This window comes from Harpia harpyja, chromosome 3, assembly GCF_026419915.1.
Source record: "Harpia harpyja isolate bHarHar1 chromosome 3, bHarHar1 primary haplotype, whole genome shotgun sequence".
In the NCBI taxonomy this organism is placed as follows: Eukaryota; Metazoa; Chordata; class Aves; order Accipitriformes; family Accipitridae; genus Harpia; species Harpia harpyja.
The window spans coordinates 71,606,115-71,709,753 of record NC_068942.1 but is presented as its reverse complement, the minus strand read 5'-3'; the positions used below and the strand labels follow the sequence as shown (position 1 = coordinate 71,709,753).

At 42.4% G+C, this 103,639-nt stretch overlaps 2 protein-coding genes across 21 annotated transcripts; one reads left to right on the top strand and one right to left on the bottom strand.

The window, feature by feature from the left end:
- Positions 1–1,001: 1,001 nt before the first annotated feature.
- CKB (creatine kinase B) lies at positions 1,002–9,196 on the top strand. 2 transcript variants are annotated; one of them, XM_052783289.1, is made up of 8 exons: positions 1,002–1,123; positions 2,733–2,920; positions 3,406–3,560; positions 4,469–4,601; positions 5,514–5,685; positions 7,238–7,361; positions 8,059–8,248; positions 8,832–9,196. In XM_052783289.1, exons 2-8 carry the CDS (start codon positions 2,743–2,745, stop codon positions 9,008–9,010), a joined length of 1,131 nt encoding a protein of 376 aa, XP_052639249.1. In that variant the 5' UTR covers positions 1,002–1,123; positions 2,733–2,742; the 3' UTR covers positions 9,011–9,196. The 2 variants fall into 2 exon arrangements, with proteins under 2 accessions (XP_052639249.1, XP_052639248.1); XM_052783288.1 differs by lacking the exon at positions 2,733–2,920 and adding an exon at positions 2,063–2,275 and having other exon boundaries at positions 1,003–1,123.
- Positions 9,197–31,200: 22,004 nt separating this feature from the next.
- On the bottom strand, positions 31,201–94,945 carry MARK3 (microtubule affinity regulating kinase 3). Of its 19 annotated transcripts, none has more exons than XM_052783267.1 (21): positions 94,196–94,945; positions 85,993–86,031; positions 81,284–81,475; positions 75,301–75,354; positions 67,794–67,842; positions 66,985–67,050; positions 64,398–64,468; positions 58,846–58,902; positions 58,182–58,418; positions 57,972–58,091; positions 57,152–57,251; positions 56,787–56,899; positions 55,858–56,011; positions 54,089–54,306; positions 49,832–49,909; positions 49,062–49,165; positions 44,178–44,342; positions 43,198–43,455; positions 40,782–40,808; positions 35,938–35,982; positions 31,201–33,709 (listed from the first exon to the last, which is right to left on the bottom strand). In XM_052783267.1, exons 1-21 carry the CDS (start codon positions 94,244–94,246, stop codon positions 33,364–33,366), a joined length of 2,544 nt encoding a protein of 847 aa, XP_052639227.1. In that variant the 5' UTR covers positions 94,247–94,945; the 3' UTR covers positions 31,201–33,363. The 19 variants fall into 19 exon arrangements, with proteins under 19 accessions (XP_052639227.1, XP_052639231.1, XP_052639230.1 ...); XM_052783271.1 differs by having other exon boundaries at positions 44,178–44,279; XM_052783270.1 differs by lacking the exon at positions 35,938–35,982.
- Between the last annotated feature and the right edge of the window lie 8,694 nt (positions 94,946–103,639).

The following is a 103,639-nucleotide window of genomic DNA, read 5'->3' as shown; positions in this document are numbered from 1 at the left end:
ATGGATAAGTACACTCTCTGTTTGGACAGGAGGATAAACGTGGGTTCTGTTGTGAGAAATACACGTCAGAGAAAGATAAAGAAACTATTACGTAAAGGTGAAATTAAGATCAAGATAGTCATTCATGTTGTTAGTATATTTATTTCTGCAAACAACCGGATTCTCAGCTGTATCTTAGCTTTGGGACAAACCCTGCTCATTCCTACAAAGAGACCAGTAGAAGTCACTATTTTCATGAATTTCAGGTGAGCTTTACATGGGTCAAATCCCAGCCTTCCTGCATCTGTCTTCAGCGGGAAATCAGCCACTCTCCAATAAACCTTAAGACTTTTTTTTTTTTGGCACATGACAAGAGCAGGAGACTCGCTGTGCTTCACACAACCACCCTACTTCCTTTCAGATTAAACTGTAAAATGAGCCCACAGCTTTGCAGGTGCTGGAGGCGAGGCGCAGGGCAGGCGGCAGGTCCTTCCCCTGCAGAACGAGGCCGCCTCTCTCAGGCGCGGGGGGCTGAGCGCCAGAGCCACAGCCATGTCGGTGGCTTCTGCCAAGCCCACTCAGGGGGAGTTAATCACTCATGCGACTCAGGGCATGCCAGTCCTGACACTACAAAGCCCTTATTTTTAGGATGATGCATTATTACATGCGTTACTGAATCCTCAACCAAGGTGTGAAGCCTCAACAGCGACAGGCCATGTGCCCGTGTTGGTATGCAACCGCACCGCCACCTGCGCACAACCCTTGGCCGATGGAACGCGGAGATGGACTCCGCACTCGTGTACGTGTTTAATGAAGTCACCAAGGCCGCCGTTGCCTCTCCGCTGCGGGGGGCAGCCCCGGCAGAGTCCCACCGCCCGCCCCCCACCCCACACCGCCCTGCCTCCCCGAGGCCAAGCGAAATGGCGGCAAGCCTGGGCCCGGCCAGCGACAGGGCGCTCGCCCCGCCCTCCCGCGCCTGGCCCAATGGAATGAATGGGCTATAAATAGCGGCCAATGGGACGGCGGGTCGCGCTCTATATAAAAGAGGCGCGGGGCGGCTGCTGGGGCTCCACTCCGACTGGGGCAGCAGCGGGCCGCTGAGCGGGCGGGCAGGCAGGTCCTTGCTTTGGCTGCGGAGCCCTCGGTAAGTCCCGGGGCAGCCGAGCCGTCCTGCAGCTTTAAAATAAGATTATTTTATTTTATTTTTTTGCGCTGTGTGGGGTGGAGCCGGTCCGGCTGAGGAGGGGGAGCGGGGCTGCGGGCGCGGCGGGGGGCAGCGCAGGACGGGGGCGCCCGGCGTGCAGCCGGGGCGGGGGACGTGGCGCGGGGCGCGGCGCAGGTGCTTACCGGGCTTGCCCCCGGCTGGAGCGGGCCCCGCTCTAAAACCAGATTAACCCGGTATTTAGCAGGGTAGTTACATATGCTCGCCCCAGCCAGGTCCCCCGAGGGAGCTGTCTGTTGTATAATGGCTTGTTGGATGCTTCCCACTCCTCCGCTCCCAAGTCGGGGGCGGGGGGGAGCAGCCGGGGCTCCGCGGGCGCGGAGGGCGCCGGGCGCGATCCCTCCGTCGGGCCGGGGCGCGGCGGGTCCCGTCCCCCCCGCCAGCCCGGCGGCGTCGGGAGGAGGCGCGATTGCCCGCCGAGGGCATCGCGCTGCCACCCCGCTCACCTGCCGCCCGGCCCGGGGTCCCGGCGGGGCAGAGCCCCCCCACCCCCCCGACCCGCGGCGGCCCGGCCGCCCCCCCCCCCGCCCCAGAGCCGCCGGCGGGGACCGCCCGGCGCTGCCACGGCCGCGCTGCGCGACCTTGGGTGGATCCCTTCACCTGGGCGGTGCCCCGGCGGAGCGGGGAGAGCCCTGCCCCTGCGGCTGGGACGTTTAAGGACGGGGCAAGGCTGGTGGAGGTGAAGAACTTTTTCTTTCCTCCTTCCTGGCTCTTGTGGAAGGTGGTGCGGCAGCAAAGGTGTAAAAGGCACGGGTGGAGCAACGGCCAAGGTGACCTTGTCTGGGTGCCTGGCTGCACACCTCGGGCGGTTCGGAGGCCTGCCAAGCCCCCAGTGATAGGCTTCCCCTCTTTCTCCCCCAGTGACTGCGGTAGGGTCAGACATGCCCTTCTCAAACAGCCACAACCTCCTGAAGATGAAGTACTCTGCTGATGACGAGTTCCCTGACCTGAGCGTTCACAACAATCACATGGCCAAGGTGCTGACCCTGGACCTGTACAAGAAATTGAGGGATAAACAGACTTCCAGTGGATTTACGCTGGATGATGTCATCCAGACTGGGGTTGACAACCCAGGTAACGGCTGGGGACCGTTAGATCTGCATAATGATCTGTTCTCCCTCCTTACTGGAAGTGCTTCTTGACAACAGCACCCAAAGCTCTTGAGCTGCTGAGAGGCAAATCTCATAAAGCATTGAGAGATGGCTCTAAACGCATGGCTGTATTAAAAGAGGCCTTGTTCTATCAAGCCGTGTTCCTTGCTGTGATCTGACATATCAATTCCTAGACACTTCAATTATGTAACTGCTCTGCTAAATACATTCAATCTGGAGGGGGAAAAAAAAAACCCCAAACCAAATGCATTTTAATTATAACACAACTGGGGGGGGGGAAAGAAAAATGTCGGCTTACCTGGCTGTTCTGGTCTATTTCTACTCCAAACTGGTTACCTGATGTTCTCTAGCACTTCTATGAAAAAAGGGGGAGCAGATGTGTTTACATGTTAACATTACAGTATTTATTTTTACTCTAGCAATATCAAAATGGCCCAACTAAATAATCAGAGACTGCCTCCTGATGAGGAGTACCCGGACCTGAGCACCCACAACAACCACATGGCCAAAGTTCTAACCCTGGATTTATACAAGAAACTGAGAGACAGAGTCACACCCAGTGGCTTCACCCTGGATGATGTCATTCAGACTGGGGTTGATAATCCTGGTAAAATGCGTTGAGAATATTTTGTGTGAGCCAGCTGAAGTAACTGGTGCTTTTGAATATGGTGACTTAAAACTAATCTTGTGGAGGTGGTATTTATGAGCAGACTACAGAAATGCAGCTCTGTCTGTAGCAGAAAGAAAAAAAAGCAAAGCATGCTTGCTTAGAGCAAAGCATGATTGTTTAGGCATAAAGTTCTATCTGGTGGTCTAAATTAGCTAGTGAAATTGGATGTGCTGTGCAAATTTGTCCTAAACCAAGCTTGACAAATGAGTGTGGCTTAATGGCAACAGCTATGGGTTTCCATAGCACTGCATTTTACTAACTGGATAAAGTGTGAAATGTAGGGTCTCTCCAAATGTTTTTATGTAAGAATGCATTTCTAAGTGACTAGACCTACCACTAAAGAACTTGCCTGGTTAGTGCTGTGTTGGAGTACAGCCAAACATCACCCAAACTTAGCTCTTCTGACTTTATTCCCACTCCAGGGCATCCCTTCATAATGACAGTAGGATGCGTAGCTGGTGATGAAGAATCCTATGATGTGTTTAAGGAACTCTTTGATCCAGTTATTGAAGACAGGCATGGTGGCTACAAACCAACTGATGAGCACAAGACTGACCTGAATGCTGATAACCTGCAGGTATAAACTTTTGATCAATTACTGATGCCTAGTGGTCTGAGGACTGGGTAAAGTTGTTGGCAGCTGCCTAAACTGATTGCTTGGGCTCTGTCCCCTCACTTTCACCCAGCACAGACCCACAGGCTGTGTGTCCAGTGCAATCAGACTTAAGAGCTTGCTTCTGTAGGATGTCAGCAGCTGGGTAGAACCAGGCAGCTGGCAGGCAGCAGGAGCTTGCTTCATGTGCTGCTGCAACGTAGGTCATGCCAAACACGTTCAACATGTATTTCCATGAACTGTGGGCTGTAGCAGTCAAGTTAAACAACACTGTCCTAGGACTCAAGGACTGTCGTGAAACTTAACATTTTCTACTATCTGATCTTGGATCTTAAATATCACCTGGTGGTCTCATACTATAGAGTAGAGATTGTTATGGCTAGGAGTAAGGATTTCTGCCCATTTTGTGGGTTTCAAATGTTACTGTAGACTCTAGGAATTCCTAATGCCATGTTGATTGGCTAGCCATAGGTGATCTTGAAAATAAGAGGCTTTGGATAACAGTAGTGAATAATTATTATTTGTAAGAGTAAACACCTACCTAAACAACAAGGGTTTGCCTCATGTTGATATCTCTAGATTGCAGATCTGAAGGGGTAACAGGAGCCCAGAAATGTCTGAAATGGACATAAAACTGATGGTCTGGTGGTATCCCTGTCTTCTATCACTACTTAGTAGCTGTAGACTTAGCCTCAAAATAAGGCTTGTGTTACACAGATACATGAGCTAATGTTGAAGAAAATAGTCCTGAAGACAGACACTGGCTTACAGGCCAAGTAATCAATATCTCAAGTATAAAATGGGAGCTACATGTATTTAGGGTAGGTATCTTGGCAACAGGGTTGTAGTCACTGTTTTTTTTTGTCTTGTAGGGAGGTGATGACCTGGATCCCAATTACGTGCTAAGTTCCCGTGTCAGAACTGGTAGAAGCATCCGTGGATTCTGTCTTCCCCCGCATTGTAGTCGAGGAGAGAGGCGGGCTATTGAAAAGCTCTCCGTTGAAGGTAAAGTGAGAACCGGGTGCATGGGGGAAACTACTTACATCCTTTGCACAAGAGGTGTTCTTTGCAGTTTGAAAATAGAGGCAGTTGGCAAAAGCCACCTCCCTCAAGACTTAGTCTGAATATGGAGCCTTCCCTGAAAAAGGCTTATTGCATTACAGCTGCCTCAGCATTGCAGTTTGTAGCTGAGAGCAAGAGCACTTGTCAGAGGGGAAGTTAGACTGCATTAAGTTGACCTTTGCTGATCTTGAAAGCTTCTTTCTCTGTGTGTGGGGGAAAGAGGTTGGTTCATCATGGCTCAAACCTGAAATGTAATAGGTATGTAGCAACTTCAGGGCTTGAGTCATGGTTGCAGTATTTTGTGGCTGCTTTTAATTGACTTTCATTAATGTTCAGCTTGCTTAGAGGTGTAGTCTTGCTCCAAATGTGCAATTGACTGTAGTAAGCCCTAGTTTTCAGTGGAACTCATCAGCTGCAGTTCTTTTCTATTGCCTCCCAACTCCAGTACATGAGAGGAAAGGATACACTCAAGGTGCAGTGCTGGAGACTGAGAGTGTAGTTGTTCCAAAACCTCTCAAGGGCAGGGTAACAGTCCTTGACTAGAATACTGTTTGTTACATTAATGACCTTGATTCTCCTTGGAAGAAAGCACTCCACTTCTACAGTTAAGCAGCACTAATGATTCTATACTGCACGAAGGGAACAAAGGCTACTTGTATAAGCCTGGAAGGTGCAGACAAATCATCTGATACTGCCTTAAGTTCTGTAATGCCACAAAGGCATTGCCATTGCAGATGAAAGCAAGGGGGGAACTGAACCCAGCAGATCAGGCACTGCCATAGTTTGTGTGTGGTCTCTAAAGTGCTGGGAATGTCTAGCATCTTTGGTCCCATCCTAAAAGTAACTCTCTTTCAGCTCTGAGTAGTCTGGAAGGTGATCTCAAGGGGAAGTACTATGCTCTGAGGAACATGACTGATGCAGAGCAGCAGCAGCTGATTGATGATCACTTCTTGTTTGACAAGCCAGTTTCTCCTCTTCTGTTGGCATCTGGGATGGCACGAGATTGGCCTGATGCCAGGGGTATCTGGTGAGTATGCCTGGAAGGGAGGAGTCGTACAAAGTCCCTGCAAAAACATCTTGCAGTTTTGGCTGTGGCTTGTTTTGTTGGGCAAAATGGCAGCTTCTGAACTCATATTATGGAATCTAATGAGAAACTTGTGTGGTATCCTCTGGGAAAGTTGAATCTAAACCAGCGGAATTTGGACAAGTGTTACCATGCACCACACTGGGCTGGTAGGAGCAAGCCAGTTGGCTAGCCTGTAACCAGAGCTCACCCATCCAGCACAGGTCAGTGAAGCATCAGACAATAATTGAAGCAGTTTGTGAAAGTAGGTAACTTCTAAAGGAGTAGATGTGCTACTACATTCAGCTCTTGTCCCAGGAGCAAGAGTAACTTGTGGTAACAAAACCATAGTGTTGGCTTAGCTCGGACTGGATGCATAGTTGCTCCCTTGTAGTCTCATCGCTTCTGCTTGCAGAAACTCACTTCTGCTGGACTAGTATGGCTTTACCTGTACTAGTGATAAGATATCCCCCCCTGCCCCCAGAGACTTGGTGACATGAGTTGACTGGTGCAGAGGTGTGGAATGGAAGGATTCTGCTTGTCAGATATAGGTCACCTACATAAAACTCTGCATCTCAGGAGCTTCTGCAGCATAATTAACTTGCTCCCTTGTAAGCCAAGGGCTAGGTTTTTATCAGCTGGAGTACTCCAATCTTATTACTGTAGCTGCTTCAGTACAACCCAGAGGAAGCATGCTTTGTTTCTGTAGGTCACCTTTAAGATTGCATCATCTACCTGCAGATTGCCAGCACTAGATAGTGCTGTCATCTGAGCATGACTAATCCACAGGCTTGAAGTGTAAATTCTCAGTGTTGTCTGCATAAATAACTTTCCTCAGGTACTAGTTAATTTTTGATCCTAATCAAGCTGAGAAATTATCAGCATGATAAATATTGACAATAGTACTTGCTGCCAGCTGCAAGCTAGGACAAAAGGGGCCCATTGGCGTTCAGAGGTTTTTATAGCATCTCTGAAGAGCCCCGATCTAAAATTAATAGTGAAAACTCAACTTAGTTCTCTGATAAGATATAAAGTGCAGTTTAACAGAATCTGACAAAATTCTGATGAAAGGCTTTGTTATACACTGTCAACATGGTGTCATTACAAACATCCCTGTACAGGGCTGTCTCAAAGTCTGTACTGATCACCCTTCTGCAAACTCTGCTGAACAGATGAAATCTCTTAAATTTGTAAACTCAGACCATGAGCGAGCTGGGGGATGACTGGATTTTAGGGTTTGATACTGTTAGGCTGGCTAATGTCATGTTACTACTCATTCTGACTTGTTTAGATACAGGCCAATTCTAGATACCTCTTGAAAAGAGCAGGGTAAAAAATACAAGCTTAATTCTGTTAGGTCCTGCATGGACAAAAGAAGTAAAATTAATTTCTTTGAAGAAGCAACTAAGTGAGCTTCTCAAAATAAAAGCTACAATGATGAGTAATTTGGTGCTATTACAATTATCTTGAAAATGTCAGGTGGGACAGACAACAAGTTGTTTGCCTTGTCTCCTAGGCACAATGATAACAAGACCTTCCTTGTCTGGATCAATGAGGAGGATCACCTTAGAGTTATTTCCATGCAGAAAGGTGGTAACATGAAGGAAGTATTTACCCGCTTCTGTACTGGGCTAACACAGGTAAATCAATATTGCCTGAGCTCTAGGTCCAAATGGTACATGTTTGTTGGGTTAGAGCTGAGACTGCAAACGCTTTCAAGCCCCCTCCAGAGTCCTGCATGGTGGTGCTTCATAGCCTGGGTCTCTGGGAACACCCTGATGAGGTCCAGAGCTGTGAGGGCTGAAACACCTATACTGTCAAAGCGTTGTGGCTATGAAATCTAGAACGTGTCCTCTGATGTGTCTAAACTGTACTTAAAGGATTTCCACATGGTTCTATAAATCAAGCATTGAGAGACCCTGGGAGGGAGGAGAAAGTGCTTGAATGTGGATGGGCAAAGCTGGACTGAAGTTTCTAGGCTGAATGCTTTTCTCAGCTTCTAGTCTTGATATGAACTTGAGCCTTACCAGCCCTTCCCTAATCCTAACAGATGTGCCAGCTTGACATGTACTAAATCAAGCTTCCCAACAGATTGTGATTTCAGATTTCAGTGTAGCTTAAACTTAGCCTGTCTCACTGCTAGGAGCAAGATTAAGGCCTTAAAAGCCCCTTGGTGGCCCTTTTTCGAAATGGAGGGGGCTTAGTGACTGACTTAAATAGGTGTTCAAACTGTTGTGGCTGTTGCTATGTAACTGAAGCTGTAAGTGAGCACTAATGGATGACCTACATCCTTCAGGCAGAGAACAATCTCTAAACATTCATTCTCTCTATTTATAGATAGAAACTCTCTTCAAGACCAAAAACTATGAGTTCATGTGGAATCCACACTTGGGCTACATCCTGACCTGCCCATCCAACCTTGGAACGGGGCTCCGTGCTGGTGTGCACATCAAGCTACCGAACCTTGGGAAACATGAGAGTTTTGGAGAAGTCCTCAAGAGGCTTCGGCTGCAGAAACGAGGCACAGGTGAGAGGATACAGTGATGTCCTAGTCAGGCTGCCCTAAGACACCAGCAAAAGCCTGCCTACAGCCAGAGCCATGTCTTGGCTCACACTGGCAGTGCCTGTCACACCATCCAAAAGGTATCCTCGTAATGCACATGGAGAGAACCAAGCCTTAAAATTGTATCTTGGAGCAGTTGGGGATGACAGTGCTCTGCTTATACCTTACTGTATCTGGCTACCTAGGTATGTCCTTCTGTGTGGTATTCTGAGCACCAGTTAAGGTAAACCTGGTGGCAGCTGTTCTGTTGTAAGCAGGGGTGGGAATTCTGATTTAACTTCTGGCTAGGAAATAGCTACAGTGGTAATTCTGACCGCAGGTTAGATTGCTCATGGGTTAAAAGAATAAAGAGCTGGCCTAATGGCATGCTCAGTGGCTCATGTTGGCAGTCACATACAGCTTTATCTCCCTTCATGTAGGAGGAGGCAGCAGTGGCAGCTTGTAGAGAACTGTCTTGCTGTGTTCCCACCTCAAGCTGGTGAGGGAAGAAAGATAGACTCACCTGCTCTAGCAGTGGTCAGTGTACTAACTAAATTTCTTGCTCCAGGTGGTGTGGACACAGCTGCTGTTGGAGGAGTGTTTGATGTCTCCAATGCTGATCGTCTGGGCTTCTCTGAAGTGGAGCTGGTGCAGATGGTGGTGGATGGTGTGAAGCTGCTCATTAAAATGGAAAAACGCCTTGAAAAAGGCCAGTCCATTGATGACCTCATACCAGCTCAGAAATAAAGCATTTTATTCTCATGCTTCCTAACTTATTGGATGAATAATAAAATGTCACTCCAGTTCAAACCCCTGGGGTCAGAGCCCACTTAGTTACACTGTAGAGAAGTCTTTCATCCATCTGTGTTAGAGTTTATTTTTTTGATGGTTGAGATGTTGCTGAAAACAAAATAAACTATTGTTTTGGCCTGAGATGTCTTAGATGTGTTAACTGACTGTCTTTTGAGATTTAAGTGACTTGGTTTTCTTAGTTATGCTAGATGGGCTGGTTTTGTGTGTGAGCATATCTTCCTGGCTGTGCTGCTGCAGTCTATTCAAGTTGAAGTGTGGTTAAAGTAGTGTCAAAGTGAATCTTTAACTTGATTGTAGTTGCTGTAAATTTGAGAACTAGTGTTAAACATGAGTCACTGTGAACATGTCCTACCTCTGAGGCTTTGACTTGTGCATCTGCTTGTGGCAACTGTAAACTGTCATTATCCTGACTACAGCAAGCCAGGCTGACTCCTGTAAGGGAGGGGAGACAGATCTGGGTACAAAAGGCTACTGATTTCAGACAGGTCCTCCTGGGGCTGCAGGGCAATACTCTGAGGTCAGACTTCAGCCCATAATAATACCCACACTAAGCCTGTTTGTGGGGAGAAGATCACATCTTTAGAGATGTGCAGAGAGTTGGTGTAAACAACTAATTGTTCTTTTGGGGGTAAGGAGTGAGGTGAAACTTAAATTAAACTCATGCTTCTCTCTAAGTGGTTTCAGCTCAGCCAGGGAAGCGATGAGGGCTGTAAGCTACCAGTTACAGGAAAAATACAGGTGACTGGCTTTCTTCAGCTGTAGCAGTTATCCCATGAACCTAAAAGCAGGCAGTATAGTTAATTAGAACATGCTAAATAGTTGGGTTTTTTTCCAAACTGGGTCTGGCTTGCAAGCTCAGGCTGTTCTCTGGGTGTGAGTTTATAGTGTTACATCAAGTAAGTCTGTTAGCCAGAATGGCTGTACTCAGTGTATGTGTGTGCTTGCTGTGTGGAAGCATCACATTATTAACCCACAACAGTGTTTTCCAGAAGTACTGATAGCTAGAAGCATCAGACCCTTAGTAACAATAGTTTTTGCAGCTTGTGCTACCTGGGAAGCAGATAGCACCTGCTCAACAGCTCTACCCACTGCTAAAACCTGGCTTTCATAGGGGGAGTGTGATGAAAGGTTGATACGTAGCTTCACAGCGTGCAGCTTTATATAGGTTTGCATAGATAACTGAAGCTTTCTTTTGTAGAGGCTGTGATATTTCTAAGTCTGTGATTGCAGGCTGTCACTTAGCTAAAGTGATGACTCCAGTTTGGGTAAGCTAATTAAATTTTGGTGAGGGGAAGGCTGAGTGAATATCTCAGATGAGATTTTTTTTTTTTTGTAATATAGCTTTCTGTGTGATTCAAATTTAACTGGGTGGGGGAGAGGAGATCACATGTAAGAGTTTTGTTCTGTGCTGGGTGATGTTCCTGTATTTGAGTTAATCAGCACAGGGATTTTTCTGTATGAGGCTTGTGAAAGTGGGAAAGGGAAAATTGTGCAAGAGACAACCAGTTGGTTCTGTATATTCTTTAGATCCCCCTTGCTGTGCTTCATGTCACTGTTCACAGACGCTTGGCAAATAGCTGGTGCTGTATCTTGTAATCAGAGAGTGTTCATTTAGTGGCACCTCTCCTCAACACAGTGTCGTTACTGCACTCACAGCAATTATCTAATGGAAGGAGGGTGCCTGAAAACTTGTCTATTTTTTTCTGGCTATATCAGCTGGACTAATAAAAACATCTCTCTCCCTATGCATCTTGTTTCTCCTATGTCCTTAGCCCATCAGAGCTGCTACATCTCTCTGTCTCATTTTAGCCCCTGAGTCCCCACAGTCTGAGGTAGGACCTGTAGCTGGCTAAAACATTATGGTCAAAGCAGCAAGCTAGTCTTCAATGCTTGCATCTAACTAGAAAATATTTCTTTTTAACTGGTTTTCTTTCCCACCCACCACCTTTGCTGTGTTCCCTCCTGTTGCTGCCACAAGGAATAACATGACTGTGCTTTTGTTTCAGCTTGTACAAAGCAATTGAAAATATTCCAGAGAATGAACGTGTCACGGCAAAAGGCTGGACACAGCGACTTACCCCAGCTGGAACTTGCTAAAAAACCTGTGACCAAGAGAGAAATTAAACCTCCCACCCCCTCGCCTTAAAAGCTTTGGTTTGATTCTCAGCATTACTCACCATCATGCCCTGGGTGCCTACCGTGGGTCACTCGGATACTGCGGCTGTACGAAGTAGGTCGTACGGAGCAGCTGCTCGCTCGTGCCTCGGGCATCCGCAATTGTGCTGGGCATCGGCAAGCTGCCGTGGGTCAGGGGTGCCTTGGCCTTAAACTGAGGGGAGGAGAGGGAGGTCATCGCTTGCAGGTGCACTTTATACAGGGGAACTGCAATTAGCCTTGCTGGCGGAGCCACTCGTGTCACGTAGCTTTTGGGAAGGATGCGGGAGCTGGCATGGCCAGCAGAGCCCTCTGGATGGGTGAGCTCACGCTCTGCATCACACCCAGCAGTGACGGCGTCATCCCTCACCCAGCCCGGAGCAGTGCACAGACTCCTCAGTTGGCCAAAAAAGTGCTGACGATGTGTGGGTGCGGGCTGGGGGAGGAGAGGGGCCGGGAAGCCCTTCGGGCCATGCAGGCGTGTGTTGTGTCTCTGGGCTTTCTCGTGAAGTTTCAGCTGAACTTTTCTCGCTTACAGATTCGGGAGCAGCAATCGTCGCTGCCGTCCCGCTGCCAGGGAGAGCAGCCGCGCTCTGCCGGCTGTAACGCCGGCCTTCTTTCGCTGCCCTCACAGGCCCTGCTCCCACAGGCTGGCATGTTGTCCCTCGGCTGCCGGCTCACCACTCGGAACACGCGCCATTTTTATAATGTTTTCAAGGGAATTTCTTTTTGTCATTGTCTTTCTCTTCTAAACGTTTCTCTCTCCTCAGGGGAGCCAGCTGCCTAGCCCCGGTCTGCGTGCGATGCCCGTGCGGGGCGATGCCCGTGCGGGGCAATGCCCGCGCCGGCAGCAGTCAGCCAGCCCATTCCCCTTCCCTCTCGGCACGCCTGGCACAGGGCAGCATGTTGCCCGCTGGGACCCCAGGGTCCGTATTCAAGAAATCAAGCTGCTGGGGAAACCGTTTACATCTCACATTACGCTTACTGGCATTAGACTGCCCATAAATGCTCCTTATTCCACTTTCGTGCTATCTACTGGAAAATTATTCATGGTCTTTCACCCACTTGTGGACTAAGCCACACGGAGGAAGCTCAGCATTACGGCATCGACCCTGGGCACCCTGCCATGCTGTGGGAAGCTCCCAGGCCCGAGTGAAGTGTTCGAGCTCCCCACACGCTCCCTTGTGCCCCCGGCCAAGCGAGGGGACAGGAGGGCTGCTTCACGAGGAGGTCCAGGTGCTCCAGGGAGGCTCCTGCTTCCTGGGACGAGGTGGCCCAACTGTGTGACTCCTCTCTCACGAAAACGAAGTACGGAGCAAGGTGGTTTTATCTGCTGGACGCCTGGCGAGAGTCCTGCCTGGGGCACAGGAGGCTGCTGCTCGAGTCCTGCCCTCCGCCTGGGATCCTTGCTTGGCTTAGCTCAGCTCAGCTCAGGCCCAACCACAGCCGAGGCCAGGGCAATGCTTTCCTCCGGCTTTCCATTTTGCCCAGCGTAATTAATCCATCACTAGGCTAAGAAGAAAAAGGAAGGTGCTATTGCCTAATATCTCTGACACCCATCAGGGAGGGAGGAGGTTTAGGCTCCAGCCTGTCCTCAGATGAGTGTTACCATATTTTTACGCAACATGGAATAGCTTGAGCAGGAGAGTTTTAGTGATTTTTTTTTTTTTTCCCTCTCTTTGCTCCACCCACCCACCCACAAAAAATGTGGTAGCGTGGTGGGAAGGGCACTGTTCTGGGAATGGAGACAGAATCACAGCCTTTTCATCTCCTGTTTGCTTTTCTTTTTCCCCTGGGGAAGCAGCAGGCCAGCAGGCTCCTTTGGCTGCTCCGCATTCCTCTGGCTAGTCTGTCTTCCCACCTCTTCTAAAAAACCATAGTTACAAAGCTGGAAATAAATAGCCTGGGTGACCATTTTCTCCAGCCCTCCTCCAGTGGGACAGGGCACTTCTCCACCATCCTGGGGCTTCGTCAGGTTTATTTGTCCCCACTGAAGGGGGAGCCAAACCCAGCGATGGAGCAGGACACCCCATAGCCTAAGACGTTGAGATGAGAGGCTAATCAGAACCAGGTCTCTTGCATCGCTTGACCCTCTTCCCCCATCTTTGACACATCAGGGTTTACTTTCTTACACAGAAATTATGCAAGCTCCCGCCCAGCTCCATTTTGAGGCCTGGCCCGCTCGCCTTGGGTTCCCGGCCCCACAGCACCTCTGCCTCACCGGCCACCGCGCAGGAGAACCCAACGGCGAGGGTTGCCCTTGGGCTGCAGAGATGTTTGTATGTGGAGATAGGGGGTTTCCCCCGCCTTTTGAAAGACCATCTTTTTTTTTATTCAAACGCTGCATAGAGCCAGGTCGTGCGCATCAGGTGAGAAGCTGTATCTACTACACCCACAGTGTGGGTCTAGTAATTAAATTGTCAGCGTGGGCTCAGACTGGGATTGACAATTAACGGGGAAAATCTGCATTACCAGACAGGGTAAAAATAAACAGAGATGCATCCAAACCTACCAAAAAGATTTTTGTTTTCCTCCTCCAGCTAGTGAGTAAGACTATGAGAAACCATATATAAAAATAGATATATGTACCTATATTTCTATATATACATATATATATTTTAATATATATGTGTGTATATATATTAATATAAACTTTCAAAGGGCAAAATGTCTCATATTTAACACCTAGGAAAAGGGATAGAAAAGGTAACACTCAGAAAAATGTGAACACTGAGGTTTTTATTGACTGTCAAAAGCTTCAGCTACAAATATAGAATGGGCAACCCCGAGCTTTCTATGATGCAATTTCAGAATAAAATCAGAACTGAAGATTAATTTGCTAGATACACATGCAAGCCCCAGATCTTTGTAAAGACCTCAGCTTCTCACGGTGTTTAGTGCAGGTGGGTGTGAGGTTTGGCCAACAGCTGCAGTCTGATTGCTCTTTCCACATCCATTATTGATGACCAGAGAGTAAAACTGAGAATAACCTGTGCTGAAGAGACCTTGGAAGTGTCAGCTTATATTTTTGCGGTGACTTCTTGTGATGGTGTTTGATGGTAGTACTCAAGCACAGCAAAGCTTTCCCGGATTACTTGCGAATGAGCAAGGCACTGAAAAATAAGTGAATTAACTCAACTGAAATCCCATGTTCTTCAGCCTGGTCCAGCAAAGCGGTTAGCACGTACACTGAGGACGGTTTTGTTGGGATGTAAATAGCGGCTGTTCGCAGTTCAAACGCTGCCATCTGTTCAAAGTGCAGTGAAACCGGAGGGAAAACCAATGGCAGGTTCAGCGCTGGCGCCAGCCCTGCCCACGGGAGCTGACAGAGGCTGTGTACCGGCTTTGGCACAGAGGGGATTTCTCCTGCTTCGCTGGCCTGGGACAAAGCTGGAGGTGACCACAGCAGTGAGAGGCAGAGGAGATGGTTTTAGGGCACTGGATGGTGAAGTCATCTCGGACAGGAAAACTGGTGTTTCAGTAAGTGTGGGCCAGGCTGTGTCTGCCCGCAGAAACTGGCTGGTCTCCCTCCACAGCTGTGGTGAAATCCCCTGAATCATCGCTAATCACTGCTCGGGCTAATGACGTTCCCAGGCTCCTGGGCAGAGCGTGCCTGTGATCACTGGGAAGCCGGCAGAGCTGTCCCATGCTGGCGGTGCCGATCTGGAGGGACGTGCTGGAAGCGAGCGACTGAACGTGTGTCCAGATGGGCACAAAAGGAGAGGTCTCCAGTGGGGTGGATGCCAGGAAAGCCATGGGACCATGCTGCTCCACAAGTGGGCTGTCTTCAGCAAGGGGTATTGGGATACCATCGTATTAGATCGCTGCTGTAACAGCCTCCGAGTTGGGACTTGTCTGGGGAGAGACGGCTCCAGAGATACTCATGGGAACATGCATGAAAAGAGGATTGCAATGGACGGGAGCGCTTATGGGCCCAGAGCGTCAGGTCCTCGCCATGGGAGACTGATGGCTGGCTTTTGTTTTTTTATAAGCCATTGTTTTAAGGCAAAAACATCATTGAGCATCTTGAGGATGCTCTTTTCCCTAGAGCTGGAATAAGTGCCTTACTTCCTTCTCTCTGCCTCGGGGACGTCATCCCTGCCCCTGCCAGGCCAAGGGGACATGCTGCTGCCAGTCCCACTTCCTCTCCTCTGTCTGGTGGGTGGCACGGGGTGCTCTCTGCTCCCACAGAGGGGTGCCTGGTGGGGCCCCAGCAGTGCCCCAAACCTTGCACCTACCTAGAGGTGGAAAGGGCCATGAGTAATCAAAAGCTCAGCTATTTCCCACTGCTGAAAGCCTTGGGAGAGGCTTGAGGATTTCTTACAGCTGTTCTGGAAGCCAGAGGAGAGCAGAGGAGGGAACGCAAGGCTGGGCACGCATGGACGCCTGTGCAAGTGCTGCAGTATACCCAGCCACCCCCAGCGCTCAGTCTCAGTGCCCACCAGGTGCTCTGGGCGTCTTCCCATTCTGCCTGTGCCTCTCCAGACGCTGATCCCCAGCCCGCGCTGGCTCTCACGGCATCCCAGAAGGCCCATCCTTCCCCCCCCACCGCCCAAACTCTTGTGAAGCCCCATCCCAGCAGCAGGAGGTAAGTGCTGGGGAAGGGCGCACCTCCCCACCGCAGTGATGTCCCAAAGGGCTGGGTCCTGGCCAGCATCCCTGGCCACTGGTGACCATACAGACCATTTCTCACTGCAAAGCACCTCCTGACTGCATTAATATGGAAGAGAGTCAGGTTGAGAGGCAGTAGGGACTGCACCAGCCAGCTCTCTGCAGGGCTGTGTGAGAAGCACACTAATGCCCAGCTGCTGCATATCACACCTTGCATCTGAGCATCACTTTACCCTTGTGCAATAGCTAAACTGCCCATCGGTTATCTCACCAAAAAGTGCTTGCTTTGACTTACTCATGCTGTGGGGTGCTATGAAGTGGGGCAGGGCTGAGGGCTCATCTAGGCGAGCTAACCTCACAGCTTGCTGCAGGGGACCGACCAAACCAGAGCCATAAGCTACGTGTTTTCTGTTACTTGGTGGTTTGGCCTTTTGGGGGGCGCTTTTTTTTTGGTGGTTTTTATTTGCAACGAACACTGTGGTTTGCGAAGAGACTTGTCAGCAGGATGGAGACCTTGCAGCTTAGCATGGGGGGGAGCTGCCTGCCTCGGATTGCAGGCAGCAGCCTGTGTCACCGCCGAGCCAGAATAAGGTGATGAGGACAACCTCAGCAGGGGACAGAGAAGGTCCATCTCTGCCAGACCTGCCACTTGCTGCTGTGGGGCAACACCCCCAGCACAGGGGGCTGGTTTTGGACCGTGTCAGAGGGGAAGGGGCCCTGTGGCAGCACGGGGCTCTGCCTTGGTTCGTGTGGCTCACTTCCTGGCAGTAACCTAAACTTTGGACAAAACTGGGCCCCAGCCCCAGCGGGGAATCACCAGTCTGGCCCCAGCAGCCACCCCTAGAGCATCCAGCCTCCTCTCCCGCTGGCCGTCGCAGATGCTCAGCAGCGGTTCGTGCTGGTGGTCACTTGTGTCCTCACACGTGCAACAGGATTGCATGTTTCAGGATGCAGCCCTGGGCTCCTACCCACTGTTGGAAAGGCGCCGCATCCCTCTCCTCTCCTGGGGGGACCAGGATGTCTCCAGGGGCTGAGCACCCCCTCCCAATCCTTTCACCCTCCTCTTGAAATGTTTTTGAATTGATTCAGGTAGTCCTAGTGCCTCGGCATGACACCCTTCAACACCTGGCTGGGAAAACCCTTCAATGTAGTATAAAACACAGTTTTAAAGGCAGACAAAATTTGTATTTTGTTTTTCCTCACACGGAATAAAGGATCAGCCCTCGAGCAGTATTTATGAGAAATGACACCAAGCGGTGGGTCAGCTGGAGCCCCTGAAGAGGCATAAGACAGCAGATGGCCAGTGTGTCTTTACCAAATACTTTCATATAGCCAGTGACGAAGCCAGCAATGACTTGGCTTTGCAGTTAGACTATGTGCCCTTTCAGCCTTTACTTTCCTGGGATACCTGTACACCGTCCTCCTCTTTTGACATCCTTTCCATTTTGCTTGCCATTGACATGGCCACATAGAGATTTTTCATACAACTTACTTAGTTCTGAAGTGAAGTCTCCACCAAGAACAACTCCTCCGGAGATCCATCATCTTGTACAGGAGTTGTTTAAGTGCCCAGCTGATGTGCCTTTCAGCTCAGTTTATTCACTTTCAGTTAAAGCCAGCCCTGAGCAGGGACCACTGAAAACACAGATTAGATTACCTAAAAGCAATTTGGAATAAACACATCAAGAAGATATAGAGAAACAGTGAAATGTATTTATAAACCTAAGAGCTATTTGAGGCTGAATGGGCATGGGAACAGTTATTACAAAGACTTCTAAAACTCAGAAGTAAGGTAAAACAATTTTTAAGATACTAAGAAATATCTTCCAGTGGGTACCAGTGAGGGGGGGGAAAACACTTTTTGTTGTTTGCCGGCACTTAGTCCCATGACACTTTCAAACACAAACATCCATCATTAAACCTTTGTTAATTCTCCCTTCTGATTTTTGTGTGGGTCATTTAGCATTACTTAATACTGAGCTTAGGGGAAAACCTAATAAGCCAACCACTAATCTTTGAACTTGGCACATAATTCTCCATTTGCTATTTCTCAACATGTTCTTTCTTGTCCTTCCACCTCACTGAGAAAAACCCTGGAGTGCGGGCAGAGGTAATTGCGGACAGCAGCAGCAAGCTGGCAATGGCGGCGAGCCTGCGCTCACACCGGCACCCGGGACATGATGGCAGTGGCCTAGTGGCTGCAGTTTCCAAACGAGCTGTTGTGGGAGATATTTTGGGACTTGGAAATGAGCCTGTCAGAAAAGGCAACCTGTGGTGAGGGACTGTTATCAAGCCACACTGAGACTGTGCGATCTTTGGAAAATAAGACAAAAAATTAAATACATATATATTTATTTTAAGCAACAACACTTACACTCTGCATGAAGCATGCAGCTAAAGCATATTTTAGAAGCAGCTGAAAGCTTGTCAGTATTTTCTTTCCTTTCCAAGGTAGGAAAGGGGGGCATGCAATGCTAACCCAGGAGAAGGACATCTCTAGGGCTAGGCTTTGGGGACATCAACAACAGTGAAACCGCAGACTCTGGTTTGGGAAAGAAAACAAGATCACTCCTTCAGCTTATGCCAGGCTTAGTACTAATGGTACTTTGCATTTGTATGATGTTCCATTTAGCAAATCATTATACAGGCTTTTAATTGTTAGCCCCATTTCACAGTGTGGAGGAAGCAGCTTTGCTGAGGCTGGGGACAGCAGCTCTTGGACATGGTCCTCTGCCTTCCTGCTCACCCTTTTCAGAGATGAGGGTTGACCTGGTCACTCTTTGTCATTCTCCAAATGGAAAAAAAAACCCCACAACCCAATCCTGGTTTAAGATGCAGAATCCACCCTTAGCTGAGTGTCTCTCTCATGTACAAATTCACTCACAGTCCTGGGTGAGGATTTTGCCTGAGTATTTTTGTCCCAACTCGTTGGATTTTATTTATGCCCCTTTTATTCTGTTCCTTCCTCGAGATTAAAAAAAGCCCAACAACAAAAGTAAAAATAAAGTACAAAGGTCTCAAGAGAGCTCAACCTTTCCCTGCTGCCTCTCCTGCAGAAATAGAAAATTCTTGCAGAATTTCTCTTGGGAATGGAAAAGACTGTAAAGAGCACGTTATCAGAGGTGAAGAGCCTTGTGGTCCACTCACAGCTGGAGACCCTGGTCCCCCCCACAGGTCACCTCCCACCAGCGTGGAGATGGGACCAAAGGGGACATCACCCTCCAACCCAGCTCGGGGCAGACCCTTGCACCAACCCAAGCGCTAGCAGGAATAAAACCCTGCAATAGATGCGGCCAACTCCTGGTCTGCAGCCCCCCAGCTCCTTGTTTCAGGTGCTGGGCTTTGTCCTCCAAGTTTTGTCCCACACCCCAAAATGGCCAAAACTTGGAGGACAAAGCCCAGCACCTGAAATAAGGAGCTGGGGGCTGTGGACCAGGACAGGCAGCAGGAGTAGTTGCAGAGAGCAGGGACCACAGCAAGGGTCCACCCAAAAGAGCCCCAATAAGGAAGGGGGGTAAAAGCAGGGAAAAGCTGGGGAGAAATCTTGCAGGGTGAAAGTGGGGTCGGAAAGCTGAGGCCAGAGCAGTGCTGCCCTGGCAGGCTTCAGTCTCTTGTTCTCATGGAAACAGGAGTGATGCCCTTCAGCTTGGCTGTTTTCTCAGCTTATTTTTAAAGGTGGCTCCTGTTTATGCCGGAGAGCGTTTCAGCAGCCCCCTTCCCGGGGGCTCCCCTCCAGCAGGACCCTGGGGTGGCCTTTGAGGAGCAAGGCAACGCCGCGAGGCACAGGAGGGAGAGCTGCCCCTGTGCTGGGAGAGCACTATCTAATCGGGGCGACAGCTGGAGCCCCATAAATGGCAGCGCCGGCGAGCCCCAGCCCTGCACGCCAAGGAGGCTCTGACAAGCCAGTGGTAACTCCCGTATCTGCTGTAGGTCAAAGTCACATTCGGCAGAGGCCAGGAGCGCAAGCTGGCGTCTTTCAACTTCCCCTCTACACTGAGCAGATGAGGAATCTTCTAACAAAAAAAAATCTCCCTTGGCCCAAGCACAGGAAAACAGCCGCCTTTCGAGTAGTTGGGTCAAGCAAGAGACTTCCAAATCAGGGCATCCCAGTCCCCCCTGTGGCCCTCGTGCTGCCTGCATGCGAGCTCTGAATGGGGAATGCGCTTTTCTCCCTGCGCTAGAAATTGGTGCCTGTCTGTTCCTATTAAAGGATATTGTTTAATCTCCAGCTGGGCTGATGTTTGCACAAGCTGGAAGCTGCGGCCCAGCAGAAATCCTTGGCAAGTCACGTTAGGACCCCGGGTCTGTTTGGAGATGCTCATATTTTTGTGAAGGGTGCAGCTCCAAAACACAGCAGGGTGTTGCCAGTATAGCCAAGGGTGCTTGCAGCAGAGCTGATGTGTCCTGCGAACTGAGGTCCCTTCACACTGCTTGGGTGGTGCTTCCATGGGGCAGCCCTCCACCAGTGGGGGCTTGCAAGACCTGCAGGTCTGAGTGATGCTTTGTGAGCCTGAACATCACTCTGCAGGTGACAAGAACGCAGCCCAGGAGAGGGGGACATGGCACCAGCCCCTTGAGGTCCTGCAGGATGACCTCCACCACGGGGGGTAGACAGGTCAGGTGAGCACCCACCAGACACGAGGAGCTGGCAGCAGGGGACTGGACTGCTCGCGGTGAGTGGGATCACGGCACATGAGTGCACCCGCCACCAGGAACCCAGCATCCAGCTGGATTTGGGCCAGGCTCAGGGACACTTAGGCTGCCACCACCACCAGCCATGACCAAACGGTGCCAGAAGGCATGGCACAGCCCTTCGCTGTCCAGGATTTTGTTACTTCTAACTGCATCTCTCTCCAAACCACAGCAGCAGGCTGCGGATGGGTCTCCACTCACCTTTGGAGCTGTATTTCCAGACCATCCATCTGCAGGCCACATACCCAGGGCCACCACGAGTTGCTGCAGTTTGGGGCTGACCTGTTTTAAACCATGGATTGTCCCTACTGTCACCTCAGAGTCCACCAAGCTGAACGGGGCCAAACCTGACATGATGTTTCCTGCAAACCATTAGGGTTTCTACTGACATGTTCACCCTACTGAGGTTCAGCTTGGCTCAGAGGTTCACAAAAGCCATAGCTGATGTTGTCCGGGAGCAGTAAGTGGGGAAAAGAGCTCCCTTGCTTTTTCCTACATGCACACCAAGGTATCGAGCTTTACCATTAGCTCAGACACAGCCAGGACTGGCCACCAGCACACTGAGCCACCTCCATCCCTCCTGTCTTCTCCTCCCCCGAGCTCCCCAAAGGCAAGGAGGGGCACAGGCTCATCACAAAAGCAGATGACTTTTTCCACAGAAACAGATGCCTGCTTCCTCTGACCCGTTGTCTTTGCGTTGAGCTCAATCCCACCTATTCTGATTGTCACTGTTATTATTTCCATAACCTCCTCCAGACTTCTGGCGTGTTCTTGCTCTGGGAACACATTACTTCAGCCCTGCCCACTCCCAGGCCTCAGAGGCTTCAAAGGGCATCCGAGAGACCTGTCCTTCCTGGTAACAATTGCTCCTTCCCTTGGATCCTCTGGGGACATTGTCTGCAGCACGTCACACGTGAGGAGGAGCTGCCCAAAAGAGCAGGACCATGGCCATGGCCACAGCAGGAGGCACGGCCCACCACCAGCCAGCCCAGGAACCGCTCAGGAGGGAGGGTGGCGATGCTCCTGGCTAGCACCAAACCAGAGGCTGGCTTCGCTCCTTCTCTGCCAAGGGAGAAAACTTTGCTTGAATTCAAGCATATGACAGTTTAAGCAAGAGCCAACACTCAGGGTTTTTCTGGGTTGCTGCAGGCTAAGGGATTCACAAAACAGCTCGCTGCTTCCTTCAGCGGTGGTGGTGAGATGGTCACAGTTATCCACCCAGGGAGACTTCAGCATACTCCCCCAGCTCCCTCCCTGTGGTGTGCACAGGACACCTCTGGTCCAGCTGACACAAGCGGCCACGCTTTGGCCATAGCCGGGGCTGTCAATGAGATAGCCCTTTTCAGCGCCACTTCAAACAGATACCAGCTCTTTACAGTGAGGATTCGAGACACTTTCTGGCTCCCCAGAGACATAATTGGCCAACCATCTGCCCGAGTTGACTGAGAATATTTATGACCCCCAGAAAGGACAGCAGCAGCTTGTACACAGGACAAATAACCATGGGGTTGATGTATTGTGCCTCCTAGTTCTTTGCGGAGCCTACAAGCTTGAAGGTCTTCCTGACAGTATCCTTGGATGCCCTTTCTCTTTGCTTCTCCAGGTGAGAAAATTTCAGCAAAGTTCTCATGACACTGTGAAAAATTATTGCTTTCCTTTGCCGAGAAGAAAATTTGGGACCTTCTCAAACTACTCCGCTTATATCTACCAACAGAGAGCTTTTGTTGTCCTACACGTCAGCCTACCCACACTCATCGCAGCGGCCAGAAAGAGATCTAACTTGAGACTTGGGAAAGTCTGACTCCTACTCTTCCTGCCTTGTGACAGACACTTGCACAAGCTGCACCACTCCCTGTGTGCGAGGCCAGGACCTTCCCTTCCTCTTTCACACAAGGGCTAGCCTGGCCCATGCAGAAGGTCCTTCTGAGGAGCGGCCAGCAGAGAGCATCCAGCCAGCCAAAGGAGAAGTCGGTCTAGCAACTAAACGAGAAAGCAGGGCTAGGAAGTGTCCTGGCCCCAACCCAGCCTGGATTCAGGCCAGAAAAGAGAAGTGAAACCAGCCGAGATAGGAAGAGGCTTTTTGCTATGATTAGGCAGCAGTTTGTCCTTCACCCTCCAGCTCACCTCCATCCTGGGGCAGCAGCCCCCTGCTGCACTGTAGGGTAAAACAGCAGCAGATTGGGGTGCTTTTTTGTGGAAAACCATAACTACACAGAAGGATGCATCAGTGGGTGATCCTATTTCTTGTGGGTACTCTCCCATTCATGCTAGGGTGGACCCTTGCTGCAGGCAGGCAGTGGTGGTGAGGACTGGTGACCGTGCATTGGTTGTATGGAGATTGCCCCAGAGGGGTACAGCATGAGGGGAGCCCTGTTATGAGCACTAGACAGGGAGGAGGAACAAGTGACTGTCCTAAAAACTGACACAATCCTCCAGCCATGCCTGGGAGGAGGGTGCTTAGGGACAGAACTCCTGCTACTCCATTTTAAAATCCATTGATCTAGTCTACCTACTTGAAAGTGGAACAGAAGCAGAGATCAGATCAGTCCAGCCTTTCCTCTTCTGGACTCAGCTCCACTTCTGCTCAGTCTCCTGCTTCAGGAGATGGCCTAGTTAGGGACCCCATCACCTGCAAAGACAGATTTTAGTACCTTTTCCTGAATCTCAGCCCACTCCAGGATTTTCCACATGGCAGCTGGTGAGTGGGATTGCTGGCAGGCCTTTTTGTCTCCGATGGCATCAAGGCTGAGCAGGGCTGTGTTCTAGCTCCTACTGGGTTTAACACCTCTATTCCTTTGCTGTCTGCCCCAGAAACATGGGGAAAGGAGGCTATGCGCCCTTTAGGCTCAACAGCAGATTGTACAACACCATGCGAGTGCAGACAGCTTGCTGCACTACAAACTGAAAAAGTGGTTTGGGAGCTCAGCTTTGCTGGTGACCGCATCCTCTTTGCACGTACACCGATTTCTAAATGGACGCAGGTCGTTCATCAGAGCACCAGAGAGCTGGCAGAGGGCCTCCTAAACTGCACAAAGAGCATCTCTGCTGCAGAGGCTGCCCATACCTCAGCCCTTCGCCCTTGCACCAAAAGCCAGGCTGAAGGGTGCTCTGCAGCCAGGGTGGGTGTCAGACACTGCTCGGAGAAGAGGCTGAGAGGCGTCCAGAAAATCCTCCTCTAGCACAGTCACTTTGACATGGCCAATATTGCACAAGAGGTCCTTGCCAGCATGACCCACATTTGGGAACATCTCCAGCCATATACCTGTCCACATGGTAATTAAAGAAAAGCGTAACTTATAGCAACGAGTGTTGGCCTTGCGTGCTCACTTTGCTGTAACGTTCAGAGCTGTCTCTAGCACTAGAGTAATTTCATTTGAAAAGACTGACTGACAATATTGTTTCCAAGACATCGCTGTGGACACAGAGAAGCGGAAGCTCCTGGATTTGCTGCCCTGCAGGCTGCAGGGTGCTCAGACTGGGCAGAGGACATGGCTTCAGGTATCCCAGCCCCACTAAAGGGTTCAAAAAATTTGGATGTCATACCAAAAGTACACACAAATTTGGGCACATATTGGTAAAAAGGTTTGAGCTGTTGGAAGAGCAATACTGAACTCATAACAGAGATGGGAGATGGACCAGCACCCTTTCCTCCATCCCCTCCCCCCTCCTTACTTCTCTTCCTATATTCTGTGGGAAGCCACTTTCAAACTGAATCAGGGTCTCCCACCTCTCAGGCCAAGGGGCTTCTGCAGGTTAAAGCAGTGTAGAAGTGGATCTCCCCAGAGCTCTGGCTGGAGCAGGCCAGTGTAGCTTAGACTTGCTAAGTAAAGGCAAGAAATTACCATTTTCTCTCTCCAGGGATACACTCCTTGCTCTAACAAGCTGCAAAGGTTGAGCACTGCTGGCAGGAGAGCGCCCCAGCAGTGACTCACACAGCCCTTGGGGGAGAGTGGGGGGATCAAACCCTTTCAGAGGTCAGAGTTTGGCCTCCAACCTCGGCAATGCCCTACCCATAGGGTTACTCTATCACCAGTGAACTTAGCAGCACAAAACCCCATTTCTCTGCAACCAGCCGATACCACAGAAGAGGTGACTGCCACCACGCTCCACACGTCCCCAGCCAGGACACTTGCACATGCCATAAGTAAAGATTAAAGGGCACGTTACAGCAGTGAGCATAACAGATGCAATCAGCATAACCACAAATTTCAATGCAATACCACGCTGATCCAGAGCTTTACTTCCAGGTTTTCGGTTTTCCATTTAGCAGTATGTCTATCTTTGGTTGAGTCCAAATTTAGGACTTGTTTTCATCCCCTGCCTTCCCTGAACTCAGCTAAATCAATGAAACTCAGCTTTGCAGTGAAATGCTGAATGCTACTGCTGCCAAGACAGAAAACTGGGAAAAGGCATCATCTGAGTGACAAAACAAGGCAAGGATGAAACATTCTTTATTCTCACATGTTGTTGTAGGACAGAAGGGGAGGGTAAGGTAGAGGTAACAGTAAGTTAATGAGAGATGCTGGATGCTGGCTAAATAAACAGCGTGTCTCCCCATAAGCCTTGGCTCTCATCCCTCTGTTTTATTTTTATCCTTGACGAATGCTTTTGTCACTGCCTTTACTTTTACTGCTTTGCAAATGTGGTTCCACATTTCCCCACTGCTTCAGCAGAATTAGCCAGATGTAAAATAGTCAGGAAAAAAAAATAATAATGTCTTACATCATGCAACACTCACCATGGCAGACCCAAGCTAATAATCTTAGCAATAGAAAGAAAATTGGAGAACAGTCTTTGGTATTTTAAGTTACTCGAGTCATTGAGTGCACAGACTAGAGCTTGGCTCCTGTTTGTGCGCAGCAGAATCAACCCCTATTCCATCAGGATTCACCCCAAGTGCAACTCTGACCTGAAAAGTGACCTTTTAAGGAGAGCTGCCTCTTGACCAGCAGATCTGGTCCCTGCTGTGAACTGTCACAGTTTTTAGGCTGGTTTCCCAGAGAAACAAGCCTTATGTAGTCATGCACTGTGTGTGAGCACCTGTGCTCGTGTACACTCAATCTGTCCTCCCTGTAGCTGTTGAACCTGCAAGCTAGCTTCAACCAGGGTCGGCAGACAGATTGGAGATAAACTTCGCTGCAAGTCCCCTGAAAACAGAGCTCAGAGGAGGAACAGGCCGTTCCATGAAGTCCCTGCAAGCTGCAGCTTCACCCCAAGAGCCGTTTGGACCGTTGAATACAGTGTGAGACGATACGGGAAATGGTACACTGAGCCCCAGACACAAAGCCACATGAACCGGGGGCCACTTGAGGTGGTGCTCACCGAGCTCCGTTTCTGCCACCAGTAAGCTCCCACCACCTCTGTCTTTACACCTTGCAATACTCCTTTTAATGCCTTTCCCAAGCAGAGCCAAAGGAGCATTAGGGAGAAAAATGCATGCGTTTTCCTACAGCAACATGACCAGGATGAGCTTTTCCTCCTGCTTATGGAGGCCTCACAGTGAGAGCAGGTTGCTCCCTCAAGACCCACAACAACAGGACAGTCCTGCCCCTGTTCATTAGTACATACAGCCCACACAGCTCCTCACTGGGGCATTTTGCTGTCGTGCACGTTGCCCACCACTGTGCAGGCCCTGCACACATTACAGAATACACCTAATTAAGTATGCATTCTGGTGAGGTGTTTTGATTCTGTAACGAGAAGTCTGGAAAGCACCTAGGAACTGCAGTCATCCAGAAGAGATGACTCTCCTTCCTCCTCATGCTAGGGACTGCCCTAAATTCAACCATTCATTACAGCCTTGCACTTATTTGAGCTAAACTGTCCCCCAGGTCTGAAGAATCACTTCAGCAACTGAACACTGACGAGATCCTTTTGCATTTGCCATGCTCTGTACCACAGACCTGCGTTGAGACACTTCAGGGGGCCCTGGAGCACTTGTACTCTTTCCCCAGCTAGAAGAGCACTTACAGACCCAGTCCAGAGAGATTCACGGAGCTCTGACACCACAGGAGACCTCAAAAAGAGACTGTCCCTTAAATCGAGACTTTAGCTCAAAGAAGGGTTCAGCCAAGGCTCATCTCTGGAGGTAAGGAGAAGGCAACAAGTTTTAGATGCCAGCGATAAAGAAATTCATAAAGGGGTCAGTTAGATAAAGCCACTAAAATACATATATTTGACCCAACAAATTTGCTCTGGTGGCTGCTCCCAGATTGGTGACGAGGAACAGAACTTCCCAACAGCAAAATCCTCCTTTTGCGGTTCCCACCACACAGCCACACACAAAGCCATGAGCCCTGCGCACGCCGCAACTCCCACCGCAACCAGTGCTTCAGGGCATTGCCTTGGGAAGCACAGAAAAGGGCTCGGCAGCAGGCAGTGGGGTCTGGGACTGCAGGAAGAAGGGGACCAGTCACAGGGTTCTTTCATAGAAAGAACACAGAGCAGCCTGAGATTGACCAAAATAAACAGCTTCTCCATTTCCAGATGCCAAAGCCAAACACCCCAGCGATAAATATTAGTACCAGTCACTATTAATCCCCCAACAGCAAAACTTTGATTACAGTAAAAGTGAAAGTTGCAGCAAAATATGTGATTTGAAAAAAATCCTGAGCAAATAAGGAAGTTTCACTTCTTGCCTACTCAAAGCATAAGCAACAAGATTTGTTTGAAGATTAAAACAGACTGCAGACATGGAAAATGCCAGGCATAAAGCTTTAGAGTTACTTAATACAGTGAAATATAAATGGCAAGTGATCCCAGATTATTTTAGAAAAGGCTGGCTGCAATTTACAGCCTTGATTAGACTGATTACTAAAGGATGAACAGCAAAATAACTTCAGTAATTAAATTTCTGAACAGGAAAACAAAGATTCTTACTCTTTAAAAAGCTGGAAATGAATTTAAATATCCAATATTCCTTTTACCCTTCTCAGCAGAAGAGTCTGCTGCCCAGCATGGTCATTTTCTAGGAAAGGAGACCGAACAAGGCTTGACAAACAAGTGGAAAAGGGTTTTGCAGCCCTACAGGTTTTCCATGGCAAAGCTAAAGACCATTTAACTACACCTCAGCTCCGAAAGCAATAAAACATAATGGAAAGTTAAACATAGCATTAGGGTATTTTTCAACCTGAAAAATATGCACCTTCCGTCAATATCTTGTGGTGCATTTTTCCCCCTAATGCTTTTAACAATAAGTCAAAGTTGTCCGAACGGATGGCAACACTGATAACCGATGTGAAGTCGTCGCTCTGCACGGAGCAAGTGATCCTTGGAGCTCTTTTCTAAAAATATTCCAGATGAACACCAACCAGAACAGTGTTTCTGCATTTGAGAGACATCCTGTGGCCACTGCAGACACTGCAACGTCCCTCCGCAGCTCGCCTTTCCTTGCAAAAAGGACCATCCATCCACCCAGGCACCCACCACCACCCGACCCTGCCTCCGGCTCCGCAGCAGGTGCCCCACGCCACCAGCCCCTGCTCCTTTGGGCACCGCAGACGCAGGACAACTAGAACACATGCTTTCAAGTGTCTCCAAGATCCTATAAGGCTGGTGTTTATCCCATCTCTGTGGAAACGTGTGAAAGCACTTCATTTCATGCCTTTTGGCTGGGGACGGCAGGTGGGGAATAATTCTGCGCTTAGAAAGACTTTGCTGTTTGTAGTTGGTTACAGTGCTCACACTGAGCTGAGGTCTTGGTAAGAGACACCTCCAAGCAAACAGGACTTTACCTCGAGATAGGCAAATGATTGAAAATGGTGCGATTGTTCAACACCAGTAGCATTTTACTTGCTGATTTTGCATGCCCATATGTTTTAACAGAATTGTTTTTCTGGTGAGTTATTTCATTATCTGATTTTATTCACCTAATACATTCAGTGTGATCAGCAACTACAAGGAAACATGAACTGTACGAATATTTTGGTTTTATGCCCTGAATTTCATAAGGCTATTATTAAATGATAACATAAGAGCACTAATGGAATGAGAACTGCAACATTTCTATGCCTTGAAATTCAATGCCGTGGTTCCCACAGCAACTATAACTATGGCCGCTTTCCATGAATTTTACATCCGAGTCTCAGAACAGTTTCAAGTGCTCAACACAGAGAAGCAAAAACCAAGCAAAAGCATTTTTTTTCCCCCTGCAATAAATATCTTCTTACCTGCTAAGTCACAACCACTACAAGGTGTTAATGGCACTTGTAGGTGAAGATGAAATCCCAACAACTGGCAATTAATGCCCTGAACATGGCTTCTGTGCAGATACTTACAGGATTCATAGTGCTCGTATTGACACAGCTTCAGTTTTCAGTTACTGCTGGAACAAGAGCCCACTGTTTGTACCAAAGGTTAAAACATTCTTAGGAGGCTAAAAAAGACCAGTTAAGGGTCTTTCAAATTCTATTGCTTCAAATACCATACTGTTTCAACTTCAGAAGCATTGGGTGAAGAGACTGCTCCCCCATGGTTGCGCTCATTTTATCCAGCCCCTTTCCTTGGAGGCAGTACCTGGTAGTACATTAAGAAGAGACCAGCAGAAACAGGAACATGAAAACCACCGAGTTATCTGAACAAGTTCAAAGGTTAGCTTTTTTTTCTGCTCTTAAGTTTGTCAGAAGTAAGGAGCACACACATGGAAAACAATTACTGTATCTGTCTTGTGTTTCTTGGATTTCTCTAAGCATTTACTGCTGCTGTAATGCAGGACACTGATGGGCCTTCGGTATGAAGAAGTGTGACTTTTAAAAAATTCTTATTAATTGCACTAGGTTGAGCTTTTATCCAAAGCTTATGCCCCTTCTTGCTGGATAACAGTTTCTCTGAAGCAGTGGACTAATGGTCAGTGGTGAAATCAGTGAAACAAGTCACTGCTACCAGAAGGAAAAATTCCGGACAGAGGTGGAATTTTCACAACCACACTTCATCAGAATGTCAGATCAGGGGTTTAATTGGCAGCACCAGTGATTTGTAATAATGTGAGCCTATCTTTACAGGAAAGCTCCAGGGCTCTTCTATGAGAACTTACAGAAATGAAATTGTATTGACTGTTGGGAATAGGAAAAATTGCAAATCTACATGTTTAAAACTAAATGTTAATCTACAGTGGGATCAGCTTTCCAAAACTGTATTTAGTATTTCCTAAACATCTGCAATGTGAATTAGAAACCAGCACGACCAAGCGAGTTTTAAATTGACGTGTGCATGTATGTACTGCTGCTCCAGACCAGGGCTTAACAGAGAAAATGGTTCTCTGGGTTGGCTGCAGTCCTAATTAAATTGCAATCCACAACACACTGTATGACACAGCAGCTGTGGGAAACAACTGATTAAAAGCTCTACATATTATCCCAATAGGCCCATGTATATCTAAGCTTTTAACTGAATTGGAGAGATGTCTATTTAAATTCCAGATCTGCTACAATCTTTCCATATGACTAGAAGGACTCCTGAACATCTGACTTCATTTCTTTTACATAAGCATGTGGATACAATTTCAGATTTTTTTTTTTTAAATGTTCTAATTTATCTTGACAAAAAATACTGCAATTAAAAAAAAAGATTGGGATACAAGGTATCTCACTATATTTCATCTTGAAATTTCACTGTAATACAGGAGAAAAAGGTGAACCTTGCCCAAATCTGTACTAAAAAATCTTTGAAGCCACAGTTTGGACCAGATGCTGTAGCTTGAATAAATGTAGTATGCAAAACACTTAGACCAGCAAGACTAGCTGTTCCTCTAATGTACCTCTCTACTTCTTCTCGACATGGTCAAGGACCTTAGACCTTGTAAAGAGGTCAAATAGACTGAACTGGTTTAGAAAGCCTAAGTACAGGTAAGGTTTGCATGAGAAAGTTTATCTGAACTTGTCTGTTCTTGCTCAGTGTTCAGATTTTTTTTAAATGTACATATCTAAACACTTTTATTTAAAGCAGTCAACCCCCCGCAACACAAACTCTAAGACATTTTTCTCTGCCAGACCCAGCAACCAAAAGACATCTTCAGAGCTCGATGACACGGGTTTTGGCAATGCAAACATTTAGTCACAAGCCCATTACAAACAGTCCCCAACACACCACTCAGACAACACGTTCCAGGACACCAGTCATACTATTACATAAAATCCCTTCCTGGTTGCTAGACATGCATCTCAAAATGCCTAGGCCTGCTGCTACCTCCTCACCACACACTGACCTCTGAGTATTTTTAAAACTTGTCTCTTAAGGAGAGAAAAAACAGCTGTTGTTCTGCAGAGTTGTATCAGCAGCAACACTGATAAACCTACAAAGATCCCCAAGGAATATGAACAAGTAAAAGGCTTGTGTTTGGGAAGAAGTTCATCTTTGTTTTGGAGATATGAAGAAAGCAGTTTTCCTTTCCAGGCAACTCCTAGAGACTTGAACAGCAAGCATGCAGTATGCTAAAGAAACAAGGGCATATTCTTGCAACTTGGTAATTTTACATGGCATTTGGGAAGTAAGCTGTTAAAAATCTGTTTCCCATTATAGTAATTTTTTTTTTTAATACCTCAAATACAGATTTACTCTGAAAGAACCTTTTGAGAACACTTTAAGAAAAATACTCTAAGTACAAACTTTAAATATCCAAAGTATGATACTGGTGCCCTTTTTAGAAACAGTTACATACTTAACAGGTGAAGTAGGAAGAGAGTATTTCAGAAAACATTTAATATGAAACCTTTTGTAACTTCCATCAAATACAGATTTACATCATTTATCAGAACACTTTTTCAGTTCAGACAACAAAGTGCACTGCCAGGTGAAAAAAAATACATTTGGAAGAGTGCTTAAAATTTAGGAAGTGAAAGGATAGGTGACCATTCACCTGAGAAAGTACAATGACTGCCCTGAAATGTCTTATTGCTATTACAAAATGGAGTTTTCATGGAAAAAACCATACTGAGCAGCACAGGCACGGGCAGAGCACTGAAAGCCAACTGAACTCCAGTAGCACCTAGAGTTCTCAAGCCATGGCATGATACAGAATATACAGAGAATAAAATGCAAATTCAGGAATATTTACTACATTTAACAACTATGATTATCCTTTAAACTAGCATAATCAATATCAATGCTTAGGGGGAAAGAGAGGGGAAGTCTGCTGCCCTCACAGACTACAGATAACAAGAACTAACTTGCAAAATATTAAGGATTTTGCATTTTCACCTCGGGTCAAATCTGAACTGTGTACTATGAGAAACTATCAGCTCACTGCAAATTTAAAATGCAAATTTAGGCTCCAGTTTAAAGCACATGTTAAGTACATGCTTAAGTGTTTCACTGAAATATAACCATAAAACAGTAATACAAAAAGTCAAGTAGATAATGCAGGATATTATCTACAGAAGTCCTTGATGAAATAAACTGAGTATCAGTAGGAAACAATGCATGAAGAAATCTCTTCATTCTAGCTTGCAAAATCAAATCCGGCACACCACAGTGATGGTTAAAAAGTGGGGACCATCCCAAAGTATCTTTGCGTCCTACAGAAAGCTAGTTGGCTGTCAGAGTTCATCAAGGGCAGGCTTCCACACTGCATGTTAAAAGAGTGACAGTGGACTCCCTCTGCAGCAGAAGCTAGGAGACACAACTGGCACAAGGCCATCGAAAGCAATACAACCAGAGCCAAGTGGAAGCACGCTGGAAGAGAGCTGCAAGGAAAAGTTTCAACTGCTACTGCCTATGGCTGTAGTTTAGCAAGTTGGATGTTACAACAAAGGAGATCAGTAGCCAATTTGATTCCCACTTTTGGGTTTCAATACTGTGCACACCCAGAACACAAAGGACAGTACTGCCACACGTGCAGCAATACCCCAGAATGGCACTGACTCGGACGTGGCAACTTGCATCAAAATACCGTCATTATTTGAGAGTCCTTTCGTGCCTTGTATCAGTCTGACCTAGACTAATGTAGAGAACTTGGTCTGAAAGAAAAAGTCACTAGTCAGCATTTAGCACATCCCTTTAGACTGCCTCATTCTGTAGAGGAATGGTGGAACAACAGAAAAGTGTTCTTAGCTGCGATCAATACTCATAAGCCAAAAGGACAAAGATACAATTTTAGTAGCTTAGCAGAAGCAGAAGAATGGAAGCGCTTACCCAAATTTTAATGCACACGTCAACTACATTTTTAAAATTTGATTCAGACTTAAATAATAAATAGGTGGGCAAAATATAATGCAAGACTTACTCAGTAAAAGTGAATTTTTAATAATCTCATGAGATCTACTTAGAAAACAGGACTAATAATGTTCACAACCGTAAATCCAAACCCTTACACACTTTTTTTTTCTTAACACAGCAGTGAACTGTAAACCTGTATTTACTGATTATCGCTTCAGTTATTTTAAATATTAACTCAAGTGTTTCCTCCTTGGCCATTTCAATTTTTAGCACCAAAATTAGCCCAAAAAGAGGTACTGGTACAGCTCGATGTTGTAAATGAATTGTTTACATATAATACTTTATATATTATACACACATACTGTACATTCACACGTCCACACAAACAGGAGGCATATTTAAATGAATATATTCTGTGTTTCAATTTGTTGTCAAAGACTTAGGAGCAATGGAAATAAAGCAGAAGGGGTAATATTTTACATAGTAGGCAACTTTAATGCTGTAGTGCACTTATAAAAAAGTCCAACTCTCCCTCCCAGCTCAGCAGCTTTTTTTTTTTTAATATCACTATTCAGAAGGATGCAGAATTTATTGCCTAAATGTTATTCTATACATTTCCATCGGAATTCTCGAAAACACTTGAAATTGCTAACTAATTTACAACTTAACTATTTTTCTTGTTACAGCTTTAACTCATTGGCAATTTTGGAAGCAATGTTTTTAAAAGCTATGGATGTTCCCGATATCCGCTTAAAGCGAACTCCATTCAGGGACAGTCTTGGCAGTTTACACACCTCCATCTCCCACTGTACAAGGTTTTCCGCATGCCCATCTCCATGGACACAGAAAAGCAAGAAACGCTCTCTTTGTTCATAGTCACAATTATTGGCATCCAGGACCTTTCGTATTTCCCTCATCATGTCATTGGGATCCATGGAGCTGGTGGTTTTCATGCTCCAGGTAAAACGCAGCGACCGAGGCTTGGCTTCCTTGTTCTCGTCCTTCTGATCCACAGCTACATTGCGGCTGAAAGACAGGAATTTATTAGTTAGCAGGGCCAGCTAACTTCTCCACATTTCATGTTAGTGAAGCAAACTAACACTCAACGCACACTACCGGTATTAGAGCAGCATCTAGAGGCTCCAGCTGCGAGCAATGCCCCGCTTTCCTAGCTGCTGTACAAACACACAGTCAAGGTGAAGCATTAGCTGTTGGGGCTGAAACAAAGGTATGGTAAGACGGGCGACACAACTGGAAGTCACTGGAGTCAGGAGCATGAGGGAAACGACCTTGCGGAGGTAGAACTACATGCATCACCTACAACTCGATTTTAAGGCAGGTTCTGCTCAAACCCCTATTCTTAGGCCACGCGGCCAGCTGAAACACCAAGTCTGTGCTAGAAGTTTCTGGAACATTCAAATAGCGTGACTTGTGACAAAAGGGTGCTCAGCCCAGGTTGTAGGAGTGCCAGCTCATGGGAGATGCCCACTCATATGCAACAGGGATGAGCCCGTGCAGAAAGATCCTGGGGGTTCCTCTGTACCTCCTCCTGTGCAGCAGGTTGGAGACCAAGCACTGGGAGGGCCCATGGCATCCCACAGTAGTTAGCTGCAAGCAGGAGGAAGGACAGCAGGACCAGGGGACCTTGCCAGGGGTCACCCACCTACTGTCCCAGGGCCAACACGTGCCACCCAGTTCTGGGCTGGTTCAGTTTCACTCTGGCCTTCCTGCACTGGTAAGTGTTTGAGATGATCACTAGAGACCCACCACATTATAGGCTATTGGAGTTACCTTCAACAGGGAGGAAACTTAGAGATGAAGTAATTTGTTTAATACCAACAACTGATAGAGGTAACGTGGTGAAATGTTTCGCTGCTACAAGCTATGCAGCTAAGCACCTTTGAGGCTGAAATGCAGGAAGGAGAGTTGGAAGTCACTATCAGACACCGCCTCAACATTATTAGTAAAGATGGCGAATAAGATGGTTACCATTACTATCACAGTTTTAAGAAATAAAGCACAAAATACTGAGGCTGCATTTCCCAAGTCTGCAACTGTTTTTTTTTTAATAAAAAAAAAAAGCTTTTCCTTTTGTAAGGATAAATAAAGTTATACAGGACAAAGAAAATAAACGTTCCAGAAATTTCTAGTTTGCAATGATTCTTCTACTTCAATTAAAATCAGTGGTCACGCAGCTGAAGAATAAGGAACTATATTTGGACCTCCAGGGAAAAAAAAAAATTACATATTTGCTTTATGAATATTTGCATGCTGTCAGTTGCCTCTTCAAATTTACTTGCCCTCAGGACAAGAGACTTAAATATATTGACTGCCGTGCTTCAGTATTTTCTGAAAATACCTAACCTAACTGACCCCAAACCATGCAGTTTAGGTCTCATGTTGAGCTTCAAAGTTCAACTTACAGTATTAAGTCAAGCTGCTCTTTAAAATAGTTGGCAATGGATTTCCGGTTACACACTGCTTTTCTTCTACCACCACAAAAAGCAGGCAATTATGAAAAAGTTAAATAAAAAGCGATAGCAAGGTCAAAACTAAATAAGTAAGATCTCTCAAAGATAACGTATTTCATAATTTTGTCTTCTATTAGAAAGATTTCAGTAACTGCAAGAGTCATAGAATTATGCTGTCAAATGCAGCTACATGATTTGCCAGATGTTATAAAATTCAGCAAGCAAATTAAAGAGAACTTTGTTTTAACTTTAAGGTTTTAATTTAATAAGGGGCAGGGGGAACACCAACTTCTAGGCAATGCTCATTTTATTTTTTGAAAGCTTTTTCTACCTGAAAACAGTTGGCAGAACCAGCACAAGTTTGATCATTTCTAGTATTTTTTGATATGCAGATTTTGGAAGAAGAGTATAACATGAAAAATATTGTTGAACTATCTGTGATTTTGGAGATGAGACATATCTTATCACCCTTCAGTGGTTATCCCACACGTTTGCAGCCTCACTAGAGACCACTTACCTACACATCTACAAGACAACAGCAAATTATAATGACTAAAATGCAAAAAAAACACACAGGGGAAAAGGCAACAGGAAAGATGAAAGTTTAGAACCAAGTCAGTCAGTGCTTTAATAGCCATTTTGCAGACAGAAATGCTTCTTTGTTTAGTTTCAAAGCCTTACACGAAACAAAAGCTGCTGCCTGAAGCCACTATGCCACGTAATCAAGGGGAGAAAGGTTCAAACTCACCTAAGTAACATTTTAAACAAAAATTTTACCCTCACCTTGAGCCCTCAAATCTCCCGTTCCTCTCATATTCAGTCGGGAGCCTCATTGAAAAGAATGAAGAAGCAAAAGGAAGCGGGAAAGAGAAGACAAATCTTACACTATAATATACAATATCTGAGTAGTTGCTAAAAGATACTGCAATCATACCAAAGGTGTGTTAAAATACAAAGCAACAAAGATGTAAAGAACTTCATAGGTTAGACCAAATTCAGAATACAGTGTCAAACTAAATGGAAGTCTATAAACGACAGTTTTTAAAAAGACCATAACTTACTTTTACAATGAATGTCTATATATATTAATACTGTAGGACTCGCTGAATAAAGTTGAACTTCTAAAGGCAGAAAATGTGAAACTAAAGTTAAAAAGTGTATTGAAGTTATTGTATTATTTAGTAAGTACCTCCTAAAAGAGAAATAACTCCCAGTTATTTTTAGGCTAGTGATATATAGAAGTTTTATCTGGGAGTACAATATATATTTGAAAAAATACCCTATTTACAGACAAGTCTCATCACCCTGTGTGTTTGCATGCACATCAGATCTGAAGTATTAGGTGTTTAAAACAATACCAAATACATTAACGCAAAAAGATGCGTACATATTTTAACAAAAGTTTAGAGGTAAATCCAAGCTTTCTCAAGCTGTGGTAACTCTATCCTATTAATTCCCACAGTGACGCATCTTCCACATCTAAGAATAAACTTAAGCTTTCTGTCTTCTTGCATTGCTTAAAGCTACATTGCTGATCACTACCATTTTTTAAAAACCCATTATCAAGCAGAATTAAGGGGAAAATCATCTTCCTCGACCTTCCCATTATTGCAGTACCATGGTTCGACATCTCAGCATTAATTCTGCTTGCAGGGAAACTGCTTTTATAAGGCTCTTACCAAGACTACTCTAAGCTAGTACATGGCTTCACTGAATAATGTAAATTATTAAAGCAGTTTGGTTGACAGGTGTCTAGGGATAGGAATGTAAGACGGTAAGCTTATTTTTTGATGCAGAGCAGTACTTAGATCAGGGTGTGGGGGTTGTTACGAGGCTTAATTTCCTCCTTCCTTTTGAGGGTTGTGGTGAGGGAATAGGCTTGTAAGAGGACTCTGCAGTCCCTGTCACAAGGAAACAGACGCTGTGTTAGCACTGTGAGGAGTATGGTGGCAGCACTTGCTGTACAGGCTATGGAGCCTGCTCCTTGTTCAAAATTCACACTGCTATTGCAATAGAAATCCAATTAAGAAAGTGGTAAGTCACTCAGCTATGAGCTGCTTGTCACAACAGCATCTGATCAGAACCCTGCTCTCTAGAGGTAGTGCACAGCACATGGTATGACAGAGTCTCTGCTATGAAACATTTGCCATTGACTAATGAACAGCTGTCACAAGCAAAAAGGATAAAGAAGATAATGAGAAGAAAACAACTGACAAGTCCTCAACTAATTCTAGCACTTCAAAGTGGGTTTTTAATGGTAGTTACTTTCATGAGATCTCATGCTACTTATCTATTGTGGATATAGGAGAAGGTAGAAAGAGATTTTTCAGGTCTGCATATACAGTCCCTGAACTCATCCTTGACAACAACTCTGTAGGACCGAGAAGGGAGTAGGTGGGAAGGGAGAAACCATCACATGTACCATCTGAACAAATTCACACCTTTCAGGTGATCTGGGAAAGGCTCTTTTTACCAGGCAAAGCAAGCAACAAGTGTGAAGACACTGCTCAACTGAAAAATTGAGAGTACTTGAACTTTAAAGAGCCTACTGTGGTCCTACAAAGTGGAAGACAACAGCTTTGTTTAGAGCTGCAAGCATTTATGGGGCTTTTTGTGGTTTGGTTTTTGGTTTTGTAGGTTTTTTGTGTGTTTTGTTGTTGGTTTTTTGTTTGGTTTTTTTTTTTTTAATTTTTATTTTAAACTTGCCAAAGGTTGTAGATAACAGGAACATAACCAATCTCCCTGATAATGAATAGTCTTACTGTTACTGGAATCAGTCCAGAAAAGTCTGGGAGGGAAAATCCCTAATGATGTTCTTAGACCCTTTCATGGTTGAAATTAAGCCAAACTGTTCTGTTTCTAAACCACTGTACTCTAAATCTAAGAAGGTCATAATTTACAAAATACCTGCCACTTTGAAATAATAAACACGCTTTCATGGAAGCCTCTCAGAAAATCCTTACTATGTTCAGTTTTTCCATGCGTCAATGTTCCATTCATTTAGCATGAGGAACTGCATTCGGTGACACGCATCCTCAAATACAAGCCATCATGCCAAGCTTTGGAGAGCTGTGCCAGTCTTTCTAGATGCTCCTTCCTTCATGAAGCACATGGTTATGGTCCAGTTCTACAGCCCAGCACTGGTGCTTCAGGAACAGTCACTTACTGTACTGCCAGTACTGTTTCAGTGGGTCTGCAAGTCAGAGGCAGCCCTGAGGTCGCCTCACTGCTAATACAATCTTCACTTCTGCGGGAACTACAAATTGCTAGTTTATGCTCTGAATTTTCTGCTTTTGCTTGTATTTTTACATAAATTAATTTTATGGACCAAGATGCTCCTTGATCTTGAGAATGGAACAAATATAAAGGAAAGTTGTGTTCTCATTTGTCATGCAATGCCTATACACTATCTCCTTTATAATTTGTGAAAGGCTTTCAAAAATGTTTCCATACATCTGTCCTGAGTTATGCTGTGTTTTCTGTTCTTTACATCTTTGTACACTCTGTGTTAAAAATCCAAATAAACACAAAGAAAACTGTCTAAAAAGATACGGAAAAACAGCAAAAAGTGCAAGACGCTAAAATAAGATCAATTTATGGAAATGGAGAAAAGATGCTGCAATAAAATCCAGAACATAGAAGGTGATTTTTGCTGTCAGAAAGTTAAGTTAGACTTCCACAATATGCAGATTGGCAAGGACAGTGCATGGTACAAGAGATACATATATATTTGATACCTCTGTGCACCAAGTACAGTATTAGAACTCAGTAGTTTAAAAAGGAGTGACTGATTATTTTGTTCAGCTCCATAGAATGATGTTGCAGTAGTATATATACGTGCTATTCAGTTACAGTAGTTCTTTCAGTATCAAAGATTCATAGCATAAAAAGTGAGAAGAAATTGCCAAAACCCCCAACATTTTCAATTTTATTTTGTACCTACATACAGATCAGGTATGGAGGGGCACCACGCACACTTAAAACAGAATTTAAAAAGCAGAGTCTGGTCCTGTATAGGTGGTGTAAGACTTTGTAAATCTCTTACTCAAAAGACATATTCATGGAAGCTGTAGCAGCTATTTCCACAATATTCTAAGATTCTTGGCCTCAAGTCAAAGGAAAATCTTTAAAAATTATTAAAAAATTAACTTTTTTAAGTCTCAAATTTGAACAGTAACCTTCTAGTTTAAAACTGTACTCATATTAGCATTTTCCATCCTTCTTCAGAGCAGCAGTGTAGCAAACCTATGTGTATCCAGTTGTGGAGGTTGCACAGATCACAACCCTTTGTTTTAAAAGCAATGTGACTAGAGAGGCAAAAGCTCCCTCTTACAATGTGGTATGCACCCCACAACTCATGACGCACAATGGGTTAAAACTATTTCCACTGCTCAGTTTCATCTGTATGCTGTGTTGGACTGTTTCCTTCCTTAAAAGTTGGTGTGTGTTCTTTTTCTCAAGTCAGCTATGACAATGCCAGCCAACCCAACCAACACCAGTTCTAAACATAGTCATGTCTGGAAGAGCTCTGATTATTAATACCGTTGCATGGAATTTACTCATTTAATCGGGTAGGATACATTTAGACTCGGACTGTACATAATAATCCCAAATTTAGGCAGCAATTTACATGTCTCAGGTCTCCCTAATCAAAGTATTTCCTTGAAATGGTCTGACAAACTTCAAATTAGTCACATGCATAGCCTTGCATTTCAAAAGTTAAAACAGATGTCTGGTTTTTGGCCCCATCTCCCTATTTTTGATCAGTAGTTGGAAATTGAAAGTACTACCCTTTAAGAAGCTCCAAGTTATCATACAACTGAACAGAGTATTACAAAATTCTACTGGAATATTTACCTGCGGATCAAAATTGTATAACCAACTTTCATGAATCATAATATATTAATAAGATATATAGCAGCTTGATTCATTCCCAAATTGTAAAACTAAATTAAAACCTTTGGGCTTGAAATGCAAATCAGACTTCTGAGCTTTTCCCTTTTGTCAGTAAATTTGCATAGATGTTATACTTTTTGTTTATAACTGAAGTGCTCTATTTGCACTGCAGCTGCAATTCACTTCAGCAAATGCATCCCATTTTAAAATAAGTACACAGCCGTTGCATCTTCATTCAATCTTCCATACAAAACTGTTATTCACAACCGTGTTCAGTTTGCCTTCTATTGTATCAACTGTAGACAACACTTCAAACTGATTTTTTTTATAAAATATCATAGAACAAAGAGAGAAAGAATGTAAATTTAGAATCACTTACCTTTATTTGCTTGTAACCTTATGTTTTGTTTATACTTTCATCATTGTTATCAAACACCTCATTCTTCAAACATAAGCATGCTAAGTGTATTAGTACAGAGAACAGAATTACTTTGGCACTACCAACTCTATCAAAGAAAGAAGAATTCACAAGGCATGCTTAGCATCTTGTTATACAGGTGCCACAGATTCTTAAGTATCATCATGAGTTAATGGATTTATTCTATGCTTTCCTCTCAAGAAAGTATTTAGTTCTCAGCAGAAAGTTTAGTTTTTCAGAAAACCAAGGCTAGAAAGCCAAATCTGTTGTTAATTGCAGGAGCCACTTTTTTTTAAATATAAATAAATCCTACCTTTTGATAAACCTGAATGACATGTTTCTAAAAGAAATTAAGCCAAAATAATAATTAACAAAAAAGTCTTGTACAAAATAAATTGAAAAAGCCATTTAGAGTGAAACATGCAAAAAGATCTCATTTAAAACGCGCAATGAAATTACAACTTCAATACATTCTAAGATTAGGCAGAGGATTTAGGGTCTGAAGAGTCAAACTCTTAACATTGCTACTTCCAAACTTAATTTTTCTGGGAAATATGCCACCAGTAGTTATTATGAATTAAAATACATACTGGTGTCAAAACACTGTGAAACTCAATCTGCAAGGCCACATAAAAATATGTTTGTATTTTCTTCATGTATTTCAAATAGAAAGCAAAAATCAGTAACTCTACTACAATTAGATCTTGAGTATTTTCAGAGTTAGGTTTCTTCCTTGCTTCAGCACGTTAGGTCAGCCACGCTCTGCCAAAAACTGCCTTAAATATTTAGTTAATTTAGTGACAGAAGCTGTAACAATTGCCTACACCAGAACATAAGTAGTTCATAATCAAAAGGATTCTGATTCCCCATAGAGAATGCTAAAATAAATTGACAGGTTTCAAGGTTCTTTGTAATTTATTTAAAGAGAAGAAACATAACGATGTCCTTTGATGACACTATTCACCTCCTTAGTAGTCTGTACAGCACCTATACTAAACAGAGCCCCAACTGTAAAAGGTCCTCCAAGTGCAAACTTAACCATCTCTAACAGTGCTATTGTATTACAACTGCATGTTATTTAATCAAGTTCAGATGCAATTTAAACTATTGTCAAAAGTAGTGGCGGAAAAACTTCAAGAAAACCACACTGCACTGCAAAAAGTTGAAACTCAGAGGTAGTGATAGAAGTTTGAATACTGCCTAAACAACTGAGTGAAAAGCTTGCATGTTCACAGTTTGAGCATCCACATTTGGAACGTCAGATGGAAAATTAAGTAAGGATATTACAAACAAAAGTACAGTAAGAAAGATGTGCCAAAAGAATGTGCCTGATTAAGACTTCACTTGACAAAAAGCAGATGACTTAATTCTTAAAAAGAAATTCAAATTAATCTTTTATCCCTCTCTCTCAACAGAAAAAAAAGGGGGAAAAAAGGAAAAAAAAAAAAAAAGAATTTCATACAGCACAGTATTTCCCAGGGAAGTGTTAGCTGGCAGAGAGCTGAGCAGGGTAAAACATTTACCAAAGGCTAGGCTGTCACTTTTTTGTTTGTCACAGAAACAACTTCTAAATTTTTAAAGAAATTCAGTCTCTAAATTGAAATCAGCCAGTTGTGAAAAACCGCGAGTTTGGCTCAGCATTATTTTTGAGGAATTGGAGACTATGAAGAGGATGCTGAGAGAGAGGCACATATAATCACAGAACAGACAGGAAGGAAATGGCTTGGTGCTGATGTGATGTAAGCCTAAAACAAAAGCAAGCAGGCCAAGATCAGAATGATATATTCAAAAAAATTTCACCTGATGAGGAGGGTACAAAAGCATGAAGATTATCTTAAGGCAAAGATAAACAAACCCTCACTTCTGCAAACACAAGTTGTTGGTATCAGAGTGGTCTGAAGTATGCAGTATGTGAACCAACAGGTTTTAAATATAGAAGGAAAATAGATGGGTTTCAATTTTAGGGTTTGTAGGAACTTATTTAAATCATACATGGATTTGAAACTAGAAGTCCAATTAGAATAAAAACTGTTAGTGCAGGAACAACACCTACTTAAGCTAGGTTCTGGCTAGACCAACATACCTTCACACCAAACCCAAAATCTGCACATGAACTAAAGGTCAAAACAGGAATAAGTTTTTCAAGGTTTGACCAGACTCCTGCCTAGACTGAAAGCATAGTACTGCCATTATTTTAACATGACCTATGCTAGCACTACTGCCAAAAGAAACTTTTGTCTCCTGCCCCTACCCTTTCACCTGTGATATTCTATTCATGTGTTGCCAGCAAGATTATTCTGGAAACACTGACAGCCTAAGTGATTGGGAAACACAACCTGAGCTTCTAACGCTACATTAAATATCAAGACTGCGATCCTAGTTTATGCTGTCTACTGATTGACCATGAAGTCAGAGCGAGCAGCTTTTGAACTGAGCTGAAATGTTTCAGCTCTGCAGCATTTGTACCTCAGACATGAGGATGAAGAGCATAGAAGAGCACAGACCAAACTGTCTCACTTTTTATCCCACTTGATTCAACTGCTAAAAACAAATGGCTTCTGTAACCAAAAAGAACTACGAAAAAATCATAAGCCAGCGCATTGAAAGTTGCAGAAATTGTTAAGCCATTAATCAGAGAATGTGGACAAAACCACCTAAGCAATGAACTACTCGGTATTTCTACTACCCGGTAAAAAGGAAATGTTGCATTACCATTTTAAGAGGCTTACCTTCTTGTTAGTTTTGAAGTTAGTTTACTAAACAGGTTAGTGGAACCCCTGGTTCGAGTCTGTGAGAGTGGTGTTGCTTCATGGGACAGACTGGGGGAGGCTGGTGGTCCGTTGTAGGTAGCAGTACGTCGCTCTCTGAGCTGGCCGTGGAAAGTGCTCCGACTAGCCGTTCCTCTGGGGAAACGAATACGATCAGGTGTGGTTGCACTGCTAATGCTGTGAGTTGAAGCAACAGGAGTTCTTTGATCAGGAATAGTGCTAGAGCAGAAAAAAAAACAATGCTAGAACTTCTTTCCAGAAGCACTACAGTTCTGCAGGAAACACAAAACACTACGTTCTACAGTAAAGCATAAGCAGACACTTTTATATAGGCCATGGTTGGAAATATCAACGTTATTACAGCACTGTATGGAATCAAAACTTGTAAGAAGTTAGGATTAAAAGGCTGCCGAAACAGAAACCTACATAGGCAGAAAAATGCAACAGGAGTATCCTGGAAAAGACCAGATAAACTAGGCATACAATGTTTCACTGAAGACTGATAAAAGAATAGACAAGTAAAGTTTCCTCCCAGGAAAGAGAAGCAATAGGTAACTTTAGTGTCTCTCCCTCCACATTCTATATATTCATCTTTGAAAATCTTGCTAATTTGAAAGTATCCTACACAAAATTCTCTACAAGTGAACTGCTCCAAGTAGTGAAGTCCTTCAGGATACAGAGTTAAAGTCTCCCACAAACTTTGACAATAGGGAATGTCCAATACTCCTAACACTAAGAAAAAAATTAAGGTTCATTATTGCAGGATTATGTCACAGACAGCCTGACACACCACAAGACAAATGTAAACAAGACTAAAAAAAATGAGGAAACACACATCTTGTGGGCAATATATACTAGAACAATCTAGGACTAAAATTCCACAGCACAAAGTTAAGAAGCAGTGGGTATAAGTTAGTTTCACAACGATTTCAGGTTCTTACATAGGCCTGAAGTTATCTGCGCCATTGTCTATTGGAGGCAACATCATCTTCGTGTGCACAGAGGCTGACATGGACATCGACTTCTGATGTCGCAGCCGAACACTGGAGAAGGATGTAGTACAAACTGAAGCAGGGCTAGCTGCGTAAGCGAACATTTCTGTCAGGCTGTGAGGGGGTTTGGGTTCAGGCAGAGGCAGAAAGAAGAGCATGATGGACCAACAACAAACTACTGCATAGAAAAAAAGCAAACTTTTCCTTCTATTAACTGATTTATCAAAGAACACGAACTCTAACAGCCCTCTTCTATGTAAATAGCAGTAACTACCCTACACTCCCCTTAAAAAGCATCCTTACTGTATCACTTGACATCTATGAAGTGATCATTCTCTTACCATTAGCATTAGTTTGCAGTGATACCCTCCTTGACGTAACAGAACCTGAATAACTCAGTGTTCTGTGCCAAAGCACTACTATAAAGCACTGATGTAACTCGTATTGGTCTTAACATTAAAAAATGCATTAAAAAAACCCCCACCAACTGCACCTTCCAAAAGACTGATGATAGCTCCATTACTGCAGCGAAATACTTTGTTTTCAGAATGTATCCATGTTAAAAGAAATCAGTGTAAGTTGGGCAAGCTGTCAAATCTCGATCCACATCTGATAACTGAGGGACTTCACAGGCGCAATTGAAAACAACAATATCATGATCTTTAACAAGTCCAGAGAGGCCCGAACAAAAAGGCTACTATAAATCAACCTGCACATGTAGGAATGAATAACACTTGGTGTTCTCTGAAGAAAGAGGTATGACTGTTGAAGAGCATCTCATATTGCTTGGCCATGAACCTTAAATTCTCCAAATTACCATTCAGGCTTTGAAGGAAGGTATACAGTGCTGTCTTAGCAGAATGGCCAGTAAGCTGCCAGCTGTATAATATGTTAAAATAGGAGCATGAAATCTTTTTCTTTCTTTGGGCCAAAATACTCTTTGCAGCCTTCACATTATCTAGTAACGATAAGGATGTGAAAACTGAGAGGCCACAAGATGTATTGGACCTTTCAGGCTACAACACCGTATGTCATTCATCTTGTTTGCTTTAAAAGTAAGGCAACTGTAGTTCAGAAATATTGTTCGAGGTTAAGAAATCATAATTGTCAGCGACAGTTTCATGACACTGCATGTTCACTTCCAAGTTACATCATGACTGCACATACTGAAATTCAAGTCCTGTTATCTCATTCTGGTATGTCAGACTTCGGAGAAAGCTAGTCCAGCTACACGTATCAGCTGACCCACTTCTCAGGCTTAGCTCCCAAAGCACTAGTAGAAAACACCCCACAGCTCAGACATCAGAACTGCTGGCTAAAACAGTTAGCAAAATCTACTACTTTTTCTCTTGGTTTTAACTTTTCAGAATCTAGAAAACTTCATCCACATCGTGTATGCATCTCTACAACGAAGCCTGCAACACAGCCCAGCTTTTACATTATCCCAGGGTATTAAGAAATTGTAAGGAAATGAACATTCATCTCAAAAGGAATACTCTGAAGTCAAGTAATCCCCAAATAATTGGTCACTAGCCTCTCAAGCACTTCCAGCTCCTTTCAATTTGTTGCAAAAGATAAAGGAGAAAGAAGCTAGATTTACAACACATTAGACCTAAGTTTTATTTAGTCGCCTGCTTCCAAAGATGTGATAGCTAAAGGTTATCAGTAAGGTACCAGAGCACATATTAAAGCATATATATCTCTTCCTCTGAATCTTTGCTAGAAATCAGCTTCCTTACTAGCCTGGGAACACAGAAACAGTGAGCTAACATTCACTAATTAGTGCCAATGCTTATTAAAAATCTGATGCTGTTGTAAATCATTTGTGCTACAAATGATTTAAAGCAATTGCCTATAATTATGAAGAGTGTTTCACAAGTCCCCAAGTGCGTTAATTAATGCTCAGACTTTGGAGGAAAGCCAGCAGTCCTCTGCAGAATGCCTGTGTCAGCCACACAATGTGTTAAAGTAGGGATATGAAACTTCAAAACCTTTTTTTTTGCTTCTACCAGTCTGGCACAGGGGTCTTCAAGACTACTTTCTCCAACATCAAGCCCACTAGCTGACTATCAATTCCTCGAAGTTTCCATACATTCGGAAATACTGCCTTCTCAGAATTCAATGTGCAAGATAAAAACAGAACAAGCAACATTTTAAAACTTTCTCTACAGAAAGAAGAGACTTCAAATGTGCACATCTTGCCTTTTAAGGCAAGTCTCCCAAGTTTTCACTGGGTCACAGTTAGTATCTGACTGGCTATGGAAAATCTAAAATCCAATCTGTAACAAATCATTTATAGCAATTACTCCTGCCTTTACCATTTGCCACCAATAGGCATTTCAAAAGCACAGAAAGCATTTTTAACAAAACCTTGGATTTATACAAAGCCCAGGTTCTACGTCAGATCTTGCTTCACAGAAGAAGAACCATTACAAGTTTCTAAAGTTCTTTCTGCCAAGTTGAAAGTACAATATTAGAGATACTACAGAAACACCTGAAGGCAGGCAGAATTCATTCTGAAGAGCCAGTCCCATCAACAGCCATGTCAATTTAGCCTGCGTTAAAGGTCCCTGCATTTCATGTGATCAGCCAAGCCTTTGCCCAGTTACAACAACAAAATATATTCAGACGTAAGTTCTGAATTCTGTGCCAAATCACAGTAATTCTGAAATTGTGCCAAAATGAATGTGCAGTTTAGTGTTGAAACGTTTCAATGAGAAGTCTAATTGTAAAACAATTAGCAATGCATTCTCATTATCTTTTCTTGTTTTAACCCTCTATAAAAAGTAACAAAAGTAGTAATCAATAATACACGATAAAAGCTATAAAGATTTTTTTTTTCCCCCGACAGTGAAAATATAAATGCTCAGACATTTCACATGACCCAAACAGGGCTAAAGTTTGCAGGATAAGCAAATGATGTTTCGATACCATATTGACAATAAAAGGTAAATTACATAAGGATAACCAATTATGGATATAAAATAGAATTAATGTAGTTGCCAAGTACTACTCAATGTTAACTTTGAGCTTAATGCCCATATGCGACAAACCGGAAAGACAGTAGTTTGCTGAGAAACTCAAATCTGGGGAAAAAAATTACAACTTCAGAAGACAGCTCCTTAGGATTATGAAGTTACTCCTAAATTAAGGGGACATCTGAATCTCAAGCCTTCTTAGTAAATAATATCTAATAACTTTTAAAAATGTAATAAAGAAATTTTAGATAAGATATTGCAAAGATATTAGTTTAAAGATGAACAAAAATGTAATTAAACCAAGAAATCAAGTAATCAAATCCGATCAAAACTATTTTGGACAGAAAGATCCATTTTTCAAAGATAGTTTGGAAAGAAAAAAGCTATTAACATATCAAATCAAAGAAAGGATGGTGAGCTTTAATCTAAACAAACTTGGTAACATTAACAAGGACTAACCAATGAAGGCTGAGACAGACACACTAAGAGACAGTACCAAATAGCTGTGCTGTACTTCACAAGACAGTTGACTGCAGGCCCAGCTGGCCAGCTAGACTTTTGGCACTCTTCAAACTTATACTTGACTTTTTTCTTAATCACTTTCAGTTTGCAGAAAGCTAGGAGGAAGAGACAGGGTCAAAATCATGTTCTTTATCCCTAGGCTCCAGGAGTCAAACAAGGGACAGAAGGACCTTCCATGCAACATCACAACTTTGCCACTCTTCCTTATGAACTGCTGAGAGGAAGTGGAAAAATTCTGTGCAAAAAATGGCAGATCTTTCACCAACTTAAACCCAACCTAGAAGAAAAGTATTTTCTTCCCACCCTTTACAATATATCATAAAATTAGGAAGGGGTGGAGAAATGGTAAGAGTAGGAGAGATGTACATATTCCTCCAAGCTTAAGCATTTTTATTAAGTACTAGCTATCTGGGCGCTCTCCTGGCAATGGTCAAGTACTTAACTGTTACCAGTTTTTAAGACCAGGAAAATTCTGTGAAGAATGGTTGGTTGGAACTTAAAACACCTCACCCAGCCAGGAAATTTGGTGGTATGTTTCACAAGTGTTACTCTATACCTAATGCGTACGTTCACTATTATATTTATTTTCTACGGCTCTCAGTCTTTGGTACACAGGGAAGGATGGCACTAGACATGGCCATGGTGCTAACACATGAACTGGTTAACTCCAACTCCATTGCATGCTCCAGTCAGGCTTTCATTCAGTAAAGTAGGAGGAAACCTGTTATTTCTCTAACTGTTTTCACTCAGAATATGGAGGTATCAGTGCATCCCTTCTCAAGATGAGTTCTGTAAATACTGGGAAGCAACCAGACTACAAGAATATCAGTAAGGAACATTATTAGTCCAAGACAATGGCCTACCACTGTTTCATCTTTGCTCAGAAAAAACTGACCTTCTCCCTGAGACTTTGTAGAAAAACAGTATTCCAAATAATCCCAACAAAGTACAGTTTAGAGTGAAATGTAAAAAGAGAATGGCCCAAGAGAGATGGACTTTGTCGTTTGACACTAAACAAACCTCTTCTGCAAGCATCTGTTGTTTGGCCACAGGAGTTAACAGCTGATTTAAGATGAAGGCTGTACAAATATGACATGTATTTAACCAGAAATTAGGAACTTCCTTTTACATTCTAAGTATAAAGACTGTATGAATTAAGTATAGGAAAAAAACCCCAAAAACAACATACTTACAGGTGCTCCATAACCAAAGATCTGTACTCACCTTTCATAAAGAATTACACTAGAGTATTACTGATTTTTAAATTAGGCATTACAATTTTTTTGGAAATGTGAAGACAGGGACATACACCATATGAAGACATTTCATATACCTGTTCTCCTTGCCATTTTGTATCACTGAATGCCTATCAGCAGTGGTTCTTTCACTACAAACATATGTGTTGCGCCGTGTCATTGCTCCAGGGGCAGTATTATTCTACAATTAAAAAACACAGGCTTGTTATTCCCCACAAAAGGCTTTTCTGGGGTTAAGTCTACATATAACTGAAAGCAGTTTTACTTCATGCTAGTTCTACAGTTAGAAGACTTACAATAATTAAGTTAATATACAAACACCTTCCAGTATTTTTAAGGAATAATGCAATCACAAAAAATAATTCTAACAAGTCGTTCTTGTATTTCATGTCGATGGCTCAAAATTAATATCGCTTAAAGTTTTTAATTACCAATGTTCTGAATTACAAACTCTCAGCATGTATAGCATTCATCTACACCTGGATACCTTATGTCTTTATAACCTATTTTTGAAATACTTTACCACTTGCAGATTGTAGAATTTTCCTTTAAGTTAAAACCATACCCTTAAACAAGATAGGAAAAGCAAAGACTTAAGAAACAAATGTGGTAAAATTCAGTGGGAAGGTAAACATGGACTTTTAAATATTAAAATACTATAAAACACTAGACAAGTTTTAAAAACAGGGAAGAATAAGTCAAATTAAAGAGACAAATTGCAGAGAATTTTAATAAGACATTTTAAAAAATATAAATTTAAATACAAGCATAATACATTGAGGACAAGAGAACCAGGGGAACTTAAACTACAGACCTTACTTTAGAGGGAAAAAAGAAATAGAATTACTTTGCCTCTGTCTTTACAGAGAAAGAGGGTGGAGATATGCCCAAGTTGGTGGTCAATTTTCCAGGAACGACTGAGAAGCTAGGTAATTCACAGATAACAGAATTATAAAAAGTTAGATGCAATTACTGTAGGAAAAGCATGGTGGTCCAGATAAACATGCACACCCAGGTTGTAGAGGAAGTAAAAGCCGGCAAGCCTTATATTTTTTTCTCCCCACCCCAAGAACATAACACAGGAAACTGCATATGGTTGGAAAGTGGAAAAAACCTTTAAAATTTTTCTTTAAAGAAAAGGATCACGGGGCAAAGCAGGAAGCAAAATAGGCTATTAACTTTAAACATCACTGCTGGGGAAAGTCTTGGAGGAGGCTAGCTTAAAGGAATGACTGGTCAGCACCTGGATAAGCACATGTTGAGTAAGGATGGCCACTAAGAATCAGGCAGGGGACTTCATGCTCAACTAACCTTTTGGAGTTCTTTGAAGAATTACTGCTATGACAGACAAGGGAAATTCAGCGGATTTTTAAAATAGCATTAAGAAAAGGTTTTACATAAATGGTCACAGTAGAGAATCATGGGAAAAAGGATAAAAAAAGAAAAGGAAAAACTAGTTCAAGCACAAAAGGAGAGTAGACAAACCTTTTTTGTTTCCAAACCTGAAATAAAACTGTTAAAGTGGAATATTCTCAATAACCAGCAAAAGCTCCTCCAGTGCCTTAAGGCAAAATATTTGCTATACAGGGAGTCTCAAGCAATGCAATCCCTGAGCAGCAGATTTAATGAAGCCATCTTGTCTCTTTAAAAGACTGCTGACCTGTTATACATCTTTACATGAATGTACAAACAAAAATGAAATCAAGTGAACTGCGCAACCTCCTGGTGTTAAAAAGTACAAAGAGTATCAACAGTATTTTAGATGAGCAGAACTATTAATTAAAACGTAAGATGGATGTAGTTGTCTCAAGGGTTGTCAAGAATTTTTCCCTGGATATTCCTTAGGCATAGGCATGTGCCAAGCATCAGCAGAAGTCCTCCTGGCCCCTTCCTCGTACTTTATTCCTTACACATCCTTTGTCTTTGAATCTGTTTATTTAAAAAAAAAGTCACATTGATTCTTCTACTTTTCTCTGACATTTGTCATCGGGCAAACTCCCCTCTCTTTACTAAACTTGCTAGCAATGAAGGCTGTGCACCTACGGTGAAGTTTTGTTTGTATGTTCTTGAGAGGTCACGCCGTGCAAGACACTTTGCAGAGCCCTCACAAACCAATGGTACATTGAAGTATTGCCTATTAATATTTGCTTATTTTGGTCTGTGTTCCTGAACATACTAGAGAATGAAGCACCTAGAATATCCGACTGTTTTTCTGGTGGGAAATACACACAAAAATGGGTGGCTTCTTTCTCCCTTAGAACATTAAATATTTGTTTCCCTTGAGAAGACACCACATAACATTAAAATGTACTGTGATGTTGCACATCTAGAAAGACAAGACAGCAATCTCTGTGCTGGATCAAACTTTAAGGACTATGCATTTTCAGGTTTGGGAGTGGACAAGTTTTGTTATTCATATCTGAAATCAGAGGACTCTGAAGATGCACTTTCCCAGCTCTTTCTGGAATGCAAAGACAGAAGGATCAGTATACATTTTTTTCTGTTTGGCTCAGATTTCAGAGGTTGTGAGAGGAGATTTAAGCATGTCAAGCTTTCAAATGTCAGTTTTAGCAAGAATACAGTCTTGGTATTGGGGCCTTTACACTTTTTAGCATACAAGTTTTCACAATTCATCAAGGAAGTTCTTCAGCTATGACTTTTTTGTTCAGCCAATCTACTGCATGACTAAATTGCATAGATGCACAGCACAGGAAGCCTGAAACTGGTGTCAACAGCACCACACTCCCTGATGGAATGACAACCCCTAGGGTCAGGGTTAGCTACATTAAGTTCATCCTTGTGGTGCTGTCTGCCTTCTTTGCAGGTGTTGACACTGCAAAAGCACGTTAAGACTTCTGAGCATACGCACAAGGTCCAATCACAGCACAAAGGACAAATCTGTGGTACAGAGTCCTCCTCTTTTCCTAGGGAGTCTTGTGTCCGCTGCTTAGGCAGGCTATTTTCACATTGAGACACCAAGGCAAGGACTGACGAAAAACTTTCAAAGAATCAGCTTCTGACTTACAATAATGAACCAATCTATTTACTTAAGAGCACTAGTATGTTTTTTGGTCCTAAATGATTTTCCAAACATACCATCTATCCTCCTCTTCCAATTTTCTTGAAGCTATACTAAGGGCTCTGGGGCAGCCTTATTACAAGCATTGAGGAAATATCCAAAGCTGTGAGTAATAAACAAGTTGTTACTAGTTGCTGCTACCTATGCAACCCCTGTAGCAGGTTTTCATTATTGATTTGGTATTTGCCCAATGAACTTGAAGATTTTTGATGCTGACTTGTTCAGCTTGCAGAACTATTTAGTTTGCAAGAGCTTAAACGCTCTGTCAACTTCAGAGGTACAGCTTGGAGCCCCTTACTTCAACCCCAGACTTAGCTATCAGCTCTACAAGCACAACTCTTATCCTTAAGTGCATGCTTGTAAGCTCTGTTGTTTAATAAGAGCAGCACACAACTGGCTAAGAGTCTCCAGCGAGGACCAGTTCTACTACTTTCACTGTATCTGTCAAAGTAATAATTGTTTTTAAGCAATATTCTTCTGTCTCTTCAGTGATTTTCTCACCATATTACTGATTTTAGGTCTTAAGTGCTCAGTGAGAACACAAACTCTCTCCACCTCAAACTTTTTTCAACTTCAGGACAATATGGTAAACTCCAACATTCTTTTTTTCCTTCTAGATGCATGCTAATACTGTAAGAAATAAAACTTCCCAATCAGTTCCAGGAATTGTGAAAAAAGTCAGTGCTTCCCTCTATCCCCAACAGCCAGAAACCAAAAGAATAATCTCTAGCCGGGGGAGAAGAAAAAAGAGAGAGAGTTTGCACTGTCTGACATCGCAACCTATAAACAGAGACAATTTTAAACCCTAATTAATTGAGTGGCATCACAAGTCTGATTCCATGTTCACCACCTTGTACCACTGCTTGTAAAACATCAGTTGGATCAGTTGCACACTGAATCAGAAGAGAGAAATATCCTATGGTTATGAGCTCAGATTTTACTTCAGCTACAGTAGTATGAAATTTGAAATAAGACTACTAGAATAAATCCCCAGGATTTGGGAGTGGTGTAGAATAGCAGATCAAAATACTAAAGATACTAAATACAACATACGTTGTAACTGTGATGCAAAGCTCTTGAATAAGGCACTACACAACACTGAGTGAAGTCCAATGTAGGACAAAACTGATTTGATTATCCTACCATTTTGAGGCTCAGTAGCCAAGAACTGTCATGTAAGGAGAAACAAAATCTGAATGGTTTCTGGACTGATCAAAAAACAAGGGAAAGGGCAGGCGACCACAAAAATCAGAAAAAGGTCCCCCAAAATCATGAGCTCTTGTTCAGATTTATGAATGACAGCTGCTACAGTAGAAGACATGTCTTTCCAAGGCCATCTCTTTGGCTGAAATCCTCCAGCTAAGTCACTATCAGCCACTGAGCCAACTGACAATACAGAGCTAATAAAGTGAAACAAATCTTATTTTACTTCTTTTGCTTCAGATTGTCAAAGAGCTGTGAGCTCAGGAAGTTCTGTTCTCATTTTTGTAAGTAATGGTGCTGAGTATATGACCAAATACGACAGCTTTGTGGGATAAGTTTAGAAAAAAAAATAAATCATTCCAAGAAGAATAAAGGACTGGGAAGTTTTTTCTTCTGAAAAGAAGGAAGTTTTTCAATACAAAACCCCAAAGTTTTAGTAATTAAATGTTACAAGACTCAAGACTTATGTGAAAACAGATTTCCAACTTTGCCTCAGAGGGAGGCACCACAGAGTATACAAGTTAAAGCCAAACTGAACTGAAGATTTTCTTTATTTTGGCACACTGCCTACTGCTCAACCCTGTGAATTCACTAGTTATGCACCTTAGTGTGTTTGGGGTTTTTTTGTTGTTGAGGTTTAGGGGCAGGTGGTGGAAGCCCACAAGGACAAAAGCCAGGCACACTGCTTTTAAATACAAGTTGGAATACACCTTTGAAAAGTAATGAAAAATAAAATCAGAACCACTGATATATCACAGGTTTAACACTTTTTCACCCCTCAAAAACACTTCATGGTTTTGATAAATAAGCATTTCTACTTACACTAGGAACAGCCGAACTTTTCTTACGTTCAGGAATATCAGCCTTATTGGGATTGCTGGCATTTCCAAGCATTGGACTAGCTGGTGCAATTCCTCTTCCTGCAACAGCACTACTGCTGGATTTTCTTGACTGAATTCCTTCCTCTTTGAGGTCACTGTCTGTAGTACTAGTCTGGCTTCTTTTGGGATATGCCACTACTGAGGGGATGGATGGTCCAGCTTAAAAAAGAAACACAAATGAAACAGGAAAAGGATTTTTCTTCTCAGAAGTTCAGTAGCTATTTTTCACTACAATGGAAACATATTCACACATGAGAATCAAAATAATTAACACTGGGAATCAGAGTTGCAAAAAGGTAATTATTTAAATTATCGAAGTACGCATATTTCAGAAGACAGCAAAATATTGTGAAAAACAAAAACCTTTCCAGGTGAAGATTCTACTTGATTTCCATGAAAAAATTATGAAATTCACAGAAGCTTCTGGTGTTTGAGTATTGGCACTGGTATGGCTTGCTACAAAAACCCCTTTAGAGTCACCTTAAAGACACTTAACAAGTAACTGACTCATGCAAACCAGATGATCCTTCATTAGCACAAAGCTGGCACATGCTGTTCAAAAGCCAGCTTCTGATAAAACCAGGCTCCTGAGAAAGGTACCTAGTGACAGAACCCTGGACCACCAGCAGCACTAACAGCCAGTGGACTGCACTCCTGGAACAGCCCAGAAGCAGCAGCGGTTTGCCACCAGCCTCCCCGGGTGTGCCAAGAACAGAAAACTGCTCCAGGACACCTGAGAATGAGGCAGCCCATTCAACAGTGGCAAGCTCCCTCTTGCTTTAATAGGTTCCTGCACACTGGGAAAAGCATGTAAGTATATCAGGATTGTGTTTTCTGCTGTCTCAATTACACCTTCTCAGAAGAGAATACATCAATTTTGTAGTTAGTGTTTTAATTACAATCAAAAAGTGTATGTATACACACAAACATATAAAAATACATATGAATATATAAAAATATATAAATTTATAAATATATATAGAATATATATTAAAAAGCATCACAAAACACAGTAACTGTCATCCCAGGAGACTCCCCAAGGAAAGCAACCTCTGAATGCACTTAAAGTATTTAAAAGTAGACCTAAACACAGACTCCTTTTATGAGTTAGTGTCTGAGCAGGAAGATGGTTAAGATATTTAGAAAACCCTAAGCTACTACCTTGCACACTCATTAAGCAGTAGAGTTCTAAGTTTGTCTGAGTCACTGTTCTTTAGAAATTTAATTCCTGCAGGACAATCAAGTGACACTACCCTCAGGAAACAGGAAACAAGAAATATTGGCAAACTGACATTTCTTCGTTTTAGACACAAGCTGACCTACTAGTGCCAAAAGAAAACAAAAGCTGAACAGACATACAAGAGCATGGGGGAGGAGTGCTGTGCTTTTCATGAAAAAGGGGGTTGCAACACTCTCTTCAATTTGTGTAACAAGACTTCCCCAGCACGGTCAGGAATGCAAGGGACAAGACAAGGCAAAATAAGAGAATTAAGTTGGTGTATTCAACATTCCTCTAGAATGCTGTTTTTGAAGGCTTTATAACAAAACCGTTTTAAAAAAAAATTGGTTATTCAGTGAATTATTTAACCACCATGCTGTGAACTACACTGTTGTCATCCTCCTTACCTTTGGGGGATGGAGACAAATTCAAAAACCAAACAGAACTGGAAGTCACTATATTCTGCAACACTGAAAATGAGAATTGCTCACCGTGATCACTGTACCGCCGCTGTTTCTGGCTAGAAGATATGCTTCTCTGAACTTTGTGATGAGGAGATTGTCCAGTGCTATTATTAAGATCACTACTTGGCCTAACTTTGGCAAGTGAAAGATTGCTGCTGGAGCTTGAATCACTTGCATCGAACTACAATACAAATGAGAATATTAGAACAAGGAGTTCAGACAAAACAAATTCAACATCCACCATATTAGGGGAGCAGTAACAGGGAGACAGAAGGAAGATGGCTCTGGTACATAGGAAATTTTGAGTCAGCAAGGAAGTTGCTTAGAGGTCCCTTCTCTTAGATTCTTGTGCAACTGTCTTAGGTAAAACTCAGTGGAATTTGCAGCTCCTCAAAGGACAATCAGATAAAGAAAACCCATCTCCTTTCAATAGTGTCTCCTCAGAGTTCTCCTAAGATTTTAACAGGAAGAGAGAATACATTTTGTAGAAGCCACCACACCAACTCCTACAGCAGAGGAACCAAGAGCAGCTTACGGATGCCGAGCCCTCTCAGCATCATATGGAAAAATAATCTACAACGCGGGAATGTTTTTAGGTTGATCGGTCCTGCTCCTTGGTTCTTTTAAAACATCTACAGCTGGCATATTCACACTTGAGCTCCTAGACTAGACAGGACAGTAACTGGCATACAAAGTCCTTCAGAGGAGTAACTGCTGAGCAAGCAGGGTAGTTTCGGGGAGCCTAAAGGCAAGAGTTTACTGACTCAGATCAAGGTGAGAACAAACACAGCATCATTTGGACAGTTGACACTGATGATTAGCATAATGTGCTTTTAAGCATAATGGACTTTTGTGCAGGAATGCAATGCCTATAATTACTGACTTAATTTTTGCTTCTAACTTTGCTATGGACACTTTTGGATTTGTTCCTTTGCATTTTTAAGAATGGTACTTACCTCTGATGATTTCCTTCCTAGCAGTAAGTATGTAGCTGTGATTTCATCATACTTCATTTTACTAAGGGATTCTTGAATTTCTTCTTGAGAATATCCCATTCCTACCATAATATCTAAAAACAAACACACATTCTGTAAGTAACAGAAACACTCTGATGTTTAGCCTGGCTGAGTGTTTAAGTTCAAGAGAAAGAATGGAACATTTTAAAGAATTAAACAAAATGATTAAGTGTGAGAACATAAGCCTGATGAAATATCATTATTAAAAAATTAGTTATTTTTCCAAATAGCAAACAAATACAGAGTGGTGGAGAAAAAAAACCATGCCCACATCATGCAAACAGTATGCTGAAAAATACTGTTACCTATTCTTTTCTGGTCCGAGATGTCTAATTCTGGTTCAACAAAAGGTTTAAGTTCGTCCTCCTCATGCCCTGCATTGATCCACCTGTCCTTCATAATTTGCTAAAAAGAAAGGGTTTTGTTAGTACAATACACTTACTAGAAAAGAAAATGAGCTGTTGAAAGAACAACTCCCCTATCTACCAAACACCAAGGCCTCTTCTAATTTTTCTTTTCCAGAACAGGTGCCAGCACCTACTCGGTTTTGTTTTGCTCCAGTGAGGAGACCAACTGTGCACATCAAGCCAGGCTGCTTCCCAATCAGCTGTATTCTAGCACATAGCTGAAAGCTGAAAGTCTGTAACACAGACCAGCAGCAGCACGACAACTCTGACAAGTCTAGTAAATCCAGGCTTGACTATGGAAGTCCACGGAAGCCAGTATTGTTTTAGCCTTTCTCCTCCATGATAGAACAAAATGCAGGCAAAAGGCAACCCCATCATAACCTAGCAGTCAACACTTCCAGTACACATCTGAAAATGTGGAAAACGTCCTGATGGATCATCCATTAATGCAGGAATCCACAAGGTAACCATAAGGAAAAGTTATATGACATATGCAGCGTAGTCTCACATTCATTTTGAAAGTAACTGTGGAGTCAGCTTTCTTGTAACCCCAATAAACAAAATCTTAAAAAAAAGTCACATGCTTTACTCAACAATCCCCCACCCCACTCCAAATAAACTATACAGGAACAGTATGACAATAATCAGTTGCAACTCAAAAATACAGTTTGAAAAATATAGCGTCTAGCTTTCTGATGCACCTTATTTGTGCCATTACCTCTAGAGTGCCTCTTTTTGTGGGGTTTAGCACCAGGAAACGTTTGAGGAGGTTTTCACAGTCTGTGGACATGTAGAAAGGAATCCTGTATTTTCCCCTTAGCACTCTTTCTCTAAGTTCCTTGGTAACAGAAGAAGAACAGACAGTAAGTTGTAAGCAGCAAATCACTTAAAACATTAAACATGCCCAACATGTTCTACAAAAACGCACCTTTAAGTTCTGTCCATCGAAAGGAAGAGATCCACTCACAAGGGTATAAAGAATAACACCTAAACTCCAAACATCTACTTCAGGTCCATCATATTTTTTCCCTTGAAAAAGCTCTGGAGCAGCATATGGTGGGCTGCCACAAAAGGTGTCCAGTTTATTTCCAACTGTAAACTCATTGCTAAAACCAAAGTCAGCTATTTTAATGTTCATATCTGCATCTAGCAATAGATTTTCAGCCTGGAAGAGAAAGAATGGTTTGTAAGATGAACTTAAAACACTTGATTTAGAATGCTATTGTCCATTTTTACTCATTCTGTTCGAGACCAAAACTTGTCATACCTCTATCAAACTACCCTTTTCAAAAAAAAAAAAAAATCTCAGCTAACACTGACCTGCATCAGATTTGAATCTGACCACAGGGTGAGAGGCTATCTTTCAGCAGCCATTAAATTTCTGTATTTAAAAGCCTTACAAATCCTCTTCCTTTTATTTGAAATGGTTCTATACTGTAAACATTCCTCAAAACTTGCTATAACACACGCAAAAAAATAAATGAACCAGAAAGCTTAATACACACTAAATTTTATCAGCACAATAAAGATCACACTCACAAGTACAGAAGCTGACACACACTGACACACTTCACGCACTTTTTCCTACTCACCTTGAGATCTCTATGAACAATATGCTTTTGGTGGCAATACTGCACTGCAGATACTATCTGGATGGAAAACAAGCCCAATTATGTAAGTGACATCTCAAAGAAACAGGAGTTTTAATCAAAAAGTTCAACACTTATTACTAAAGTTGACATGTACTTATCCACTCAAGAGCAATGTAACCAACTACTATACTGACCAGTGTATTTGAGGAAAAGCTGGTAAATAACTTAGGTGTATGGTATTTGATCTATTTGGTTTCTACTATACTTGAAAGAGGAGTTTGTTTTTCCTGTGTGCCTAATTATAGACCAGTAGAAGCAATGACTTTCAGAAAGGTTACTGAAGTATTTCCATTCCAATACTGTATACAGCAATAAAAGCTTTCCCTCTAGACTGAAGTGTTCAGTCCCTCTGAGTTTTCATGCTGCAGCATGGAGAGAAAAGGGTAAGAAACAAGCTTAGCTACTAGAGAAACTACCAGGAAACAGCTTGTTTGTCAAAACTTACACAGTGAGAAGCAACTGTGCATCTGACAGAGGTCTGCTGTCTAAGTGCATATGGTTTATTGTATGTTGTATACTGTACAAGAGTAGCAAGCTCAATGGAAAAAAACTCTCTCTGTCTCTCAAGTGTAATGGAATAATTTCTTCCACCATAGTTTCCAAATATCATTTAGTTTTTCCTGCTTTATATAGCAAACTATACAAGCTATTTACACAGTACAATGTCCTAGTACATTGCTTTAGAATCGTAAGCATTGCTGCAGAACTCTACATGTATGGAAAAGCTGGATAAAGTCTTGTTACATGATCACAAATGCAGTCAAATACATTTTATTGTCATGGATACGTGGTCAGAATTGAGGCAGATGTTATGACTGCTTAAAAGAAGTGGAACTGCACATAAAAATAATTCACTGTAATAACTATGCTTAAATAAATGTATTTCCATTCTTTGTTCAAGATTAAGATTTTCAACACAGGAAGACGAGGTATCATTACTGTTACAAAAATTAACTTGTGATCAGACCGCCCAGCTTAGCATAAGGATCCTCCTGTACTGGTAAGGAGCAATAGTTCTCTCTCCCAGTATTTACAGTAGGTGAAAGTAAGGTTCTTGGTAGGTCAAAGAACTGACCTACCAGTCAATTTTGCATTCGAAACCTAAGCACCAGCATTTTGATCTTTGTAGCCCTGTATTATTGAATCACGCATGTGCAAAATGCCACCCTAGAAGCCAAGCAGTCTGAGAAGTTGAAATATTTCCATTCCCTACACTTTCGTTCTAGTTTTGCTTGTTCCTTTATGTACTGGCTCCCTCTTTCAGACTCCAAGTTCAGCTTTTTACAGTTACTGACACTGCCAAAGTGCTCCCACGCCACCACTTGTACGATCTTTTGGTTTTCCTTCCTTTCGTCTCCACTACCATTACTTTATCGCCAGTCACAAACTCACTCTGCAGGGGTTTCCAAGGCTGACAGCATGACAAACACCTCAAGCTTTATTTGGGACTGCAGACACAAAACTGCACCACTTGTTCCTAAACTGCTTTTACTCTGACTATGTAAGAGCGGAAGGTCTAGCAGATGATCAATCAGTAGCTTCCTTTGCAGATGCTTTTGAACTACTCTGCATTGCAACAGGATAGCACAGAGACTGCAGAAGTCAGTCCAATCTAAATGGAAGGGAAATAATGCAATGTGTACGACATTAATAATTGAAGAACAGCAGTCATAACAATGAAAAATAGCACAAAGCATGGCTGCACTGCATTGACTCCCTTGTCTTCCAACTTCCATCACTGTTTCCATTGACAGCCCCCTCACCCCCAACCTATTTCAGTTTGAGAAATTTGCTGACGCTTGGCAGGTGGGGAGAAGAGGGGAAGAAACAGCAGACCTTTTTGCTAGAGATAACAATTGGAGCATTGAAATAAGTTTCTTGGGAGGGATTTCAAAAATCTGTATAATCACAGGTTTTAAAGAACAAGTTAGAACAAGTTATCTCTAGGCAGAGAAACCATTCTTCATAAGGATTAAATGACAGAAGGATAGATAAATGACCTCTCAAGGTCCCTTCCACACCGCCACGAGTATTTTGTTTCTTAACTGGAACATACAAGAAAGATGTATTTTGCGGATTTTTTTAATTTTCCAAGATCTGTCCTAACATCTACCAGCATTAAAAATTCTAAAATACTTCCGCAGGGAAACAGTGAGAAAACTGAAGCAGGCCAGATCTAATTGGGCGCAGTAAAGGGAGAGAGGGAATTAATACACATCAATTTCAGTAGACCCTCTGCCCTGAGTCTTGGCTTCCCATTTTTGCATTAATTCTTATCCAGATAGGTAGATTATTCTATGGAAAAAGGATAGTAAGATCAAACCAGAACTGCTTGGAAACCTGTAACAGGGGAAGAAAAATGAGGTGACATTAAGAATGCAAAAGGTTCTGGATTTGAATTTCTTACACATGGCTGCACAAAAGGAGTTTGACATGGAGAACTGCAGAGCATGGCTTTATTTTTAGTGTTTGTACCCTCTCCTGTGTTCCTTGTCAAGCGTGACTAGAATAACATGATCACTGTCTTTTATGTTATGTTTTCCTGCTAAACACCTTAAGTATGCGTAACAAAATGGACCCAAAAAAATTATTTTTTTTTAAACAAGCAAAGAGGGGAGAATTGCCAAATTCTGCTCTTTGCCTGCTAGAGAGGAAGAGCCTCCTCAGATAAAACATGAGTGTTTGATCCAGAAATCACATCTACTGAAAGAAGAAACATGATCCGAAAACAAGATTAAATACACCCTATTGTAAGAACTAAGCTCAATACCATGGCACAACTGTTTCTTCAGTTTAAAGACAGCCACCGTCTGTTAAACCAGTTAGCCAACACCCCCCCCCATTATGTCATAAGTCTCTATCTAACATAAGAACAGCTGCACTGAATCAGATAAAAGTTCTACAGAGAGCATTCTCCCTCCAACAATGGCTAAAAGCTGTATGAAGCTATTCTGGGACTACAGTAAGGTGAAATGAATAGTTTTATGACCTGTAAACCCAGTAAGATCTAGTTTCCTTTGACACTGTCCCACAGCCAGAGCCTTAGTGTCTAATAAATGCCAAGCTCTGATCAAAGTTGCCTGACCTCTGTCCTGTGTGCATCCTCTTCTCTCTAGCAAAGCGCAATGAGCTTATCATATAGTTTCTCTCCTCAGGTTATTACTAGGGTTCTCTATTTTTTTCCAGGCGCTCATGCTTTTGAAGCTCTCAAGAACCTCCCATCTTTAAGATCAAGGTCCTCTAAAATTGGTTGACCTCAGTAGCTGGGAAGTCAGCTGTTGAGGGAGGACAGACCACAGCTGCCTGTGTCAGGAGACAAGACTTACAAGACAACACTGAAAACACTTCTGTGTATTTCAGTGGATTCAAGTGAGGCCATCTATGTATCTTTATAAGCAGCATTTAGTCTACTGAAGTACAAAAAAAAAAAAGCTGAGAACCTGAAGTACATAAAATCAGCTCTTGATGGGTCAAATACTCAGCTCAGCAGGTAACTACCTTTTAAATTCTTTCCCTTTACATTTGTTTTTGAAAAATGAAGTTACGTATATCCTGTACTACCCAAATTATCCCATAAAATTAAGCACAAAGCATACCTGTAAAACATGTTTGACCTGTTTCCACAAGTTTTCACTTAAAGGGGAGTCAAATTACTAGAAAAAAATAGGTAATTGCTGAACAAACGTGCAATTTCAATGGAATTACTGCAAGATCTTTTTCCACACAGCTCCTGATAAAAGAAACTGAGGACAAAGAGCAGAAAGCCATACCAGTAGAAGTTTTCAACATTCACATCTGAGAGACAACAGCAAATCCTCTCAAATTACTCTGAAGCTCTTCAAGTGACATTACAAAGAGCAAGGCAACAGTCTGGGACTTAGAAGACGGCTTAAGTGGGAACGACTGCTCCACAACCCATCATATCTACTCCAACACAGCACAGAAACACATACCAGAAACTCTCAATCACAAAGGAAAGTTCTCTACCTGCCGGAATATGAAAGGGAAGGAAGCAGCTTTAAAAAGACATGTAAGATTTTGTTTAAGAGGAAGAGAAATCTTCCTTACTATCAAGCTGTATAACTCCAGTAATCACAAATCACTTCTGGGGATATGAAGTTTGCAGCTGCTTTTTTTGGGTTGTTTTGTTTGGGTTTTGGTGGTTCTGTTTTGTTTTTTTCCAAAAGATTAAAGAGGGTAAATACAAGATTTAAAGAGATGAGAGAAAACAAAGGAACAGGGATTTCACAGAAATGCTTTTGTTGCCTCCTTATGTTGGCTTAAATACATTTCTATTTTTTCTTACTTTCATTGCTACTTTTGAGCTTATTGCTTATATTGCTTTCACACAATTCTTACTATATGAGACAGAGGGAGCAAAACAGTTGTGGCACAGTTTCCTAGTTCCCAAATTGTTCCTTTCGGTCACACTACCCACACTAGAGAAGTGTGAAAGTTTTCTTTACAAGACATTTTATGAAAGTCATTAATTTATTTCCTGGAATTCTTGTATATTATATCAATTTTTTTCTACTTTTGTATGGCTATGCTTAAAAAGTGAAGCTATTGGAGCCTCCCCTTCCAAGAGTGAAAGTGACTGTCACGTCGTTGCCACAAATTACCTGTTTAAAACCGCTACATATCATTCAATAAAACACTCTTTTCCCTATTCATTATTTTAAAGTGTCATTAAGCAGGAGCATAATTTTGATATTTACTTTTCACAACATTACCTAGGTTATCCAAGTGACCAAAGGCATGGAAATAACATAGGCATTTACGCATTTCTGCGCAAGAGCAGAAAACAAAGTATATCAGACCAGTCAGATCCACAAATGAAACTCTAGGTGCTACAAGAGCAGAGATATGGATTTAAATTAGTTATGCAAAAATATTTTGTTATGTTCAATACTGCTTTACTGTAGAATGGAAAGGCTTTTTACAGATCAATGAAATTCCAACAACTTTGCAAGGCTAGTTTATCCATCATAAAGAAAGCTAACTAACAAGCCTAGAAATTACTTTTCCGTGACTTTTTAGAACAACTATTAAACTGCATATTTTCACGTAAGCAGATAGAGGTGAACAGATCCCTGTTACATGCACTGCCTGCGTTTTGAAACTGGCCTGTTTGAGGCCTGTTACATTTGAGCAACTTCCAAAATGCTACAGACCAGCTGAACTAAGGATGTATGAAATCAACCGAGAGGAAATGCATTTTGGAATGGAATACACTTCCGGATCAAGCAGTCACTGTGTTCTGGCACTCCTGGACACCCTGGCACACAGCCCTAAGGAAACTAGCACCACTGAATGGACTACTAACCCCTTTGAAGTACGACTGTAACCCAAGCTTTTTCTCACTCAGGGCTACAAGTCCACAACATGCTGAACACTGCAAGAAGTCCAACACAAAGGACAGCCATTCTACTAATTTCAGCATTAAAACCAGGGAAGGGGTGAAAGCTCATGTATAGGAATGTTATACATACCTGTCTAAATTTAGCTCTAGCCTCCTTCTCCTTCATTCTTCCATGTGCAACCAGATAGTCAAACACTTCCCCTACAATTCAATGACAAGATACATTAACGCCAATTTCAGAATCTAGAGATTCCACTCTAGCAGTAGCCCACAGCAGCTTCACTGGAATGACTGTACTTCAAGTTTATGATTACAGGTTAGCTCAAGAGAACAAGGCACAACTGCTATGCAATTTACTACATCATCTCTTATACAAGAAAATAGTAAGACTTAATGAATGACTGGATATAGGAAGAAAAAAACAAACAACATTTCCTTCCAATTGTTTATGATAGAAATTGAGCAGCATAGTTCTGTTTTGTAAATAAAGATGACCCGTACCCCTTCACAGACTTTCTCACAAGGGTTTCTTTTGCCCCACAAAAAAAAGCTTCATATATGAGAACATCTGATGGTATTTGTAAATATTGTCATACCAGCAATAGAATTTTTCTTTGTGCATGTGTATAAAATTGTTCTAACCAAAATCAGAAATCTTAGCTTTAACCTAGGCTTGGAAGAGGTACCCACAAGGAAGGTCACAATAATGAGCATAGCAGGACACATTGACATAATCCATCACACAACCATCAGATCTGTAAGATACACTGAGAAGGATCACTCCTGAACAAGCCCAATGTTGTATGGATGTGGCCTACTAAAGCAGTAGTAAAGATCTGTTGTGTTTGGGGGTTTTTCTTCCCTTTAACCAATCCAGTCATTTCATAGCACATCAATACAGACTACAACATTTGAGCTTTAGGTGCTGCCAACTGGCCCATGTTTGCAAGTGCATGGGAGATTTTCTTTACTAAAACCCAGTCACGTACATAAGAACTCCTACAAACACAGACTACTACACAGTTTTAAAAATTCTTCGCCAATATGCAAAATTAATAAAAACTTTAGAAGTGGATCAAATGTCTAAATATTCTCTACTGAGCAAGAAATCATTGTTTTGTAGATAGCCACCTCACAAGGGAAGAGCTAAGTAACTTCACATTTATTTTTGAACAGAAGCAACTCCACCAAACTGGAATAAAAAACCCGAGAGTCATACAGCGGGCAAAGCAACAACTTAACATTCTGAGGGAATGTCAGGATTTTCTACAAAATAGCCTTATTTCCCTCTGTAGTGTATTATTTAATACTCAACTCGGGTAACTCTCTTGGCTGTATTTCACAGCTGCTTCTTCAAAAACCTTGAAGCAACAAACCTGAACACTTCTTCATAATTCAGAGAAAATTACACCAGAGAAAGAATTATCCCCAATTTATGCAAAGTGTTGCAGTTGTAGCAATAGTTTCATCCTGCAGCCAGAGTTCATATACATCATGTGTGACCAGTATCTTGATAAAGAGGAAATAAGGGAAATTGATGCCTGCCACTGAGATTAAGAGCCATTCCTGTCTTGCACAACATGGCATGTGCAAAGGGTACTGCTCACAGCCTTTTAGACCAGTACAGTATATATCTCTCCATTACCCTAAGAAAGATCCTCACTGCTTTAGAGAACCGCTGGCCCTTCCACCTCCTAGAAGCTAATCACTAGATGGCAATAGGACTTCACTTTTAAGTCTAGTACCATCAAACAGCGTGCCTACGCAAACACCTGTACTAGCCAATATTTTAATGGTATTTTACCAACTTTGTTTCTGTTTACGTCTATCTTGGCTGAGCATTTAGGGACCTGCTAGAAGAAAACACAGGCAGGTAGAGAATCATTACTTGATTTATAGTAGTTTGTTAAACTTCACGTAACCCAATGTCAGAGTCAGAATTCAATGCTGATTTTCTCTGAAAAGAAGTGTCTGTATCTCCATCCCAAAACTAAAGCAAAGCCTCAACTATTTGAGATCCCCAGCTGTGGATGCTAAAGGGTCACATTAACAAACTGAGTGCTATTAGGTTTTAAGTCAGCAAGGAGTAACTTAAGCCTGAATACCTTAATTCTAACTCTGGTGAAAATATCTGACATTGAGTGATGCACACTTTTCCCCCTTCCCACCCTGCAATCAGGAATAAATGTTTAAGTTCCTCCTAAAATGGCATAAGGCTAAGCCTAACAATTCTTGACAGTAGAAGGTCTGTGATTAAGATATGTAAAATGTCAACATCTAAAACACAAAAGTTGCAGTACTCATGCTTTTTAAAGCAACAGTTAAAGAAACAGAAATGTTTCATCTGAACATGTTTTTACCAAATACCTTATACAAAATAGGGCACCAGAGGTAGGGAGCTGAATACAATAAATTGAAAAGGTTGGCATTTGTTATGGACAGGAACAATTGATGGCCAAATAAAGATTCCCATTAAATTTGAGTTGTGAAAACAAAGCAAATGTGATTAAGTTGCAGTAAGTTCAGAAGCTGGTTTTACAAGTTATAATTATGTTGCCCAAAGAAGTCCCAGAGAATATTTAGGATTTTGCTTAATATTTCACATTACCATGACATTAATATTTGCTGAAAAAGAAAGCAAAACTTTAAAGAAAACAAATGCTTTCTCCCACTCGGCAATTTGTTTACTTATGTCATCACAGCAGAGAGATACTTACCCCCACTTGCATATTCCATTATTAAATAGAGGGTTTTTTCAGTTTCAATGACTTCAAATAGCTTCACTAGAAAAGAAAGCCATTTATTAATCAGTTCACTAGTTGCAGAAGTATTGTTAACCCCACAGAGAATTCTGTCAGAGAAAACAAAAAACCCAACACAGAACTATTTGCTTGCTGCTTGACAATATCAGACTATTACTCTAAAGAAGCTTTTTCTGTCTAACGTTCCTAAATGGAAAATACTGTAGCACATTTGGTCAAGCCATACAGAACAACATTTTCTCAAGAAACAATACTTTGCTTCTGTTACATGAGAAAAGCAACTAAATCAAGCAGAACCTCGACAGATTTGAGCATCAGCAAGTCATTTTTATGCACTGAACTGGCATACATGGTGACAAATGAGTTATCAGTCAGTTTGCTGACAGTCCCATAACAAGACTAAATCATCTAAATGTACAATCCTGATTAATTTCTTGACCACTTCTTATTTTTGGTATATAGTTGTTTTTAATGAGAGCCTGAATTCAGTCAAAATCAGTATTATACTCCAAAGGAGCAAAATTATCAGTTAGCTATGCAAATAAGTGTTTTGTGCAAAGGGACCAAAATGTTGGGTTTTGCCTTTTTTTAAAAAAAAAAAAACAAAAACCCACACAGCTCTGAAAAGTATTTATTACTGCTACTTTACAGCAAATTGACACCCTAGTGCAGAATCATCTTTTAAAATCATACCACAGCAATTTTAACAGTGAAAAAGCTAAAATTTCTCCAGAGTTGAAAATTATGTGAAAGAAACAATGTACCTATATTTGGATGATTTAAGATCTTCATTATTCTTACTTCTCTAAAGAGCTGAAACAAACATAAAACATGAAATAGGTTAATGAAATAGGTAACACCCATTCTTCCTACAGCCTGATCATTTTGATATACTTAAACACAAACAACAAACATTACTATTAGCATTTCAATGAAGTTCCTGAAATAAACACTTACTGGAGGGAAGAGTTAAGGGCCTGCTTCTTTTAACACACCTCCCCAAACAAATCAACCCTCAAAAACCTGAAAAGACCCACAAAGCGCTACAGATAGCTCAGGAGAGAAGTGATCTTAGCTCTGTGGTTCACAGACTTTTGGGGCCAGAAGACCATTATGAGACCACACAGCTCATTGCTGGCTAGTACATCGCACACCATTTTTCACCCCCTTCACAGAAAATACTGTTTCCAAAGTTTCGTGAACCCCCACGAGAGCACCTTTTGAAGACCACTGCAGTATGTTACTGGTATGAATTCATCACTCTTCAGTACTTTGTTAAAACCATGGTATTACTGTGCTACCACAGGCACTCACAGGTGAAAAATCAGCTTCTTGTATTGCACAAGTGTTCCTGAAAGGCAACTGAGGCACAGCAGCATCTAGTCCTGGGTTTGTCACTGCAGCTCCACTGACTCACTGCCAGACATCCAGCCTCCAAGCCTGCTCAGCCAGTACAACACGCTGAACATACTTGCCAAAATTAATAGGGCAGAACACAAACGGTGTTTTCCTAACCCCAGCAGACAGAAGAAACACCATTACTTCAGGGGTGCAGTCTCAAAGGGATCAGCTTGCTCTCACCCTCTTCACGTTCCCATGCAACAGGATCATACCGCTTCCCTTTATGCAAGCATTGGTGTTAACTCAGACTGACACACAAGGTCCAGGAATGAATTCAACAGAAAAATCTCACAAAACACACAACTCCCCCAAATAAAAACATTCCATCTCTAAGTTTTCTGTTGCAGCTCCCTTGCCCAGCCCAGCGCATCTATTTTGGCAAGATGGGGGGTGAGGGAGTACAACCACCTATTTCAAGCTGCAGCATGACATTACATCAGTGGTGCTGCATCCAGCGATCACATACTGATTGTAGGGATCTTGTTCCCCCCACCCCAACACCAATACCCATGTGAAGAGGGTTTTGCTTGAATACTTATTTCCAAAGAGTTCAACTTTGCCTGTTACACAGAGTAAACTCTCCTCCTGCAACTGGACAGTAATATGGGAATGACATTTAATGAACCACAAATGAAAGCAAAGTCTATTACTGATCAGCTGTTAATTATCTTCACCTCTGAAAACTCTTCTGCAAAAGACAATTATAAGATGCACATAAATCTGCAAGTGTAATACTAAAAATACCACGGGTGTTGTTAATGCAATATAAAACACTGCTTTTAATGAAGTTGGTTAATAGCAGATAAAGTAAAAATAGTCCTACTTCTCCCAGAAAAGACCCAAGATAAAAAATTATTACAAAAAACTTGAAGTGCAAATACTATTGTATTCGGAAAACCCAAAGAATTCTCTTTTTAGGCAGTACGCTATATGGCTGTCAAGCGCATAGCTGTTCTTCCTCTGCAGCTCCTCCCATGCCAGCCCAAGACTCCAGAGGGTTGATGTTCTTAAGCCTCGCTTATTTTCTATCAGGATGCTTCAAAAAGCAGGAGTAATTAAGAGGTTTTATTATAACCCAACACCAACTTCTACAGGCACACCAATAACGTAACAAATCACATTTAATGTTAAGCGACTGAAGCAGAACGAAAGTCCACAGCTCCACAGGAATGCAGACATGGGAGAAAAGAAAGAGTTTTGTAAATAAGAGATAACAGCATTGTTATTAACAGTAAAGAAGCAAAAAGTGCTGCTGCAACATTTGCCTCAGGTCAGATTTCAGATAAAGTGAAGACATTTAATATGTCTACACGTATTACTAACAACTCAAATATCTGTAGGTGTACTTAATAAAAGTGCAAAAAAAAAAAAAGTGAAACATAGGAAACAAACAGAAAACCACCAAAGAGTCAGCAAAACAAAATCCATGTGCCTTTGTGTCTTTTAATAAAAGAAAAATGTAGGGGGTAGGATTAAAAAAAAAAAATTAGTTAAGGGTAGTGGAAATCACAATTTGGAGATGAGTTGTTCTAACCATTCTCTGCTTTCTGATGTTTCTGTAAAGGCTAAGATTTGGGGAGTCATCCTCATCACACTGCCTAACAGATGTTCTCCCCCATGCTACAGCCACAGCTGTGAATAGCACACTACCTGAACACAAGAGTAAACCCAAACAGTTTTCCAAATGCTTTTAATTATCTTATTATCCAAGTCTATGCCTGACACTTCACTAGATGACAAGCTGCTTAAATGCAATCTGGATTGATTGATCAAGTAAATTTTTGGCCATGCAAAATACAGTGTCAAAAACTATGCATGCATGTTTTCTTTTTCCCCCAGAGAGATAAGTAAATTGCCTTTTTTTAAAACTGTGTTATTTCTGGAGCTTTTTCATATATAATTAGACAAGGTAGACTACTTCACCATCTTTCTCTGATCATCAGAAATTTAAAAGCAATGGCATCTATGGCTATTTTTTCTTGCTTTTCATTCAGTTCAGCTGAACTAGTGTATAAAATATTCTGAATACTCCATTAATACTTTTAATCACAGCTTATATAACTGAATGCCTCTGGTCAGCTTTTAAAGCTTTGAAGTCAGTTTGCTTAATTCACTCAATTGATTGTTGGTATCTTCCACCCCCAATACTCAGATAAAGCCTATTGGGTCAGACTCTTATCAAGGGCAACTCCACTGCTGCACAGATTAAGACCTTGGCTGTTCTTCAGCCATTAGCCTATTTATCATCACCTCACCCACCTAAAAAAAAAAAAAAATCCTTTCATAGGATTAAGTATGGGAATATAGGCAATAATAATTGGTGCCACCAAACAACAACAGTCAACCAAGGGCAATATAGAATAAGACAGTAAAAATGAGGCTAGAATTCACAATACCATTATGTAAATGAATATATTCACTCTAATTTTTTTTTTTTTTTTTAATGAAGTACACTGACTTGGCTGGAGCTAGCTACTTCCTCCATTGTACAATGTACACACTTTGATGGTCTAATGTAATAAAGTCAGGCTCATAATACATTTTGGGCTGCTCTAAATATAACATTGGTCCACAGGACAACTACTCTGCATTACTAACCCGAATGAAGCATGTCAAAAAGTAGCTTCTACATATGAGCCATTTGTTGAAGCGGGTGACTAGAAACAAGCTTTTTAAAAAAAAAGACTATTTTTGTCTCAGAGGAAATAAAAAATAAAAATACTTGAGAATAGGATACAACCACCACCGAATTCTTTATTATAATTTTAGTTAGATAAATGCACTTGAGATTGTGCTCCCCTAGTCAGTTTAAATGTTATGTGTGGTATTTTGACACAGATAGCAACTTCCACAGGGATATCTGCAAACGCTTGACATTGTATTATGTATTATAGTCTATTTTTGATAGAGGAATACAATGTAAAACATCATATAACTTTCACACAGTATGCCGAAAAAAGGTTTCCCAGATTTCATTCCCCCAAAATATTATGTGCATCAACTTCTAGCAAATGAAGTAGTAATTCTCGTCACGCAGTAAAATTCATTGCAAACAGCCAGGTATGATAAAAGCCCACACATCTGAGGTTCTCTGCCACAGGAACGCAGGAGGTGTAACACCAGAAGATGTAATGTGAAGGGTCTCAATACAGAAGATTTTCTTACTTTTAGGAACTTACTTGTTATAATGAGACCATAAAGGCAGACAATCAACTGAAAACAGTGCTCATCAGTTTAATTTCTAATGCTGAGATTAAAAACTACTCCCAAGTTGTCGAACAGCTCATTTTCCATCAACAGGAGCTCTACAAATGCTTCTAGGCAAAGACAAAGAGAAACATCCTTAGTCTGCCAAACAAATGGCTTTCAGCTTTGTTGTGGTCTGGTCCTTTGACTGTAACCCATGTTAGATACGGGGAAAGAATTACATTTAATTAATGCTGCTAGCCAACAAACTGAGTAAAAAAAACCCCAACAAACCAGCAATGGAAGGAGAGACACATACTGAGTAATGATCTTGAATCAATTTTACTTCAACTTTGTTATGCTGACACATCCGAAACAACAGGGAGTGGGGGGAAAGAAGACCAGTCTTTTAAGCCAAGTCTCTTTGAACACAGTGAGAGATCAGAATTGTTCCTACATTAGCTATTGCAAGAGTTTCAGTAACAAATTATTTCAAAAATACCAAAAAAAGTTTGCTAAAAAGCAAGTCAGTACATTTGTCAGATGCAGAGCACCAACATATCCTGTCCTCCTTCCCCTCAAAGGGGGGGGCGGGAGGGGGGCTTTTCATGAGGTGTCCCAAGTCAGCTCAGGCTTGACCTCTGTATTAGGCTCCTCCTCATAACTGCTCAATGAAATATGCCCTACATATAATTAGGAGCCTCAAGCAGGAAACCTTTACACAATACAAGTTTGCCTCAAACAAACCACAACTTGAAAACAGAAAAAATACTTGTTATAAACTGAAAGGCCTGGGCATTTTAAATTCTCATCCTTTTCTCGCCATTTTTAAAATACTTATTGATCCACGGTTGGAAAGGACACGGTCCCTGTTAAAATTGATATTTAAGAACTCTAAAAAGCTTTAACAAAAAATGGCCCAAACAAGTGGCAAAACATCTGCACATAATGAACAAAAATATTTGGCTGAGGAGCCAAGTTCTAAAAAAGGAAAATGAGAAGTGATTTAGTGCTATTACATGGGCTTGCTAAAAAAACTTGTATATAATGGCATTGCTAATTCAAAAGGAAAAAAACCAGACAATTTGGGGGTGGGGGCTAAGAGGAAGTGAACTACTGTAGCACCAGCACTTGTTTCCAGTGAGACCAATATTCACTGGAACTGGGTACAGAAGTACATTTGTGGAGAACACTGACTATGACTAACACCACCAGCACAGGGAAAAAAAAAGCTCTAAGAATTCCCTTTTCTTTCAAACCAGGGAAGTACCGGTTACAGTTTCCTCTTCACTAAGCAAAAGCAGCAGAGTAGTAATTAGGTCCTAAAACAACAGTTAAGAGTAGCTGCATGCGGCTACCACAGACTTCCTCAGCAGCAGACAAGAAACTTGACTCTCCTGAAGAGCTGCACTGCTGAATATTGAGCTGTCAAGACCGCAGCCGCCCGTAGCTTACTGCAAGGGCATACCAAGAATTACTGCTCCAGAAAGCAAAGCAAGTCCTTAACAAGGTTAACTTCTTTCTGGCAGCAGTATCAGTATTATTGGTGTGGAAGATGTAATACAAAGAAATAGGAACCAGCAGTCTTAATCACCATTTGTTTCCCCACCTAAGGACGACTAGGGTATGCAGCTACACCGCAGCTGAGACACTATATACCACACCCTCTCCTTGGCACAGCCCTTCCCTCCCCACCATACCTCAAATATGTTATCACTCTCTCCAGAAGTACAAGATCAGAAGCACTTGATCTTAGCTTCCCCTGCATCTACAGGTTGCGTGCACAGCGGCTTCAAATGCACTGAGGCTATGGCACTGCTGACAGCGCTGGGAGAAAAGGGGCAATGGTTTGCAAAAAAGCCTCAATCAAGCAAAATTGGTAATTAACGTGTTGTGCGTTACTCTGTTTACTATGACAAGGACACATTTAATTTTAAGAAAATTACTTTCATTTTTTGAATTGAGAACACTGACACATCTTGCTAAATTTTTTCTGTGCTCATATAACAAATGAGCTTAGAGAGGAGAGCACATTAGCAATCTCACTCCCCCAAATTGATCTGCTTTCTACCCTGCTATTTTGTACTATTCTTCCAGACTCCCATTTAAGAAACCCAGTGGTAGACAAGACCAATTTACAAATCACACTTTATAATCTAATTTATAAACTGTAAATAAAAATGAAATTACAACAGAGACTGAGACACCAGTGGACACTGAGCAGGCTGAAACCCAGGAACCAAAGGGCCAACAAGCGCACTTCCACCTTGTGGCCTTGCCAACTGAACACCTGTGACTTATAAAAGGTTTGCTTTGTACCTTAATATGAGCTCAAGCTAGCATTACGGCCCAATCCCAAGATAACACCATTCAAAGGATTAAGATTTTACATTTTTGTCTGAAAACACGGCCTCTCTACTTTTCTCTGACCATTCTTCCCATGCCCTGACCCCTCCCTTTCATATAACACAGCTTTTGTTTCTCTTCCAAGTGCTTCAAGCATTTAACAATTTTTTCAGGTATTCCAAGTTGCACAGATCTGCCACACAAAATCAACTTTATCTAATCCATCTTATTACCTAATTTGCATTTCATTTCCTCCCTGCTTGCACAGAAATTACCAATAACCTCAGGGATTAAGCTGAAAAAAATTCTCAAAGCTGGAACCACATTATCTACTTTTACCCAGTCTACAGAGTCAGCAGGAAGTTGCTACCTGCTCAGATGAAGGAGCCTTTCTTCTATAGGTTATTCTTTGCCTTTCAACCACACCGTGCAATGTAAGAACTTGTGTGTTTTTTCCAATTTACTTTTGCACTATTAATTTTGATAAAAACATCTTGTAACACGATCTTTTCAATATTTGCGTAAAATCTAAATGTGTATATTCTCCAGTTTACTCTGGTTATGCTATTTTGTTTTGTTTGCAGGTAAGTTCTGGGTGTTCTCTCGTTCAATCAGAAATATTGCAAGGGGCTTTTTTATCAAAGTACTCAAAAGTAAATAAAAAGCCTTTGACTGCAGCACTTAAAAGGACAGAGTTAGAAGAGTCCTAGGTAAAAGTGACATTTAAATGTACTTCCTGCAGGCACTCCAAAGCAGACTGGCTTGCTTGATGAAAGAGTAGGATTTATCACTACTTACTAAAATAGATAAGGCGATACAACTGTAACAGCACATTAAATATTTGAGGCTAGAGGGAAGAAACCAGAATATCCATGCCCCAGTTTGTTCCATAAAACTGCATCACCTTTCCTGCTGCAAACTACGTGGAAAGCATAGATACTGCTTGGCCTTCAGTCAAGAGGCAGTATTTTCAAGGCCAGTTTAAGAGAACATAAGCTTTGTATTTGTAAGTTTAACAAAGTGACCAGCATGAATGTGACATGGGTGTATGACACCAAACCATGAACATCCTCTCTACAGAGTTAGCTATGCTTTGGTGACAAAGGAAGTGGCTAATACCACCGTTTTCTCAGTTTACAGCTCTGTACAAGTTCATCTTGAACAACTGCAGGGTTGTCAAAAATATCTGTTACAAAACTAGTTATTAAATACAGTAGTCAGATGTGTGCAAGGTATGTAATGCTTCAGATTCTCCAGCACAGGCATTCAGGGTTAAATGGAAGGTGGTGCAATAAAACAAGTTACAATACTGTTGAAAGATTAAATGTAAAAACCTACCTTTTGTAGACTAGTTGGGTTCAGCTGTGTTTTGTCAATTATTTTTATGGCAACCTAAAGGAAGAGTTCATAATCAGTATTTTCCGTATAACACAGCATTATTACAAGACGGTCAAATCCAGTAACAGAAATGGAAAACATGAAAATTGCGCAAAAATCATTCAAGTTTCTTCAGTAAATTAGGTACTTGTATTTAAACTAAAAACAATTGGAAATAATGGCTAAAGTGTAATTTACTTCTGCTGCAACAAACTAAACAGCAGAGTGGGAAAAACCCTAGTATTTTAAATGTATTAAGACGAGAAGCTCACTCAGTCTTTTGCTTGACATTAAGACCACCACACTTACAACAGTGGAAACTCCAACACCAGACAGTGCCCCAATAGAGAGCAGTGTGCCTAGAGATAATATTTACACAGTATAACTACACAACAGATTACACAGTACTGACTGGGCATTGGTAGTTTGTGAAGATTCTTCTAAAAACAGAGATTTCAGAGCAAACTGAAAGCAATTCCACACAGATTTTGCAAGAACTAAGTTCATCTTTGGAAATTCTCTGAATATTTGTATCAATTTGCTCCATGATGGATATTAAAATAAGTATCACTTGTGCATCAACTATATTGGCTATAGTACAACAATTTGGGCAAGTTCATTCCTTTACTAGTTATCATCTTTTTAGTAAATACTGCACAGAAATATTAAAGAACAAAATAAAAATTTCACAAATTAATCAAAAGAGAAATTCAGTACCATGGTAACTAGTCATAACCTGAAGATTTGAGGCAATCAATAGGCAACAGAGACAAGCTTCAGTGCAATGCCATTTAGATACAGGATGAGTTAGAACAGGGAACAGGAATCCTTCTAGAATTACATGCCAATTAGTATTTTTCCTATCTAAATTAGAGACTAAACATACCAGAAGAAACTCTACAGAAGCCAAGAAGATGGTGCCTCTCAAAGAGTCAAGATGCTGCAACTCAGCTGATTATAATACCTCACTGGTGCAAAGCAAGGGCTTTCAATTCCCCTTGAATTTTTGGCTCAAACAGTAGATGCTGCTCCTTCCCATGCCACAGCTCCTGTTTCCCTGCATCGCTTTGTGCTATCTTTGTCATGTCATTAACTTGGGGTTGACAACATATGGAATAAAGAATATCTTACATCAAAGTAAATTTATATCCCTACATTAAGTGCAAAAACACATGGATGGGTCATCATCATGATGGAGAGGGTAAAAGGGGAACACAGTGTTCAATGCTTGTGTGCATCATAGAATTGTATGATGGGTATGGTGTTTTCTGAAACTGAGATTCAAGATTATTTTGAGCCCTTCTAGATGCAAGATACGATGAGACGTCACCAAGAAGCCATCTAAGAATACTTTTGCTTTGGGGAGTATTTTCTTCTAAAGTATGCTACTGAAATTAAAGATCACTATTTCCTGAGGCAAAATTCCATTGCAAAACCTTGACAAATCACTTCAAAAATACAAACAAAAAACACATTAAGCAATAGGTATTTTTATATTAGCAGCTGTGTATGAAACCAAGAAAGATTTTTATCTCTACCTTTACACCTATTGAACTATTGTCACAAAGGTAACAAAGTTACTCACTTCCTGCAATCTCTTATAAATCCATGCTGGATGTAGAGTGACCACTGCCCTTCAAATAACATTATCTGCTGTTGACAAAGTCACCTGGTGTCCCAAGACTACCCATGCCACAGAAGACCGCTGTTTGCTTGGTAAGTGCATTCCACTCAGAAAAAGTTGCATTTTTGTTCTGAGCTGTAGCATTCTGGTCAATCTTTGAAAGGCGTAAACTTGTTTCAACCCACAAAGCCTTAAGGTATTGGGTTTCTGCAAAACACAGCTCACCTCTTGCACTGTGCATTGGTGCTAGATGAACATAGAGGTCTCTCACACTGGCAAACAAATTCAGCCCTGGAGATACAGGGAAGGCACACACCTCAGTTTTATGAAAGGCAGACTCATAGGCCCATTCAGTGCACTAATTATAGCCTTAAAGGCAGGATGAATTTAGAGAATTCCTATCCAGATGAACACTGAGAGTACAATGTGTTAACACTGACTTTGAGAGCTTGAACCCATCATCAGAACAGGGACCAACTTCAAGTGCCTTGATAAGGTCTCCAAATCACAGGCAAAGGGATCCTGCCCTCAAGAATAGTTCTGATGAGCCTGAGAAAGAAAATCCTCCGTTTTACTAAGCATAAAGCATCAAATTGCCTTCCAAAGCAGAAACTTTGTTCTCTTTACACAAGGGAATCTGGAACAGTTTCAAGTAATGTGTGCTATGGCCAATGTTGGAGGAATGCAAGACCACCTACACTGTTACACCACTGCATCAGCCATGATATTCTATGTACAATAACATGTCTTAAAACACTCCTCCTACATGACTTGAATGAGGGAGTGAAAGTAATCAGAAGTTGAGACACTGAGCAAATTGGCCAAACTGCTACTGTTCAGAATGTTTTCTCCCTCTTAAATTTATTTTTTTCCAAGGGAAGCACAGAAAGAAGATGACAATAGATTCCTTGGAGTCAGACTTGGATCCTGAAAGAATCCTGTCTCACTAGGAAACTTCAACTTCCTGGCTATTAACTGAACACACGCCTTTAATGAACAGAAGGATCCATATATTTTTTGGATGTGATTCAGACCACCTCAGTAACAGCAAAAGGTAGTTTCACCTTTTAGTTTAGTTTTGGCAAGTATGGAAAACTTGTCAGAGGAAATAACCTTTGAGAAATTAAGCTATGTATTTTCTGTTGGAAAAATCAAAGAATTAACAAAAGCATGATTTACAATGAAGATTCTTGCTTTTGAAAGGGCAGACAGACTACAAATAATACTCTCCTAGACAGAGGATCTCAAAGGAGTGTGTTTCCAAACACCAGCTCTAGTGCAGTGAAGCTAACCCTCCCCTCCGTACCTTTGCAGTGAGCAGAAGGCCACGCACTCCTTGGCAGGACAATTCAAGCCCCTCAAGTTAGGCTGATGTTCTGATCACCCCCTCAAGGGCTTAACATTTCTCCCTTTCTGTAATTTGAGGCTGGGCTCTCATCATACATCCTGCAGATACACTAAAGATGGAAATGAAAGAGAGTCCTGGAACTTAACTCCAGTTGGAAGTGTGAAAGCTGTAACTCAAGCAACAGGAAAATTCATAGGGAAGGACTCCAGATGTAAGCAGACGAGCAACCACCCTAGAATAATGCTTGAACAAACACACCCTCCTCCCAAGAAGTGACAGAAAAGTGCTGATCTACTGCATGATTTAGAAGTTAATCAGTGGAGATATATAAAGAAGGAATTGTGATAAAGTGCAGCTGAACCAGACACTTAAAAGAACATTAAGACTAGCTACATAGATAACAAGGAGAAGGTAAGTAGGGTTCAAATACAGCAAGGATACAGCAGAGATGAAAACTCATTTAAGCATGACTCCCAAAACTAAGCATTTTATTTTAGGTTTTGATACGTAAGATGGAAAAAAGAATAGGAACAAAGTCAGGACAGCCAGCAGGAATGAGTGTGTAAAGCAGGAAATCACAAATTCAGGAAGATGAGTGCCATCTGGCTGAGGGCAGACTGAGAACATTATCCCAGAATTCTTAAGAGTGGCAGGTTTAAGGAAAAAAAAAAGAAAAAAAAAAAAAAGAAAAAACCCCCAAGCATTCTTGTAGCACAGATTTCTAACATCCATCAAGAACAAAATGGCAGCACAGGTTTAGAAGTTATCAGACCTTTTTCTCCTAGTAGAGCCATTTACCACAAAATTCTTGAGCTCGAAACTTGCAGGGAAAAAATAGGGAAACAGACAGAAGGGTTAAATGCAACATATTTTCCTACAGTTAACTGTGTCCTATGGAAACACACAAGATACGACTATCTGGACTATTGTAAAGCCTCGTCTAGGAGGATGCATGGAAATTATTGAACTAGATAAGCTGAAATGTGCACAGAGCTTTTTTAATTAAAAAAAAAATGGCTAAAGAGATAACAGGTTGGAAATAAATGAGTGATAGTTTTTCAAGGACAAGACTTGGGACCAATCTTGTTTAATATCTGTATCAGTGGCCTTGGCACAGGAAGTCAAACCATAATGATTAAGTCTGTTGAAGGAGTTAAGAGGCACCATCAAATATAATGGAAAACTGATATAAACAACCTTCAAGATGAGTTAGCAAAGAAAGCAAAATTCAACAAAGTACAAGGTGCTGTTGCTGATCAAAACCAAAAAACATCAATGTGACAGCCATGAAAAAGGTTAGCACAATCTAAGGATCGATCAGATAAATACTTCTGTAAGGGTAAATTAATGACACTGGGGAAATTATTATCCAGAATATTGTGAACAATTCTGGTCATGCACATCTACAATGTGATTATTTCAATGCTGTACAGTTCACCTAGCAAGAAGAGGAACTTTTACCCATCCCTCCTACAAAGAAAACAAAAAAGTTTAAAATACCTTCAAGATATTCCTATAAAACCAGCTTAATTGTTCCCTTCAAAGGAAGGCCACTCATTCTAGGTAAGCAGGACCAGTGGCCACATCCTGGAAAGGATTTATGCTCTGAATCAATTGAATGACATCTATTCCATGAGAGTTAAAGAAACTTAGTACTTAAGTCTTTCTAAATTTGGCCAAAGATTTTACACTGTCATTTTATTTGTTGAAATTTCAAACAAAGATAATGAACCAGAGGTCAACACACAGTTATGTACAAGAAAATGTACTTCAATTTTTGCAAAGCAACGTGCGACACATGATATCTATCTCCAACTCCTATAATAATAGCAAAGAAATACTAATCAGGTACTTGGATTTCCTATATTAAGTATTAGTAAAAAGCAGAGGGAACTTAGAGTGGAAAGCAATTAACCAAAATCTTTGTCTACAAACGAGCACTTACTTTAACACCAGAAGACAACTACTGATCACCGGAACTGTCAGCTTAAAAAAAAACAACCCAAAACCCCAAACCCTCCCAACAACTCTTGCAAAATGACGTCCCCTCTGTTCCTCCTAGTGCTACTGAACTCCCTATTAGCTTAGAAAAAAGAAATTCCCTTAAAGCACTGCAGTCAGCCACATAGCTTTCTTTAAAAGTCTTTGCTGGTATCAGCAAACATTTACTTCATTAGACAGGTTTGGCAAGAAAAGGTCCACAAAGTGTTTCACCCTCTTTCAGTACCTAGAGCTGCTATTAATAAAACAGCACCAAGTAACACCTTCTTGTAACAAGCAAACAGGACCATAGCTCACCAAAGCAGAACCATCATTAAATGCAAGTTATTAATTACATTGCAATGGCATGCAGAAACTAATTATGGAACTGAGTTAGACACTATGAACAGATACAAGAGAAAGCTTGTCTACACCATACAACGCTGAGCAAGACACACAAACCAGGTCTGAACAAACTGGAGTGTCTTCCCAAGGCTGCCCAGCACTGCAGACACTAGCAGATCTCCTGGGAGATACATTGCTTTGGCAAGAAAATACTGAGTTTGGGCTATTCAGACCATAATCAAGAAGATGTATTAGTTCTCATTCCTAACTTCCCCTCCAATACAGCCCTACCCTGTGCAGCATAGAGACACCAAGAGGCAGTCTTTCCAGCAAGCTTATTTAATTGCTATATATTGAGCCCTCTTCTGGGAATGGAGGATTTAGCAGAGAATTCTAGTAGCAAACTTGAACACAATGCAGTTGGACAGGGACTTGTCAAAAATACAAATTTAAGAGACCATTTTCAAGAGAAATTGTTTTGTAATCAATGCTAAAAAAAAGATACTTTTCCATTTATATTTTTTTCTACATCAGTGGCAGTACCTCTAGTAAAATGTGCTAAATGTTCACAGACTTAGATGATGCTATTCTAAGAGAACCTTCACACCTACTGCAATTCACTACTGTTTACACCCATACCACTTTACCTCTCTGCCAGTTAGGATGTGCCTTGCCAGTTTTACTTTTGCAAAATTCCCCTTTCCAATCGTTTTAAGGAGTCTGTAGTTTCCAATATGTGGCTGCTCATCTGCGCAAGAAGCTATAGAGTTCCTGCAGCGAGCTCCAGAGCGCCCAGTTCGAGAGGAAACTTCCTGCCGTCCGTCTCCATGGGACGTGTGCTGCAATAAAAACATACACAGATAAGGCTAAGAAATAAAGACAAAACACAGCAATGATGAGAAGCACACAACATTCAAAAACATTAGCAACTCCTTTGAAGGTTTCTTCAAAGGATCCAACTCAAACTTCAGATTCACACTGAACTTTGCTCTGATGGGGGCAATAAAGAGGTTCCCAGTTCATAACACAATATCCATTTAATCACCTGGTAAAGACCAAGCGAAATACAACCTGAACTGCAGCAATAGTTGAGCAGTTTCAAGTAACTTACATGGACTGCCAAATCAGTTATGAAACATGGAGGTGTTTGATATTATTTCCTGTTTGCATTACTGTGCCTAACTAGACCAGGAAAGCCTTTGGAAAGGAGACACGAACAAAGCTTTTCCAAAGTACACACAGTAAAATTTTCACCCATATTTGACAGTTTAATACTACTGATAAAATAATAAAAGGGTTTTTTTCTCTTACACTAGACTCCTATTCCTACAAAACCTCATGACTCAAACCACCCAGGACAGCCTGGAGAACAAGGGAAGAAATCTTACCTGATGTACAGAAACCTCAGATATTAATAGGCTGAGCACCAGTTACAGAGATCTGAGATACTGTCTGCAATCTGTTAAGTTCCTTTCACTCAGTTTCTCTGAACAGCTATTAATTGTAAAAATGAATGGGTATATATATATATCATACCTATAATAGTCTTTATTTGTTAGATCACATGGTTAAGATAACAGTAAAGTATTCTTTCATTTCCTGACAGCCTGTTTATGAAAGAGCAGGTCCCTTCATGTTCTCAACTCATGGTTGAGGTCTATAAACCAACTTCACTAATTAAAGTATTAGTTAGAAAAGCTCAGTAGTCTGCAAATGTGGAGCAAATGTCTGGCTACGGAGAAGATGACACACTAAATTCACAGTCATCTCAAAAATCCCCGATCTTGCTCTTCTACTACTACTCTTCCTGAAACCCAGCAGGGACAACCAAAAATCTGGCATACAGCAACACTCAGTCTGAAAATCCCTGTAGCATAAGGATGTGAGATCATAACTCAAGAGCTAACAACCATGGTACAGGCACAAATGAACAAATCCATGCTTGCATGACACTTGGCAAGTTTCACACTCTATTTAATAACCTGATGTAACCTTGTGACCATATACTCTGGCATCTTAAGTTCCTTGGTTTGTTAATTTGAGTGCAACAGCTGTGATCAAATTATTTTTAAAAACACATTCATTTCATTTAAGAAATACTACTGATAGAAGTCTATGGCAACTCTCGGAAAATTATTTCAACAGTTACTATTTAAGCCCTTACACACACACACACTGTGGTGCATATAACGTTTTAGTATCAACCTGGCTTTAGCTTCTCCTTACTGCCTGGCTACTGCATTGTCACCAGATTTGTACTTTCCATATAGGTACTTAATTACTATGATCACATTACCCCTTTAATAAGTTTTATATATATCGAGCTCCCTAAACAGGCTGCTGTAAGAATGATTAAAGACAAGGAAACATTTCTTATAGTTCTTTTCAGAACCCTCTCCTATTTTTCCAACAGCTTTTTGTAGGGCTTATGCTAGAACTGGCCATGCCATACCCACAGTAGGTGCAGTAGGACTAAACACAGAGACTGCATCTTCTGTTCAACACTCCACTGATTTTACATGGACAGAAGTAGCCTTCTTGGCAGAAGGCCATCTGTATCTGACCACCCAACACTGACCCTAACTCTTTAAGAATTATTACTTCCCATTCCCTTACCACACGTAATGACTTTCATTCCTGGTTCCTTACACACACGATCTCACATTTGGCTGAAGTGAAATGCAGAGTTTCCTTACATGCAGGTTACGTGTTCCCCATGATTGGCCCATCCTGCCCTATTTAATATTCTAGTAATCTTTATCCTAGTTTTCAGGAGCAGTAGTATACACTTCTTCCAAACCACTAATAACCGGCACAGGAACAAGAAGCACACCCGTAACAAGATCCAGTAAAAATTCAATGCTTGATAACAATTCATTGTTCTCAATATCTCAAGACTGTAACAACTGGATAAATGTTTACCAATCAATAATTCTCAAGAGGAAGGTCAAAAGCAGTAACCCAGCTGAAAGAACTACTAAAGCCAGTGAAATCCTGTATCAACAGCTTCACTATTTTGCATGCCCTTAACGCCAGGCTGGTGCTGGTTGTTCAGGCCATCTTATTTACCCCTGTATGCACTGGCACAGCAATGCCTCTATACTTCCCTTAACTTTGACTTCTAACAAACCTTGCAGCACACAATGCAGAGAACTTCTCTGTCAGCTCCTTTGGTACCTTCTAGTGTCAAATTATTCAGACCAACTAGAAAAAAGCAGCAACTGCTGATGCTAGATGCTAACATCTTCCTACATTGTTACCCGCCAGTGATCAGAGACCTGGATGTTCTGTACAGGGCCAAGAGGATATTTCTTGGATACATTAGAGGAAGGTTCACTTTTAGTTCAAGTACAGCATTGCAGGAATACAGCTGCACTACTTACACTGCACTACACTGAGTTGATAACCTACCTTGGAAAAATAAGCATATCAGGACTATTTAGACTATAGCTCTTTCACACCCGGGCATGTGGCACAGGCACACAAGCTGGCTTCACCAAGAGCCAGCCTGCCTCCAAGCAGGGCTTATTTGCTTAGGCTCTCCAGCAGACAGATTCAACAAGTAGGTTGCTTTTGAACCACACAGCTGACCCCGAAAACAGAATATCTGCATTGGTGCTGTCTTGGGCTTGAACTAATAAACTGTGTTAGACCTGAGCTAGCTTATGAGGCAGTTGAGATGTGGGCATCAGGTATCATGTATTCCCAAACAAGAGAACCTGTGTACAGGTTATTCAGAACTGATCTTATTCACATCCTACTTAGATAAACAATACTAGGTAAAAGAAAGACTCTGTTACACTAACAAATTCTATTCCACGTAGTAAACCACCCCAGATAAAACACCTTGAGAGCTTCGCTGTCCTCTGCTGGGGAATGACTTCTTGTGTCCTATCATTTTTTTCATGCTTTCTAGCTTTGCACTTAAAGGCAGGAATTAACAGCTGTGAATTCATTTGGACTAGCATTGATAAATTTAACACAACCTCCTTGTACTGAGGTTTGCACTTCTACCCTAACCCAGATTACTTCTTTTCAAGAATATGGCCTTTTTCAGCTGTGGTTTTTGAGTATCAAACTGTGTGTTCCTAAGCAGTTCAGTTCTCTCCAACTGACTTGCTCATAGCCGTGTTTTGGTCTGTAGAAATCTGTCCATTTGCAACCATATCTAATTTGGACTTTCTTTCACTTCACGTAAGTAAGTATATCAGCAGCTCCTTCCTCTGTCAAATACAAGATTATTGCATTGAACAGAACACAAGCTTTCTAAAAACTGCAGAAAATGGCTTCCCAGTTTCAACATGGATTTTCTTTTGCTCATGGAAATGAAGGAAGAGGGCTTGGTAGCATACAGTACTAAAAAGCATAAACTCAAAACTGAGTAAAAGTGTTTCTCCCACCCAAATAATTTTCAAGAAGCCATGATAGGTAGATGGAAAGCTAAATGGTGTAGGCAAAAAGCAAAAATATAGATGGTCCAAGAAAAGTTCAAGTCACACTTTGGCTTGTATAGCATTTGGCTATACTCAGCTACTTCCCAGGGTAGCTTCCTCAGCAAACAGATTAACAGCTCCAATCTCAACCCAGAAAAACAGTAATAGCATCCTCTGCTCTCTAAATTGAGATGCAGGTCATTTGTCCTTTCCCAAGCAGACCCTCAACTCTGCAGATTTTGCCTCCCTCACCCCCTGGCCCCCAAAGACTCTGTTCAATTACAGGCTTCTTTCCCAGGTCCACATTTATATGGCTTCAGCAAGAATGGGGGTTTGTCTTAGAAACATCAGATTTAAAACAAGCATGTGTTTATTTGTAGTAAGTTTCCATACATTGTGGTAGGTCAGTTGTATCTCCTGGCCATGTGTTGTGTGTAAGGGTAACACTTGTTCATGACACTCACCATAGCTGAGGGATTCCCAAAATACCTGTCTTCATGCAAAGAAAGACCATTATACTGCAGATGGGGCGAAGCAAGGAGACTGGCCACTTTGTGCAGCTTCAGGCTAGCCAGTCACCATCTTTTAAAAGAAAAGTCTCCTGAAATCCACTCATGACAAGAAAGCACTTTCTTCCATATCTAGGCATGCATCAGGTTCCATTTCAAAATCTTTTGAATAGTTTAAAGGCGGTTTTTTTGCACATAGTAGGAGGCTTCCCTAAAAAACTATCCATTTTCAAGTCAACATGACAACCTCTCTCTCTCTCAAAAAAAAAAAGCATTCTCCTCCTCCCCCCAGCCCCACCCTGCTATTACTCAACCCAGAAGGGAATGGACTAAAACATCTCCATTTGTGAGAGACCTTACTGTGAGGGACTAAGCCTAAGACCAACTATATTTGGAACACAACGCAAAACCCACCTTTTCGCAAAAGCCTTCCCCCAATGATGAGCCGACATCCTTTCATAGCCAGATAATGATTAGCATGAAGAGAAAGAAAAAGAAAAGAAAAGAAAGTAAAAAGCAAATGAAGTATGAAGGTGCCAATAACTGAAATCTTTTTGGTAGATGTTAGCTTTATCCAGTATCTGTATGATTAGAGACATCTTAACATTCAGAGCATTAGAAACACGCAGGGCAGAGGATGGCTAGTATCAAAGTTCTTATACTGCTTAAGAAGGTGCCAACAGCTGAGAAAAACCTGGAAGAGACAGAATCTGATATCCATTCGAAGAGCTGAAAAACATTAAGAAATTAGAATGCCCAAGACCTGCAAAAATCCATGTTTATTTACAGTAAGTAGGAAGCTTTCTTTCTAAAACAGGGAGGACAAACAGTATCAACATTTTTTTTTTAAAGCATTTATTTTATACAATAGTGAAAACTACCTTCTCATCAGCCAAATGAACTAAAAAATGTAATCTTACAAAAGTCTCTAGGAATGTTTATTACCTTAGCTGTTACCTCATCTTTGCATGAAATACTATGAAGTGATACTATAGAATTTCTTGGAAAGCTGTCAGACCAGTAACAGTCATGATAGCCTCATTCAATTCAGCATTTTTAATTGTAACAAGAAAAAAATTGTACTTAAGCCTATCCCTTACAATGTTAATAATCTAAACATTCCAGGAAATGATGAACACTTGAGACACTAAATTGCTTCATCACCCAAACTTGGGCACACAACATATAAATACATGGTAATTTCTGGCTGCACATTCCCCACCAGCGCTCTTATTTATAGAAAAACTTAACAGGAAACATAGGTTTTTAAAACACAAAAATATTTTAAATGAAACATGTGAAGACAAATTTCACTGCAGCCCTTCCTAACAACGTGTTGTATTTTATTTCCCATTTATCGTTAACATCTTTAAGAACATACAGACTGCTGAGTACTACTCTGTAAGAGAAAAAAGGTTAGCCCTACGGATATTCACAGACATAGCGTCTTATTGCGCAGATATATCCATGAAACAGCACAGCAGGGCATCCTGCGACTGCTGACGAAGGAATTCTACCGGAAAGTCAAAACACAGACTTACATTTCTGGCAACCACCAAGAGGTGTCACAGCAAACACTCAGCCAGAATTGTCTATATACCAGTTACTGCTCTGGGAATCCCTAAGTCATCATATATTATAGAAACATTACATTATTTTCCTATACTATTAAATAGACAACACCAGGTAAAGATGTCCTGTACTTGTCCTGATTTTACTTCCATCCTACCACTGCCCAGGGCATAAATCAGGACATGGAGCAAGGTAGATTTTGTCAGACCCAGTATGCCCATGACGATGTTTGCGTAACCAATTCTTTGGTGCCAGCACATATAATTAAAAGGCAGTTTCTAGACTAGCTTGCTACATAATCAATCTTAAGGGTGAACAGTCATGGCTTCCACCTCATGAAATTTTAAACACCGTCCTACAAAGGAAAATGCTATCCAATGTGGTACTAAAGTTATCAATCCATGAAGGCAGATTTATTCACTGAAGTGTGCTACAGCTCTACCATTATGGATGCTGCAATCGAGTGGAACAACTGAGAGGGTCAGAACTCAGCAAGGGAGACAAACAGACCTCCTAAAATACATTATAGCTGGTAAAGGAGAGAAAACACTAATGTGGATGCTTCCATTGTCAAAAGGTGAAGAATTCACTGCGCAATTCTCAGCCTACCATAGTACTCATTCACTTAACTGGTATGACACTTCATGAAAATGAGTGGCTAGTTTAATTAGGTCATATTTGTCAAACAACCAGTTTAAAGGGAGAACCTGAAGGGTAAATACAATCTTTAGCACACACAGGCTATACCTCTTGACACACATTCCTAATTCTCCCTAACCTCAGCGGGGAGGGTGAAATAAAGGAAAAAACCAGGAGTAACAGTCAGGACAAGGCAGCTACAGCTCAAACCAAGCAGAGCAATGCAACTCCCTGCACTGGGCAGCCTGATGGAGGCAGACATCAGAGTGGGAGAGTGCCAATAGCAAAGCACTAACAGCCTTCAGCGAAGGGAAGAGGCTCCTCTTCGCAGACATACAGGGTCTGGCTCAGGAGTCCTTTCCATGTATAACCACTACAGCCTCTGCTGATGTATTTGACTTCATTTGGTTCATACTCTATACAGCATATGAAAGAGAGTGAATCTGTAATTCCATGATTAGCACCGAACAACACAACACTGAAGAAATCCTGCTTATATAATCAAAAAGATAAGTCTGGTGCCGGTTAGAAAAGCTTTTTAAAAGCTCTTTTGTTGCTTCACATTATCAAGATTTGACATTCATCATATCTTTCCAGCCAAAGTTTCTTTACTGCCGATTAAAATGGATATTTATTGACATCAGCCTGGGGAATAATAGCTGAAGAGCCAACCATATTCTATTCTTCATCAACAATACTGCCAACTAAGTTGTTTCCAGAATCATCACTGCCAGTAATTACATGCTAAACAACAACAACAAAACCACCCCAAAAAACCCTCACAGTTGGTTTTCAAAGACCACATTGAGCTTGCAGATAGAAAACTTTGTTTAGGCTTTAACCCTGCAGGAACAAATTTTATTTGAAAGTTAATTTTTGTTTATATGTATATATACACACACACAGAGTTCAAGAAGTTGCTGGTTTACAGGCCAAGAATTCTTCTTAACCCAAGGATTTCATCCAGAAGACTGACTGGAGTGTTATTGCAGGCGTACTGAGTACCTTTCAGGTTTATGTTTTAAGAGGATTAAGCATCTATTTGTCATACGTTCTAAAGATTTTTAGTGGCAGATGACCTCCACACTAAGCAGAGCCAACCTTGATACGCCATGAGCCTAAAAAAAAAAAAAAAAAAAGTGACCTCCATTTTTGATCTGGCTGACATCCATAAGGCAGCATTACTTGACTGAGAAGAGGAAGAAGTTGCAGACACATGCTACTTATATATCATATGAAATGGAGATTTGGAGAGACAAATGCCTCCACTCTTAGAATTCCTTTGACTTGAGTCACCTGAGACATGTAGTCAACAGGAATTGTCCGCTTACATCAACACGAGTGCATCTTTTGACTAGAATCAAAATGGAGAACCGAGCAGGTAAGGATATTAGGCAAGTGGGTAAGAAAGCCTAGGAAGAAGTCTACGAAGTTTAGTGTACTAAACCCCATATTTCCTCTTGTTTATTTTCTTTCAGTAATTTCTGTAGCTGTGTTCTGGTTTTCAGACCGCTACTTCCAAGGCCACAATTTAAGTCACATCCACTGGTGCTAATAAAATACATGAACTAAGTCTGATTTTTTTAACAACTTCTAGAGTAAGGTCCTATAGCTTAGTTTTTCCGAGTTACTGAAATAATGTAAAAAAGGAAAAAAAACCCAGAAGTTCGTTTCCAGGAGCAGAACAGCATGATTTGTGAAAGGTACACCACTGCAGTTATGTTCATAGTTGTGGCACAACTCAAGTTATCTTAGCCCTGGGGTGCTGTGCTACGACTGGCTTAAATCAAAACTAAAATAGTAAGAAGCATTTCTAGCCTTCCCCACCTGAACTGGACATTCCCATCCTCTCCTCTGTGTCAGTATTTGCAGCCACACAGAATGGGGATAAGCCCACTTTTCTTAAGGCTTCATTTTAGTCAGATCAGAGAGCCTACCAGACTTGTCATACAGCCCTGCAGTAATTAGTGCCAGCATAAACCACAGGTGGGAAGATGCAGCCAAGGCTGACGCCCCCAGCAGCCTCCTATCAGTTCAAGCTGACAGTGAAACCAAATGATTAAACATACGGCACAGGCGGTTTAGCAGAGCTGAAGAATGAAACTTCTCACTTCAAAATGTGAAAATACTAGCAGTCGGTGACTCGCAATGTCACACAACCTAATCAGGTATTTTTTGAGTACAAACACAGTACCAGACCCATCAGGCATCCCAGGCAGTGAGAAACACACAAAAAGCATTTTCCTGCTCTATGAAAGTTTGGAATTAAAAAATACATCCCAGATGAATTCCTAAAACATATTTTATTTCTAGTTATTTTGCCACCTTCACCTAATTCAAACCAGAACATTTATGACAACTGGTGAAAAATATGGAAGAAAGTATATGGTCCCTGTAGAAAAAAATTCTACCAGAACTCTTGGCCACAGGCATACTTTCCTCCTCAGCCCCTTCTTTAAAAGAAAAAACACTGCCGCTGCTGCCACCCCCCCCCCCCCCCCGAAAAAAAAACCACCACAGGATTTCACGCTATGGAAGAAAGCATTCTGATTACAGATCTATTTGTAATAGGAGAAGACTGATAAATAATATATAGAATAATGCGAGCTTGCATACTGTCTGCAAATGCTCTAATGCATTTCATAGCTAATTGGTAATAAACCAAGACGTACTGCACTAACCTTCACAGTACCTTAGAAGTAAATTTTTGAACGTAACCCTGCCTTTACTAAACCTTTTTAAATAAAAAAAATTAAATGAGATACTTTTGCTGCACAGAATCCTTTTGTATAGGCTTGTACAAGCACAGTTGCCATCACGCTGGTATTTTTCAATAGCAAATTTTTCACATTAGGCACAGTCATGGAGATAAAGAGTATATTTCAGTCTCGCTTTTCCTCAAATTACTTAAATTTTTAATTCAGATTGGCCTGCAGTACCAACACATTCAAAACAGTTACCTTTTTCTCCCCCAAAACCCCACAGCTATGCAATGAACAGAGGTTCAAATTAAACTGTTTAGTCTAAGATTTTTCTTTCCTATTTCATGCTCTTAAAAAAAAATCTACCAACCTCCATACCACCTGTATTTCCTTGTTTCTATCTACAGTTTGCTATCATATTCCCACTCTTTGGGATTTTTTTTTAATGAACATTTGTCCTACTCCCCACAATCCTGTTCCTTCTGCTCCTATTTCTTTGTCACTGGTTGTCCTCCATCCTGCCATATGCACATTCCTCTGCGCCGCCTCTTATCTTTTGTTTTCCACCATCTACCTTTCCTATTGTATTTCCACACTCTTTCCTCCTCCACCTTCTCTCCCTTCCTCCTCATCACTAGTAAAACAGGTTTACTCATTCTTCTGTCACCTAAAGGTCCTTCTTCTGCGTCTACCTTGTCTCCCAGTTTTGGATGAAGGCGTTCTCTGCTGACTCTGTTGCTTTTTCTCCCACATGGAGGACATAATTCTGAGGAAAACAGAAAAGATCTGATCCTCTCATTCAATTCTGTCCCCTAAGCAGCTGGCAGCCATTGCTGCACAAGACATGGCCAGAGAGGAGCTGCTCTACCTTTGCGATGAGAAGCCAGCTCATCGCAGGCCAACAGCCAGCTTCCAACTGTCCAAGTGTGAAGTTCCTGTGATCACAGATCATCTGGGATGCCTTTCTTCTCAAAACCAGGTGACTCGGAGCCAAAGTCTTTAATCTCAAAGGCACTAAAGGCTTGATAGCTGTGAGTGGCTTTTGGGGAAAGTCACTGTGACAGTATTTCCACTTCAGCAGTACATGTCTTGATAAGAAGTGGTATACACTGCCTTAAAAAAAAAAAAAAAAATCAAGTCCTGACAATTAGACCCTGTCTATTCAACAGGAGTTGCCAACCGCTGAACGTGGTTAACTGCAAGCACAGACAATGATAATTTACGTTCACCGTCATTCTGGAGGCTAACTTCATTTTCAAACTGCAAGTATAGGCATGGATAAGCTATGATCAGCACGCTTCAACCAGATTCAACACCAGCCAAGCCTTTGTCAGCAGTGGTAACCTTCCAAGCAGACAGAAGTCATTAAGGGGGTCCACAACCATGGCCCAAAGGCTAGCTGAGTACCTTGGCACCTCTTAATCCTCTTCCCACCTGAGCTTCAAAGAGTCCTATGAATATTAACTAATTAGACTTCTTTTATGTGAAGGAGTATCAAGGGCTCAATTTACCTGCCAACACAATACACCCAGCTTTGCGGTGGAAGAAAAGTCAGTTGAAGTATTAAAATCGTCACACTTGGTATTAAAAAGAGAGACCTGGCATTCACAGCTGTAGGGCTAAGTCAGACAGACTAAATGTCAGATTTAAATTTAGTTTTAAGCAAGGCTAAACAGAATGTATTTTGGTGAATTTCTAGATAGCTGATAGCCAGAATATCAAAGACAGCTTCTTGAGGGATACAGTATTGTACTGGGAGGTTGGTTCAATGGATTTGGCAAGTACTCGGGTTAATCATTCCCTGTCAATATCACTACCTACAGGTATTTCTGCGGTCACCAGACCAGATTACAGCAGTTGAAAAATATGCCTTAATCTAAACCCAAGGCAATTCATCTGCAAGCAAGACAATCCATCTATGTTAATTATGAAGATTACTAAAGAGAAGTCTTAGACCAATATTTTGAAGTGAGAACAAGGTGCGTTAAGTGGAAGACATGTAAAAATCCAAGTGCTAGAACACACAGCTTGTGAATAATGTATTTCCTCGAGCACATACTAAGTTTTTCCACCGTTAAGTTATCCATAGTAGAGTTTGAATTAATTACATTAGAGAACCTGATTACATTAGAGAACACTTTCTAAAACTATTTACTGGGTGGCCTCCACACACATACAACGAGCTTGAAAACCTCAGTCAGGTTTGCTTATAGACTAAAACAATTATCCAAATAAACTTTGTATAGTATTTTGTAGAGTATGCTACAACTTCTACTCTCCCCATGGCATAGGAAGGGCCGCATAATATTTTAATTATTTTCTTCCACAAGGCAGGAAGCTCATTGAGATTTTACAACCAAATATGCTTAGTTGGCTTTTTGCTCAATACAGCCCTTAGCCTGCAGGTTGCATCTAGTGCTAAAACAAATAAAGATCACAGAAGTTAGAAGTGCCTATTATGTCAATAAAATCTAAATCCCCAGTAATTCAGTAATTGTTCCATGCAGCATGTTTTCTAATGCTTTGTCTGGTCTTGTTTTAAACAATGGGGCTACCATCACTTTTCTTGGACTATTTACGGTCTGGAACAATCCAACAGTTTTTCCTGATCTTTAACCAAAGTTTCCACTTTTTATGCCAGTCCAAAACATAAGCAGTCCTCGCAAAAAAAAAAAAAGCCTCCTTTGTCAAGCTTAGCATCTGTCTTCTAAAGAATATCAGATAGCCTTCACAGAAAGCTGAATACAAAGTTTGCTGATCAACTCATTTTAGACTACAGTGAGTGACAACTCCCTTCTGTTTATCATTTGGGGACACGTCAGAGCCTATGCAGAAAAATGGTTAGACAGGATACACTGGGATCAAGTTTTAAGTTAAAAGAAATACAGTTTCTATCTGCAGAAAGGGAGTCTCCTACTAAGCTTCATTTGTGGCTATCTGCTCATGTGGTAGGACTACTATTTTTTTTTTCTTTCTTTCTTCCTTCCTTTAGCATGCGACCTGTGCAATTGTTAATACAGCATTTGACTCAATCCTGTAAATAAAATGTCAATTCCTAAACCCTGGCTTTGTTAAGAAGAAGAAGAAGAAAAAAAAAAAGGGAGAGGTAGGAAGGAGGGAACAGGCTCCTTTATCTGGAAGATAATTCCAATAAAGAAACCCTTTTAATGTCCTCTGAACAGGTGACTAGTGTAACAGCGTCATTATCGTCGAGAACCCTGCAAATTAAGCAGGGAAGAGGCCTATTATCTAGGTCACCTAGCCCACCGCTACCAAAGCTGAATTAGGCTCATCTGTTTACCAGAGGTTTATTCGGCTGCTTTTAGCAGTAAGTTTGCATACTAGGAGAAGACAGCAAGCCACCAGGACCCCCCTCCCCACCGCGGATCTTCTCTTCCCCGTTACCAACATAACAAACCCGGTCCTGGCCACCGAGAGATACTCGAATAAAGCGTTAGAGAGGGGACACCGGGCTTGGGGGAGGGATGCCCGCAAACGCTACTAAACAGGCGAACCGTGCTGTGGGGGAGTTAAAAAATAATTAAAGTAAATCGGTAATTTGGGAGCAGTACAAGCGGCAAGAAGTTAATGACAGCCCTCCGCAAGGCGATGCCCCCCCGGCTGGCCGGGGCCCGGCGTCCCCAGAGCCAGCGGCGCCGGGGGAGGGTGCGCGGGCCGGTCCCCCCGCGGCCGGCGGTACTCACGTTCTCGGTGTCGCGCTCGTTCACCGTGGGCAATGGAGTCCGAGTGGACATTTTACTTCACTCGGGCGGCCGCGCTGCCCGCGACGGCGGCGCGCACACACACACACACGGGCCCCCGGGCCGGGCTGCGCGTCTGCTCGGAGATGGTGGTCGCAGGGAGCCACCATGAAGGACGAGGTGGCTGGCGGGGGGCGGCGTCGCGTCGGTGCCCCCCACCCTCCGGCGGCGCCCCACGCCCGAGCTAGATCCCCCTCAGGGAGCGGAGCGGCCTCGCCCCCTCCGAGTCCTCCGGGCTCATCCTACAGCCAGGCCGGGGTCCGCGGGGGTCAGCAGCGGGGAGGGGGCCGCCTCATCAAGCGGGGAAGGATGGAGCCGGGAGGAGGGAGGCGGCGAGGGAGCGGCTCCGGGAGGGGGAAACGCCGGGCGGGCGGGCAGGATGAGGAGGCAGCGGGGCGCCGCGCAGCCCCGCGCCTCTCGCCGGCCCCTCTCCCCTGCAGCCGGGGCACGACGGCTAGCGCAGGCCCGCCGCCGAGGGGGCTCCCCTCTCCTTCCCCCGCCGCGGCCCCGCTTCACCGGGCCGCCGCTCGCATCCCGGCGCGCCTCTACCCGCCCGCCCCAGGCTCCGAAAAGGCCGGCACCCCGCGGGCGGCGGCCGGCCTGGGGAAGCTGGGTGCCCGCCCGACGCTCGCCTGCCTGCCCCCCGCCCCTCCGCCGCTCCCGGACGAGCCAAGATGGCCGCCCGGCTTCCTCCGCGCCGAGCCCAGCTCCGACATGAACCGGAAGGGCCCGCCCCCCCCGCCCGGCCGCGCCGGGGAGGCCGGCGCCGGCGGCTTGTTGCTAGGGGCCGGGCCGGGGCGGGGCGGGGGCGCCGGCCTCGGCGGACGGCGGGGGGGGGCCGGCACCGGCCCTTCCTCGTGTGGCGGCCCTCCCCCGACTCCCCGCCCCGTCCTCCGGGGATCGGTCAGCGGGAGCCCTGCCCGTCCCCGGGGCCCGGCCTGGCGCCGCGCAGGCAGGGCTCGGTCGCCCTTCGGCCCCCGGAGCAGCCCCGGGGGGGGAGCGGCCTGGAGGAGGGGGGGGGTGTCTTCTAAACGGGCCCTCGGGGGGCTGCGGGAGCCCCGGGGCGGCCGGGCCGGGCGTGAGAGGAGAAACGGTGTGAGCCGGGGCAGGGAGCTCGGGTGTCGGGGGGCACCGTGGGGCAGAGGGGATGAAGCGGCGGAGGGTGGCTGGAGAAATGGCAGCATCTGCTCCTCGGGGAGCCAGTCCTCAGCCGGAGAAGGGACGCGGGGACAGACCCTGCTGCCTGCTCACAGCCGGCAGCGGGAACACTAGCGTGTGCAGTCCAGAAACGTGTCTGCTGTACGGCGGTGTTCAGGGTTCGGTCCTCAGGTCGTCTTCTGCCAAAGCACGTCCTCCCTTTTCTTGGACTTTGCCAGCCCAGAAGATGGTGTGTGCTGAAGAAGGGAGCTGACACGTGTGGGGGGGGCTGAGGCTGGTGTTAGCAGGTCTCACCTGGCGCAGCCAGGCGCCCAGACGGTGTTAGAGCAGGGCGTTTTCATGCCAGCTTGATGCTTGGTTCGTTTGGTGGAGGAGGGTGGAAGCCTGGGCTATCAACACATGCTTCGTGTATCCAGTAGTTTCCTCTGCACAGTCATTTTTAAGTGCACAAGGAAGACCTCGGTATAGTCATGAGTAGATCTAATTATGAATTAAAAATGAGAAAGAGAAGTAACTTGTCTGTATTCAGTGCATAGATGGTTTAGAAACAAATCTATTTCTGTTTTTACAGAGGAAATACAAACCTCTAGAAAAAAACGCTAGATCTGGTGGGGTTTGTAGAAACTTGGCATCTCTGGGGATCTGGCAGCCTAGCAATAACATTTTGTCTTTCTAAAGCATATTTTATCTGACAAACTTTATGTCTCTTATAAATATTTACCAGCTTGGCCTTGAAATCCATCCTACAATGTAGGTAATATTTTCCTCGCTTTTAGACACACCAGCAAGGAAAAATAGCCTTTGAACACTATGCAGTAAATAAGTTTCTTGTCTATTACTTCATCATCAGGACTACAAAATGATCTACAACACCTGACCTGCAGAAGGAGAAACCCAGTAGACTTGCATGGCGTCTTATCTTCTCACTCTCAAGTTAAGCTAACACCTTGCTCTGTGACAATGACAGGAGTTTTGGATTTGAATACTCGTCTCTTGTGCAAATGATCCATATTTCTGTGCGTACATATACGTCTGTGTGCATATATGCTCAGACAGTATGCACTTGTAGAGGAGCTGCTCTCTCTGGGTAGCAGGCAGGACCCTTTGCACGGTGAAGGGAGTGGGATTTGCCTCTCTCTGGCTTGCCAAGGTCAGTCACAAAGTCTGAAGCAAAGCCAAGAAGAGTATCCAGGTCTCCTGACTCTCTGCTTTTGCCACAGGGCTGCTGCTTCATCTTTTTCTTTTCGATAGCCGGTAGAATATGTTCTTTACAATGTGTTTGTAAAAAATTGTAATTGACTTAGGACAGAGCCAGAAAAAGGGTAAAAAATAGACAGAGGTTTATTTGGGTTGTTAACCAGACCAATGCTCTCACCCTGCGCTCATGGGCACTCCAGCCAGCATGAGAATGCTGAACTGCAGGCGTTGGAGCAGGGGAGTGATTTGCAGAGTGTGAGCAGCACACTGAGCTCAGTAATGCTGTTTGCACTTACGGGTTTGCCTGTCCTGAGCCTTGGCAAAAGTGAGATCTGTGGCAGTTCTGTGCACAGGCTTGAAGAGGTATTAAAGTAAGCTAAGCATTGCGTTGCCGTTCCATGAAAGCAGCAGTCACTCAGATAAAATCTGAGCTATACAATGGTGGATAGTTAGGTGAAAATCCTAGGCCTGTTGATACAATAGGAGTTCCGCTATTGCCCTCAGTAAAGCCCACGTTTAATACTCACAGTCCAAATTAAACAGGGCTGGGGAAAGGGTGAAAGGGCTGGGGAAAGGGCTGGGGAAACTTTTGAAGAAATGCTTGAGACCACCATACTAACAGCAGCTGATTTTGCTGTTTTATTGCCAATGAACGGCAACATTAATTAGTGCTGTTTTTTCCATGTAGCAAAACTTGCACAGGGAATGACAAATTGCATAGCAGCTACTCTCTTTTATATTTCATTGTTGCTATATTCTGTTTCTCCCATTTAAACAAATGAGTTCATTTCAAAGTGTATTCATTTTCTTCTTAGAAATTGGGCCATAGTAAAAAAACTGATTGCATGGGTTTTCTATTTCTTTGTTGTCCATAAATATTCTGCATATTATCAGGTACTACTTAAGGCTCATTCACAAATCAGAAAGTGATTTTTTTTCCTATTTAAAGGCTCTGAAAACTCAGAAAGCAGCCTGATAATTGAATTGTGCTTTCTGGTTCTTGTACTATCGCTAGTGATAGTGACAGTGATTTTGTAAGTGGGACTTAGATGACAATGTTTGTATGTTATCCAGAGTAGGCTGCAACTTGCGCTTTGAGCTGTACTGGCTACAGTGCTAACAGTTGTAAAAACTTGTTTTTGCCAGTAGAGTTGGAGAATATGACTCAAAGACACACAGGAAGCAGATCTGCTAGTTAAGGTGCCATTTTTATGTCACTCTTTTGGCTGCGACCACACACAGAAAACAAAAGAAAACAGTATGATACAAAACAACATCATTGTGGCGAAGAGTTTAGTTTTTTTATCTTCTGGACATTAAAAGTCGCACTAAGGATCTCTTACCACTGCACTGCACAGACAGAGTAGACCCTAACTTTAACAGTATTTGCGATCAGAGCAAAAAATGTTGGAATTGATTACAATTGCTGGACGAAACATAAGGATTGATTTTAATGTAATCGAATGCATGCGGTTTGAGTCTTAATTCTGGAAAAAGGATTGCAAATGCAGAACTGACTGAGGAATTCCTATTTCCGTCACCTCACTTTAAAGACTGGGGACTGAAAGACATCGGTTGGTAGAGGCAAGTAGAGAATCAGCTAATGTAATTGTTATAGCTGCCTTGTTGTGCACTGCAGCTATGACAGTATACACCAGCTGGGAATCTGCCCAAATATTAAATCATTTTAGTTTATACAAAAATATCAGTTTACACTGATAATTTTTAGGCCTGATGTGACTTTTGGGGGTTTCTTTAAGCCTTTACAAACCCCATTTTAGAATGTGTTACATTCACAGGGATGTAACCAGTATTATTCATTCTTATTCCAATGCCTTGGTTTTTTTCTGGTAGAAATTCTAAGATAATCCCATGCAGTGGGAGATTTCCAGGACTCTTTCATCATCAGTGTTGCCTCTAAAACTAAAGTCATTACTTGTGTTTGAAATCATTATTTGTGTTTGTTTTTAAAATTTTAAATTCCACAGAATACATAATCTTAACAGTATAGTAGAAAGAAGTGTGTGATTTTGAAAATGGCGATGACAAAGCTATTGATAGAAATGGACTGATCACTGCAACCTGAATCAATTGTCCATGCTCAATTATAATGAGGCCCAAGTGCAACCCACTGCAAGGCCAGGGCGAAATGTGTTTTTGATGGCAGAGAAAACAATGGAAAGAGAAAAATCTTCCTCCTCGACTTCTTCTCCAGCAGAGAACGGGATCTGAAAGGTGGGAGAAGATTTTGTGTGTTTACTTCTTCCTTTGATCTCTGCCCATTTAACTTCTGAACTTGCCTTTCCATACAGAAGAAGAGCAAGTCCCTGGGGACGGCAGAGTGGCCATGGCAGTGCAATTGCTCTGCATTCCTCAGGTATCGGAGAGGTTCAGGCACTGGGCTGCGACCCAGAAAACAAGAGCAAACGGTGGTGGTTCCTGGACTGCAAGCCTTATTTACTTCCTTACCTGTAAGGCCAAACACGCTGTTCTTTGCCTGCAGAGCCATATGGCCTGGTGCATGAGATGTGAACCCTTGTGATGGGATCACTATTAAGTGCCTGAACTGCACTAATTCTACCACCATTTGACACAAATGCCTATACGGATCATAGGCTCTGGGGCAGAATCACACTGCTCTGGAGAGCCAGGTGAGAGCATTGCTCTCATGGGTTGGCACAAGGTCAGTGTTTAGAAAAGTGAGAGCACTGAAAATATCTCCTTAGCTTTCCATAAACCTGACGCCTTTTGGGTTACAAAGGAAATGCAAAGGACAAGTAGCCAGTTGGTGGTGATGCTAACTCTGAATCTGACTCCATATGTTTGAAGCTAAAATAGGTGTTTTATAACAGGCCCCTTCCATTCCTACTAGTGCATGACCCCAACAGAGCTGTGTCTTAAACATAAATCCTTTCGGATGCTTTGCCATCTGAGTCAGGCATGTTACTTACTGTTCCTCCTGCGCCGTTTCCTGTGTGGTTGATGCTGAAGCAAAGACTCCATTCACAATGATGGGAAAAGAATAGATGACTCTAGCACACGTAATATTTTCAAGCACAAGTTAATAATTGGTGTGCCCGAGCATTAGTGGGAAGTAATTGTTTTGTAATGGTGAGATAAATTCCAGGGTTTTTGGGCACAGGTTATCTAAAAAAGGTATAGCCCACACTTGTTCGAAAAGGAACATCTAAAAGTGTCGACAGGCTAATGGAAAGTACACAGCTCGGCTGAAATTCCCAGGGCCCATGATAAGCCCTAAGAGCTGGGTTTTGCTTGGAGAGACTTGCCAAGGAGTTGTTAGACAGAGCTTCCTTCTCCGTCTCCAGCCCTGGAGCATCTGGCATCCAACCTGCAGCTCCCACCTGTAATAACCATTTGCACCTTCAGTGGTCAGCGTAGCCTCTCAGCCACCATGCCTGTTGGTTATACCCTTCCCCACGCTTCTCTGAGAAGAATCCTTTATTCTCCAGAGACCTCCAAGTGTGTCTACACAGACAGCTCAGTGTACACCCAAACCCACGTGTAAGTCCACCTTCTTTATATGAGAGTGTGTGTTCAGGTCCAAGCTTGGGCTGAGCCTCAGTAGTCTCTGAAGGCACCTCAGGTGAAGGCCCAGGTTCTTGCTCATATGGTCTCCAAAGCTTTGGCAGAACCAAGGCCTGAAGTCCCTCTGTGTGGATTTCTCTGAAGTAGCTTGTGTTTGATTTAGATTGTATCTTTCATTTAAATATTGCCAGAGGCAAGGAATCCATGAGCAATCCAGGAAAACTGTCCATGTGATTGTTCCCCCTCACCGTTAAAAACCTTTGTTTCTGCTCTGGATATGGCTACTAATGACAGCTTCCAGCTGTGGGATCTCTCCTGCTTTTGTCTCGTGGATGATCAAACTTTTACTCCCAACCAGGACTCAGCTCAGCCCACAGCCTCCCTTTAGGAGACTGAAGAGATTGAAATCTTGGGGTCTGTCACCAAAAGGCATCCTATTCCAGTTCATAAGCACAAGCGTGCACGCTTTCTCTGATTTGTCTCCACCATATCTGTTGGTTTGTGCTGCGGATACCAGACGTGAACATGGTATTCCAGCTGTAATAACATGAAACCCAAATACAGATGTGATACAGCTTATTTTGCTGATGCCACAGCCAAAGAACCTGTTTAGCTCTCTCAGATACTGTAATTGAACTCTGGTAACTCATGTTCAGCTGTGACTCACGTGCCCTTTTCAGTATCTCTGACCCTTCCCCTCCACACGCCTATCTCCTGTCTTGAAACCATGCTTTATTATTCCTACAAGTATGGTTTTTAACTGTGGTCGTACTCAGATACGTATCATTCACCTGAACGCAATTTTGCAAACTGCTTTGTTCCACACCAGTGACACATCCTTTAATTTCTACCTCTTCTCTCTGTCTTGGTGTCATCTGCGAAGCCGAGCAGTAATCCTTCCGTTTCTTTACAGTCCTCATAAAATATCAATTGGTGCAGATGAAGAACCGATTGTGCAGGGTTACAGGACCATACTGTGTTCTTCTGCCATTAGAAAAAATCATTGATAAGTAGTTGCCACCTTGAAAACTCAGGCAATGCACTGGCCATCCCAGGGTGGGAAAGGGCTACAAGGAAAATAAACAACTTGGAGAAAAAACAGCTGATTACCAGGGTCTGCCGGCAAGCAAAGGGAAGGGTACAAAGGCTGAGGGCTCGATAAATGGTTGGAGGGGAACACTGAGCCCGACATCCCAGGGTTGCACCCAGGAGCAGTGCCTGCTGCCTGCAGTGCCCCGAGCACCCTTCCAGGAACACCTCAGTGGTGTTTAAGGGATGATTAGTTAGACAACCATTTTATATGTGTCACGTTGGGTTTGTATTGTTCCGGTTTCTTAATCAATGTGTCCTGCTGCAACAAGTTGAAGGCCTTAAAGAAGTCCAGGTGTTTTACATCAGCTTCGTTACATTTATCACTCAATCTTGCAATCTCCTTGGTGAAAGATAACAAGTCAGTTTGAAAGGGTCTCTTCCCATAAACTCCTGTTGATTGGCATTAATTATATTTCCCTCCTTTAATTCTTTGTTAATCTAGATCCATATGAGTCATTCCATTATACTGCTGGGACTTGTGTCAGGAGACAGGCCTATAAATACTTAGATCTTTCTCTCTACCTTTTCCAAAAACTTTCCCGACATCTGCTTTCCTTTGAAGCTTCCCCACTGTCCAGAAAGTTACTGGACATCACACACAGCTGTAGTGCTGTGCTTATGTGTTGAAGACATCCTTGATAATCACCCTGACAAAGCCAGCCACGTTATATATTCTACTGAAACAAGGGGGTTTTGAACAATGAATTAACTCAACAATCATAAGCAACCTTTGCAAAAGCATAGGAAGAAATATTTCATTTGCATGTTTATCTTGAGTTTCTATGTCACAACCTAGTACTATGGCTACAAAGGGTCTTTTTAAAATGCGTGGATGATTTAAAAAAAGGATTTGTAGAAGACCAGCCAGAGGGATGCATGGCACAGATGGGTTTTGTGTATGGTCCCCAGCATGGTGCTTCACTGCACCTTTGCTCTTCTAGTCCTAAACCACGTTTTACCTTCCATTCTCCTCAAACAACGACAGGAACCCAGGAGATGAAGAAACAGACCCATACTTACTGCTGTTACTGTAGATGTGTAGTAACATCATCACTTCTTTGTTTGTTTGTTTCAGAACATCAAGGAGATGACAAATACATAACATATTGGGGCTTGTTTCATAGGAAAAGATGAGCTGCTGATTTGAAAATATCTGCTAGAAGGTCAACAGCTTCAAACTGTATTGGAAAAATACCACATTAATGCTGTTGCCCCAATCCTGATTAGAATTCACATCACACAACATAAAAACACTTGGAGAGAGAGACGATGTTTTATCATCTAAGCACAGGACAGTTTTCAAGATGCATAGAAGAATAAAATAAATTAGAAGGAATGTTTTAATATTATCAAAATAAAAACCAGCAATTAGGACTATCATCATTTCAAACACACACAGATAATAAACTCAAGTCCTGTATTCATCTGCATCTGTATTTATCTGAACAGGTATCTGAAGTTGCTGGTGAAGACCAGGTTCCCCCTGGCTGCCCCTGCAGCGAGCCTGGCCGGTGCTCCCTGGCAGGGAAGACGTGCTCCCAGCTCAGGCTTTGGAGGAACAGGACATCTTCATCCCAAAATAGTCAGGGCACCGGCTCTGCTTCTTCCTGGCCAAGAGTGCCAGTCACACTTCAGCCTTTTTTCCACTGATGACAATAAATGTTTCGGGATTAGGTCTGCGGTCTATATGAATCACATAGCTCTGTATGACTTGCTTGAAGTGCCCGGCGCTATATAAACCTAATAAATTAATAGTTCCTTTTGGCAGTGAAGTCCGTGCATGCTGCAGGTATTCTCTGTGGAGAAAATTCAGCCTGTGGCGTACAGCTGAAAAGTTTTCTCTGTGTGTCATGGAGTTTACCTTTGAATACCTTGCATCAATTTTCTTTTCACATGTTATACAGCATCACATGATTTACAAGCAAATATCTAACTACAACTATATTACATTAATTAACTTTCATTCCTTTTCTTCCCTTTTGCCCTTCCCTTTTTTAGCCTGGTACTTCTCCTGGGACTTGTTGGACCAAAGTCTCCTTTCACCATTCCTAAAAATACCGTCGGAGTGGCTGCAGTCACAAGCTGCTGGGAGCAGGGCGGGTGGGGAGCACTAGGAACCCTCTTGCCTGGGGAGTGCTGCTTTTGGGGGGCTCTGCACCCCTCCCCTGCCCTCATTGAATGCCCAGTTTGCCACCTACCTTCTCCCTGGCCTCTTTGCTAGTCTGGCAATGGAGCAATAAGTGTTGCTGGCAGGATTTACCCTTGCAAATATAGGATCCCGTGGAGCTAATAAATACTTCCCGTCATGGCCTGAAGTTGCCAACAGTAACATTCCCTTGCCCATTTATAGGAGATGCTGAATATGGCATTGGTACCATTAACACCTTTAATGTT

Bases quoted from the DNA above. Each gene is read 5' to 3' on its own strand.
- CKB (XM_052783288.1), top strand. From the start codon at position 2,083: ATGCCCTTCTCAAACAGCCACAACCTCCTGAAGATGAAGTACTCTGCT. The intron at 5,686-7,237 runs GTGAGTATGCCT...CTTGTCTCCTAG, and splicing joins CCTGATGCCAGGGGTATCTG to GCACAATGATAACAAGACCT. The intron at 7,362-8,058 runs GTAAATCAATAT...CTCTATTTATAG, and splicing joins TCTGTACTGGGCTAACACAG to ATAGAAACTCTCTTCAAGAC.
- MARK3 (XM_052783267.1), bottom strand. From the start codon at position 94,246: ATGTCCACTCGGACTCCATTGCCCACGGTGAACGAGCGCGACACCGAG. The intron at 58,903-64,397 runs GTATGTATAACA...TTTTCCATCCAG, and splicing joins CTAGAGCTAAATTTAGACAG to ATAGTATCTGCAGTGCAGTA. The intron at 49,910-54,088 runs GTAAGTAGAAAT...TGAATTACCTAG, and splicing joins AAAGTTCGGCTGTTCCTAGT to CTTCTCAGTCGTTCCTGGAA.